The sequence below is a fragment of the Xiphophorus hellerii genome, chromosome 19 (genome assembly GCF_003331165.1).
Source record: "Xiphophorus hellerii strain 12219 chromosome 19, Xiphophorus_hellerii-4.1, whole genome shotgun sequence".
Classification (NCBI taxonomy): Eukaryota; Metazoa; Chordata; class Actinopteri; order Cyprinodontiformes; family Poeciliidae; genus Xiphophorus; species Xiphophorus hellerii.
In genome coordinates this window covers 13,278,125-13,401,735 of record NC_045690.1, presented here as the reverse complement: position 1 = coordinate 13,401,735, position 123,611 = coordinate 13,278,125, and the positions used below count along the sequence as shown (strand labels likewise).

Sequence of the window (123,611 nt, the reverse complement as noted above, 5' to 3'; positions counted from 1 at the left end):
TGCAACGTGATTACAGGGTACAAAGAAATGGGAAGGTGAAAAGCTCCCACTTTCTGTCTGGGGATTGCGATCGCAGTGTTGCACCTTCGGATCAGATGGATGCACACAGTCCATGTTCTCCTAAAAACTGGACGACTGTGGTATAATTGGCTTCACATGTTGTTTTAAGAGACTGGAGGAAGTGTAGCTATGTGCCATCCATTTCTTCTGCAGATATGATGCCTGTTGTCAAACCAAATTGAATCTTTCCTGAAGTCTGACCAAAGAATTTCACACAGGGAAGAGACATGTTGGAAACAGGAACATGGTGTTTCTACAAATGGGCAGTAACAGCAAGGAAAGAGTTAAGTGCTGGCCCTGAAAACAATCAATCAGTTTTTTTCTGTTAAAGGAAGACTTTGCTATCTGAATGGTTTGGGTCCAAACAGAGTGACAGATTTTTACTGAAAAAATAAATAAATAATAATGATTAGGATTAAAATGCTTTGTAAGAAAGCCTTGGTAGAGGTAACAGAACAATTTACAACAATCAAAGCATGTATACACATCAGGCTTTTCATCAAATCCATCCATAGTCCTTGAAATGTTTTATATAAAGCTGGGCAGCATTATGGTTATTTCTCCATACCTGAGTTGTGTGCAACCTGGTTCCAATTCAGATTACAATACGCGTTAGCATTCAAGTATTATAATTGTGGTACGTGTTTCCACTTATTACATTTAATTGCCAAATATGATTAACTACATTAAAAATTTATAAATTTGATAAATAATAAAATAAATTCCTTTGCTGTTTATCAATTTCTTTCCTTCACATTCCGCAGCAGTTTTAGAAATGAAGGAGTCACATTGCAAAATCTCCACTGTTAATTTCTGTGCTAAAAATCCGTAAAGGCAAACAGCAGCCTCAAAATTTTGTTCAACTTTCATCCCAGAAGAATCTTTTATCGCCAGACTTTGTTGAAAGTCTGGTCTGCCTCTCAGGTGTGTTTCGACAAAATGATTAACACCGCCGGTCGGAGTCCTCTAACCTCCAGCTCTGTTACAGCAGAGGATGTGACCTTCAAGCCTGCAGAGGATTAGATGTGAATGAGGCTCTTTGGGCATCCAGAGGGTTTTCTCTTCACACCTGGCTGTCTCCGATGAGATCAAGCTGTTTGGAGAGAGGCTAACACTCCAAGTGATCATCTCAACTCTTTAAAAGTCACAGTTCTGGAGGGGAAAAAGGCAAAGGATCCATGCTAAAAAGTTTTTAGAAGGACTCCTCAGATTTTACGATTCCCCCACATGCCTGGGTAAAGAGTATTTTTAACTTAATGTAGAGCTGCAGGTGTTCATATTCATCAGATATGTTTTCATATTTTTCTTCAGTTTCATAGATGAAGAAACTGCCTTTGACTCATGTAAGGAACACACTAAAGCCCACAGGCTGCCCAGAATGACTAACTCTGCTCTCATGGCTCAATGCTTTACCCTCTGGTCTTCTATCTCTGAGTAAATTATGTACGTTTGTGGGTTTCGCCCTACCTGCTGGAAAGATTAGAATATAAATGTAGCCTATGACATACCAGTGACCTGTTTGTGGCATCTTCTTATCCTAAAACCAGTTTCTGATCAAAAATATTTTCAGGAAAAACACCCCAAAACAAGCTCAACAGAAATGTTAATGACATCTCCCGAAGTTTGCAAACGTAATGAGATGCTCCTGATTTGTTCTTGTCTGAATGAACTAGATGACAGTTTATGCTAAAATGAAGACAAACAACAACATTCAAGGGCTCAATCTGGAGGGAAACTCAGCGGAAAAGTCACAAGCTATGTGAATAATGGATCTCAGACAATTTTCCTCTCATGTTACTCCTCATCATCTTCACCTTGTATTTGAAAAGGAAAGTTTCTGTCTGTCACCATCTGATCTTTAGTAACGTCAGAGAGCAACAAATAAAACCTTTCTGCATCCCAGCCAGTCATTTTGGATTCTACAACCAGTCTGAGTGAAATAGATTATATTTTATTTAAAAGATAAAATAAAAACAGTTTGGTTTTTATTCTTCAATGTGGGTCAATGCAATTGAATTTTCTTGAATATTTTTTTATAATTGTTGCAAAATAGACTCCTATAATCGTTCAAATACTCAACATCTAAATATACAGATTCAATTTTAAAAAACCAACCAAACAGCTCTTATTAAAGTGAAGTGGTTTAAAAACCTAAAAGGTAAACTTCAAAGACTCAAAATGATTGAAAAAAAATAACCAAAGTTCAAAGAGAAAGATTAAAAGACATTCAGAAAGCCTGAAAAAGCAAATGATCAAAACCACTATAACACATCACGAAAAGGCTTGGAAGGAAAACAGAAAGAAATAACATGTTTATCTGGAAACCTTTTAACATTAAGACAAAGGTAAACATGGCTGTGCAAAGGGTTATTATCACTGACTGAAAGGGAAGAGTGTTTGAGCTCCAGGAACGTCACACTGAGCATTAGATGTGAATTAAAGGCTGAAACAACACACACCTTCACTTTAGACCCTATTTACATCAAGTTGTTAAACCGCTTTTACTTTACTTATACAGTCAGGTTAAAAAGTCGACCCAGAGTGCTTCCAAAGGATTATGGAGGGAAAGTAACAGCCATGTTCTGCAGATCAAATCTTTTGATTGATGGATTATCATCTCTAACAAAGGTGCAGCTTTGTTTTATTCTGGAAAATAGGGGTGCATTCCCATCACTCTTTGAAGTGTTATAAGGCTATTTTCAAATATTTAAAACCTGACATTTTAAAGAAAGTAGAAAACACATCAGACACCTTCCAATCTTTGCAGGAGTGTGTTCTAGTTCAGTCTCAGATGCTACAGACATGAGTAGCAGATTAAATTATAAAGTTCATGACAGGACAAATAGAAGACTGAACATAAATTGCATGCTCTCAAGGCTTGAAGGAGAAAGTCTCTTTTTCCTAAAAATAACCTCACATCAGGCTTGTTTTGCAGCATAAGTATTTGGGCATCATACAAACCACTGAGTTGAGCAACAAATCCCCAGGGCACTAAAGGTTTCTCGAGTCAAATGTAATGCCATATGTCCAACAAGGAACAAGGACTGGGTCAGTGGTCCCAAACATAACAGCAAATATACAACAGCACGGAACAAAAGGTAATAAATGTGTCACAGCCATAATTGCATATCCTTGAAATACAATGGTGGAACCTTAAGAGAACTGTGTAGGATTAAAAGAAAGTAAGAAAAAAAGAGGAAAGAAACATGCTCTATGCGATCATCTTTATGGGTTTGATTCAGGCTGTAGACTTAACTGCAGACTCCTTTGATTTCATTATCTCTAACAGGTCATAAGTTTCTTCCAGGTCCCTCCACTTCCTCAGAATGAACACCGAATATTTCTGTAAAGATCTGTACACAACTCCCCACCCTGACCTCACAGCGAATGTGCACACAGTCAGACTTGACCTTAGTTTGCTTCCGAACACAGAGAAGGAGATTTCAAATGACAGGAGTAAAGATTTTTAGTTTGTCCTGCCTGGGTGAGCCCTGCTCTCAGGGTCAGACTCGGTGGCAGCTTTGTTCTTTTGGCATCAGCAGTTTAAACAAGGTCAATCAAAGCTCCTCAGCTTCAACTCAGCAGCTAATCAGCTGCTGCCCACCTCTTTTTAAAGTATATGTGGATTAGAGATGTGGGGAGTCATTTAATGCTTTTTGTTCCTGTCCAGTTTCACATAGCTTTCATCAGACTTCATGCAAAGTTATGCACCCAAAAACGTAACGTATTTTCAAACCCTAAAGCCATTTTTATTTGTTGCAAAAAATTATCATCTACCACCTACAGAAAAGATGTTTATCAGCAACCTAGCAAGTAGCAGTAGACATCAGCTGGAGGGCAAAGTGACCCAGCAACACAACAACACATCTAAGTGTATTTTTGCAGAGCCAAGAGAACAAACTCCCCATACTCCACACTGAGTCAGTGCTAGGTATGAGTTTTATTTTTAAGAAAAGAAGGAACAAGGAGAAGAAAATCAACATCTGCAACATTCTGAAGGCTTTCTAAAGCTTGTGAGACACATTTTCCACTGACATTGTATTGCTTCTTAGCCTTATATTCAAAACCTGGCTGCTAATAATGTTTTTCTTACTCATTTATTTTCTACCAAATCTTCTATATGCTCTTTTGCATTCAGATTGAACAACTTTTTTTTTCCTTCACAGCAATGTGCTGTTGAACCATTTCAAGTAGCCTTTCAGTTATCACCATTAAAGAAGTTAATCACTCAGTGGTAGCAAGGTTAAAACTGACTAGTAAGAAGTTAGAAAGAGATGGCACTTTACTAACTTATTAGAAAAGTTTAATATGCAATCTGTTTGAAAATCTCAGCATTTTACAGTAGCTTTCAAGCTGCAGTAGGTAAATTTACAAAAATAGTTGGGGTTTTCTATATTTGTTATATTTGATGCTACATCATGACAGTATAAGATGAGATAGATAATCCATGAAAAAAAAATCAAGCTCCACTATGTTGTGGTGAACCAGCTGTAGGATAGGAGAGAGAAAGGGGCAGAGTGTGAGCAGTGTGTACACAAGGATAACTGACAGTGCTAAGACCCTCTTCCTGGTTCTGTTTGGTTGTTTTTATTTCGGTGTATTAAATCTGCAGATGGCAGTGGCACAACAGGGAGGAAGCAGGAGGTCTTTTTTTAACAAATTATCTGCCTGTCAAGACATAGTGACAGATTTTAAAAATATGTAAATAAAATTGTATAAAAGTACCCAAGCTTTAATGGAGGAATACAACAACAGGCTTTGTTTCCTTTTAGTAGAAAAGTTGGACTAGCAGTCAGTAAGATTCGGACATAGTTAAATATTTTACAGCACACTTTGCTTTGTGTAAAGCCCTTGACTCCACCCTTAGGCACTAAACCAAAAGCACTTGTTTTTAAGCCTCCTGAAGGATGATAAATCCCTTTTTATGCATCCTCACGTGTCTCCAGCTTTGGACCCTTTGAGGATTCCTAGCAGAGCCTTTCACCAGCTGAGCCTACCAAGATTTTTTTCTTTCAGATTATGAAATATAAGGAGTCTCCTGTCTTTGCATTCTATGCATGTGTTCTGAAAGAAATAAGGTCATTATTCTGGTTTGACATGCATCTCGGGACGTAGAATTTGGATCTAAATTAGATTTTCTGCTATCTAAAACCTCAGTTCTCGTCTCACTTGTACACAGGATCTGTTGTACAAGTAGTTATCCACCCACACACAGAGATCAGGGAGATAAAGATAGACATGGGACATTTTCATGGAGACATTTACAATCTATCAGCTTTAATAAATAATAGAGCTAATCTTAGCAGCCCTAGCAGAAATCTCTCTGGTTGCAGATCCATGAGGCACCCGGGGGGAAGTGTGGCATGCCATTCGTTCACTGAAATGCATAATGAAAAATGTATGAGACATATATGTCCGTGGCAATACTTTACTTGATGGCCTTTGCCTTTTTAAAGAATGAAGAAGAAATGTACCATTTATCCAATCTTCCACCAAATGTTCTGCAGCGCTGGAAACCAGCGGTGTGGAGGCAATAGATTACATTAATTTTCCTCTACATTGAAGCCTTAGGTGCTGCTTAATTGGGGTGCTTATTTTGACAGCATGAGGGATTGCCTCACTGAGCAAAAAGTATCGACAAAACTCGACTTTGTGCAGGAAAGATAACCTGAAGTGGCAAAGTGAGCTAAGTAACCTAAAGATCAGGAGCTGGGCCCAAATAGAGTATCGTTTGGACCCAGACCAACCACGAGATTGTAATAGCATGTTTCTGTTTTACCCAAATATGAATTTAAACTGCCATCGACTTTCCAAACTTTACATTTGTGGTAACAGCCTAATGTGTGGTTTGGACCTTATAACAAACTAAGTGGTAATTTATGAAGGAGACAAATAGCACTGGTCAAAGTCCCAGCAACTTCTACATTGTTAACCCTCATATATATTGAAGGATATATACAGTATGAGTCTGAAGGACTTTCAGACTCTTAGCCATTTAGCTGAACCTGCACATACAAAACACCTGGCAGTTCAGGAAGTCTCAAGGTGAATATCACCATGAAACTTTTGAGGCCACCAACTGTTAAAACAGCTTGGTACAAAACAATCTAATTTGGGTTTGTTTTCTAAAACATCATAGTGGCTCAAAATGGACCAATAGTCAGGGTTGATTTGATCCAGTGTGATTTTACCCAGCATGCTGACTTTGGCTTGCTACCCCCAAAAATAGGTTAAATGGCCTAAGAACAGAGATAGATATCATGTCACGTTGAGTTTGAAGAGAAAAAAGTAGAGCAGTGGACGTTTAATAAGTAGTCAGACTAAGTCCTGTTTCAGCAGATTTTAACTATTTAGCAACTCAAGCCAAACTCAAAATCAAAATCTTTCTGTATATAGCGCTATTAGTGGATATATTCTGGCTAGAATTTCACAAAAGATCCTTTTTAGGTTTGTCAATGTTTTCTTAACTGAAATGTGTCAATATGTAACAGACTTCTGTCATAAGAGCATAATCTTTGCATTGACTTAAAGCAGTGGTCTCAAACTGCATTCCTTTTACTTTTAGATGTGTCCCTTGTCGTACACACTGGATTTAAATGGCAAAACTGCCCTTGAGGACTGGAGTTTGAGACCACTGCAGTTGAGACAAGAAAACGTCTGTGGTTTATTCTTCCAGAAAAATGCTGGCAATTTAATCCATAATGGAATAACTGAATATATGTAGGCTTATTTGAATGAATCATAGACAGGACAAAGTCTATTTTCTCATGCGATTTCCATTTCTTCTTGACAAAAGGTGTTTATCCAACCGTGTGACATGGAGAACAATGATGAGAACCAGATTCAATGTTTCCTCTGGGATATTTTAATGTAGCACAGTGACAGGCTCAGTGTTTTCATTGTCAATCAAAGACCAATGAAGGTTGACTGAGCAATCATTTTGTGTCTGCAAGAAGAGTTCATCTTCTAATTCTATTCTGCAGTTGGATTTTAACCATTGAAGCTCAAAGGCTGTCATTTCATTTTTAGGAAGGTGTCAAATACCACTGATGAAGTGATGATGATATGACACCAGATTTGAGATTTGAAAGTAAAATTGGGAATAATGAAGAAGTTCAAATTTTTATGTGTAGAAAGCTTTAAGCCACGTTTCCTTTTTTTTTTTCATATCACAAATATCCATTACTTTATGATGACCGATCACTTAAAATCTCCAAGTAATATGCTGATGGTTGTGGTTGTAATATGACACAAAGTGGATAAATTTCAAGGGTGTGAATACTTTACCAGGGTAGGGTTTATTTGAGTTCTTTCCTGATTTGTAAAACCAGCGAGTTTAGATCAATCAACACACCGCCTCACGGTTAAACACATAGAATATCAATCTGCACTCCTTCAGATGCCACATGATTTATTAATGCAACAAGCCTCATTATTTAAGAAGCATATTGTGCAACACAATGGAAGCTGAGTCTCTCCAGGTTTGGAATCATAAATCCCCTTCAGGAGCAAAGTCTCAGTTATTCATGTCTAGCTGCAGGGGATGCCTTCAGGGATATGCAAGCAAAAGTAAACAGATTTTTAAGATAAATATAGTGACAAAGACTCTTTTTAATCACTCAGTTCAGATGTTTTCTGAACTGAGTGGAATGACTGATTTTCCATACTCTATCCTTCTGGGTCTTCTATCTTATTTTTTCTATCAGTGGACTGAGAAGTTTGGCTTCCCTGACTCTTCCTGCGGTCTGTCCAACAAACTAAAAGTTTCTCAGATTCTCAATCATCCACATGGTTAAACAGATGTCTTCAGTAAGATTAAATCCACTGGTATGATTTCAGAAATTAATTAAAAGGAGAGCAGATGTTTCATTTCTCAGTATGTAGGCGCTGCATTAATGGCCACAAATGCAGATTCAGCCACTAACATAAAACCTGAAATTAGTGAAAAGGTGAAAATGTTTGTATCGTGACAGTTGTATATTTTAAGCCTTTAAGTGCCTTTCTTGATTTACTTTTTAATAAAAATTAGCGGAAAAAGTGCAATATATTTACACCATTTAGACTTTAATATAATGAAACATGTACAGTACAGACCAAAAGTTTGGACACAACTGTGAGTCCAAACTTTTGGTCTGTACTGTATATTTTAATACAATTTCTCATTTATGAATTTAGTAAAAAGTATTTGCATCATTAATCAATAAAATATTATTTTATCAATATTCAGATAAATATTTAGTCAAAATCAACCGATAAACAGTTCAAGTTAAAGAGTTTTTACATCTTGTAAAAGTATTTAGAGTTTTTACTGTGGATTCTTGTCCCATTTTACCATCTCCTGTCAGTTCTTCCTGTGGTGGTTACTGTTCAGTCCAGATGTCTGGGGTACACAGACCCTTGTTGGTGTTATCTCAGGGAGACCTCAGGTGCTCCTTCCTGCTTCACCCATTTCAGAGTGTAATGATGTGTCAGCTTGTCTCTCTAACACTATGTGTATCTCTTCCAATGTCCTTACCAACGGTTGACTCAGCTCAGGCATGTATGTATGTGCATTGTAGCTGATGCTAAGCTCAAGTGGGTATTAGGACAAAACTGAAAATTGAATTTCCAACTATTTTTATTATTACACTGAATATAATTTTAGAGTTTTGTGTATTTTTTGTTCAGGTTGACTTAAAAAGTGAGCTGTTATTGTGACTGGTAAATTTTTCAAGCTACAGAAGTGTAATTGTTAAGGATGCGCCATTATGAAACTTTGTGCCAATATCTGAGAGAATTTACCAGTATTGCTAAAATTGTTTATTACTCGATTAATAGTCAGACTAATTAATAGATTATTCTATTACTAAAATAATCATTTACAACAGACATAATCTTAATTAGTTTGAACTGTTTTGCAAAAAAGATTGGACGAAGATTTCAGTGTGCAGAAGTGAAAGCCTCAGCAACTGCACTACGTAGTTACCATTGGCCTATTCAAAGTCTGTGGTCGTAGCGTCTGTGTTTGAAAGAGTTCGGCAGGACCTTTAATGTGACATGTAGGACTACAAAAAAAGCAAAGCTTATGGATGAGTTTGGTGATGATCACCTGCCTCTGTTCTGTTTTCCTTTTTTATTTTTAGTTATTTGTTCACAACAACGCTGTAGACATGCGGCGTGTCTGCAAAGAAGTCCCATGCGATTTGTTTTCAAATGGTCTCTATGAAAAGTTGGAAATAAGAATATGCTGGGCTGACTATCTTAGATAGTTCAACGGGTGGACATCAATCGATTCATGATGCAAAGCAAATCTTTATTTGTACAAAGGTACAAATGTAGAGACACAGCAGCCTCGTTGTGTTCCTGTGATGAAACAGACTTTGAAAACAGCTTGTTGTTGACATTCAAACATCTGCCAATCAGTGAGAGAGGAGAAACTGGTAAAAAAAAAATATAGACTCCTGCAGTAAAACTGATGTGTTGTGTCAGATGTGTAGAAATACTTTCATTCTCCTGATCACAGAAATTTCAGTTTCCATGGAAGCAGACCAGACAGCCACACTGACCATGAATAGCATACTCAGTGAGCTGCAGTCGGGTCAGAACCGGCTTCCTGCGTCAACATGTGCAGCAGACATGATGTACTGATGATTCACAGTCAGGTGGAAAAATATCTGTTTGGATAAAATTGGTTTTACAGAAATAATCTTAGAAATTCAAGAGCTTTTTTTAAAATTATTTCTCAGAAGTGAAAACGCAGCGTGGATCTGCGTCATGAAAGAGACGCTTTACAAATCAAAAATTAGTTTTAAAATAACAGAAAGATCATGACTAATTTGAAGACAGATGGCGCAACAAAACAACTCTACTCTTAATAAAAAAAAGAGGGCTTTGATCAATACAGCATTTTAAATTGAGGGCAGAGCTAAAGAGTTGTGCTATGTCGAATGATGTATGTAAGAGTAAAACATATATCTGTATCTTTACAAATGTATTTCATATTCATTCAACATATCCACTTTAAAAAAGATTTTATCAAATTAAGAAAATCTGTTTTCTGTCTGAAACCATGGTGAGTCATGAGCCTCAAGCTGGGTCAGTCAATACAGGAAAATGCATCCTGTTTTAGTGGGAACGCCTCAAAAGGCTATTTATATTTCAGAAATGTTCATTTTAAATGTACTTATCTTTGAAAGGCTCATGAATCTCAGTTGTACTTTTTTAATGCATTTCTTTCATTTTTACAGATTTTCATGCTAGTAAGTATGTTGGCAAATGCCCTTTAAATTAAAAGAGTTTTGTACATTTTATGTGCCATTTAGTCCAACCGTGAAAGTAATAAAATCCAAAGCCAAAATTATAATGACAAGCAGCAGGAAGTGCTGGAAACCGGGGAACTTAAGAACTTAGCACATGGATTACTGATTGAAGACAGGTGCACTGATTGTGGATGAGAGACAGATGTACAGAGCTGGAAGGCATCACAGGAAATAGTTGAGAATATTAGAAGCCTAACAGGAAAATATCAAAAACAGCTACAAATATTTCAAAACTAGACCTTGTCTTCTATTTAATGTGTTTCATTTCCCCCACCTCATCCAGTGTACTCAGGATTGTACAATGTATGTGCCTGAAGTACGAGAACACAAATTATTTCCGGTGTAAATAAACTGATGAGGCAGTTTCCCCCTGATGCACCAGTAAATATCAGCTGGGCATCAGCCGAACATCTGCTGCAGATTTAGTTCTGCAGGACAGACCTCTGAGAAAGCTCGTGAAACCCACAAGGAGCCACTTTAGCTGCTGCCTGGAACTGAATCGAGTCTCCAGCTGTCAGAAGTCGTCATCTTTGACTGCTTAGAGTTTAATCAAACTAAACTTTCCCCCTCAGGAGGCTTCCTGAAGCTTCCCATTATTCACACTTAGACTCGTCAAAGTTTCCATGCCTCTCAGGAGCTTGATGAAAAGCTGTTCATATATCAGCTATATGATTAAAAATAAGATGGATGCATATTTGTTCGCTTTCATTTAGTCTTAAATATATTTACAGACTGCTTTGCAATTTCCAATTTCCATTTTAAAGAGTCTCATTTGAATAAAAAGGAGCAGAAATGCCACATTCAGATGAACCAATCTTCATCAACCTGGATGATCATCAGTTTGCTCATTATGTAAATGATTTCCAGGCATAATAAACTTATTAGGATGTAATATGCATGTTGGATCTGATTATGAAGGCTTGATAATAGTGATGTTTTAGAAAAAAAAAACAGAAATGTGTGCCACATCTACAGGGCGTTGGAGATTGGAACTTTGAAATTTCTCAGATTTTGTGAAAAATTTTATGTGATTGGGTAAGTCAAGGTAGTACACAGCTTTGAGGTAAGATGAAAATTATTCATAGATTATAACTTTTCTGTTTGAAATGAAAATCTAAATCGAGCTCTAAGAGATGTCCAAAACTTGGAATATTGTTTTAAAACTTAACCATTCTTTAAACTTTTTCTACAATCTAATCCCTGACATTTTCTGAATAAATGGTTTCTTTCTTTCATATGCTCATGACAATATCTGAGGTTCGGAGCACAAATCGTTGGAATCCACCATCTAAGTTATTTTAAACTTTTTAAGCATCATTGGAGTTGCATGTTGAATCATAATTTCTTTCTTCAGGGGTTTCTTTCAATTGATGTCAGATGAATTTCTGGCAAGAAGTATTCAAAGTTTACTTCATCTTGATAATCATGTGTACCAGTTTTTAGTTTCCAATAGAAAACAGATATGACATGGGCTAACTTTAAATGAAACATACAGTGAACACTTACTGTCTCAGACTGAGGCTAAGCAACACAGATGGGCTACAGATCAACAGAGTGGACCATCAAGAACAGCACCTGCTGATAAATCACTGTTACAAGGGCTGATTATTATCACATCAAGTTCTGTTAGGAAAAGAAGAAGGTCATCAGTGAGAAGTAATGGACTGAAAACTGGTCCAGAAAGTAATGAGAGACAGCTAACATCAACTCCTGCTGATTCTTTGAGTTTATTTACATCCCTACGGGTTTATTGATCTATTTCAGTCATCAGACTCTAACGGTCCATGTGAGAAAATGAACAAAAGTGCAGGAACATTGCTATCACATTTAATCAGCTCTCACCACATTCAGTCATTATTCGATGTTCATCCATGTCATATCTAATCAGCTGCAGAGGATTCAGATATTACAAAATGTAAAAGGTGCCTGTTTATGATCAGACTGGTTCTGAGAGAAACTCTGAGCTGATGAACCAGGTGTCTGGAAAACGTGTTTCCAGAACACAAAACAGCTGAGATCATCCTGAAGATAAACTCAATGTGACAGTGCGAGGTCTTTGTAATGTGAATGGAGTTTTATCTGATCTCCAACAACCAACACTAAACCACAGATCACGCTTCTCCATTATAACATAAGCTGCCAGGTTCAAATGAGCCGAAAGCTCACCATGACGGTATGATACTCTGCTGCCATCTAGTGTTTGGAGCCGGTCTCATTTTAGTTTCGACAAATAAAGGAAATTTCAGAGTAAGTGGAAAAGTTCAAGAATTTTAATTTGCAATTTATTGCCAACAACACGGACCTAAGATATTAAATATTTCAAATCCATTTAATCTGTCAATATTCCATCTGTACCTGCATTAGACAGAAAATGTTCTGACATTAAGAAAACCAAGCCATTATCTTTCAGATATTGTTCAATTTATCTTGCAAACACGTCTTACAGTCAGTGATGGTTCCTGCATCAATGTCACTCTAGAGTCAAGACAAAGATTTCCATCTGGCCCAAATTCTGACCACAATACATGTTTAGTATTTTTCTAATCGAACTCTTGAAGCTACTGTGTTCTTTCTGTTCAGTAATTAGGAACAAACTTTTCAAGATAGATGTTTACTTAAGTCATATCCACTCTCTTTGTCTGCTGGTGTTTTTTATAGGCTACGCTCTATACATCAAAGCTGCTAATTAATTTAATTTATACTAAATGAAATCATCGTAAGAAATGTCTTCTATGCATAAGATATAACATTCTAAGATGCTCAGCAGTCCCTTAAAAGGCTTCCATTTTGATTTCTAAATCCAACTTTTCTGACTGAGGTCAGTTTAAAAGTCAAGCCCTCAGATTTCTGAGCCACACCTTTGCATTAAGTGCAGAATGCGGATTTTCATTTTGTAGGTGAAAAATTAATGGACAGCCCTGGTAAATAGATGTGATCTTGAAGGCAGCATACATTAATATAAAATCTCTGCTGGACTTTCCTCAAAAAAAACCAACAGCAAAAAAAACATCAAAGATCATTACAAATAACCTGTTTTTTCTGGCATTTTTGCATTTAAGATGACTACATAAGTCATTTCCCGCTGCAACGGGTTCAGCTGTGCTTTGCTTTGTGTTGAATTCAACAGGTGTTGGATCTGAGAGCTTTTTTTAAAAACCAGCTATTGATGTGACGTCTCTGTCCTGATGAAGCTGCAGCTGATAATTAACACAGTCAGTGAAAACAGACTCTTTCTATGGGCTCAGCTTAGTGAACATAATGATTTATCAGTGCAACACTAATGAGTACAGATGCTCATTGTGGTGTCTTTAATTTGCATAAATTATATGCAGTCTACAACACAGAATACAATATTTCTGATTACAAAGTGTTTGAGTCACTGAGGTGTGTATAATGGTGTTTGAGGATGGCTCATTGTTGCACCGTGTTCACTGGCCACATTGATATCTAAAGACATTTCCAGATTTAAAACCCACTTGGCGATTTGACATACACTTTTATCAAAACTCTATGGTCATACAATATAAATCTTGAATTAGACACTAAAGAGCAAACAGTATTCTGGATACAAGCTGCTGAAATGAACAGCACCATTGTAGCAGATAGATCATCAATCTGTAAACTTGCTTGTCACTCACACAGACTGTTAGAACAGTTGCATCACATTCTGCTTAACCATCTGATCTTTAACTCTATGCCTTGCCAGTTTTCAGGCAGTTCAGTCTTGATATCAGATTTGTTTTGTGAGAAGAAATTTAAGTACTCAACTAAATGTAATACTTTAATAATATTAAATATTATTAATATACTCAACTAATATTCAACTAAATGAAAATAACTTTGCTAATGTTCAATATTTGTTTTTGTATTTGAAATACCATAATGTTCATTAAAACAAATCATCTCTCCCTCCTTTGCAGTTTTTTGTTTCTGCCAAGTCATTTTAAAAAGGATTTTATACAATTATATTAAACTAAAGTATAAAAACTTATGGAAATAAAGTAGGCATAAATCCAACTCTGCTTTAATGTTTCCTTTTGTTCCTCTGAAACCTGTTACTGAGAGTTTGTGATGTATAACTGCATAAAACAAAATCTGCCACACAAAATCACACAAAACATGCAGTTTCATCTCAGTAAAAGGAATTGCAGGCTCCTGGCAAGCTTATTAACAAACCTTCTGAAAATAAGCTTTTAGCAAGTATTAAACTTTTAATTAAGCCCACATATATTAAATATGTATGATAAATTTTTATCTTAAACATTATGTTTTTATTAGCTGTAAGCAGAAAATCTAAATTAATTTTTTTTTTAAAAGGCTTAAAAACATCACTGTGTAACTAAACTCTATGAGTTTTGCTTAGTGGTTGAGTTAATGAAACAAATTAAGTGTTCTCAAAGCTATTGGATTACTGCCCCCTGTGGAAAAACTCAAAATGCCCCTCACCATATAGAGAGAGATGCCAAAGCATTTTATTACAAGGAATACATTTCTCTTGATTTAATAAAGACATCTTTTATTTTGCATTTCTGAAAGACAAAAATGAGTAAAATCCTAATTAACAAACTTGCTTTTTTCCTATTGTAAAATAAGAAGTGACTACAGTACTAGTGTGTGCAAAAAGACCAAGTGGGAAGGTAACTTAAGGAGAAAAACATGAAAGGAATGCTGGAACGATAAAAAGAAAAGTCTTTATAGAAGTTGATAACTCACAAAAGAGGGAGTGTTTTGATTTTAAAATTCTCTAGTTCCTCAATTACAGAACAAAACTAGTTTCATAATTGGATTTCAAACATACTTGACCTGCTGGCTCTCAGTAACATCCTGTAGCTATTTGGCAGTAACAATAAAAGCTCCTTGGTTGTGGAACTCTACCAGTATGAATCATCCAGCGACAACTTCTCTTTATTTCACTGGTCCTTTATGCTGAGAACTGGATCCACCAGTCGATTGTGAACATGCATTAAACCTACAGTAAAAAAAACAAAAACACAAATATTAGATGCATAGTTCTGTAGCAGAGATAAAAAAAGAAAATTTTACTGAATCTGGAAACATGGTTGACATGTTTCTTTACAGGATAACTTTACAGAAAAACCGTAAACTTATTGACCAGCACATGCTGTTTAAATCTCATTAAAAATGTATCCACAAAATCTTTCACTTCTGCAATATTGTTAAAATATTAAATATTCTATTCTAGAGTGATATAGAAAAACTACCCCATTTCATTTGTTACATTAAGGCTGGAGTGTTGGAATTATTTGAAATCATAAAACTGAATAATTTAAATCTAAAGCCTTTAGCTAATCTAAAACTGCAAAAACACTTCTGATGAGAATTACAAGGAGAGATCAGATAATCTAATTTTAGCTTCTCTAAACTCAAAATGAAGTCTGGAATGTTTCTTATTGCATACAAAGCTCTCCAAGAACCCAGAAAAAATCCAATATAGAGACATCGTCCACCCCATTTACATAAACAGGATGTGCCAGTACCTTTGAAGTATTTCACAGTTTTGACACGGAGTTCCAGCGTGGCGTCCTCGTCGCACACAAAGATAGTGTGCGGGTGCTGTTGGAAGGCCGACACCGTCCACATGTGGTTCACCCCCTCTTCGATGGCCTTGTACAGAGCGAACGCTTTGTGAGCTCCTGTGATCAGAATCATTACCTGAAGGAGAACAGGAGATTAAAACCCAATGAGGTGGAGGGAGGCCTTCCATGTCTGGGGGGACAGGGTGGGCTGACCTCCTTGGCGTCCATTACGGTTCCCACACCCACTGTCAGAGCCATGGTAGGAACCTTGGAGAGGTCGTTGCCAAAGAAACGAGCGTTCGCCACGATGGTGTCCTTCGCCAGAGTTTTAACTCTGGTCCTGGAAACAAGACTGGAGCCGGGTTCGTTGAAGGCAATGTGGCCATCAGGGCCAATTCCTGTGAGGAGGGGATGAGAGATTCAAGACACCGCATGTTAACATGAAACAATCCCAAGATTGTTTCATGAAAAACTTTCAGGAAATGCAAGAGACTAAGACATATCAAGTCACTAAACATCATCTAAGCACCACTCTTTGGTGTGGACATTGTTACTGAGTGAAAAATCAAAGTCAACCATTTTCAGGTGTTTCAACTATGGCCAGTCAGTTAAATATCCTGGACTTGGAAATCTTGTTGAAATCCCTGCTAAGTATCCAAGTATCTAGATCTTTAAGGTTTATAGAAGAAGACTACTGTTTAGTTGCACTGGCAGCTAATATAATGTTTTAAGAACAGTTTTGAATGTTAACTGAAGTCTTATCAGCTTTGTTTTGAAGCTGAAAAATCTTGTTTTTCAACAACTGCTGTCTTACATAATGTGAGTATTCTCCTATGCTCCTAATTTACCTAACAAGAGACTGTAAAAAATATTTTCATGATCAATTTTATTTTAACTTACAGCTTTTAGTAGAGAAATTGTAATCAGTTAAAATCTGTATCAAAATGAAAATTAGCTGCACAACCATGAATAAAAAATCTTTAATTTTCACCTCCAACAAACAGCTCGATCCCTCCAGCCGCAGCGATCTTCTGTTCATAAGCATTGCACTCAGCCTCTAGGTCCTCTGCATTCCCATCCAGGATGTGAGCGTTGGCCGGATCGATGTCGATGTGCTTAAAGAAGTTGTTCCACATGTAGGAGTGGTAGCTCTCCGGATGAGTACGAGGCAGACCTGCAGGACGAAAACGTTTGTGTCAATAAGAGAAGACGACCAACAGTCTCCAGCTGGTGAACACTCGAGGAATACACGCTTGATTTCTTCCAGGAATTAACTTGTTACGGTCACATAAAAATCTGGCATTTTTGCAAATAAATTTTAGAAATTAACAGGGAGTTAAGAAAATTTTGCAAGCATCAGGTAATTTTGCTTCAAACCGCCTGCATTTTGTTTTTTTCCCCCACTAACTTTTGTGACTGAAATTTGATCTAATCGATTCAGCAGCAGAGACGGCAGAATTCTTGTCTCTGTCAGCAGAGAAACGTCAGCCTGAGGGGAGGTGGAGAAAGAAAAAATCAAAACCCTACAGAAAGGTTTTATTCAGACAACAGATTTAATCCAAGCAACAAAACAGACATGAGGGGGGAAAAAAATGAAAAATCAGAATGGCTGAAATAACTTCAATTTACATTTTTGCCAACCACTTTTTACTAAAAGTTTAATGATATAGATAATACAATTTGTTTAGAAGTTTCCATTCACAAATTGAGACTGAGATTTCTGCCGATTCTTCTCTGCAAAATACCCTCAAAGTAGTAAGGCGGTATGGAAAGAGCCTGAGCAAGGGTGGAACAATGTCTCGCAAATGTATCATTGTTGCAAAATACTAAATATCAATGATGCAAAAAACTTCTTGAACTGCAAAAAAAATTAGATAAGCATATAAGTAGATTTCAGGTGCTCTTTGATATTATTATATGTATTCCTTATTGCTTATTGAAGAAGAAATTGCCTTAAAATGTTCTGGTTCATCTATTAGGAAGCTACAACAAAGTAGTTTATTTTTTTGCTGAAAAAGCAGATCTATCCAGATGCAACATGGTCAGTAAAAACCATGTTATTGAGATACAGTTATAGCATTTCGTGTTTCCTCCCAGAATCCCAATACACCATTCTCTATTTAGATTCTACAGTATTTATGTGTGTCGGAGCTGCCGCCAACATCATCATCATACATCACCTTCCTTTTTTCCCCAAAATCGTGCAGTATTACCGTGAACATCAATTTTCAGGTCATATCCTCTGAGCCCTGATAGTGTCATTCTAACACATAAACATGCTTTAATTTAAACAGTTCTTTTATAGCTCACGCTGTATGTTTAGAGACATTGCTCTGTTGGAACGCAGATCTCCACCCAAGTCCCAAGTGTTTTTGCTTAAACCAATTTTCTTCTAGGACACTGCCTATGTTCCAACTGATGAACAAGCATCCCCACAGCATGATGCTGCCATAGGCATATATCACAAAAGGAGATGGTGTGTTTATGTGCAGTCCATGTTTTCTGGAGAGTTTAGGTTGAATCAAACACGACCATTTCATACAGGTACAGGCTGTGCATTCCGTTATTTTAGTGAACTAGAATAGCCATGTACAGAAAAAACAGCACATTTTCCTGTTCTTCCAGCTGTGCTGGTTGTGTTCCGGCAGGCGCAGTAAATTGCACTCACCTACGTACTCATCCATATTGAAGGTTTTCACATACTTAAAGGAAAGGTCTCCACTTCTGTGGAACTCTATTAACTTCTGGTAACAGCCGTACGGAGTGCTGCCTGAAACAAAGCCAGAATCATGGCGCGTTAGAGCCAGTGAAATCACATATACCGCTACGGAGAGAAATACAGTAAAAGGGAGTCTGTTTACCTGTGGGTAAACCCAAAGTAAAGTATCTGTCTGCAGAAGGTTTGAACTCGACGATCCTGTTTCGGATGTATTTAGCTGCCCACTCACTGGCCAGTTCATAGTCGTCCAGAATCACCAGCCTCATGCTGCTGATAAAAGCCCTCAGTGAACAAAGGGAATACACTTAAATCACAACCATAAACAAGAACTGATATTGGAGCTAACGCTAGTATGTACGGAAACTCCTGCAGTTGTTCAACGTTAACTTATTCTCTGTTGTTAATTATCCCGTCATTATTCTGCAGCTACTAGTTGTTTTCAACACCAGAATAATAAAACAGAGCAGCGTTACCTGCTAAAATCCCGCTGGTTCTAATCAAACTGTACACAGCAGACTGCAGCCTCCTAACTCACATGACCAACAGCGGGTTAAGTGAGTTTAAAGCGGAACCTATGGAAGTCCGCTAGTGTCAAAAATCTAAAGTAAAAAAAAAAAAAAAAAACGCACATTAGAAAAAAAAAAAGAATGAAGTATAGACTTTTACTGTGTTTAAAAAACAAGCTCCACAACATCGCAAGTTTATTTTAAGGTGGATGTGTGAATGTTGGGTTTTTACATCTGGTCAAGGAAAGATTCCAATGCTGCATTTCTGTATGGACTCTATACAAATGTTACCCATTTTTTCTGCTTCTATATGACTACATTGAGGGAGATGGTTGGTTAATAATCTCTTTAAAATTGTCACTGGAAAACAATATATACAAATTTTTTATTACCTGCTTAATCATTTATTGTTCTTCCTTATACGCTGCCAATTGTTTAAGATTAAATGTAAGAATCACTAGTCATTTAATGAAACAGTCAGAATGAATCACATATTTTTCATTTTTAGAAAAAAATCTCAATACGGATTTTTTCATCTTAAAACACTGATTCTTAGTCCAATAACATGACTTTATCTAACTTTTGTAACTTACCTTTAATGCAACAGCTAGTGATCAATATATCTAAATTCCTGAGCACTGTTTATTCAGGCTCAGTTTATCTGACAAAGACCTTAGCTCTCATCCCACAGAGTAAAGATAAAGATGAAATCAACATGAGTCAATTTTAATAAAAAAAACAAAAAAACATTACTTCACTTCTTTACCTGACTTACGCATTTCTCTCACACATAATTTGTATTAAGCAGACATATTAATTGGTCATTCCTCCTATTCTCTCACACAGAAATGTAACTGTATTCAAAATCGAATTGAGATCCGAATATATGGAAGACCAAAATGTTCCAAATGAAACATTATGAAATAAGTATAAACATCAATAAACTGGACTGGTACTGATATTGTTGCTGCTCTCACTTACTGGAGTGTCAACTAATCCTTATATCAAGGACTAGTTGATACTAGTCTACACCAAAACCTCTACTTTGGTGTTGACTACACCAAAGTAGAGTCAAAAACCTTGATGTAAGCTAGCCAAGCTTATATCAACTGGCCATGCTAGTTTATATAAGGTTTTTGACTCTACTTTGGTGTACGAATGCTTTACGCTAGTCATGTGATCAGCCAAAGATGTTCAAAAACTAACTGAACCTGTTCTAAACACCAGCAGGTCTTAAGAGTACTGGATTTTCTTCAGGGTCATCTGAGGTTCCTGAGATTTGTGACAGAAATCTGTAAAACCTTGACAAAAATGATAGACAAACAGCATCATTTAAGGTTAAAATTTAATTCTGTAACACTCCTTATGAGGGAAAATTGACAACAAAATTGTAGCATAATTGACGTGTCAGAGCCATTATTTTAAGTGAAGTTGTAACAGGGACAAGAAACAGAGGTAGAGTGGTAAATAAAACATCTCTGCAGCATTAGACTAAGATGATTATCCCAGGATAAGACGAAGGCTGGATGAGCCACATCTGACATTTAGTCCCTCTTCTTGTAGTCCTCCAGGTGAGAAAGGATCCATCCAGAGGGTCCAAGGACCGTTGCAGACAACACAACCCACGCAATTGATGATTCCTGGACAAAAGACAGAGAGATGGATCGATGAGTCAGCAGATGAGTGCAGAACAATACAATCAAACTGAGCTAACAGGCAGGAGAGCAGATATCACCTCTTGGTCTACAAACAAGTGACTGATAAAAGAGTAAATACAATCCTCAAGCTAAAGGAGCAAAGAAGGGTTTGTCATTTATCTTCAGACAGACACTGAAAAAATCTTTGGAACTATAATTCATCTTATAGATGAAACAGTAAGGAGTGTTTTGAATTGAATTCAGTGCAACTGAGGCAAAAATATATGGCACTGACTTTTCTTAAGCCTGACAATCATGTAGGGATGTTTCCCGGTTTGAACAAAAAGAAAACAAGGAATTAATCTCAGGAAGGAGAATATGTCGTAAAGAAACACAAACCTGAGACAACTGAGATGTGAGGAGTTGACAGAACATAAAAGTAATTTCAGTGGTAGTGATAGAACTGTCTCTCAGCACTGCTTTCAGTCTGCATTTAAATTTAGCAAACACGTAAAGCTATCCAACTTCTATCTTTGAACACTAAACATATGGATAGTTTAGATGCAATAGGTAATTCAGCGTCAAACCCATAGTTGGTGAGGCAAACTATCCTGTTCTGTCATCGAGGCTCTGTTGGATATTTATAGCAAACTGAGCTTTTATTCAATATCACAGCAAATTTCTGAAGATAGAGATTATTTTTTAGCACATCTTGTCCATACCTACTCTGGATAAGGAATTACCTACATGTTGATCTTTCTAGCCAAACTGAAGAAAACTAAATAAATAAAATCCATAAAGTTAACAAATCCAATCCTGAAATAAAGATTAAAACAGGTTAGTTGTTTTTCCTAGTGATTCTATAGTTAGAAAACAGCGCCACCTTGGAGCTGCAAACAAAGCTCTCATCAGAAACCTTTACATGTAAACTTGTTTTATGTTGCTCCTCAGCAGTTGTAATAAATGTTAAACTGCTCTCCCTATTCCAGATCATTTCCCCCGACAGAGCGCTCTGAACAAGTCTCAGAAGTATCTGCACATTGTGTCATACATGTCCTGCTGTTCATACTAAAGATGGAGGGATTTATTTAAAATAAACAAGTTGTTAAAGAGAAACCTGCTAATCAGAGAAGAACAGTAAAATAGTGGTACCTTAATAATAGTAATATGTGTTGGTTCTTTGGTTTTTAATACTTGGATTTCTTCAGGGAGATTACTTGACGTTCAGAACCAGTTAAACATTTTAAACGACTTAAAATGAAGTTATTTTAAAACTGAATCTCATTAAGATTCAGTGTAGTATTAGGTCATTAAACGTAGTCTTGTTTAAACTAGTTGACCTTTAAAGTGACTATATAATTGATTAGAAGAGGCAAAAAAAACTATTCTGAACAGTTTCTTAATCTGATAGGGATCAGATCTCCAAATCCCTTCATGCCAAACTCGGAAAAATAAATCGAAAAAGATTTTTGACTAAACAAGAGTGTGTGAATCCACCATCAGTCACCAAAATCAAGTTGGTTTTTGAAAAAAAATTATAATCTATAGCTAAAGAGAGCACAGACTATGACCTCCAAAAGGACAGTCGTTAGCGGCTAGCAGTTAGCCGTTAGCTCAGACACTCACAACGAAGCCGATTTTCTCTTTTGGCGGTTTGGTGTACAAATTCGCCGTCTGGGAGACAGTGTGTCCCCGCAGGACGGGTGCGACGCGGCTGGCAAAGGTCCTCAAGATCCCCGGCATTTTTTTTATTATTATTGACACGATGTCAAGTATCTTCCGTAACAGAGAGAAGGTGGCGAGTCAATGTGAGGAAATGCTCATTCGGTCTTACCTAATATATTACAAGAAGAGTAATGCTTACGGCGCCACCTGCTGTCTTGGATGACGTCTTGTGTTTTTTCAGGACTGAGCTACCATAAAAAGAGCATCTAAGACAGAACGAGTCACAATTTACTTTTTCAACAATTAAAATAAATATACAATAGAGCAATTATTTTTTATTCACTCCAAAGGCCTCCTTTAGAATTTATGTAAGATTTCAGTACCAGAAAATCAAGTATATCAAGTTTCTCCATTTTAAACAGTCATTCATTGCTTGATGGACCAGTCATGTTGGGAAAGAACCAAAGTGGGATTCATCCCTACCTTTTTGATTAAATAATGTAATTTGGGGAGGGAATTAGTACTTTCTGATTTGTACCGAATAATCTCTAATCAGAAAAAGTAGGTGGTATATTGCTACATTTACTCAATTACATTTACTTGAGTAACTTATTTAGAATATAATAGTATAAAATAAAATTAAATTAAATAATAAATTTTTTGTCTTATGCAAAATGTTTTATGTCTCACATTAACACACCAGCAGTTTATGTTAATGTGAGACTTCTTAAAATGGGTTTTAAAGAATCCATGTCCAGTGCAGGACGATCTACTTCAGATTTAACAGGTCTAATTATTTGAGTTTTTAAATTATTCGTTCAAATGAAATCCAGATTTCTTGAAAACACATCAAGTAGCATTTTCAATGTCCTTTGTAAACTTTAGCGTACGGAAACACTTCCTGTAGTAATTAGATTGTGAATAACAAATGAGAATTGTCTATGATGCTGAAAAGACTGCTTGTGATGTCTAACACCATGTAGCATCCTGGTGGGTGAGCCATATCTCCTAGATCTAAAATGCCTCTTTACCTCATCCAGCATAGGAATTTTTAATCTGCACTCATGTTATGTCTTCTTGGTCATATACATTTGCTTTGTGATGAAAAAACACGTGTGGGATGACAACGCATGTAATCTCTGACTGAGGTATAAGAATGTCAGGTGTTGCAATAGTATCTGTAATGTTTGGGGTGTGACGCAATTAAAATGTTATTTTTTGTTGAAATGTCAGTGTCAGAACCCAGATTTCAGGCCACATGAGCAGTAATCCTTACTTTTGTACAAAATACTGGCTCCCAGCAGAGAACAGAGCTGGAATGTAATAATCCACCGAGAAACAGGCTTTAGTTTCCCAACATCAGCTCTCTGATTCTTTATTCTGTTCAAACAGGATCTCAAGAGTTTTTACTGTTCTGCTCTTTAGATTGTACTATTAGTTCTGGTTTTGATTTTTTTAAAACAAGTCAAAAGATGGGGATGGACTCAGAGGTGAACAGTTCTGGTGATGTTGCACCATACGGAGGAAAAAGTGCTTTCAGCCAAATGGAGCACAACATCGTGGCTGGATATCTGATAACTGCAGGTAGGAAATGGACATCATCTGTAAAATTTCATAGATATAATGCTAGATAAACTGAACAGCTAGCAGAAACAGAGAAAACAATATGTTGTGTGAAGGAATGAGTTTATTCAACAATATGGAAAACGGTCACGTCATTGGAAAAACAAAGAAAAAGTTAAGTTGAATATCTATGGTTTCCACATAACATGAAACTAAAGTTTATTATTCTCCTATGGTCTAAATGTTATATCCATGCCAGATCAATCCTTTGAGAAAAAATTGATTCTCCCCTTTAACAAATTTATGACAAAAATAATTAAACTGATTAAAAATAAGGTTCCTCAAAAAACGACTGGAACATTCTCTTTATACAGTGTAGAATATTATTAAGCTATGTGGAGGAATTTTAGGACTCAAGCCAAGCAGGATAACTGATCTCCAGCCCTTCAGAAAGCTATGGTTCCTACATAGTCACAAAACCTCTGGAAAAGTAGCAAATGTGCTTTTATTAACTCTAGATAGAATGGAGAAAGAAACTGGGGTATGGGAAAACTTTTGAATATTAAGATTTTATTCCTTCAATGTAAGAAGAAAGTTTTAAGAAGAATCTCAAAACAGTAGTGTGATGCTTGCATTTATTTGAATTTCATTTATATTTTTTATCTGTCAATTATCATATCTGAACTTGTTTAGAAAACCACCATTGTCTCGTTACATGATTTAACAAACATACAGATTATAAAGGCCAACTTAAGGAGTATTACTTTGCATTTGAATGTTTGAAACGTTAGACATTATGAAACACAAATCTGAAGGAAGCCTACATGGCCATGCATAAAGAACCATAATTCAATTACAACAGACAAAACCACATTACGAAAGGATCACTTTAGGCAACACTTGTCAAGCTTTGTAATTCGGAGCTCAAAAATGTCACCTAAAAATTCAGTATGCTGAAAACTACCTTCATAGAAAGCTTTTGCCTCCTCCACTCTTAGGTGTCATCAGTTTGGCCAGTAACATCGTAGTTCTGCTGATGTTTGTAAAGTTCAGGGAGCTCCGCACAGCCACTAACTTCATCATCATCAACCTGGCCTTCACTGACATTGGAGTGGCTGGTATTGGTTATCCTATGTCTGCTGCCTCAGATATTCATGGAAGCTGGAAGTTCGGCTACACCGGATGCCAGGTGAGGAAACAAATACAGAAATTCACCCACACATTACACACAGTTTCTTCTACTTTACTTTACTGTAATCTTTTGATGTGGTTTTGATCAAGGGTTTCTCTGGATTTTTGTTGGTTTTTTATTTCAGATTTTTCTTTTGGACAAAAATTATTTTTTTTGTTTTTTTTCTGTCTCGTCATGTAAAATTAGAATGGTTAACTGGGTTTATTCTAAGCTACCAAGACTCTGAACAGTGAGCAGACTGTCACCTCAGCTGGTCAGCTCAGGTCACGTGTTTGGACTTTCTTTCTGCAGATTATGTTTGTTTTTGTGCAGATTTGGTCAAACTTATTTTTTATTCCTTTCAGGAACACACATGCCATAAGATGCAAGCATGCTTTCCCATATGAAGAGCTAAAAACTAGTTTGTGTATATTTTTAGTAAACAAGCTTATGAACTGTTAAGTGATGCTAAACAGATTCAGTAAAAATGTCCTAATAAGTATCAAAGTAGAAAATCCGAGTTTGAACTTTTTATTTTGCTTCTGATTTTAGATATATGCAGCCCTCAACATCTTCTTCGGCATGGCCAGCATCGGCCTACTGACTGTGGTTGCTATTGACCGCTACCTCACCATCTGCAGACCAGACATCAGTACGAGCCCACTTTTTCCTCTCCAACTGTTACTTTTACCTTTAGTTGAGCCATGTAGAAGGAAGAAACTCCCTTTGTCAGCATCCAAACCTAACAAAAAAGATAGTAAGATGTCAAATTATATGATTTGAAGGGCAAAATAAATTTTACTGTTATACAACTAAAACCAATAAAGCCAAGAATGTCCTTACAATTCCATGTTACAGTTAGGGACAGCTTTTACTGTACTGTTTTCTTAGTACTTTAGGCAAAATGTCCATAACAAAGCTTTTGGACATTCTGGTTCCTGTTGAATGTATTTGATGCCATAGAACATGTTAAGTGATGGCAGTGGCAACTCCAACCAGTGTTACTCTGCAGCGTATCTGCAGCCTTGCAAAAGTATTCATATCGATTAAATCTTTTCAAAGTTGTTCTCTCTTTAAAATCAGAGAGATCAACACTAATTTATGTTTTTACATCATGTCAAAAGCCAAACTGGAAGTTGTCGACAGAATTGGCATTGTAGACAAAATCAGTCAAAATAATTAATCAAAACAAAAATCCCACTTTCAAAAAGTTTCAAAATAGAAAGGAACATTTGAAATTAATAAACAATCCAGATTTTATATTCTTCCCTCTCGCTTTTGTTGAAGTTATTTGATTTTGTCTCTAAAGGTCAGAAAATGACTGCTAGGTCTTACAACATCCTTATTCTGGCTGCCTGGCTGAATGCTGTGTTCTGGTCCTCCATGCCTATAGTAGGCTGGGCAAGTTATGCCCCTGACCCCACTGGAGCAACATGCACAATCAACTGGAGACAAAACGATGCGTGAGTTTTCAGAAGTGCATATCTTGTTTTTTGTGTAACATAGTTTTACTTCACTTGCTAGACGTTCTTTATAACACACCTCTACTTTTCCTTCACAGCTCCTTCATCTCCTTCACGATGGCGGTGATTGCAGTAAACTTTGTGGTTCCTCTGTCTGTCATGTTTTACTGCTACTACAATGTGTCTGTCACCGTGAAGAGGTACAAAACAAGTAACTGCCTGGAAAGCATCAACATCGACTGGTCTGACCAGATGGACGTTACCAAGGTAAATCAGCTTTGCTTTTCCTAACAGCCTGTTTTAAATACACAACATGGACACTATTTTGTGTGAATATTGAAGGTGATGAATCACTTGTGAGCAGACATTATTTTAGAATTTCAGACATGTTTCCACAAATGTGTGGTGGTCTTTTTACCTTTCTGTTCAGTTTATCCAAAATCAACTAAAGGAAACTGAAGTTCAGAGTCTGTGCTGCTTTGTTCTTGTCAAATCAGTGAATTTCAAGATGGATTGGGGAGAAGTAAGCCAAAAGAAAGTCAGCTTGTCTGAGTCTGAACTCATAGTTATCAACAAAGAAAAGATGGAAAGTTTTCTGCTGGTAATGAAATAAAGTATCTTGGTATATACTGTATATATATATATATATATATATATATATATATATATATATATATATATATATATATATATATATATATTTTTTTTTTTTTAATGGTAGGATGGAGCAGAATAATGGATTTGTGATTCATCCATATTAGTAGTTTGGTTTTGTTCTGGTGTGTCATGTTGTATAAGAAGCTGGGCAGAAAGATTAAGCTCTAGATTTACTAATTTAGCTACATTCCAGCCCTGTGTAAAAGAGCAAAAGGAAAAGACCCCAGACACAACCAAATAAAATATTCACTGCATAGGCTGAATGGGCTCTCAGAGTCAAGGTGGTTTGGAAAACTGATCTGGATGCCCCTGGCAGACCTAGAACATACTGGAGGGTCAAGTGTCAAGGGGTTCCCAAAGTGGAGGTGTCTGGTAAAACAAATGCCTGTGTTTTGTTGCTGGAACTTTTACCTCTATAAGTAGAAGACTAAATAATAACTAATAAAATGATGCAGACCATCATTTGAGTCACTGTCATAAACTTGTGAACTAAAAAAGCAACTCCTACGAATTTAATTTATGAGGTTTTGAATTCAACAAATTCATTGCAGTTTAGTAACTACAGCAACTAAAAAGGATCCTGACACTCCCTCTTCCTAGCAAACTATGCTACACATAGTTTTTTTTTTATATGTAGCACTTAGACATGTTTTTTTGTGTGAAAAATGTTTATTAAGAGTGATTTTAATCACAATTATTTTCCTATAACAAGTCATAGTATGTTTCAATTGGTAAAAACATGCATTTATTCACATGGAAACCAAATCAGTGTTAAAGTTAAGACTTTTGTTATCTGTGTTCCTGCCTATAGATGTCTATTATAATGATCATCATGTTTCTGGTTGCCTGGTCTCCCTACTCCTTGGTTTGCCTCTGGGCATCATTTGGTGACCCAAAGACCATTCCTGCCCCGATGGCCATTATTGCTCCTCTCTTCGCAAAGTCCTCAACGTTTTACAACCCCTGCATCTATGTTATTGCCAACAAAAAGTGAGTCTTTTCTTGACTGAACAAGATTATATTTGAGGGTGTGTTCTGGCACTGTAAAAGATTTTTTTCCTGCAGGTTCAGGAGAGCCATCACTGGGATGATTCGATGTCAAACAAGGCAAAGGATTACAATCAGTACACAGGTTCCAATGACAATCTCCCAGCAGCCTCTGACCCAGTAATTTAAGGCCTATATACCTAATCTAACTATATAGCTATTTAAATGTACCTACATTAAAACCTTAAAATAAACATTTATGTAATCCATTTAACAGTATTTGACTATTGCAGCTGTTTCTCTTGGTGGATAACCAAATACACTGTATTTGGATACACTGTATTCAAATACACTTTCTATTTTCACTTGTAAAATAGAAATTTTACAAGTGAAATTTCTATGTAAATTTCACTTGTTTTTATTTGCTGTTTTGTCCCATTTAAATCAATTCATAGATTTTATACTCATTTGCAGTGTATATAACTTTGCTTTTCTGTTACATGAGGATTTTTATACATTTTATGTATGGTGACCAGCACAAATAGAATAAAGATAAATGTGGCTCAAGAATCTAAATCTGAAGTGACAACCAAAACCTCCTGTAGATTGGCGCCTTGCATTTGGTCAACAAAAAGTGACAAGATGACTATAGATGACTAAAGTGGGAAGTCATCAATAGAACGCATAGAACAAATCTTCTACCCAAACATTGGTTTAACACTAAGCATGTAGTAAACAACAAAAAATTCCCTGTAGCAAAACTATTAGACATGTTTACAGATTTAATACTTTACTTCACCACTGCATCCAAAAGTTTGGATTTTTATAAAACATGCATGATTAAACATTATTAATGGCAAGGCCCCTTTCACTGACAAGTTATTCTGTTAAGTTGACATTGTGTCAGTCTTTGGTTATGGCAAACCTTTTCATTCCATTTTTTGTCACCAAAATAATCCAACATGGCAACAAGTAAATTAGTCCATGAATTGCAGTTGACTAGTAAAATGGATCATATTCTAATATAAATAATATAATATATAACACCATTAACAGATCTTAAAGAAAAGTAGACAATATGTTATCTTAAGACCTCTGCTGAGAGCAGAACAACAGCTCAGAGGATTGGAGATATTTTTCAGTACGGTCTATAAGTCTGATATGTTTAGCTTGTTTCCATCTTCTCCTTTGGGGGAACATTGTCTGGCCCATAATGTGCCTTCGAGGTGGATGGGACATCAATGTTGGGGTCACCATTGTTGGCTGTGTTTATTTGGTTGCTCTTGCCGAGGCTCTTTATGATGCTCAGGTTGGTGCGAGCCGTTTCCATGAGGCTGTTTTCCAGCAGCCAACCGTCGGATTCAGAGTCAGGGTCTCCCTGCCTCAGCAAGTTTTCTAGGGAGGTTTGGAGGTAACGAACACCCGTCAGCACTGACAGCTAAAACAAAACAGGAATACAATTAGTGACAAAAATGAAATAAAGATAAAGTTTGGATATGGTATGCTTTAATTATTTTTAGAAGACCAAAGGAGAAGCTAAGATTGTCTAAATGTAAAGATTTCTCTAAAACAACTGTGGGTACAGGGAAAGTAAATTTACTCCATGTTGAATTTTTTTTTTTTTTTTTTTTTTTACATTTTGTCACATTACAGTCCCAAAGAGTTTATTTTTTTGTATCTGTATCAATCTGTATCTGTTTTCTACAGGAACAGAGGTAATGAGATTTGTAATCAGGCATTAATTTAAAAAGAGGCAGTTAGAGGCTACAAAAGTCATGAGACTAGGGCATATGGGAACACTTTCAAAGCACATTCAAAAGTGTTCTTGTGACCCTGATATATTTAGGACCCAAATCTATTACTGAGTATAAGTGGCAAATTTTGAAAATTTAAGTTCAGATGCTCTTCATGCAGACTAAATGAGCTAAAGAAATTTTGCAAAGAAGAATGGGCAACATTTCAGTATTTAGATGTGCAGACAAATTCAAAAAGACTTCTATGTTCAGTAATGGCAGCAAAATCTGGTTCTACAAACAACTATGCACTACTTTCATTTGTCTGTTTCATAAAATCCCAATAAAATGCTTAATGTTTGGTTTTGATATGTGACAAGTTCAAGAGGACAGATATATTTTCAAGGTAAAGCAGCTATATAGTGTTTTCTTGCCTCAAAGAGCCAGGTAATGAGGACTGTAAGGCCAATGGACTGCATAATGTGGGTGTAGTACTCCAGCAGTGCCTGTCGGCAGCCTTTCATCCACAAGTTTTGGTCCTCGGTCTGATGCTCATAGTTGAAATGGGCCGAGTTGTTGGTAATCTGCTGCTGGATGCAGGGCCGAGGTGAGTTGATATTGCAGCAGCTGAATGGGACTCCATCCATCAGGTACTTCCCCTCTACATTACTTCTCAGTCGACTTGAGAGCAGGAAAGGGATAAAGTTCAGTTTTTATTGGTCAATTTGGTGCATTTTTCTCTGATTGTTTATGCAGCCAAAAAAAAGCCATGCAAACTAACCTGAACTTGTGTGAACAAAATAGCCTCCTTGTTTAATTATGAATAAACTGTGATTAAGACAGTTGGGGTGCTACAACAGGTCGAAGAGCTCAAACACACATGTTTAATAAACAGCTGGTTTTGGAAAAAGAATAAAACAGGCAGTGAGGATAGAGTATCAATGTAAGAAATAGTCTCAACTTTTGCCTTACTGATCAGATACTATGCCTAAGAGCCAGATTTTTGTCAGGAAACAAACCATGAGCTCTCAATTCTTCCAGAAGAAGGGTTTAAATATTCATCTAGAAAATATTTAGTCTGAATTCATATGTAGTTTAGAGAACACTAGAATTAAATGCAACTGTTAAAAATAAAGTTGTTTCTTCTATCAATCTTCAACTATTGAAAAAAGAATGGTATGGTTCAACTGTAAAATGTCAACATTAATCTGTCATTCATTCTGAAGAACAGCTCTGTATTGCTGTCTTTTTTGTCAAGTTTTTAAAATGTTGCAACGACATACTTTACTTACTCTATGACTTCCTTTTTGGACATGTCCAGGTAACGGTTGCTTATCCACTGAATTTGAAACCAGTCTTTGTAGCCGCTGTTCCCACAGCACTGGAACTGTATCTGCAGTGTGTCCACAGTGTGTTTCAGGAAGCAGCGTCCTGGCATGTCTGTGTCTTTATAGAACCTCATAGCCTGCATCAGGCCCAGGTTCAGAGCCTCCTCCAGCTCCCAGTGCATGCTGTAACACATCAGAGCCCCCACAAGCACGCACAGGGTGAAAAAGAAGGTGCACACAATGTAGGGCAGCATGATCAGCTTCCAGCGCAAGAACTTGGTGGAGTCCACACAGTCATAGCAGATCTTCCCACCCAGGAAATTGATTATACAAGCAATGAGGCCCACAGCTATCAACATGTTGGGAACATACTGGATATCCTTCTCTGCCATCAGCTCTTCACGCTTTTTGAGCTCCACCTTGAGGAAGAGCCCCAGGCTGAACAGGATGACCCCTGTAATCACTGAGATCCAGTTGAGGATCCACAGGATCTGGGCCAATTTATCCCTCCTGGTCTTAGTAAACTTTACCTTTAAAACTGCCATCGTTTGTATATTTTGTAGTTATTCCTTAAAGATGAAGGTGGGATTATTTGTGGGATGTAAGTAGATCTTGGAAAAGGAACAGTTTATCCTCCAGAGGGGGCAGCGGATTGAGGGGAGGGGGTTTGGTTGTAGGTTCTCTGTCGGTCCTTTCATAAGCAGCTTACTCCAGTCGTCGTAATTGATATAGTGTAGACGCTGCATTATGGTCATACTGAAGAAGGCTATAGTATAAAACATATAGATTATCAAATGAGTATACTGTCTCAGAAAGGAAAATAGTGATCAATAAGCAGAATGACAATTGACAAGGTTTTTATAAGCATGGATTATCAACATAACAACCATAACTATGATAAACATAAGACATAAACATAAGATCAGTATCTCTTAATTCTATTAAATGTGTAAAAACAAATCATTCCCATTATGCTTACTTAAATATTATGCAAAAACTCTTATTTAGGAAATATTTTAAAAATATTTAAAAAGATCTACAACTATGCTCACCTTCATGTTCTCTGCTTTTGTCAGTAACACTTGATGTCATCCTCATGTTTGCCTATTTTCTCCATGATGTCCTCATTCTTTGTTGAGGGAGCCGAGTGGTCATACTGACACAGGTATCACAAGGCAGCTACGAGAGCATCTGAATGAGACCGGCAGCCAACACCTGACCCTCCACATAATCTCCTTTTAATCATTAATCGGCCCTGGGCCCCTCTAGGGATTTGCACCCACCTTCTGCCACCTATGCAAATCTGACAGTCTCAGTTCTGTGAAAGTAATAACAAGTAGCGGTTGGGTAAGTATGTAGAATAAAATTCAAGAACCGATTTAACACTTGTCTTTCTGTTTCCAAGACCTACTTTGTGCTAAATAATAAGCATGTTGTATTTACTCATTCCTAATATTCTTATGAAGGTGAAAGGTGTGGTCGAGAGTTTCAGTTAGACATAGTTAAGCGCTAAAGCACTGAATGTTGAATATTTCCAAATTGACACAGTAAAATACACCAAATGTCATCTAAATGTAATTAAATATTTGAATATTTAATTAATTCATATTAATTTAAAGAAATTATATATCAATATACTGTGTCTATGTTGCCCTGTGGCGCACCAGTGACTCGCCATGGTGTACCTCAGCAATCACTTGATGATTGCTGGAGAAAGGCAATCCTTGATAGGCCCTCCACGACTTTACAAGAATAAGCGACGGATGGATGGACAGACGGATGGATAGACAGATCGATCTGCTAACCTGAAGATTTGCCTTCAGAAGTCCTCTACTGAAGTCTTTTGAGACTGTTTAATAGTAAACAGTCTCAAACATGGCAAAGGTACTCTGGTTACACAAAATTAAAATTCCTAGAACTGTATATAATCCTGTACTCACCCCTATGTGATGGATGATAGTGACAGCAGTATTCTGTGGGGATGCATTTCTTCAACTATTAAGAAGTGCCACTAAACTGAATGGACGTTTTTGGATAAAATATGACAATTGTGAAAAAGTCAAAAGAATATCAATGCATTTTTATGGTACTGTGGGTAAGTATTGTTTACATTCTGCTTGTAAATTAATGACATAATCTAGAAGGAAGTTAACAAAGTACTCTGAATGGCTGTGCGACTATTTGGTTCTTTGAGATTTTGAGAAATAGTACACAGAGGCAAACACAAAGTCAAACAGGAATACTTCCTTCCCTTTATAATTATTGGATTCTTCTTTTGCAGTACTCCTGACTACTAGTCCGGAGATGGCACGACTCAGCCAATGAAATGTTAACAGAGAGAGATTAGTGGATTAACATCTACAAAAGTAGCTTGGGTGAAGGAAAACATTGCTGCAGCCACTGCGGTTGTTTGAAAATCCACATGACACAACTTAGAGCACTCACTGCTCTGCTCAGACCCAGGAAATTCCATCAACATTCAGTAGACAAATAACCTCCTCTATTGCTGAGTAAGTACTGAATATATAATATTTTTAGATGTCAGAACAATTCTCACAACCTCCATGCTTTAATCTGCTCTTGAACAAGCCATTGATCTAATTATGTTTAAGATAGTCTAAGAACATTACATGTTATAGGTTTGTAACACCTGAAGGACTTGTGCCTGAATTGTATTATAAATCTCCTTCTACTTTCTCGGTCTTTGAGAATTGTATATGACCATTGTTTAACCTTAAATTTTGTAATAAATACACTTAGATAGTGGTGAAGAGGTGGCAGAACTCTGAAAAATTGTTGTTTTAAACTCCGACAAAATTTACAGGCCTGTATAATAAGGTCACAGATTATTATGGCCATCAAAATGTGTGACCAGTGTCAGTTTGGCTATTTCAGGGTTAATTTTACCTGTAAATCACCATGTGAAATTCCTTATCCTGCTGTAGAACCCAAGATCTGACATTTAAGATCATGTTGGAGGGTCAATGGTCTGAAGCTTTGCGTGCTAACAAAATCAGAACTATCTTTCACTGGCTGAAGAACCTGAATATTAAAGGTACATAAAGAATAGAAGAAACCTCTGATCTCTATATACTTCGTGAAATATTTTATGGTAGAAGGTGTGTTGTTTCATTAAACTTTACAAAGGTGATGCATGTTTGGAGGAACATCTACAAACCTTTGGCTCCTGGCTACAGAGGACATCAGAATTCACAAAAAAGGAATTGTTTACCTTGTGTAAGTATTTTTTATTTGGCAATTTATATGTGATTTTCAATGGTAGATATATTGAAAGACATGGCTTTCAATATATCAAGATACTTATTGACAAATGTGAGACAGTCGTCTGTGTTCTGCTGCCCACTATTTTCTCCCAATCTCTTTCTTTACTGTTAAATAATAAACACTAACCTTAACTAAGGGGAAATAACGCAGACAGTGTTTCAGGTTTTGATGAGTTCTAATGTGCTCTCATGGATAAGTTGATTATTTTGCTTGGCCCAACAGCTTTTGGAAGCTTCACAACTGTTCCATGTTTATAACCCTTTCCAAACAAATTAATGTTGATTGTTTCTCTTATTTGGGCAAGATGTTTTTCTTATTTTGTGGATTGGATAGGTAAAAAAAAAATCTGCTCTCTTCCTCCAAATTAATGAGTTAAAAAGCACTTTAAATTGAATATTTTGTGTTAAACCTATTTTATTTAATTCAAGTGGCACTGCCACTTTATCAAATGTCAGTTCTGAAAAAAAATCCCATAAATCCAAAACATTCATAGTTTCTTTTTTCACCCAATAGGTTTCAGTCGTTGTCAGGGTTTGTGGATGTTCCTGGATCGGAGCTCCTTCGCTGAAGTACACATCTTGCTCCAGAGGCTACAGAACCTGCTCATCTTGGTTCAGTGGTTGAGAAAACAACGAGGTCCGTTCAGCAACAAGACGGATCAGCTTGACATATTCTAATCATTCCAGCACTAATGTAATCTTTTTTGACTAATTTCCAATTAGGTTTGAAGGCTCCATGTATGATCTCCAGGGACACACAGCACTCACCGAATGGCAGACATGCCTGTTGGAACCAAGAGCTCTGCACTCTGAAACAACACATCTGGCTGGGTCAGCTGGTTCAGTGGTGGGGCATTATGGGGCTTCTGCCCAGGTTACCTGGTACTGATGTATTTGTAAATGGATGAATTGACATGATAGAAAGCAATCACATTGCTAAAGACTTTTGTGTTCCCTGTTGTTGCTGTCAGAAGCCCAAGAACTGAAACGTATCTCTCAGATGTGGAAGGAAATGGAACTCAGCCATCAGGAAATGTGTCTTAAAACTGCTGGGTAACACCACTGCTCTTTTCCTGTAGAGATTACAAATATTCTAATTCTACTAATATCCTTAAATTTATCCTTAAATTTTGGTATCCTTTCTTTTTTTTCCCTCTTTGAATTTAGGTGGAATAAGAGAGAGATGGAAAGATGTGGCTTTTTGATCAAGGGCATGGTGATGCAGCTGTCCAAAAGACATGGGTGTATATGGACTTCTGAAGACTGCTCAGATCAATGCTACCCTCCACCTTCTCTTCACTCACTTCTGAAGCTTGTCTTGGTTCCTTGTATTGACAACATGTTGGTCCAGGGTATTGTATCCAGTCAGCAATATGTCTAAGAACTCATTACATGGCATTTAAATGTACATTCCTTTGCAAAACTTTAACATTTTCACATTTTGTCATGCTACAACCTCAAATCTCAAAGCATTTTGATTAGATTAGATTTAATAAACTAGTGGAATCCAATCCTGGAGTTTAGACCTAAAATATTACAGCTTATAGGTCAAGGGTTTGAAATTCCAGTCCTCGGACAGTCATATCTTGGTTTGCAGATGCGCCATTATTTCAAATTTCAGATCAGCATGGCCTTTATGATGCTGTTGGTTCATTGATGTTCCCTAACAAACCTCTAATGACTTCACAGAAACAGCGGGATATGTGGAAAAACAATTAGTTATTATGATGAACTACTTTGTATTGGTCTATCATTTAAAATCAAAATGAAATACATCGAAGTTTGTGGTTGTAGCTTGGCATAATGTTGCAAATAATTAGTGCAGTCACCATGGATTATGGTCCTTAACTCATCCCAGCTATTATACTTCATCCTGGATGTGGCTAACTTCCTACAGTGCAAAGACAACCTTCTGCAGTCTTTTTGCCATGCTTTCACAATCCCTCACAGATTTTCCCATCAAATCAAAGCCTTCTGGATGTTTGATCATGGGCGCACAAAGGTACTCATTCAAGAACAATGAATTTGTTAAAATAGAAACAAATAAAGATGCATTTCTCTTTGTGTTCTATCATTTATATTTAAAAATAACTTGATTTGCTAAATAAAGCCAGATAAACTTTGTTCCTAGGCCTCCATGGAGCTCTTGTTGAGTCCCAAAGCTGCTGTCCCTCAATTCTCCTGGCAACATCGATGCATTATCATCTCTCTGCTGAAAAGCAACCAGCACCACATGGCACTGAAGTATCTCCAGTGGACTAAACCTCTCATAGAAACCATAGAGGATGCAAAACTTTGTGCAGAAGTGTTTCTTCTAAGCAGGTGCTCTCTTAGCTTCTTTACCAACTGAGTAATGTCTTGAATTATTGCTTGGCTGTTTAGTCCTTCTGTTTCTCCACCTACACAGTTGTCTGTCTGATGCTTGGGCTTTGTTGAAAAGAAGCCACACAGAAAATGAGGATATGGTCATGTACTTCCTCCAGGCCTGTAAAGGTGTGAATCTACACGTTGAAGCTGTAAAATACATTTGCCAGGGATGCAATGTGGGTTAATCTACATTAACTCATAAATACTACTTTACTTCACACTGCTAAGGCACACTGCTAAAACAGCTTTTCTAACTCTTGCTCAGGGCAGCAAAGTTGAAGTATGTATCTTGCAGCAGAAGAATAAAGGTAAAAAAGACATTTAAAAATGCATCAGGTGTCGAAAAAAGTGAATTGCATGTAAGTCTTGTTTTCTTCAGATTGTTTTAGTGAAATGATACCCAGCCCACTGTCTGCTACACTGTATCAGAATCAGGCGGAGAGAATGTCTTCAGAGGAACTGGTCAAACTGGTCATGAAGGCTGTGACAGAAGTGAGAAAACCAAATCCCAGCATAAGGTACTGAGGCTTCTAAATTATCGTAAACCACACATCAGTGAGACAGGAGCATGTCAATAACTAATGTAATAATAAACTCGGGGAAGCTAGGAGAAAAAAACAACAAACGGTGACAGAAACAGATGAATCTGACTCCAAAACCAAGAATTATTTGTGATGGGGTTGAGTACTACAACATTAGGTGAGGAAACATTTGCACAAATTCTCTGTTGAAATGAAAAGCAGAGAACTTGGAGACATAAAAGAGAGCACTGCAAATCTAAGAACACAAAACCTCCTTCCAGACATAGTGGTAGTAACATTGTCAAAAGGTTTCAGTGGTGCACTGCATTAAGAGGATGGGATAATGAAAATAATAAAACTCAATTTACTCAATTTAGGCTGCATCTAGTATAACGTCCATGTCCATCATGAGTTTATGTCATTTCTGATCAGCACTAAAGCTTTGTGTTCCTTATTACAGTGAGGTTGTGTGGCCAAAGAAACCAAAGAGAAAATCAAACAGCAGAGAAATATTTCTGTCAGTGCAGGCTATGCGCCGCCTCACTCCAAGCCCATTCTCAATGGAAGCTGTGAAAGAAACTGAACAAACAGCAAATACAGAGGATGACCAAGGGGAACACTATGCTCTCCATTCTGTATGTAGTTTAAGTCCCCATAGTTATTTTTTTTTTTAATGTATATGTATTTTCAAGTGAAACAGTCACAGATCTTTGTGTCTCTGTTACAGAATCAATCTGAAACACCGGATATTCTGACTTCTGAGAATCAAAGGTCTTTGTCTGCTCTTTCTTTCTCCTCTGCCTCATCAGCACCTCTGTTGAAACATCCTCACTTCTTTGACAGCACCATAACTTTGCAGAGGATTTCAGCTTTTCTCACTGATCAGGAGATCCAAACTAAAGAAGATGATGAAGACGATGAGGACAATTTCACCTCAGTGGATGATTCTTTGCCACAATGCTGGGAGCCAAAACTGTCACCAGATGGCGCCACAGAACAACTTTCCCTCTGTGACTTAGATAAAAGTTTAAAGTCCCAAGATAAAGTAACAGCTTATGCTTTGCAAGGTGGAGAAGATGACAGGAAGTACACACCAGGAGAGCAAGTTGCTGATGATTCTCCCAAAATGGCCGCTTCAGGTTCCCACAAAAGGGAAGACCAGTCAGATGGTTTTCTGGTGATATCAGCAGACCAGGTGGGCACAACTCACAAATATGAAACTGCATATGTTCTGTTGTCTGTCTTTTACTGCACATTTTATGATCAGAAAGGGGATGAGCACCACCAGCAAAAGGAAGCTCTGGGATGTGGCATTCAAGACTTCTCCAGTACACCATCAACAACCCTCCAAGGTCCAGTGACTGACCTGAACCAAAGGTTGGTTTCAGAGGACAACACTGGCCCACCAACAATTGGTAAGCAGGACATCTCAGGTTGTAGCTCCGAGCCACCCTACAGCATCATATCCACTTCAACTCTCTTGACTGCTGAGAATTCCTCTGAATTTAAGTGTCTCTGGAAAATAAAGCATTTTTTAGATTGCTATACTTTTTTTCTAACACCAAGTAGTCTGATTGTATTTCCCCTTCGCAAGTTTCATCCACACTGTCAGATGAACTGTTTTTGCCCTATTCTCTTTAATCAACAATTCCAATTGTTTCATAATCCTGGGTGAAAAAAGTATTTCCACCAGAAAGTCTGCACCCATCTGCCTCCACTTTATCATACACAGGTTCTCAAGTAGCCAAAGGGCTCATTCCATCACTGTTCTGTTCTACCAATATATTTCTTCTCAAATTATTTTTTTGTCCAATGAAACCAAAATTGGTTATAATTTATCTGTTTCATGCTTTCAAGATTTAAGGTCTTCTAGCTTGAACACATTTTTAACTGTGAAATCATATATTGCAGGAAAATAAATTACTTTGAGAGAATGCTAATTAGTTCTTTTGAGAGATGACTGAATCACAGAGAAATTGTTGTGCTGCTCAAGGGTTAGAAATACAGGTAGCAGCACCAAAAGGATGGGGACTGGGGAGAGATTGGTTTCCTTAACCTTACTGCGGCAGCCATTCATCCATAAAACACCCCCTATTTCTCCACTGCATTTCTCCCACCCCATATTCTATGCATGTGTGTGTGTGTGTGTGTGTGTGGGGGGGGGGGGTGTAGGTGGGTGTGTGTGTGTGTGTATGGGGGAGTACCTCACAGCTCTGCAGATGCACCTCTTTTGATCACAGCTGGGCTTGTTGTCCCTCACTCATGCACATCTTTATAGCTAAGTCAAAGACATGAGACTGGTTAAAAATGATGAGAATTTTTTTTTTTACCCAATGGTTCATCTTATGTGATGGTTTCTTTTAAAAGAAACTTTTATGCTCACACAATGCTAGCATAAAAGCAATATCTTCAACATTTACCTTTCCCAATTCATAGTTTTCCTTCTACTTGCTCACAGATAACACCACATCTTCCTGTCTACTTGGCCCCTCATTCACCAACAGACTGGCCAACTTCACTGATTTCTCTGCAAAGCAAACAGATGACAAACAGGTACTTTATTTTTTTCAGTTCTTCATATACAGATACGTTGTCATCAACGAAGTGAAACATTATCCGACCTTTAGGGGGCACTATTGCTCTAGTTAGCTACTTGGTGTTGCTGGGATGATCTCATTTTTAGGCCCTTGGGATTTCTCCTCATCACAGCCCAGCAGGTGTCCTCTTTACTCCCCTTCATCCGTTGTTCTTCTGTCCTCCAGCATAAACATCACTGCTTTTAAGATCTCCTCCCACAATGATGTCATTTTTCAAACAGAAGTGCAGGTCACATTGTTGCTTTTGTACATTTGTTAAAAAATAGATGTGTCCTGCCCGGTCTGACTAGATTCATATGGATTTTGTGCTTTTATTTTTACCTAGAGGACTAAAGGACTCACTGGTGGATTAAGATGTGTGGACCTCAATTTTTATGCTGATTGGGTAATGAATTATTAGGGATGTTGTATTATTATGAGACCAGAAGTATGTCCACACAAAGCTGTAGTTCATTAAACTGTATGGTTAATAAAAAATAACTACAGATTATTAACCTAACTGTGGTGCCCTGCAAAATATGTTGAAATTTACATTTTGTCATCTAAGAACTTCAGTATATCTTTTCAGTATTTTGTTTGCAAGTAATGCATAATATTTAAGCTGAAGTAAAACAATACACAGTCTTCAGTTTTTCTGCAAATTAAAATTCTGAAACATGTGGTGAGAATTTATACTTAGCCACCTAACACACACACGCACGCACCCATGCCTACACACGCATGAAAACAGCAGATCAGGCAATCAACCTAAAGATGAAACAGAGCACTGAGAGACAAAATTGAATTGGTAACACTCACAGAACAGCAAACCATCTCTGGAAATACATTTAAAAAGCAATTGGTAAGCATACATTTAAGACAATACAATTAGAAAAATAACGGCTCAAACCCTGTTTTACTGCTTGTAAACTGTGAATCCAGAATGATTCTCTTTGTAACAAGTCTGTTTCTGTCATGCCTTCTTTTAGAAACAGACGTTTAATTTTCTTGACATTTAAAGATGACCAGCTGTGTTAAAGTGTCTAGCCACAGGGAATTTCACATCTTTGTCCCAAATATTACTTTCGTGTTCAGAAATGTCTGACTTTTGTTCAGTTTCACCAATCTCTCCAGAGCCGCACAGGCATTTCTGTGAATAAGCTATATTATATTAATATGGTATTTGCAACTCCTCTGGAGTTCCCACAGGCATCTTGACTGATCCTCTGATTATTTCCTTTTCCAACTGTTAGTATAGATTGACATCTATGTCTTCATAAGCTTGTAGTGCTAATGATGGATTGAACTGACTTAAAAGACATGTTTGAACTTAACTCTGGTTTAACTTCTCCACAATATTGTCCTTAACCTGTCTGCTGGATTCCTTGGGCTTACTAATGTTATCTAACAAACCTCTAAGGCCTAGACAAAACAGCTGTATTTATAGTGAGATTAATGAACATGCAAGTGGACTGCACTGATTAGATGACCTTTATAAACGATTTGTTGCAATGGATTTTATGTAAGCTAATGTGGAAACTAAACTTTCTTTTGGTTTGGAAAACCCAAAAGAAGGATATTTAAATTAGTAAATGTAGAAGTGCAAAATAAAAATTTAAAAATCTGGATTGAAACTGCACTGCTTGCTTAAAGAAACATGCAGCAATGTAGTGCTAGCCACTGCTACAAGTTAAAATATTCAAGGTTTAAGGTGAGATGAATGGTCTCTATTAGGAGCATTTAATCAGTGGTTGGCCCAGTGCATCCTTTCTACTGCGCCCCTCAAGGGGAAAGATTAATGGGTACAGGATATTTCATTAAGCCCTTCACATCACTGCTCAGGATATGAGGCTGTAATTGTGTCTGTTTTTCACTCTTGCTTTGTGTTACAGGCAGAAGGAAAGGAGCTTGCAGGTTGGAAAGGGAAGTCTCCACAACAAAGAGTCATGAGTGGAAGAACACAATCCAGAAAAGGCAAACGAGTGAAGAGAACATGATGAAAATAATGCATGAAAAAAAAGAGTTTTTTGAAGACATGAATCTCGTTTATATATCATGAACTCACACTCTGTAACACTGACCGATCAACTAAACATTGGACATACCAGCAACATGCAGTACATACTTTCTTGAATGTTTCTCGGAGCTATATCTGAAAGTGTCACAAACATTATTATATATATATATATATATATTTTCACCATTGTCTGTTCAATATTAAAATGATACATGCTGTTCCAGATAAAAACACAAATACACCACATTAAAAATCCACTGATGTTATCTTTGGAAGTGATTCCACTCTTTACATTCTTTGCTGGCTTCCCCCATGCATGGAAAAAAATGTGATGTTTGCTTTGCAACCATAGTATCTCATGAAAAATGGATGACCTCCCAATGCTTTCTTCAGCCCATTCCCCTCTATATTTACCCAGAGTCCAGGGAATGCATTTGGGTTAGCATCCCTCCCCTTATCCCTCTCTTGTTCGGGTGAGTGAATAACTTAACACATATTTCAGGTTGACACACTTCTCCTGCGGATCTCCCCTGGGCGCCCAGTTCACAAGCCCACACGTTGTATTATTTAAAAATGGGCTTTGGAATTCTGCTCATGTAATTTCCTCTTCGGGCTTTTTTTAAATTTAAGACTTTGCCCTTGCAGTTGTTGTAGCACTTCTGATACCAGAGGTTGTCCAAGGTCTAATCAGGTAGGACATCAGCTCGACTACATTTAGTTAATTTTGTGTTGATTTAATTAATTTATATTTATTTTTTGTGTCGATTTAATTAATTTTTTAAAAAGGATGAATCCTTCTCTTTCTAAATTAGCGATACTATTACATAATTAAAAAGTCAAAACAGATTTATGCATATTTCCCAGGATTTAGATTTTTTGTTACAAAAATGTCACTATATCAATTTAAGATGATATGAACAATCAATGGGGATTGCGTTCCAGTTGAATGAAATTTAATATTAGTAAATTAATAAGCAGCCTTCCAGGTTAATTGGAGTAAACAGGAAAGACAATCAGAGGTTCAGATGTTGGAATGACTCCTCTAAGGACCGTTCCAGTGGTTGCCCAAAGTCGGTCCTGGAGGGCCGGCATCCTGCATGTTTTAGTTCTCTCGCTGGTGGTAGCAACAACCTTTTCAGCATGTTAATGTTCTTCTTAAGCCTTCCAGTGAGCCATCATTGGACACAGGTGCATCAAAACCAACCATATTTTGTTTTGACTAAATCTAAAGTCCAGAGCATCCATTAAAAGTTACATTTTGGAGGAAAAAAAAGCTTCTGCAGCTGAAAGATGAATTTTGTATGGGGTGTGTACAGTGCATAGCATTGTTGTACATTTTTTGTTTTTATTTATTTTTTTTAATTAAACTGTAAAAGAAAATCTCCATCCCACACTTTTCTGTTATATACTTTTCAGAAGCCTTTAAAATGATATGACAATACCATAAAACTGCCTCAGTTCTTTGGAATCAAATCAACTTTAAAGCCTAAACCTCTCACACACAAACATAACTCAAGCTAATCTGTGAGCTGATAAGATCATGAAAATCAGAGTGCAGAGCTGCAGCAAAATGACAAGGCCTAAATCACACACCAGGGAGATAATGCAAAATACTGCAGTTCGTATGATGGATACAAATAGCTTCCTGTTATCTCTAAAGCACACATATAAATACTTGTCTTTATGTTGTATTGAATATTGCAAGGCAAACTACAAGAATGACAGTAATGGATCCTGGTTTTAAAAGACCCCTGATGATGAAAAAGCTATAGGTTCACATTAATGGCATATTAATTAAAATAACCCTGTATTTGTAAACCCTTTTGTTGCAGAATGTAAAACTTGAATCTTTTGACATTTTGCAACAAAAAGGTTTGCAATTAAAGCTGGTGTTCATAACGTGTCTGCAGACTAGCAGCTGGGATTTTTGCCCACCGGAGGGCGCTGTGAGAAGGCAACGTCCCACCAAGGGGACAGAGACACCTTGCTCAGCTCAGCAGATGGGCTCATTGGAGCATGTCAGATGGCTGCGACAGGCCGCTACCTGCCCTTCCCTTAAGACTGTCACCATGTATAAACAAACCATTACTCTTATTTTTGAGTATGCAGAGCAAAATGTAGTCAAATGTAATCAGTGCAATAAGGATATGTTACATCTCATATTATTAGAATACAATATGACACATATCTCATGTATCACATGAGATATGTTACATCTCATGTAAAAGATCAGTATTTTGAAAAACATGATTTTTTAATTAGAATTTGATATTTTATTATTTTTCTACTTGATAATTGTCTATTTGTATTCATTGTAGTTCAAACATTTTACTGCAGATGATGAAATGTGTTGGTATCCATAATAAAAATGTCAAGGTTTGTTTAAATCAAAATATTGTTTAATGCTAAAATTATCATTAATATATTATTATTATTATCATATTTGGAGTACTTCCTATTGGGCCAGAGGAAGGGCAGCATTCAAGAAAACGTGTTGAAGACAAAAACTGGATACTAAATGATAGAAGGCAAAATAAAGATCTGCACTGAAAAACAGAACTCAACAGGGTCTTTCCAATGAAAAGCTAAAACTACAATCAGAATTGTATCAAATACTTGAAGTTCTTAAAGTACAGAAGATAAAAAAATATAAAGTATGGAGCACCAGATGTGTCCCAAAAAAGTCTAAGAGATCATGATCTCCCCAATTTAGTTCATACTCTGGTGATAAAACTGTTTGTTTGTTATATTTTGCTTACTCTGCTTTATTTCTCTTGCATGAGATATTTATCAAAATGCAATTTGTAACTTCTTTTGGGAGATATGAAAATAAAATACAATTTTATTATTATTATTATTAGTAGTAGTAGTATTAGATACAAGTACATTGTGTTTAACCCAACATAGCCACCGCAAGGAACCGTGCAAATCAGTTTTGGTCAAATCCACTCCAACTGTAGTAGTTGCGCTCTAAAACGTGGCAGCTCTTAAATCCTTCTCAGCAGTTTAAGACCGGAGCAGCAGTGGAGCGGTTCGTCGCATACGGTCTGGATGCAGATGGAGAGCCCTGAAGGCCTCTGCCCACTCATTAATTTGCTGCACAGTTCGTCCTCGGATGCTGCGCCTCCGCTCGTCTCTGCTTCCACTGCGCAGCCGCACTTTCTCCGGCGGGCAGAAGGCAGAGGCGTCAGACGGGAAAATGGCCCTCGACAATCTGATCTTCGCGCAGTGCATCCTCTACTTTCTGGCCTTCGTGTTCGGCTTCATCGCCGTGGTGCCGCTGTCGGAGAACTCGGAGGACTTCGGGGGGAAATGTCTGCTGTTCACCCGTGGAATGTGGCAAAACGAAAACATCACCGTGTCGAAGCAGCGTTTCATCGTGGAGGAGTGGGGACCCGAGTGCTCCTGCAGCTTCATCACTTTTATCGGGATTGCATCCCTCATCCTATCCGCAGTGCAGGCATGGAGGCTGCTGTTCTTTTTGTGCAAAGGACACGACGAGTGAGTGGCAGTTCACATGTTCCCCTTGAGCAGCTACGTAGGAAAAATGATGCAAAGCTTAATGGAAGCATCACTTATATGTTTAACAATTTGCTTAAAAGGCTACATCCAACGCCTATGATGTTGTGTCACAATTTCAAAATGTTTTCCGCATCTATTAAAACGCGCAGTCATCTTACGCTGCAACTGGAAAATTACGCAGTACCTCTTCAGAATTATGAAAAATCCGCCTTAGTCTCTAACGTATACCACAACAATAAACATTTTTTTAAAGTCTGGATTTGTGATAAAGTGCATAATTATCACCAAAATTAAGCCATGTTGAATCATTCTATGACGTCTATTAGGCCTTCCTAGTATAAAGTGTTTATTTCTGCTAACCTTGATGGTTATGGCTTTCACTTCATAAAAAAAACAACTAAAATTCAGTATCTCAGAAAAGCATCATATCATGTAACATCAATTTAAAAAAGTATCTCACACTGAAATTTTATGTTGCAGCCATGTTATGGCCTGGGCCATTATGGATTATACAGCTGTCCATCATGCAGTCATTGACACCCTGCACAAGGAGGATACTAAAAAGGCTGATGTAAAATGGAAAATTTGGAGGAAGGAAAAAGTGTGGTAGATAAGAGTCCACCTACAAAAGAAATAATACAGCCATGAGGGATTTATTAAACAACATCCATTTCAGAATTTTCGAAGACAATTGGATGGCAGCCTCATTTCTGTCAGTCTGCTTTAGAGCAGCTCTTGTTACAAGGTATCTTACCCCCATCAGTGTGTGAATGATGTAAATGACTGTAGTGTTCAACGCTTTGCTGTCGTCAGACTTGATAAAACGCCATACAAATAAAAACTGTTTACCATTTTACCTGTCAATTCAATGGTGTATTTTTTTCCTGTTGTTGGTGCACCTTTTTCTAACATACTTTTTCCTTCCTTTAAACTTTACATTACTAATATGCTTTCATATAACCTTCAGCTTCATTAGCAATTGTCTTTTGTGGCATATTCTCATTGTGTGGGGTGTCAATAACTGTCTTCTGGATAATTGTCCCGTAGAAGTGTTCTTACACAACATTTCTGTATAAAAATCTTTTTTCTGTTGGTCTTATGCAATATTAACATTTTCCAAGAAGGAAAATTATGGGTTTATATTAGCTGTATTATAGCTTCAAGAGCAGCATAGACCGATTTTGTATGTTTCTTCTTTCTCCCAGCAGCTCATTTTTCAATGCCTTCCTCAACCTGATGATAAGCTCCCTGGTGATGTTCACCATCTTCCTATCCAGCACCATTGTCAGCGTGGGTTTCAACCTGTGGTGCGATGCCATCACTGAGAGTGGGACCATGCCTAACAGGTGAAATAGTTGCACACAATAATTGACTTTCAGACAAAAAGCATCATATAGTCCCTTTTAACATCTGGTTAATTTGGTTAGTTGTGAGGAGCTGCAGGACACGGACCTTGAACTTGGCCTGGACAATTCTGCCTTCTATGACCAGTTCGTAATAGCTCAGGTAACGGTTTTTGTTTCCTAGATCAATCTGATATTTCTTGAAGTGCAGTCATAAATGGAGGATGTCCTTGTTTCAGTTTGGCCTTTGGGCTGCCTGGCTGTCCTGGCTTGGGATCACAGTGTTAGCCTTCCTGAAGGTCTACCATAACTACAGACAGGAGGATCTGCTCGACTCCCTGATCCATGAGAAGGAACTGCTGCTCAGCCGCTCTTCACGCTGCGGCTCTGACCTCAAAACTGGCCTGATCTAGAAACTACAAATCTCTCATCTCTGCCCTACAGTGCTCGTCACAAGTTCACATACGCTCGACATCCACATGGATCTCGTTTTAGATATTGATGATGCATTTGAACCGTTTTTTAGGGTGGACTGATGAACAAGCAACTTCACAGAATTTCATGAAGAATTACATCCACAGGTTATCTCTAATCTATTGGTCAAAATGTCAGGTTAGGTTGTAGAGATCTTAAATTCTGGCCTTAATTTTTCACTACTGTTGTGGGAAAAAAAAATTATTTACCAGGCAATTTTAGTTGAAATTCCTAAATTAGGTTTATTTATGTGCTGCACAAAAACAAGAAAAAATGAAGCTCTCAATAAAAGCTCCATCAAACAGTCACCACATATGTTTTTTCTTTTCTTTTTTTTCTCCCAAGGACAAGACAGTGTCCGACTGTCTGTCAGAATTCTTGTTTTAAAATCCAGTGTAGTGAGTTGCTGTAACACCAGTTTAGCATAAAAAACTGTTGAAATGCACAACTAAAAACCCAAATAAATATGAAAGTTGTTGTGAGTTTATGCAAACCTACTTGTGACCAGAACTGTAGGTTCTCATCTGCCATAAGATTCACCAACGTTTGCCTGTGGAGACAATCAAAATGAATTGGCTTCTGCTTTACATTGTCATAGAATCAAATCAAATGGATCATTTTCTTCCTTGGATGAAAGTCATAGTCAGACAAAAATCTGCAGGTTTTAACCATTGCTTATTGAGTACAAACCAAGCCAACTATTTACCTGAAACATATACTTGAGTCTTCTTCAACTCTTAATTTTCTAGCCACTAAGTATTTATGAGTTTGGAGAAATTTGTTTATTTGTAAATCATATTTCTTTGTAAAGATTTTGCATGGTACCCAGTGCATGACAAGCTGAGCAGGTGGTTTTAGATATAAAGAGGTGTAGTTATTGTTTTCTGGTCTTCTCTAGATAAACGTTCTCCTTAGGTAGGCTTTTGTTGTGAAAAGGCACATCTTGGTGAACTGAGGCTCATTTGCATGCTTAAGCAAAGTAGATCAATCTGTGCTTTTGCAGTGTGTTTACACAGCAGCTACCAAGAGTTGTGTATGACAAATTGCATCTCAAAGCATTAATATATTTAGCAGCTAGTCCAAAAAAGCTTTTAGCATCAGTGAGATATAAAAGAAACAAACATATTTTATGATGTGCTGTTTAGTGACTGAGGCTTCTTCTTCTCACTTAATAGGCTACAAAAACAATATATTTTACTGCTGTGACATATGTATGTATAGCTGCATGCATTCCCGTGGCTATTACATCACATCCTATATTGGTCAGGAAGAGCACAAGCAAGCTATCTGATTTTGATAGGCAATGACAGTTTTATTCAAAACAATTGAAATCATAAAACAAAAGGAACTAAGAAAACCCTCCATAAAGGCACTTTTTCCAAAGTGACCATAAATGTTCAGACAATAGTAAAAAGCAGCTAAGTGTGCATATACAGGACGTGAGTTTACTGGGAATCCTTTTATTGCTAATGACAATTTAGTTTGACAGTACGGAGCTGTGGGTGTTATTTTTTTGTTTGTTTTTTGTTTGTTTATTTCTTCTGTGCAGGCGTTGATTTGCCATATTGCTTCAAAATTCAAATGTGAGATCTCCACAATCAAACAGGATCATGATGATTTCCCTGAAACCTGTCATACAGAGAGCGCTGTTCTGTCACTGTCTTATTGCTCATAACAAGAGGTATGTTGGATGTGCATCACTGTACCCTTTGATACCTGTATAATCCATTTGTGTGCAAGTTTGGCTGCTTTTTTGAATTTCTTTGCTACATTCGATAAAGGAACTCATATATAACTCATATCTACAATAAATTCAGTATCTGGTTCTGATATAATTCTGAGTTTGGCCTCAATTGTTTCAGGGTTTTCTTCTCGTCCAAATATAAACAGGAGTTTGGAATCGGAGTTACACCAATATCAGGTGAGAAAATAGAAAACAATAAAAATAAAAGTATATTTTGGGATTTTTGAATTGATACAGACACACAGTAGACAGACATATACTGTAAATACATAACAGGTGAGATTCAAGGGTGAGGGGCATCAGGCAGTATAGAGGGGGAAATTTGTTAAAACTATCATCCTTCATATACAGTGCCTTGCAAAACTATTGACCCTCACCATGACATTTTGCAACTGTATAGCCAGAAACTTTAATGTTTTTTGTTGGGATTTTATGTGACGGACCGACAAAATATAGAGTATTGTGAAAAGGATAGGAAACGATGCATGGTTTCCAATATTCTATACAAGCAGAAGTAAAAAAAACTAAGGGTCAGTTTGCAGATGAGTTTAATTGAGAAGGAACCAGAGGAAGTGAGTACTTGCAAATCTGTGATTGGCTCCTTTTACTCTGGTATTCATAAAGAACGCCAGGAGTATCAGAGAAAAACAAGTTTAGTACAAACAAAGATGTGACATAAATCTGACCTCATCTAGCCCTTATTACTTTGATACCTCTAAATTAAATCAAGTGCAACCAAAGTACCTTACACTCTCTAAGTTTATATCCAAAGGAATGTAGAAATCATTGATTATTCTTGTTCCACTTCACAATCTAGTGTTGCTGTCACTTAAAATCTCAATAAACAGATAAAGCATAACAGAAAAGAGCATGTAAAGGCTTTTTGCAAGGCACTGTAGTTTAAGTATATTCTCTTCGATTAACTAGAATGTGCTACAGATGTTACACCCCGGAAGGAACAGACAGACAAGAAAGAATAAAGTGTTTTCCTTCTCATTTAACCCCGTAGTGTGAGGTGATGTAGCCCTGTGTTCACCTTCTAATGGATCAACACCAAACACCCGATTCTTTGCCCTGCAGACGGACACTTCTGAAACATTTTCCAACAGCTCTACATTCATTAATATGGAATTACAAGGCTAAATACTGATAGTGATAGACCTTATTATTTTGAGCCATATATACACATTCATTTGTTTGGGATATATTAGATACACAAATTGTGTTCTGTAATAAAATAAATATTTGCATTCCTTGGAAACATCCACTCACAGGCAAAAGACTTTTACCTGAACTGAAGGATGAAATCATTGTGGGGATTATGGGAGCATTATAGTTGCAAATGTGCAAAATATTTTCACAACTTACATATGGAGTGGCATATCCAAACTGTAGTGCATACATAGATACATACATACAGAGATGGAAGCTACATGTTTCTGGGATTAAACATATTCCCTTTTCAGTGGGGAAGAGGTGCAGAGTTACCATTGCAGAGCCTTGCAACATGGCTGAGCTGTTTGTAGGCTTTAGGCACCTCCAAATATATAAAAAAAGAAACGCTCCATGTCTCCATCTATGGTCTGCCTCAGTCACTGCATGGTCAGCCATATCCAGCAGCCCCACAGGAGCTGCTTCATGTGAACCAGGTAGACAGCCAAAGCAGCCTCCAGCTCCTCGCATGCTCTCTGTGGCCGCCTGCGGTCGGTGCAGTACATCGCAACGCCGAGGAATGACATGAGTAGGAAGAGGCAGGTGAACAGGGCAAGATGGGGCCGGGCCGGCGTTGTCTCATAGGCTGAAAAATGAGAGCACTTTGTAAGTGTTTTGGCTTGTAAATGACTAGCATTTAAATGAAAGTGTGCAAAAGACTTTCTTTTTGGATCCAAGAAGCACAGAATAGAAAAAAGCTGATTGTCTGCAATCAAAAGGCAAGTAACATCACATTTTAGAGCCATAAACCTATAAATACTAAAAGCATGAAATTTAAATATGTCATAATTAACCTTTCCACTAATTTTCAGAGTGGATAAGTAATTTTAAGAAAGTCTTTTCTAAAAAACAGGACGTGATTAATGGGTTATTGCAGTACACAGACAGTTTTTTTTATGAAAATGGGCTTTCTAAATGTCACTTTTTGGTGACAGAAAAACAGAGTAATGATTGTGAAGATTGCCTACAGATTATATTGATAAGGTAAATGAAAGTACATAAGTGAAGAGGATGTATTTCTCCTCATGCAACAAAAACAATCTTCCCTATGTTTCCTATCTGTTAAGGGAATGAACAACACAAACCCAAGAAGCTGAAACAGATAGCTTAAGCGGGAAATCGACAGCTAGACCACCAAACCAACTGCAGCTGTTGTTTGCAAAAATATTGTTTACTAGGTAAGAAAACACTTTCTTTTACAACAGGCTTTTAGTCTGCGTATTCTCTATCAGTACAAAACATCGGGTGATGTCTGCAGATTGCATTAAATCATGAACTGCCGTCTCCTCCAATATGTTTAGAAAACAACAATTATGAGCTTCAGGTTATAATTTCTCCCAATGCTTGACTCAAAGGTTGAAGTAATTTTTGGGATCCAATCTTCTATGTGTATGATTGATTTTGTATAAATTTAATTTACTGCTTATTTCTGTAAAATTAATTTTCTTCTCTGAATTGAACCGACATCAGTCAGGGTAAGGAACAAAACTGTCATGACCTCTAAATCTGAAAAATGATGTTGCAGGCCCTTTGATTACAAATTAACCATTTTAGTACAATTTGTGATATTTATGTGCCTTCGATTCTTAAAAACAAGAGAATATCAGTGATTAGTGTGACCACGCTGTGCATATCAAGCAAAAGTAGCTTGTAACAAATTATGAAAGGTAAATTTTGTGATGATTTTCTGTAGATATTGACAAAAATATTGCAGTGTTGGTGCTCCCCCATGCAACTCAGTGCTCCTTTTGAATAAACTTACCACCTAAAGGCTCACAGTAAATATCTGTGAAACCAACAGAGAATAGATTTTGAGTCAACAGAAGCCAACTTCAATGATTTACACCAGCTACAAATCAGTTATTGTGGTCTGACAGTCCACTTTCACTCAGGACTTAATGTACTGTCATTTGCATTGCGAGATTTATTTGCTCTTTCATGTTTGGTCGCTTATGCATTCCTACGCTTGAGTGCATTTACTTAATTAAATTCCTGTGAATGTACAGCTGACAGTGACAAACATCAGGGAAAAAACTTTTAAAAGTCACGCAACTGAACTCTGCAAAGGGTTATAAGTTCAGTTTTCTCACCATGTACTGTGGTCTCTGGTTCCCTGAATCGAACCCTGCGCTCGCCCTTCCGTCTGTGGTTGGTTTCTGCGTCTGACCCATAGGGACTTGGCCTCTTTAGAATGGAGGTAGGGACTTTGCCACTGGTTGCCTACATTAAAATTAACTCAACATGAATATTCTGCACAGATAACAGTTCAATGGACAAATAAACGAGAAATAACACGTATTTTGTGAACAAGTCCCCACCCTTACCTTAGGATTTGGCGTGTCTTCCTGTTGGTGGTGGGCGTCTTTTCTGTGACGCACCTCGCAAACTTTCTCACGGTGGGAATGAGGAAGACAGTTGACAGTGTCTCTGAGGGACTCTGCAGCAGCGAAGCGTTTGGACAGCGCCGACACGCACTGGCCCAGAGAATCTAGAGAGAAAACCATGATCACACAGAGCATGAGCAGGGAGCTGATTAATGTTTCTGTCTGAGGTAAAGACGGAGAGAGTGAACCGAAGGTAAATGTGGAACATGCAAATGTGTCCCAACACAGGAGCCAGGATGTTAACCCTTGCATGCTGCTATTGTTCTGCTATTGTTCAGCATTAAAGTGTGAATTTTCCATATTGTGTTCAATTCAATTCAACATTTGGGAAGTGATCAACAAACAATGAAAATGCAACTACAGATAAAGATTGTAAAAGCAGCTTATCTGATTTTCTAAACAATTATTACTCTTTAATAATGTTGTTAAATACCTGAGCAGCAAATTAGTTTTATCTATATTTTTCAACAAAAAACAATGTGCAATGTGTGTTAGAGACTTAATCTCACATTTTTTTACTTTCTAGGATGCAGTGACCATTGCCATCCATTAAAAAACTCCTTATAATGTTTACGGTTGTTTTCTTGCTGGTGTATAATATTTCCTTAGCTGATACTTCATCCACTGATGCAGACTGAAATCTTAACATCTCAGGAGCCCTTATAGTATTTAGGTGCCTCTATCCTGATTGTGAGGCAGCTTTAATGTTTCATTTTTTCCAGTGAATAATAAAAGCTTGTGTTTTCTTTTCAACAGCTCTCACTCCATGCTGAGCCGTTATAACATCGCCTTTAATGGTAACCATGTAGTGTTAGTTAATACATACCATGGGTTGTTTATTGACTGAAAAATGCAAATGATTCAAGAGGTCATGTTACACTGATTAAAAGAACTGAAGTCATTACATCAGAAGGATAGCTTTAAGTTTCGTTGATTTATTTAATTAACTGGCAGATAACAATTCCTTATTGTTTGTGGCACCCAACAGGGGTCAGTGTTGGGCACTAAATTGACTAAATTGTTTGTTTTATAAATCAATGAGAATTTAGCTTATCCAAAGTGAACTAGAGAACGAATTGTACTGATTTGTGGAATTTACTTGGTGTGATGCCTATACTAAAACATATAGACTTCACATTTTTATTTAAATAAAAACAGTAAGTTAAAAAAAACAAAAACACAATTAATCTGACAAAATGCTTTAGGTTAACTTGTGTCTAAGGTCTATTAGGACGAATAAGTCTAAAAATAACAGAGAGAAACTAAGGACAAACTTGCATCAGAAGCCAAAACAAGCAATGATAAATCCTGTAGATGATCTAGAAAGCTTAGCTTGGAATGAGTCTGCATGTTGCTACAGGCACTTTGGCGACATGAGTCTGGTTTCTATTTATGAGTGAAACAAATCTGAATCGATCAAAGAGCCTTGAGGCAGTCTCTACAGTTGGCAATTTTGAACTGCACCACTTTGCAGCAGCTTTACATTCACAGAGCAGTTTAAAATACACAAAGGTGACCAAAGAATACATCATTCTTTTTTTTGTAAATTAAAATGATAATTGAAGTTGTCTTTTATTTTTACAGATAGATAATCAGATGACGGAAACAGCCTGTTTGTTTTAAAAAAAAATTAGTAAAATAGATTATTAAGAAATAAAAGATATTTTAGCTTTTTATCCATTTTGGGCCCATTTATGTAGATTCGTTATAGATTATCCAAATAATACATTGTATTGTGTTTTAAAGGAGTTAACCGTTGTCCAACATTAATATGTGATGGGGATACAAACATGATGAAGTATACAACTTCATGTGCATTTGGAATTTACCGTTTATCAATGGTAATGTTCCAAGGTAAAAACAGCTGCTGACCAAAAACAAAGCTAAAGCGCACCAAGCAGAAAACATGGTGGTGATTGATGTTTTGTTTTTTTTATTATTATTATTTTAATCTCAAGTGCACACGAGTTATGCAACAGAATGATGATTCCACTTATAAAAGGCTTTAGCATGGCCAAGTCAAAGTCTGGACTTAAACAGAATAGAGATACTCTGGTTTGTTTAGACACTCTTCTATGTGGTTGAATTAAAATAACTATGCACAGACAGTGGGGAAAAAAAATCATTGCAAATTAGCAAACACTTAAAAGCAGTTGTTGAAATTAATGGCACAAGTTGGTTTGGACAGCTTTTTCCCCCTTTAACTAATCAAATAATGACCTAAAAACTTAATGCTGTATTAACTTGGGTTATCTTTGGGTTATTTATAAAAGACTAAATACTTTTTGACAACAAGCAGTAACAAAAAAATAGAACAAACATCTATTTATTTCATCTAAATATGTGCTTTCGTCAACACCAGACAACATTTCGGTGAAGCAAGACCTTGTTTATAATCTTCTCTGAGCAATAAAGGATTCTGACAAGCTTTCTGGTATTACATGTATATTGCTGTGTCTCTTTGACGCTGTGCAAAGTACAGCTACCATTTGGCCCCACAGAAAGCTGACTTAGCAGCCTGGGTGATTCTAATGTATTACTCTTTTTACAACACAGCAGTCCTCACAAAAATGCAGAGTTAAGAAGTTGGAAGGAAGAAAAAGAGGGAGGGAGTCTTTGGCTTTGCAAGTTCAAGAGAAGCATACTCACGACGCAACAAATCGTGGCCTCAAACTGTCACAGAGCCATATATCTGCTTGTTGTTCTGCATAAAACCATTTCTGTGTTCAACACAACTGCAAGTGTTTATTAATTTAACATTTTCAGTGGTTGACATTCTCTGCAGAAGCACTTCAGATCAGCTGTGCATTTTCACAGGCAGTGCAGCTGAACGACAGTATGTTAACAGGCGTCTTCCACTAGTTACACACCCATGTTTGATTTACAGCAGCTATTAAGTTGTGTATTTTAAGCATCTCTGTTGTAACATTTCTTTGGAAAGAGACTTGTGTTTACTTTGCTCTTCTGCAAAATTTGAGTGTTTACCTGAATATTCAGTCTTGCCGATCTCAGCATAGACGGTTGCCATGAGCTCCAGGCTTCTGGCTGTTATTGGATGGTCGTTACCAAAGGTCCTCTGATTAATCTTTGTAGCCTAAATCATACAAATAAAGGCATGTTTAATTTTTAAAATGGATGTTGTAGCAAACAAGAAAACAATGTAGACAAGCCAAAACATGTAACATATCCATACTTTTTCACTCCAGTAATTAGACGAGTAGCAGCATTTTGAAAATGGAGAATTGATCTAAATCAACATGCAAAAAGTGCCACTAATACAAGTGAGTGGATATGAAAAGTGAATAACTTTTTTGAGATCTTTGGGAGAGAGGAATGACTCTACCTTAGCTAAAAGTTTCAATTGGAAAAAACCTTCTTTTGCAATGGAGCTAATGAACTTCTCAAATTAAAAATATATATATATCTATTGCTATTCCAAAGTAGCATTCTCACTTGATGTCACTTGATTTAATTTAGAGGTATAAGAATAATTTTAAGAAAGATTTTGTCCAAATAAACAATATTCTTTATATATGCACAGGCAGAAAAAGCAGTAATGAAAATCCCAAACATACCTTACCGCTGTATTCTAGGGCAAGATGTGGTCTAAGAAGAGAAGAGAGAGAATTGCCATTACACAAAAATGCCAATATCTTTTTTCTGTTTGTAATAACAATAATAAGAAAATGTTAAAAAAAAAGTTTTTGCAGAGACACTACCAATAGGAACTTCACCACCAAATCAGTTCTAGTGCTAAACCAGTGCAACCGCTTACTTAGTATCAGTTATTCCTGTTTCCACTGCAGCAAACTCAGGCGTCAATAAACATTGTTAAGCCTGTGTTTAATACTTGATAGATATAATAATTTGTTTTGAGTCTCATTTAAGACAAAAACAGTAAAACCAAAGAGCTTCATTATGAACAACAGGTAGGATCGGTATTAGTTTAACTTGAGTTCACTGCCTCTTATCTTAAACTTGATTATTTTATTATCATCTAACATTGTTTGACCAGATCATTGCGACACATTAAGCTGTGTAAACAGCAGATATATTCCAGTGAATCCACAAATGTTTCAGAGTCACGTTTCTGTTTTGTTTCCCTTCTGTTTAGATGTTGATTTAGTTAACCAGGAGGGAGCAGATATTTAGTAATTAGGAAACATATGACTCTTGAGTTTATAATTTGTCTGATCTGTTTTTAGATTTCTATTTTAAATGCTTCTTTTACATTGGTTATAAATAAAAAGAATCTTTAAGTAATAGAGAGTTGTCTTTGTGCTTCTTTAGAGTGATAAAGATAGAATATTGTTAACTCACTGATGTTTGACCAATAATTAAATGTAACCTACAATGTAAAAGCTGTTATTCACAACTGGCAGGGCACTTGAGTTTCACAGTTTGGATCATAACAGCAGGACATTTGAACATGTGCACGCTGTGAGTGGACAACACAGCTGTAAGCATGCAGGCGCCTCGTTGAGGACGTGGAGACCTTTCATTTCTGCCAGAGCCTTCTATCCTCCAGGGAGAATTATGGAAGGAATGCTGCTTACAGTTTGGTTTACTGTCTCATGCTTCCCTGTCGGTATCCTGTCAAGTGCTAAGCTAAGTGAACGTGATGTGTTTCATTGAAGACCTGCCGGTCGTTCCATGCATAACTGCCCTGAAAAAGTCAACCAAGGGCATTTGTGGCCCTCATAGCCAAGCATGTCCCTGTAGATGTAGAGCAAGCTGTGTTTAGTGTTCAGCTTGTAGGAACCAGATGCCAGGTTCATACAAATTCATCATTTCAAAAATGTCATACTTTTCCTACCGGTCTTCAAATGTTCTGTAAATCTGAGTGCAAAAGCTTTATACTACAAATGTGTAGTGATTATAATATTTTTATTTTGTTTTTATGGTCCAAGAATCATAAAACTACATAACGGTCAAATCTTTCATGATTATGTTTCTGTTTTGCATATTGGCTAATTTAGGTCAGCTCTGCTTTAATAAAATTGTAATTAGTCAAATTAGTTTCTAATGAGCTGATTGATATGAAATTCTCACCAGATGTCAGTAACAACCCAAGCAACACAAGGAAACCAGTGCATATAAATCCATGAATTGGATGCCAAGTAATGACATAAAAATTACATAAAAATAAGTATAGAATAGGCTTACAAAAATAATTAAATACTGAATAAAAGCCTGTTTTTGATAATAATCACCTCAGTATAGCTCCCATTGCTTCGTATGTGTAAATTACTTGAGTTTTTACCTGAATATAAATATGTTCAAATGTTGTGTTCCATACTTAGTTTATCCTCTCCATGAGAAAATCTCTGTTCAAAGACCTCCTTACTCTAAAATATTAGGGATCAGTTACAGATTTCTATTTACAAGGAAGAATTCCTGAGACTTGTATTAGATCTAGTCAGAGCATTGAGGGATCATTTTCATACATGCAGAGGCCAAAGAGAGTTTACATGTTTTTCAAGCTTTCCAGCCTTTTTTGGGGTTACATTTCTAAAGCACAGAGGAGCAGTGTAAGAGGAGAATCAAATTCCTGCGTCCTTATTTAGGTGGAAACCCGAGCCATGACGGAGTATAGCCATGCTCAGTCATTACCATCTCATTTATGTTTAACTACTGTATGCTGCTTGCATTAATTAAACACAGTGACCAGCAGATCACTGTGCAAACATTCCACCCTCTGTTACCCTCCACAGCAATCAGGTTAAATGGCCTTTTCTCAGCAACGACAACAGAGGCAGAGAAAATAAGGTGTATGGTACGGCCTGAACAAAGTACCAATGCGACCGGAGACACCAGATACAGGGAGAGAGAGCAGTGTCTTTTTCCTCGGTATATGCAAAAACGTTCAACTCATTAAAGTAAGAGTTCTCCATAAGTGGAACATATCTTATATAAAAAGCCTAATATATCTATTTGTAATTTCAATTTTTTTAGGAATGATTTCGGCTAATTTCCTAAAATATTAAACTATGAGCATGTGTATTGATATAGATTCTTGAAATATTTTTTTTTTCCTTTGTTGCAAGGCAGTGAATCTTCATTAAAATTCAGTAACCCCCACACAACACACACAGCAAAATCTAATTATTTGTATCTTGAATTTTTAGGGCCTAGTTCTACATCGGTTTTGTGAGGCAAATAAGAAAAGGCAACAGAACCATCCAGCCTCCCATATGATGTTAGCATTATTTAGAAAATAAAAATCTAAGTATCACAATAAAATTATATAGTTTGTGACAGTAAATCCACCCACAATGAGCCTGTTGAGTCGTTAAACCTGCAAAACGTCTTACACCCCATTAACTGCTTTACATTGAGGCCTCAGCAGGACATAGTTTTACCTACTGTTTGCTCATGATGCAGAGCTGAGCCAGCCGTTCGAGGTGTTGCGCTTGAGAGGCCTGTTCTGAAAGCTCCTCTGGGTTTGTCCATCCTGCAGAGCCCAGGGTTGCCTCCTCCTGAGGCCCTGTTACCGAAACACAGGGCATGGAGTAAGTCAGTCAATAATGAGCAATCTCCCCCCTGTGTTTTTCAGTCTTCCCAATCCACACAGAGTGCAAAAGATACATTTCAGCAACCAACTATCAGCCTGTCTGACACTGCTGCAAACTATACGCTTGAAATGTGACGAGGATCCAACTGAGAGCCGGAGACAAGAGAGCAGAGATAAGAACAGGACAGAGCAGATAAGGGCGTCAAACAACACGGTTTCCACGCCCACGATGAGAAGCACACAGTGACGAACCACAAACAGAAGGAAAGCACATTAAGCACACAAAACACATACGCCATCAATAGCACAAGTGAATGAAAACAAATCAGTGGTACAGGCGAAGACTTCCTACTCAATTTGAATCCAAATACAGTGATAAATATGTCAGCAGCCAGAAAGGAAATACACTGAGGTGGATAAGAAAAATGGCTTCTCTGACTGGGAGAAGTCTACCGTCCAACCTGAGTCAGTGCTGATTCAGGTGCTTCGGTTAGCTGAAGTGACACAGTTCCTAATGAAAAAATTTGACCATTTGTCTCCCACTACGCCTGTCCCTGACCTCCTCCACCAATCCCACAAAACACTGGTCTGCTGCTTCAGCAGCAGACGGAGGGGAACAGGCAGCCGTCTGGAGCGGTGAACGAAGCAGGTGATGAATGACTGGCCTAGCTCTGAATGCTTGACACAAGGCACCCCCAAGTTTATCGTAAAAAAAGATAAAGCTGTCAACTTTAAAATATTTAAATGTCTTGTTGACTTTTGAAAATTACATGTAGTATCACACACCTTATTTTAGCAAACTAGTATAAGGACAAAAATGGTTGATGTCATGGTGGATCCTTACACTTTTATACTCACCAAAATACTAACACAAAGTTGACCAGCTTCAGTTTTTTGTGAGGTGTTGAAAATAGTCTTCAGATGAAGAACAAAAGCTGTAGGAAACTAGAAATGAAGCTGTATTTTCTATGGAGGCTGTTATCACAGGCTGAACAGACATTTGTTTTTCGGTTTGTAGTTAGAATCTGGATTTTCCCAGCTCTCAGTCAGAAATTCGAAGAATGTTTTCGAAAGCTGAGACTAGAAGCACACGTTATACTGTACTATGTCTTTTGTTAGCATCTGGTAGCTAATAGCAGTAAGCACTACAATAATTAAGAAATCCAATATGACCAAGTACTATTCAGATGCGAGGTCATTCCCAGATTTAAGCTCCAACTTCCAAAACACAAACAGTGTAAGACATCATAACTAGAACAGGAACCTAAACCTGTTCTGTCTTAACCTTTTAAAGAATGTAATATTAGTAAAAACATTTTAATTGCAGAGTTGTGTAACAGCAACTTCTCTTCCCTGTGACGTTGCCTCTGATATAGATTATGACCAAAAAATGCTTAGTAAGGTTAATATATAGTTACAGGGAATGAATGATTTAACAATAAATCACCCAACATAAATTAAATCTTATGTTATTGATTTTGATAAGATCTTGTATGAAAACTATTTTGTGAAATGTACCTTTAACTTATTTTTATGTAAATGAACGCTCTTAAAAGAAAGAAATCAGAATCAACTAAAATTGATACCGGCATGTCAGAAATCAGCCACATCTGTTACTTGTGGATCCTTACACTTTTATACTCACCAAAATACTAAATTTCTATGATATTGTTATTATTCAGCAAACATTTTAAAGCTACTTTTTTAAAGTGTTGTTTTCTATATATGAACTGCCAAATGTCATACATGTTACTTGGAAATGTAGGTCATTGGAAATTCTTGGAAGCCAGAGCCAAACACCACAAAATCAAAGTCCATTATTGCACAGTGGACTTTGTGTGGACGCAGGCTGTGTGCACTCATTTTCCTAGAAATCTTCCCTAAAAGGTGGAACTTTAAAAAAAAAATACTCACCTGGGCTCCCCTGAAGAGCGGTGAGCTCGATCAATGCCACTTCGTAGAACATCTTTTCAGCCTGGATGAACTGGAGGGCCTTCCCATCTGTTTATATAGGTAAAGGACTGGTCTCAGATGACAACAGGATTAGTCAGTTGTGGGAGTTAAAAACAGCCGTCACGTTTCTTTTTTCCGTCCCGCTGGACAACAGCCATTCAGGCCAAACAGAAGGTGTAGCAATCCAAAGCAGGCTGTTAATCTCATCATGTGGATCTTAAAGTTCAGATTTAGTGTCTGAATCACACATTGTCTTCAAGAGTAAACAAATCTCTTACTGCATTATATCCTTTTTTTGAAGCCAGTTTTAATCTCTTAAGTTTCTAATTTCAGTACAAATTCTTTGTAAAAGATTTCGACAGGAGTTTTTTGTTCCCATAAAAAGACTCTATGAATAACATCCTAAAAATAGCTCACTTTGCAAAAGCATTCAGGGCACTTAGTGTACTTGTCACTGAAAAGAGACACCATTGATGCACGTCAGATTATTATGACGACCAATGGAACAGAGAGTGCTTAAAATAAATCTACCAGTCTCTTTTTAGGTGTCCTACTTAATGTCAGATTTCCCATGAGTAAAAATTACAACCAAAACATCTCAGTTTGTATCAGTTCTGTGACTCCACATCAAAATTACACCAAAACATCAACAAGGTTAAGAATACAAACAATAGATTTTCTCTTCTCCTGGAGAGCAGGAGGGTTGCCGGATTTTGTTACATGCACAATAACCATAAAACTTTACAATCCAAACAAAAAAACGTATCTACAAGCCTATAAATGGACAAAATGGAAGACACGTTGCTGTTCAAAACTATTCACAATCCTTGAACATTTTGCCACATTACTTTGATACCTCTTCTTCAAACCTGTTAACAGCTTTCAGAAATCACCTAATTAGTACAATAATTCAGTCTCAGTATAAATAGGGCCGATTTGTGAAGACCTCAGACGTTCATGAAAGAACAGTATTGTGAAGACCATGTAACTCAGCAGACACCTCAGAGATACTGTTCTGGAGAGGTTCAAGATCGACTTAGGGTTTAAATTTATGCTTGTGGTTCATTGTTGCGACAACCCACAAACTTAAGAAGAGCACATTAAGCAAACAGAACACATATGCTGTCAATACCACAATCAAGTAAAAATGAATCAGAGGTACAAGCAAAGGTTTCCTGCCTAATTAGAATCCAAATACAGTTATAAAGCCGAAATATGGTGAGGTGTGTAAGAAAAACAGTAGCTCTGACCCAGGAGAAGTACTGTTCAACCTGAGCAAGCAGTTGGGCCTTCAGCAGCTATAAGGTGAGCCATCTGTGCAGGAGAATAAAGGGGATGAGGCATTGCCCAAGGTTGGTGCACTTCTTCTGACTGCTATATTTAACTTCCCTGAAGCACAACAATCCATCAACAGGAACCATGCACAATTCTTTCCTGGGAACAGCCTCTGCTCTGAACTGGTAATTGGACACCAATAAAAAAAAAATAAAACAACAGCTTGCATTAACACTAGGAACTTCAAAGACAAATCCGCTCACACGTGCCACGAGACCCAGGTGTAAACTGAAATGACCTCCTGGGGAAACAACTAAACTTTAAACTAAGAAACAATTTTAAAAAATTGTTCTGAACATAAATTATGTAGGTTTAATAACTAAAAGACACTCAACAAATTTGATTGAATTCTAAAAAACAGGAGTAGGTTTATAACTGAGACATAAATCATACCAAACATTGTTTAAACAAAACAAAACAAAATAAACAACCAACAAACAAATCTAAATGAATAGGGCAAAATGCAAACCATGTTGCATCCTGAAGAAAAGAAATTATTTCAAGTTAAAATAAAAATAATTATTATTTGGCAGTTTCATCAACTCAACTTTAGACTGAACTGACTTCAGCAGCTCTGCAAGGTAGAGATATGCTTAACATTCACACTTTGATCAAAATAACAGTTTTTAAACTAAATTTAAACAGGAAATATTGTATACAGTATTATATATTGAGTGTGATTGATTTTGCCATCAAATTTCAAATGTTTTCCAACAAAAGTCGTGACATAAAGAGATTTTTAAATTGGATTTCACTAATACTAAAAATCCTTCCTAAAGAATGATGTAGATTATTTTTATTTTTATCTCTAATACAACACAGTGGCTACAATTTGTGGCCCATTTTTGTGTGCAGATTGGTCTTTCACATCAGCAGGGAATTAGGCTATTTGAATATTTAAATTCTTTTTTTCCCAGGTCATGTATTTATATCCTGCATAGAGAAACATGAGAGAAGAAGCTGGTATTTTTGCTCTCATAAAACATTTGTGTGAAACTATGAAGTTCCCACATCCTAGTTCCTGTTTGGGCAAACTGACCTATAACCTTCTTCCCCAGAATGCAGCTGCAAAAAGAGCACAGCTCTACTACTTCTGCTCATGTGATGCATGTGAAAATTACTACAGTGCCTTCCAAATTATTCACGACAACTGAATGTCTTGCACTTTTCTTCTCAGTACAACCATAAACCTCAAGTAGCGCTTGATTTTGAAGCAGAACGAAAGTCGTACATGGTTTCCAATTTCTTTTAAAGACAACATTCTAAAAAGTGTGACATGCATTTAACCAGCTCCATTTACTCTGAAAATCTTGTGTAGACAGTTGCTTTTTAAAGTGATATAATTTTTTTTTAAAAGAGTCCACGTAGGTAATACAACAGTTCTATAAATACAGCAAAACTAACAGGTTTGTTGGAGAACATTAAAGAACAAACATGACTATAAAGGAGGGATAAAATTGTGAAGTTTAAAGAAGCATTTCAGCCCCGTTCAATCAATCATGTAGGAATAGAAGGAGTGTGCCACATGGTAACTCTAGAGGAGCTGCACAGATCTACATCTCAGGTTGGAATATCAGCACACATCGTTCCCCAAGCTCAAACACAGGTATTTTAGTTCCTAGAATCAACTTTAAATGAGCTTTTGGTTCTTTATTTCAACTTTAAATGAGCTTTTGGTTCTTTATTTCATTATGGTCCTGTTTTCCTGTGTTTGCTCCCAAAACCAAAAAGCTGGAACTGCAGAATCATGTCTTAAAATTCAAGAATTAGCTCAAGTTTTTAATTAGAGTGAATGTTTTGTGTCTGTGTACCATTTTAAATCCAGGTTTTTGATGACTTATTGGTTTTAATCATTTTCATCTTTTATTTGTACATTTCTTTTTAAGCCTTATTTGTTTTAGGAAATATGTTGTATAAATAAAATTGACTTGACAGGTCATTCATTGGTCATTCACAGTTCTAGTTTTCATGACACTGAAAAATGAAAAATGTTTTGATTTTTTTTTAGGAAAGTGATGAACAGTTTCATTTGCACGAGCCATTAATGGGGACCAACGAACTTGTGAAAGACGGTGCGGTCAGATGAGATCAATATCAAACTTTTGGGCAAACATATAAACAGTGGTGCATGGTGGATGGACAGTGGTCAGAGATGAAAAATCCAGAAAAATTCTTAAAGAAAACATTTAAAATCTGCATAAATACTATAGATAAAACTGAAGGTTTACTCTCCAGCACGACAACAACCCTGAACATAAAGCCAGGATATATAATGGAATGGTTTAGATCTAAGCGTATCCATGATTTTTTTTAATCAAAGTTCAGACATAATCCTATTGGAAATCTGTGTCAATATTGAAAAATGTTGTTTAAATGTGCTCTCTATCCAATTGTACAGAGCTTCAGCTATTTTACAAAGATTATGGAAGAAGTTATTGCCACTTTGCATTGGTCTATAACATAAAATCTCAGTAAAATACACGGATGATTCAGGTTGCTACTATAGAATTATTAACACTATATTTAAATTCATTGTAGCTTGGTTTTAACAATTATTATTATTTCAACTGTTATTATTAATACAACAGGACATTCTTATGGCTGTAATGTTACACTAAAAGTAAGAGAGTGTTACTCTACTGTACATGAAACACCCCAATCTGACCTGACAAAACCCATTACTATTAATGAGCTTCTGTAACTCAAAAGATTTAACTCTGTCATGGTGTCCTGAGCAGGCTGGGAGGTTGCAGTACAGTAGCCACTGATAGACTGAAACTCTGCAAATGAACCTGTTTTAGACAGAGATAGGTAAAGCCATGCTGAGGTGGATAACCTGAGCTGGCTAAATTAAGCACAGAAGTATCTCAGTAACAAGGAGACGAGCCGCGAGGGTAATATATCCTGAAACAGAACACCTTTCTATTATCTCAGTGTCCTGTACTGCTGTAGTTTATAGTGGCAGTGAAGTGGAAATCCATGCATGCGCTTCTCGGCGCAAATGCAGGTTAATTAGTGCTCTCCCATTCTGTTGTACTGAGATAAGAGCCCACAAATCCTCTTAAGAGACAAACACACCTTCTGAGTGACACACAAAGCATGTGGCATTCTGGGACAAATGGGTTATTATGAACTTGTCCAAAGACATCCGCTCATCCCATTCTGCTTAAATTACCTTCTATATATGGTCTACATCTTCCATTGTCCTGAAATTTGCTATGCCTGCTGCATGTTTGCCTCACAAAGTAAAAATAGTATTTTAGTTTGCTTTCTGCGACAAGTTTTGATTTAAAAACACATGGCAAGCAAGACAGACTTTTAGGAAGGATACAGTTCTTTTCAGTGATGAACAGTTCAGCAATCTGTGAAGTATAAAAAAACAACCAACAAACATGGTTAGTATTGAATATTCAATTTTCAACAATTTTATGATTTATGCCTTTTGCAGACAACAGAGTTATATTTTGTTGTAAAAAAGGGTTTAAATTAATTATGGTAAATGGTAAATTACCACACGTAACTTACTATTAACTTAAAGTCCAGAAAACCCCAAAGAGCTTCTCACTACATCCTACACTATCCTTGTCCCCACCATTGCCCCAAACAATAAGACAATCTGGTGGTTATATAAATTTACTTCATATAACCACCAGTTTTATGTAACTGCAAAGTAAAACAGTTTTATGTTTTATGTAAAGTAAAACAAAGTTTCTTGTTCTTGGTCATTCTAGTCTAACTCAAAATTCAAACTTTTGAAACATTTTTTTGAATTTTTTCAGGATGTTTTTGATTTTTTTTTTTAATCAAATCTTTTCGGGTAAATATCAATATACACACTGGGAGTTACTTATACATTTTAGCAGATAAAAAATGTTGAAATATTCTGCTACATGAGCGCTACAGCTTACTCAAAGTAATATAGTTTTACCACGTGTTTTTACAGAACTGTAATAGAACTGTGATTCAAATATCCCAACAACAATATTATTTGATCTCATCCTGTGATATGCAGATTCTTCACTGACTGGATTCTTGAAACTGAAGTCGATGGCATAAGTTACTTTTTAATTAATTTGGCAAGTAATAATCTGAATGCACTCATGAATTACTGATATTTAATTCAGAGTAAGTCAGTTGATCCTTGACTTAAAAGATAAGACGAGAAAATGGCTATAGGAAAAGTTATACACCTCATCCTGACACAGCAGAAGACTGTGACTTCCACACCTTTGATTCGAATATACACGCAATACAGGATAGTATTGCATACACTTCCAAAATGTTTAATTTCCTCAGGCTAAGACAATTTAAATTGTGTTTTTCACAACATCCACATAAAGGACAAAGTATTTGAATAATATGCAGTGTATTTATATCAAACTAAGAACAACAAAGCAGGAGATCTTAGTGGGATTTTAAAGATTTGAAATTATGTATGGAAAAACACATAGTTTATGACTTGGAAATATTCAAGTATTGCTTGAAAAAGAGAAAATAAGGACCAGAGAAGACAATAGATATAAGCAAAATAGCGTACACTGTATTTCTGAGAATTTATGCTTAAGTTTCAATAGTGAAAAGAAAAATTGTACAGTATTAATAAAATGTAAATCTATTTCTAAATGCAATAAGAATCAGTATAACAAAATCTAAGCGTGGAGCAGGGATGGCTCAGAAAAATCAAATAAGACCATTTTTGGCAGGTTCGTTTGGAATTATTTTCTATTTAGTAAGATGAATACAGAGGTGGATGCTTCAGACATTTTTGTTCATTTATGTTGATCTTTAGACTCTATTTGTTTTGGTTGTTTTAGTCATCACTATTGGATTATATTATAGTATATATTATATTAATATATTATAGTATAATATAGTAAAATATTCAAGCTTGGAGGTGTGAAATGCAAGGTTAAAGCTAGTGATATTGCTCTCGTCACAGACGAGATGTTGACAGGCAGGTCTGGTCAACATCATGCTGTGTGTTGTAAAGTTCTGGAATGAAGGCAGTGTTTTGACTTTAGGCACATTCCTTTATGCACTACGAGAGGGGAAGAAATTACAGCTTTGCTATTGTAAAACAAACAAACAAACAAAAAATCCCCTGTAAAACACCCTGAAATGTAATCAGCTAAAAGTTGATAAAGTACAAAAACATAATTCTCCTAATGTAAAAAGAAGACTGTCACTGGACACCTGCTATCATTCAGCAGCATTCCGGATGGGATGAAAAGGATCTTCCAGAGTCAGCAAATAAGCACATAACAGCCTGCTCTGTTAAACTCAACATTGGTGCTAAAGATATCAAGGTTAAATATGGCCATTACTGTGGTGCAAGATAACATTATCTATACATAAAGTCATGCAAATGTGTTTGCACAGCTGAGCAAACATATGATCCTGCGTGGAGAAAGCTGTACTTGTATGTGTCCCGCTCCCATCCAGCTCACCTGGTGCAGGCAGTTGGGCAGAGAGGTGAAGCTCTGTACATGGGTCAGTCCCAAAAGACAGCTGAGGAAGCAGTGGAGGGCGGCCTGGTACTCCCCCTGCTGCTGGAGCTGCTGTCCCAGCTCAAACAGGCCCTCCCTCCCTCCGTTCAGCATCCCCAGTCCCAGCCAGAGTCAAAGCTGCCTCCCATCAGAGCTCTCACTGGCCGACGATGAACGTCTTTCACTTCTGCAGCGAAGCACCACAGGTAGAAGAGCACAGCCACAGGGGGGAAATGTTTTTGTTTTTGTTTAAAAAAAAAAAAAAAAAAAAGACTGGTGGCAGACAAACAAACAGGAAAGCTGTTGAAGGAAGCCTGCTGTCTGTGCCGCCCGTGCTCACTAAGTCAAGGACAGGTGGTAAGGAGCAGTGTGAGATAGTGCCGGCGTCTCACACAGAAAAGATCCATTCCCCTCCCTCCTCTCAGGCTGCACCAGGAAAGGAGGACAGAGGAAGTTGGAGAGTATTTGCTGTGTGAGTGGCAGCGCTCTGAGCCAATCTCTGCTCTGATTTGTAGCGGTAGCCCCACCAGTGTGCCGAGTGTTTCTCCAATCCATGAGCAGGGGACAGAAAGATGAACAAAGTGCCTAAGGGAAGTCTTCATTCCTCTGTAACCTTGTCACATGTTGTGAAAGAACAAACTTTTTTTCTTTTCTGGAGTTTTTTTTATGTGGTAGACAAACACAAAGCTGTGCATTCTGGGTTGATGTCATCTCAGAACAGACCAACAGATCCACAAAAAACCGATGAGCACAGAATACAGGTCAGAGAAAAAGCAGCATGGAAATTTAAAGAAGGGTCTAACATCTGAAAAAGGCAATAGTCTGGTACAACCGCAAGCCTACAAGGCCACCAAACTGACAGGCTTTGCTTGGAGATCAATAAGAATAGTTGCAAGAGAAGCTACAGAAAACAGGTGAGCTGAGCAATCCACATAATCAGCTTCATGGAAGAGTAGTAAAAAGAAAGAAAGTCACTAAATGTCTCATTTGCAGTTAGCCACAATACTTAAAGGGGACACATAAAACGTGTCCTCTTCAGATGAGATCACCTTTATCACCTCGACTTAAAATGCAATCTGTCACACAAAACTAATCCATCACCTACATAGTGGTGGCAGCATCATGCTGTGCAAATGCTTTTTTTTTTTTGTATGAATGGGGAAGCTGCTGGGAGTTGACATGAAGGAGGAAATAAATACAGGACAATCCAGAAGGAAAATCTGTTAGGGCTGCAGAAGACCTGAAACTAGGGCAAAGATTTATCTATTAGCAAAAATAACCAATTAAAACAATAATCCAAAACACACAGCCAGAGATATAAGGGAATGGCATCAATCAGAACATATTTATTAGAATGACTCAGTTAAAGCCCAGATATCAGAGTAATTGAGACGATTTTCATTCCTTAACCAATCCACACAGCATGAGAAGGGTGGAGGAAAGTACTGATTTAAAAAAAATGAAAAAATTAATTGTTTTAATTTATTTTCACCATCACACACTACTTTGTGGTAAATTATCATCTAGAGTTCAAGTAAAAATATGGAGATATGTGAAAGTATATGTGATAAAATCTATAGGGGTATTAGCGAGATACAGGATCTAAGTAAGCTTTGCAAAAAGCTCAAACTGCTCCATCCTCCCACAAAGCGTCTGCTCTGTGCATTTGAAATCTCACTGCCTTTTCAATAATTTATAAACGGGAGTGGAATAAGGATTTGAATGCATGCAAGTATGTACACCATCATTTTCAACATAAGATTAAAGCAGCAGCTGCAAACATGGGGTAATTAAACAGTCTCTTTTCTGCATGTGTGCAAGAAAATAAACTCAGGTCAAACAACAAAAGCAAATATTTATTCAAGAGGCTTGCCTCCTCGGGATGTTTGCTAACTGTCTTTTATGGTTATCAGCATTGTTGTGGGTCCATTATGTATTCAGAAAACAGCAGAACAGAAAACAGAGGAAGTTTGGAGAGGAAATTAAATTATTACACCTGGTCTGCTAAGTAATCCAGATTTTCATGAATGGGTCTTAACTGTGAGAGCAACCTTTCCTGCTCCATTCAGAAACAAGCTACTTATTTTGGAAGCTATAAACGAGGTAACACAAAGCAAATGAGAAGAGTCTGTCTCCATTAGTGTCCAATACACAGAAAGAGCGAAAAAAAGATGATGGTAGATGGGAGGTTACAGGGCATTAGATCTGAACTTTAGGGTCAAGCACAGTGATTTGTGAACAGTCTTTATTTTGGAGGAACAGCACCAGCAGAGGAAATTGATTATGCTGATGCAGGCCAGCTCATTCCCCCCAGACAGTTTATTGTACTCACTTTACTGTCCGCTCAATGCAGTTGAGTCAGAATGCAGCGAGAGGGAAAATAAACCTTTCAATGTAATGCAGTTGGAAGCTCTCTGAAGGACTCTCAGCGCTCAACTCTAATGGTGAAAATGATTGCAGACAAGTCGAGCTTAAAGGACCGGGGCCCTTGGAGGATCATTTTAGCAGAAGTTGGAATATATGGAGGAAGTTCACTAATAACATCTCAATTAGGAGATCAAAAAAACTAAGAAGCCTACCAGATGTCACCAGAGGCGTGTGAATGTAAGTTTCTTTTCATTATTTTATCTTGATTAAATAATACTTTCCAACAAAACAGCAAAACAAATACATTAACTGATCACAATGTGTTTTTCTTTGGGTGACAAATTAAATGAGTTTCTACAAAATTCTACAAAAAAGTCTGGCGCAGAGCTTTATTTTTACAGAGCTCCATGCTCTGTAAAAAGCAATTTGCTTACATCTTGTTTCAAACTAACTTTACGTCCTTGTGCAGGGAATCTTTCTGACAATGATACTGACTGATGCTCACTGTTCTGCGGATCAAGAAGGGAAACCTACCTGTAATTGGAATATTGATCGCCTGTCCTGTGGAGTTGCTGGAAAAATGCATCAGAATAATCAGTAAACATATCACACATTCACATGGAGGAGCCAATACATCAGACTAATGTAAATGAATAAGGAGCAGAGTCAGTGAGAGAATGCAGAGGAGAGAAAGTGTGTCATTCACACCCGGTTATTGCCGAGCTGTAAATTTTATTATATTAAATCACTGTTGACGTGTTGTGTAAAATCCATTTACTGTGGTGTACCTATCAAGTTGCTGTAAATATAACAATACATTCTTGGCATGATGATAAATATTAGAATTTTATTATGAGGTATCAACTCTAAGACTCTGATGTGTTTACATGTTTGTGCCTTACCTAGTTACAAGGCTAAATTTTATATCTCATGAAACATTTGTTAGAACACATTTCCCAGCAGGTTTTGTAGAGAAACATTTGCTCTTCTGTGCAGTCGTCCTATGACACTGCGCATGGCCCTACATCAGCATATACTATTTATATTTACTGCACTGTGCAGATATACGGCCACTCTGTGCAATATTTCTACAGCCGAGAGGTCTCTGATCGGTACGCTTTATTCTGTGTGAGTGACAGCAGCTGAATTCCAAATGTCATCACAATAGGAAAAATCACTGATTTTTCTTTTTGTCATAAATCTTCCTGGAGGACCTACAGGTAAGAAAGTTCACAAAATGCAATGTCAGATATTGCTTTAAACTACATAGTTATTTTATGAATACTCTCCCGGTTTTGATGCCGTTTTTTTTCTTTTTTTTAAGTTGCAATCTCTTCCTTGAACAGCAGCAACCCTCTAAGATTCAAGCTCTGGTGGTTTAATAGGCTTGGTCTTGGCACCCCTCCCAGCTACTGAGAGCAAGTTTACAGCCTCCATGTAATCAGCAGTAAATGCTGCTGCCATCTGTCTCTTTTCATTCAATTATCTGACCCACTGACTTTTACTGACAAATGCTGTCCAGGTAAACACAGAACTGCAAAGCCCTCAGCCAAAATTTTGACACCCCTATAAGTCTTCTGAATCCCCAGGTTCTCTTGATGGTCCAGTCAAATTTCAGCATCTTTTATCTATGAGCAGCACATTCAAAGACCTTAGAATATATTCTTTTATTCTCACCACTGTTAAAGAAGAGACATAAAGAGTCCAAAAGAGGCTGAATCATAACACATCAGAGCTTTATGGAAATGTCCACATATATGGATTTATGAGGATTCATCTCAGTCATTCGGAGTTAAAATCAATGTGTTAAAAAATGTTACTTAAACGGAAAGCTTCACACACCAGTCTTGTGCAGCTCGGTATCTTTTGCTCTACTCTTGCACCCCCTAGTGGCTGATTGGAGGATGTTAACAAAAAGGGTTTGACCAAAGCTTTGTTTTCACTGTAGTGCCAAAACCACTTTAAACTTTTCCTCATTCCTGATGTTGCAGCCACTGTCTTCGACCGAGATTTTACGGGAAATATTTCCCGTAAAATCTGTGAAGATAAATGTGAAATAATGAAAATGCTGCACGGTTTTCAAGTTTTGTTTTTTTTTTCAAAACCAGAAATCTGAACTAACCTCCCCAAGTCTGTACTTTCAAGAACCACCTTTTGCTGCAGTCACTGATCCAATTCTTCTAGGATATGTATATCCTTGGTAAGGAGAGTGAATGCAAATAAAGACAAAGTATTGCACTTTATCTGGCAAAACTCCTGAAAACCATGTATTGTTTTCCTTCAGTTCACAGTTCCACACAACTTTGTGTTGGTCTCACACACAGTCCTAATAAAATATTGAAGTTTGTGTTCGTAACATGTCAGAGTTAGGTAATAATAACAATAACTTGAAAAAACATTGGATTCCCAAACTAAGCTGATTAATAGTTAAAGGCTATTCCAGTTCACTTCATCTATGATTTATGTTTAAATGTCATAACTGCATAGTTGTATAACTGCATTATATACAAATAGCTTGAAGATATGTATTATTTTTAACAAGCAAGAAGTTTTTCCAAAACAGCTAACTGAATATTAAATAGTGTTGGAGGTTCAAGCTCACATTTTAGAGCTCACTCTTTTTTTCAATTTAGAGAGTTCAGAGCCATCTGTTAGCAGAAAATAATGTGAAGGTTTGTTGTCTCTTTGTGGGAGATAAATTGACAGAAAACAGCGGTGTCGGAAAACAGATTTTTTTCCCCCCTCTCACTTCATTAATTTGACCAATCTAACATTAAATCGGATGCGACTGCTGGCTGAGATTGTCTAACTCCTACTTCTTCTATTTGATGAAACTTTCAAAGTTATGTATTACATGTAAACAGTTTTCAGCATTACTGCTCTTTAAGCCATGATGTCAGAGCATGAGACAGGAGTGCTAACAGTGATGCAGCTTACTCATCCTAAGATACAATGAGTCAGACAGAATATCTGTCCCTCCTCACACACATCTTGGTTTTAAAGCACATTCATTTAGGCTGAGAGGTCGAGCTGCTTACAGCATCATGAACAGTAGGAGTTTGATTTTTTCGTTCGATACAACTCTGAACATATTCAGAGTCATGCTGAGCTCCCTGTTTCTCATTTGGAGGACACAAAGTGAAAATCAGCACACATGAGGTTACCATGCCAACTAGCATCAGCCCATTCAAGGGGTTTTCTAGTTGTTCAACAGGCCACTGAACTAATACCTGAGTGAAATTCAAAATAGACAAGAGAAAAAGAACAAAGAAAGGGAAACCTGCAGTCTTGATGGCCAGTTTTGTTGTTAGTCTATTATTGGGGGCAATTGTTCATACTGTTGCCTCAAAACGAGGTATTTGTATGTTCCACTGTATATGTGTGTGCTGACAACATTCAAAATCATATGTTAGGCCGATTAGCTGCTCTCAAGCACATGAAGGAGATTTTGTGAGCAAAGTGATGATCTGACAATCTGTTCAGGGTTTCCTCCACCTGAACACTGATGATGAGAACCAGTTTTACCCCTTTGAGTCCTTCACGGCAGCTCCAAGACCTCAGATGTTTCTTATGCAAATTACTGAAAGGACAGAATAGTAAAAACTTAGCTTAGAAGTAAAGACTTTCTGTGAGGTGAAATAACTCTTAATAAACTGTGACTTCATGTTTCCCTTTTTTGGATCTCAGAAAAATAATGTAACTTGAAATTATGCATGGATCAGTGTGGCCTTTCAAAATATAACCAACAGAAAAAAAATATCCTTGCAACTTTGAAAAGACAGGCTGTCAAAGACACAGGGTGGATCTCTGTTGCAGCTACTAATCAATGTAACATTTTATTTTTGTAAAATGTTTATTTTATTAAACTTTAGAAAAACAATGTGTGAACATCTGCTAAATTGTGTTTGTATTATTTATATTTGTATTATGTATATTTGTGTCACTTTGTTGTAAAATAGCCTAAGCATTTAGTTAATATGAAATAGTAAATGTGCCTGCAGTCAGCTGTTTAATAAAACAGAGCTTGTTTAAATTAGTTTACCTAATTGTGAAATATGTGGAAAAAACAGCTGACTTATTCAAACCCTCATAAGATTTCCATAAGCATCAAATTACAAGGAATAACAGTTTGGTATAAAAGACACATTTATTCAGATTTTAATTAGTTTCTTTTGTTTTATATCACATGTATATGCTGATTTATCTCTCCTCCTGTTTTATCTTCTGTGTTTTTACATCTTATAATTTGCAAAACACTTAGGTAAACGGCAAACAAAATTTCACATTGGCACTTGAACATAAAAAAAAAAAATTCTTGACATAATCCCAGGATGTTTTTATCATTTTGTGTCAGTAGCTGAATTCCTAAAACTCAATATTTTTACAAGTTTCTGTAGCTGGAAAAACAAGTTTGAAATTACCTTGCAACTTTCAGAACAATTACACTCAAATTGTATTTTTATTAAGTCATAAAATATTTTACTCCACAGGAGTTACATTAAACAAAGATGTGTGCATTTGGTTCTGCTCAGCAGCATAGCATAAAGAAATCAAGCACCAACATGACAACTACTTAGTTTATCTCTCTGTTCCTGTTTGAGGAATTTTAGCTTGTGTTCAGGCTCATTACGCTTTGGTAGACTTCTTATATGTCAGCTCTTTATAGCATCAGGTATGTACAAGTGGATGAGAGAGGAAGGCACAGTTTTGTGCAAATTACTTCAGATGATTTCTATATCTGTGCAGGCTTTGGTAAGCAGTAGAAAATCATATTGGCACTTCAGTGTCTGTTGCTGCTTCTAAGGGGTCTTTGTAGTGAGAGGAGCGTTTTAATTTGTCGCCCTAGCAACTCTATTAGCAGTTCTCTGGGAAGCTATCATCCCTTTATGATATCTTAAAAAAAAACTACAACATAATTTAGCCTCTGATGGATATAGTTCAACTCAGTTTATCTGCCCCAGCCAAGTTTCATTTACTGTTCATGGTTTGCTTGGAGTTGAATTTTTCATTTAAAGTGTGGTGTTGTCTAATTTAAATTTGATTTGTCATTGTAACCATCAACTGCAAAACGTAACTGTTAAATTCCAAGTCAATATTATAATATATGAAAACAGCAAACAGAACCACTTCCTGCTAGTATGTTGCATCTACAAACATCAATATGAAAAACATCAATTTAATGAGATCAAACTTCTGTTGCAATAAAAGATGCAAGTCGCTTGGATTCAAACATCTACAGGCCTAAATCTTTGCTCATTCTTCTTTGCAAAATAACCAAAGTGAATAGAAAACATCCACAAATATCAATTTAAGTTTTGACACAGACTCACAATTGTATTTAGGTCTTTGTACTTTAAATAGGCCATTCCATTTTAGGTTTGGCTGTATGTTTAAGGTTATTGTCCTGTTGGAGGTGAACCTCCATGCTTGTCTCAAATCTTTTAGAATCCTTAGTTTTCCTTCTAGGATTTACTTACATGTAGAAAGAAAACACTAAATTTTGTGTTTGTAATGTGACAAAATGTGGAATTGTTGAAGGGAAACATACAACTTCGCAACACACTGTAAAGGGATATCTGGATATCCATAATGTGTCAAAAGAAATATACAAATGAGAGATTTGTAGAGATGAAATGCTTTTGAATTTCAATTTGTTGCACTAAATGATTATCCGATGTCTTCTATTCTAAGAAAAACGCACAAACATCTAATGGGTTTGAAGGTGTACCTGTGGTTAACTAAAAGGTTAAGTCGTCTCACGTTGACTGACCCGCTGATTTGATCATGACTCTTTCTTGATTCCACAGCCTCAGGAGAACTTACGGTCAGCGTCACGGTCATTCAACCACTGATCTGGGCTCCACAGACACACAGCTCACGATTACTCAATGTGTTTAGATTACTCCCATGATCAGCAGGGAGTGACCACACACTAAAAATGTTTACGACTTTAATCGTACCCCAAGAGGAGCTTTTCTCAAATGCTTTTTTATTGTGGTTCGTTCAAAATTGAAAAAAAAAGGGGAGCATTAAAATTTAATTGGTTGGAAAATTTGGTCGTTTTGTTTTTTGTGGCATGGCAGTTTGCTGCTAATGCACTCAATTCTGGGTATTTCTAGTCGTTTTACATGCGAGTGGTTTAGAGAGAGTCAAGGAAATTGGCTCATCACTCAATAAGAGCTGTGAGACCTCTGTTGATGACATTTCCATTAACAACAGGATATAATATGTTTATAGATCCCTGCTTTCTGGACCTTTTAATTTCTCCCTTTGCAACACAGTTTCTAATATAGGCATGGGGGTGTGGATGGTGGACTTTATGGATTAGCTACACAGGGAATCTATAGGCAGTAAATTGTGCTGACAATGCATATTAAAGTGACTGATATGGAAAACTGCATCTCATATTGACTTACAGAACAAAAAACTACTTTAACTATTATTAAATAAATAAATTATAATTTTAAAAAGAAACTCAATTTTAGAGCTTTAAATAAATTTACAAATGAAAATATTTTCAAATAATCAAATAAACTGTGCATCATATAAATGGATTTTCTGAATTTATGAAGAAACAGGAAAGTAACTGTTGCAGCAGGACTTCCTGTTCAGTGTTGTTTTCAAGCAGGCATTGCGATGTCCATAAATTATGTGCATCTGATTTAACCTTTGTTGACCAAGTCTACTTATAGAATGTATTTTAGTTGCAAGACATTGACAAATAAACGCTTTTCTATGGTACAAAATTTGTAAATGTTTCATGACCTCTCTGTCTTATTGTTCTGAAGTCAGGATTGAGTGTAAACTTGGTGTCTTGGGAGCAGACAAACAAACGACAGCTTTGTTCATTGACACGACACGACTTAAAGCAACTGCACTGACTTACATAAATGATTTAATATAAGAAGAAAATGTCCCTGAAATACAGATGTGGACAAATTTGTTGGTAAACATGTGTAAAAGGTTTCGTGTTGCAGTTGCTTAATCAAACATTGAACATTTTTGAAATATCCAATGTTTAATTTGTGTATATTTTTTCTGAAAAGTAATCTATGAATTCCTGTTTCCCTAGGATACAAATTTTACATGGTAAAGGGGTTCGTTTTCATCAGACTGGATGAGCATGGTGGCAAAAATATCTTTAAAGTTAACTGTTAGAGACAGGGTGGCATCAAACTGTGACATCTGGGGGTCCCAAGTTTCCATAACAACCATTAGGGAGCATCTACTTGCCAACTGGTTGTTTGGGAGTGATGCCAAAAAAACTATTGTTCTTTCCTACCATCACAAACAACAACACGTGGAGTTTGCTAAGCACTACTGGGACTTGGAAACCATGTGCAAGTAAAATCAGAATTATATTGACCTTTACATTTTAAAATCTTGGTATTATCTTTCAGGACTCTAAATTATCAAGCACCTGTTAATATCTTTGACCTGAAACAGCGATAGAGCTGTACTAGATCATAAAGTATTAGAAGGTGTTACTGATCTGCCAAAGCATCTTAAAGCTGCAGAAGGTAACTTTTAAAAAATGTTTTATTTGCATATTTCTTAAAATTGTCACTATATCCTGGCAATGTAACATGAGATAAGGAACCTGTGGGAAAAAAAAAAATAAAAATAAAAAAAATCAACCTCATCTACCTCTTCCCAGGAGTCCTATTGAGACCTGTAGAAATTTTAAACTAAAAGACAGATTTTTCTTAAATGTTCAGTGCAGTAAGGCTTTTAACACATCTTTACCTAGGGTGCAAGTAACTATGGTCAACACTCGGTGTTGTGTTTATGTTTTGAAAGGTAAAAACATGTTCAGTATATGGAGTGTAATAATTGCACATTTTTAAAGTAAAAAACATTTTACAAAACATTTATTCTCAACTCTCTCTGATTTGTTACTACTTCAAAAGAAAAACGAAAAGGTTGTACATCTGAGCAAGCTTCCGCAGTGATGATTACACAATAATAATTGCTGTTGTCACCGCCAGCCAAGAACTGCTGCTCCATAAACTGTTTATTTACGAAGTCATCAACCTGCGGACAATTTCATCATGGGAAATAAACTATCAGGGTCACGTCCTTCACTCGTGAAATATGCTGTCTTGTCTGTGAGGTGGCACGTTAATAAAACATCCTGGCAGAGGGGCATAAAACTCAAGTATTAGGTGTACACGCGTGCACAAAAACGCTCTAACAAGGTTTTAGACCAGATTTGGCTCCAGATAAACCAACAAAATGAGAAACTTATTGTGACATTGCAGTTCACCTAATTAATAGAATCCAACAGGGGATTGTGGCTCTGACACAATTTAGATTTTCATTTGTTTGATGTGAAATTGGAACTCTCAAAGGACACATTCTGTACACAAAGAGCTCTGATTTGCTGTAAGATCTGAAGGAGCAACGATTAATATTAGAGTCTAGTATGAAAAAGACAAATCTTGCTTTTTAAATTGAATAAAAACTAAATAAAGCAAACATTTTATTGTGACAAAGGATAGATTTAATTTATAAAGCACCAGAATTATATAAATAGCTTTTTTTTAATTTTTTTACCCTGCACTAACTTCTTACTGTGTAAAATCTTTGGATGCATGAATAAGTAAATAAATTAAAACACAATTACAGCATAATTGTTTTTTGGTGAAATAAATCAAGATCTTTATTCACAAGAGTAAGGCAGCAATAATTGGTATGCTGATTTATGGCACGTCTTCTCGTTTTTGCTGATAATTGAGATGAATCTAAGCCGTGCTCCCCGTCGAACAGCACGCAAACCTTTGTAAAAATGGGGTTTTAACTGTTTTCATCTGGCAGTGACGCCAGTAAAGCATGTCCGCTGAGGATGTCATGTGTGGGGTCGGCAGCTCTCATGGGAAATCTAGGAGTTTGTTTGGCAGGAAACAGGAGGCGTAAACAAATGGAAGGCAGTGCAGGATTTACAGCTTCCTGATGCATACATCTCTGAGGTGGGACAATCCCACCTGCTCAGCCATGGCTCATTCTGACAGGCACCTGAGAGCATGCTGAGCCTGTAAGTATTGAGATGGACTACTGCTCTTTTGTTATACAATACACACGCAAAATGTACTAAAACTGGAGAAACACCATAGAAACGGTAAACTGTTTGGTGGAAAAACGTCTGGTGGCTTGGAGATCACTTTTAGGGGCTTATTTTTGACTTGCTATAAATGTGAAATACACACCCATAGCTGCCCTATAGCTAATTTATATTTTATAACTCTGCTGAGGATAAAAGGTAACCTAATATGAATGTGTAAAACTGATTCTTATTCTGGTCTCACTAGACACAAGCTTTTAAAAATTTCTCATTTTGTCACATTACAACTACAAACCTCAATTTACAAATGATCACAAAGCAGTGAACAAATGTAAAGACAAAGATTTTTTGAAACATAAATCGGTAAACTATAAAGTGTGACTACATCAAGCTCCTCTGCCTTCTTCCAGTGTTCCCAGTGCTAACTAGAAACAGCCAATCAGAGCCAGGAGGAGAGTCTTACCTCTGTCAATCATGCCCATGTGGTCTCTGATCACCTGTCCTCCCTCTACAACGCTACAGCTTCTTCCCATCAGCAGAGCCTGCCGTGAACACTACAGCTAGTTGGCATTAGCATTTTTCCTTAGTATTTTTCCTGTAACAGTGTAACATTTAGCATCACGTTCACAAGGTTGACTGACAGTGCTACAACGCTACTTCTGGCGGTGCATTTCTTCAGGTGGCAATACCAACACAGGGAGAGAAAAAAAATCCTATATCCAAGTCAAAGTCCAGATCTAAATCCTAAGAGCTGATGTTCACAGATGCTCTTTATCTAGTCTGAAAGAACTTTAGTTCCAAAATAAATCCAAGTTTTTTTTCAATTGACAGTTATTTGGTACTTTCTTAAGAAATCTCAGTAAAAACACATGGAAGTTAATATGAATACTTTTACAAGACACTTTATCTCATGAGTTGCTTAAGGACACCTACTGTAGAGTGAAGCTGCAGATGTGAAAAGAGAGGTCAGGTTCTATCTCAGATGGATACAATTGGCTTTTATTTTTGCAGCCCACATTTTATATGAAACATTGTTTCATATACAGACCAAAAGTTTGGACACACAGATGTGTCCAAACTTTTGGTCTGTACTGTATATATATATATATATATATATATATATATATATATATATATATATATTTTTTTTTTTTTTAAATTTTACTTAGCCTTTAAATCCTACAGCCCAGCGCTGACAATTTCACACAAAAAGAAAAACATAAACCAGTTAAGCATAATACATAATATGCATAAGGACTGTGTATTACATTAGTATGCTACTACTGATGTGCACATATTTTTGTTTTACTGCACGCCCCCTTGACAATAAAGATGGGTAATTGTATTAGATATAAAATAGTAAGGCTGTTTTTAACTGTGATCTAATAAAAACTAAAATTCATCAAATGCTTGACAGTCTCCCCTCCAGGAGAAGTGCACCGGGCATACTGTAAAAAAAAATCCATGGTAATTATCTCGCAATATTGGTTTTATTACAGGAGGATGTATTCCAGCCACATGCTGATTTTGTTATCTTTTCACCAGTTCACCTTTCATTGAACAGACTGAACCACCTGAACACCAATCAAGACTTTCTCTACATCATACACACAAAAAACAGACAACAATGTGGAAAAGTTTCAAGTTGCCACGGTAGCTAATTATTGTGGGTATGAACATAGCAATTATTGAGTTAGCGTAATAGTCAGTGGATAACAGTGGATGATTGGAACCATAGTAAAAACATATTTTCATAATTGAGAAACTCATCTACATTTATTCCAATGGTCTGGCAGCTGACGCTGCTAAAGTCACATATGTCCACAAAGTGGTATGGACTCTGTTATGTTGGTTCCATTGTTTTAGGCCACTTTTTCCCTTGAAGCCAAAAGTCTTATTGTCCCATTACCCAGATCAAAAAGTGCTTCAGACAAAGACTCTATTTTGGGGTATAGCTCAGGAGGAATCTGTCCACTTGACTTATTTACTTTTCACAAAGCTCATCCGCTTTACATGTGTAGAAGATCTTTAGGGGAAAGTAACCACAATACATTTTTAAATGTGCGAGGAAAGAAAATTTATTTTGTTTATAAAAATTGACAGTGCCTTACAAACATCTTAGAGAGGTTTGGCACCAAATACGTAGGAACCATATGTTGTTTCCTAAAGCCACACATTAATTTTTCCAGTAATTTACTGTTCATAATCCTATGTATGTAATTTCTTGATTTCCTACCTACACCTTTTAGTATTTCAAAAGCACATCTCTGAAATGCTCTCACTTACTAAATTGCCAGCTTTAACTGACATCCAGTAACGTCATTTTTAAATTGAATCTTAAGGGACCGGAAAGGGTTAACCCTGCAGGGCATATGAAGTGCAGCGCGGCTAAAAGCAGTCTGGCAGTGCAGTTCAGTGGGGCATTAGGCCTGTCATAATTGCATCCACTGTCTCAGGTCAGAAAAGGCCAGCAAATATTGCACCAAATGTGTATCACTGATGAAACCATGTGGAGTGAGAGGAGCCCATTACTGCAAGTCTCAGACAAGAGTGAAAAATGAAATGGCTTTTCAAAAAACTGGGCTGGTGTAACATTTCAGCAGCATAGTGGTGGAGTAACTGTGTCAGGGGGAGAGTGGAGGGGAGTCGGAGGGGAAGTGGGCAGCTCAACAGGCTCAGCGAAGATGGAATGATATGAGAGCAAGGTGTAATTTCCTGGGAGTCCCCCCAGAGAATCCCAGCTTCTGGTTGGGAATTGTCACAAATTGCAGATGCACTGCACAGACACACCCACACAAAGAAACGGATATCTGGAGTTATCCCTCTTCCTCTTGTTATTTTCTTTTATCATGGGCAGTAACTAGTTTCAACAGAAGCTACAGCTGCTGGTGAGGAGGAATAGGGCTAATAAAACAAATTGAGTTGCAAATAAGTTACCTGGTGAGTTCAGTAAGTCATTCTCCTTCAGGCTTCAGAGGGAAAAAAACCTATAAGTAGGAAAAAAACACAAGAGGGAGAAAAAAAACAGCAGTATACCTGCTGTGTTACATGCAATGCTGCACCTGCCACACCTATTGGGTTAATTGGATTTGGTGACATTCAGGGAACATGCTGCTGAATCTGATCGACTTCATTACACAGGCGTTTTAAAATTTCCATATGATTTTCCAGGCCTGAAGAGGGCAGGCTAGTTCTTTTTCCTTTTTAATGTGTGGAAATAGTCACTGGTTCCTATTTTTATGTCTATAAAACAAACCTCAGAGACCTGCTAATTTCCTTTGCTTATTGTGTTAGAAAAATCACAATTTATCATAATTTATGTAGAACAGATTTAAGAACATAGCTCTACAGCAAAGTGTGTATCAACACTGCATTCAAATGTAAGAGGCTTGGCAAACACACTCCCATCACATCCATTAGTTCCACCAATGTAACAATGACAATAGCATGATAACTGCCCGGCAGGCAACAGCAATCAGGCGAAATAGAAGAGTTTTTCTCTGTCATGTGAGCTATAAAAGGCATCTATCCACAGAAGTGAATGTGGGTGTCTGCAGGGGTGTGTGTGTGTGTGTGTGTGTGGGTGTGGGTGTGCTCAGACAGAAGACAACATGACTGGAGAGCAGAGAAAATGTTTGGCCTTTATCTTTATGATTCTGTGGTGCCGGTGCTTTTACCACCGCAGCACTTCCCTTCAGTCACATCCTATTTTGTTTTCTGTTTGTGATTGTTAACACCAACAAATACACAAATGGCTTTTTTGTTAATAAAATTTATAAACCTAATTTATAGCACAGGTTGTAAATTACCCCAGTATTCTAGGCTATAGTGGCCCCTTTGACAGAGCAAGGAAAAGAATAAAAAACATTTTTCTTAATAAATACACTTCTAATGGAGCTGATGCTGTGAAATTCACAGCAGATGTCAGTAGCATCCAAGGCAATCCACATATTTTTAAAAAATCACAATAAAGAAATGTGGAAAATTTGGAAATAATTTTAAAATCCTTGCAGTGTTCAATGATGTTTTTAAGTGATTATTCCACACAAGCTGTCTTCAAATTTGAAAGGTTCTGGGGATTTCTTCATTTCTTCTATTGTCAGCTCTTTTCATAGATTTTTAAATTTGATCCAAGCTGATTGGGCCATTCTAGCAACTTTTATTTTCTTTGTCTGAAACTAGAGCTTTTCCATTTAAGATTTTCTTGCTGAAAAATCTGGTTTAATTTCTTCTTCATAAATGTATCAAGTATTTCTCAGTTAAATTCTCAATTTATCCTACTTATATATATATATATATATATATATATATATATATATATGCCAGTGCTGAACAATGTCTGGAGCAATGCTCTTTCTCCAATTTTAAATCCTTCTGAAGCGTCATTAGTGATCCTTGGTTCTTGGACTGTGCTTCTGGTAATTCTTTTTCTTTCTGTGTCAGAAATATTGTTACAAGTGTTTGGTTGTTGTTGGTATTTTGTTAAAGTTATATTACTTCCTCTTCTGCATTTTGGTACCCACAGCATTTAAAAGGATGAAAATATGTCTATTTCACTGACACATTTCCTGTATATCGATGCATTTTTAAGCATACTTTCTTCATCTGCTCAATGGTTGTTTGATGTGTCCGAATTTAATTATGGATATTTTTTTCTTTGTGTTAGTGGATAACTCCTATTGTTAACATCTGCTTTGGTCAACAGCTTCATTAAAAATGTATTTAGCAAGAAAAATAGTGTGAGGTTTAATATTTGATTCTTCCATCTGATGCTTACAAACAGCAGGGTTTTCAAAGACAAAACTGATGTAATAAGGCAACTGAACATTTATGGACACTCTGAAAAATCTCATTAACAGCTTGCTGAAAACAGCAAAAGCATAGAAAAAAAGAATTGTCTGTTGAATTGAAGGAGACAAGCTTTTTAAATTACAAAATGATATTTTCATAGAAAAAATAACTTATTAAGGGGAAATGTAATGCAATTTCTGCTGCTGCTATAATAAGATGGGAATAAACTGGTCTTCCTCAGCATCACATTTACATGTTGTGGAATCTATTAGTGTGGGATAGCTGAATATTATTACTCTGTGGTCACCAGCGCCATCTCTCTTACTGTAATAGTCCATAAAATTCTCAAGTAATCATCTCCTTTTAGTCTTGTAATGTCGCAGTGTCTTTGATAAACAATGGTACGACTCAGGCGAGATGATGTGTCCTGGGATTTGGCAGCAAGTTTGCCCAGTCTCAACAAACTAATGGAACAGGATGCTCCTTCGTTCCCCCTTTTATGGTGGAAATGAAAATGAGTCAGGGTGAAAAGATAAAAGCTCGACAAGCATTGCAGTCAATCCTTCAGTTTAACAGCCAGAGGATTCACTGCTAGACAAATGTGAGCCGGCTGATGGGATGAGGGGGTTTGCATGTTATTATAGAACAGAGAGAGAAAATAAAATAAAACAAAGGAATCATGTAAGTGCTGAGAGAGCAAGTACTTTGAACGCTGCAGAAAGCTCATCTTCAGACCTTCGCAGAGTTAACTGGATACAACACCCTGACTTGCTGATGTCTGTTTCCAGTCTCTTTGGGGGGGATTATTGTATAATTCGCTGTAGCTCCATGAGAGTGTGTCTGCTGGGCAGTGATGCAGTGACTTTTAATCAGTAAGTGATTCAGGGACAACATCAGGGTTTCACAACAAACGTGTTGTCCTCTCATGGGCTGCTGACCTAATTGCAAGAGTAAGCAATAACTGAACTAATCCATGAATGTAACACCAACACTTCCCCCCAATAGTAAACCTTCAAAGACAAGCAAAGCTTTCCACATTTGGCTCTTACAGTCACAGATCTAAAATGGACTTGTCCTTTAATGAGATCACTAGCCATACTACAAACCCTTAAAGCATGGAAGTGCAATAGGGAGAGACCTTTGAGGAAGCCTGACTTGCTCTCCCAAAATTCCTGCCATCATTTGTAAGTCCATCATGTTCCATTTTAGACATAGATTTAAAGCTCAAAAGGACAAAACAGAGTACAGTAATTTAGTCGTCCTGTTTGGTGAAATCAACGCTTGGCCAGTTAGCATAGTGGTTAAATGTCCTGTGTCAAAAGACTCCATTCATACAAAGAAAAAATGTCAGGAGAAAAATGACTTGTCTCACCAGATGTCTAGTTCTTTATTTTAACGGTTTGAATGAAATGCTAAAATGCCTCAGAAGAAAACCATTTGTACAATGTCACATAGAGAAACAGGCAGCAGACACATAGCGTAATTTGTCTTTTTCATTTCTTCATGAACAGCATGTGTCTCATCACATTTGCTCACCTCTATTTGCTCAGGAGGACATGGATTGGAGAACAGCTATGCAGTGTAAACCAGCGTGTGAGTGTTTTCCTTCCCTGAGAGACCGCAGATGACAATTAAAAGAAAAAACATGTTGCCTGATATTGGCCTACCTCTGAATAAAGACACGCCTTGAACAACGAGTCAGGCTGTTTTGTTGTAAACATAAGGGATGCACGATGTATTAAGATATCAGCCGGTTGGGGTTGGATATGTAGTATTTGTTTGTGACAGTGATGCAGTACAGAATTACGGGGTTACTGAAGCAGAAAAGCAACGTCAACAATATGGTAATTTTTTCACTGTGTCCAAAGGTTAGGAAAGTATAACATATTGGTAAATTTAGGACAAAACAGCATTTATACATTAATAATGCTTATTAATATCTGCCCAAATTTTCATAGCGGTGCATCTATACACCATGTTCCAAATTATTATGCAAGTAATATTTTCTCAGATTTTCTTAAATGGCCAATGCAAATGATGGTCAGTATAATTTTCAAGTCATGAACTATTACATTATAAATCAAATTTTACTGAACAAAGTTCCCCATGAGAACAGCATTTTTTTCAAAAATAAACTCAAAATGCACTGTTCCAAATGATTATGCACAACACATTTTCTAAACATTTTATGGATTATAAAGAACTGCAAACGGTCATTCTTTGAATGTGCAGCATTAAGTGGTCACATGTACTAAAATCAAAAGCTATTTCAATCAAAAACATCTGAACGACCGAGTTACCTGTACATGTTAACATGGGACCCCTTCTTTGATATCACCTGCATAATTCTTGTATCCATTGAACTTGTGAGTTTGTGGAGTTTCTGCTTGAATTTCTTTGCAGGATGTCAGAATACCTTCCCAGAGATGCTGTTCTGATTTGAACTGCATTCCACCCTCAGATCTTCTGCTTGAGGAAACTCCAAAGGTTCTCAATAGGGTTGAGGGTAGAGGAAGATGGTGACCACACCATGAGTTTCTCCCCTTTTATGCCCATAGCAGCCAATGACACAGCAGTATTCCTTGCAGCATGAGATGGTGCATTGTCATGCATGAAGATAATTTTGCTATGGAAGGTCCAGCTCTTCTTTTTGAACCATGAAAGAAAGTGATCAGTCAGAAAGTCCATATACTTTGCTGAGGTCATTTTCACACCTTCAGGGACTCTGAAGGGGCCGACCAATGATTCTCACCCCATGATTTTGGCCCAAAAAATGACTCCACCACCTCCTTGCTGACGTCACAGCCCTACATGGGTTGTGGTGGCCATCCACCACCAATCCACTACTGCGTCCATCTGGACCATCCAGGGTTGTACAGCTGTCATCAGTGAACAAGTCTGTTTGAAAATTAATCTTCATTTACGACTGGGCCCACTGCGACCTTTTCTGCTTGTGGGCACTGGTTAGCGGTGGCCGAATAATAGGTTCATGCACCGCAAGCCTCTGAAGGATCCTCCACCTTGAGGTTCCAGAGGCACCAGCAGCTTCAAATAACTGTTTGCTGCTTTGTAAGGGCATTTTAGCATCTGCTCTCTTAATCCAATGAATTTGTCTAACAGAAACCTTCCTCATTATGCCTTCATCTGTACAAACCCATCTTTGTTCTGAATCAGCCACAAATCTGTTCACAGTACAATGATAACGCTTCAGTTTTCGTTAAATATCTAATGTTTTCATACCTTGTCATACGGCACTACACTATCTGATGATTTTAGTCAGCAGAAAAATCCTTTCTCTTTCCCATAATGTTTGAAACCTGTAGCCTACTTAATAATGTGGAACACCCTTCTTAAGTAGATTTCCTTTAATTGAGCTCACCAGATCAACCCAGCTCTCTGAAATTAATTATAGTGATTCAAAGAGCCCTGACACACAATACCATCCATAAATTTATTAGCACAACAAAAAATTTAATCTTTATGACACTTAAATCCAATTTGCATAATAATTTGGAACATGATGTAGTAATAATCATGAAAAATTATACTGTCACTCCAATGGCACCTTATTACAGTATATTTAAATTTCTTATTGTCGTCTTTATATATTTTTTGATACTCCTATAATTAATAGTTACCGATGCAACAAAAATTAGCCAAAAATGTACCTATTAGTAGATTTTTTTCATAAAGCATATTTGAAATATTCGAAAGGAAATGCAGCTTGAGAACTTCCAGGTGATTCCGTCAAGATTAGAGATAAGGAAGACCAGATATGATTGTTATATTTATTATGATGTGACCGTGGTCCCTAATCTGCACAAATGCCAGAGGTCCATTGTTCAGACATTAACATTAACTACATAGAAATGTACAAATGTATTTATTTCTATGTTGTGCTTTCAAACACTGAAATAACTTTGTAACAAATACCAGATGTAGCACTGTGCCACTGATTTAATGAGATTCTAAATTATCAAAACTGCTAATAAATAGCTTTTGCATGCAGTTTTAACTTTATTGTATGTCATACCCATATCAGAATTTAACGTAGGCTTGCTCTGAGAACATCTACTTTCCACTGGAAACTCAGAAAATATTGAGTAAATTTAGCAGTGAGAAAGTATTTGTTGTTTATAGGCAGAGATCGCAGAGCATTCCAAACTCCATGTTAACCCGAAAAGATACACAAAACAGAAAATACCGTAATGTACCTAGATAATCAAATATGACTGATTATACCTGATAGCACAAGATTAGTTAACAAGATTTTATTTACGAGACCAAAAGAAAAGCTTTTTAGAGCTCTATTTTTAATATGTCAATCTGGATTCAACCAGGGGAGTGTTAAAAAAGGCCAATTTTCTGTATTAGTCTATAGATTTGTTTGAATTTAGTGCCCCTTAAAGCATTTTACCAAGTACTTAATAGTCCACCTTTTTGCTTAGATGTAGTAACCCATATGTTGCACAGCAATTGCATAAAAATTATGCAATAAATTCTGTGATTGCTGCTCGGCGTGGTGAAGAATCTGGCAGTTTTTGCATTTGTATCCTATTGTCTTTCAGAATTATAAGGACTGTAAAGGCATTAATTGATTTAGCTGATCTTGCAGCTCAAGTATTTAAACTGACAGCTAATGACTTTAGAGAGATTCATAGTTCATAGATCTTATCTGACTTGCATAAGGCAGTTTAAAGCAAATAATTCCATAACCTGGAAAAGTAGCTGAAAAAGAGTTTTTATAACTTGGCTTTATTAACTACAGTATATAATTTAAAGGTGGTTGGAAATTATCATTCAAGAGTTGGAATTGTAGTGGACACCATATGTCCCAAAAGCCTCCTTTCAGATTCCATACCTGGTATGAATGTCTAAAACATCTCTCTCTGCTTTGCTCTGGGGGTGAATTGGCCGCTGCCAGAATGCACAGGGTCCGCCAGTGAGTCTTGTTCTGTAGACAGAAAGGGAATATGATGGGTGAAAACTAGAGGGGCTTCTGTCCCCCACAGAGTCTCAAAAGAGGGAATGTATTGGCAGCGGAAAGCTGCAGACCCCCTCAGATAATTAAATGTAAGGTATAAATCAGTGTGTAAGCGGTAATCACACAAGCTCCTGCCAACAAAACACAATGATCATAAATCCAGAGGAAAACAAAGCGTCCACAGGAACAAAGCCACTTCAATCCCCATTGAATTGGGCTGGATATGCATTTTACTGACACTGCAAAGTCCCTTTGTTGAGGGAAAAACTACATGTTTAACAGCTAGGATGAGGCTTCATATTCAAAATCATTTTAGTAGATAAAGAAGCTTCTAACGTTGCAGTATGGTTGACTTTAAAGAAGGCCCTTTTAAATAGACAATGTTACTATGACTGTATATTTTAAAATACTAGAAATATTCATAATCCAACTGATCTCTCTGTTTAATCAAAATCAAATATAGCACACATTTTGCTTGGCTGGAGTCACGCAAGTTCCATAGGAAATGAAAGGTGAGGCTTTTAAATGAACAGGAGAGTTCTTTTGAATTGAATAATGAATCATTTTTATCAACATGAACACATATAAAATCTCACTGTTTACAATTAAGATTTTGTAAAGAAAAATATCACATCTGGTTTAGCATCGGTTGCTCATGGGACCGGTGATATCTGCATGGATAAAGAGCTTCTCTACAGTCTTTGGCTTTGAGATGCTTCTAGAGGTGGAGGGCAGTCCTCTGGTCAGTGACTTTGCTTTACCCAAAGTAAGCTGATTTTCAAAAAGTAAACAACTTAACATAGACCATGGTGAAGTACAAGGCATTTTTCAGTAAATGCAGTCTATTGCAGCGATCAATTCTTGTTTGTTGCATCAGACCTTTTTGTCCAAAAGGTTTGGACAAAAACCTTTTGAGAGTTCAGTCATATCGTTCAGCAACCTACGCTTGCACACAGAAAACATGAAGCACAAATGATAGACCAGTGTGAGTTAAGACACGATCTTGTCTAAAGAAAGACTTCAGTTTGTCTAAATGATAAAACTCAGGTGATGGGCTGAAATGGGCTAAAGAGCAAACCCTTTGAAGATGAAAGTTGAAAGTCCAAGGGTTGGTTCAGGAGACATTTTTCATCAAGACTTTTCTCTTCAAATGTCACATGCAATCTTTGTCTTTAACCTACATCGACAATATTTATTTCATAGGAAGAAAAAGAAAAGGAAGAGAATACCTTTTACCACTTTGACATTTTGACAGGAACAAGTAATAGCTGAAACATGACATTTGTGTTTGGGAAGCAAAAAGCATACCACTCGCTGTATTGATTTGTCGAAAAATGTGAATGCTGTGAGACATGAAAAGAAGTTATTGATCCTTGCTGAAATCATGCTGATTAAAGTCTGAGTAGAGAGCGAGGCTGATAATAGCTCTGCCAACAAATGCATCCTGATATGGTCAGGATGAGGTAGAACTATATGGGTCCAACTGCTGGTTTATTTTAATATGCTTGAAAACCATTCTCTTTTTCTTGACGAAAATGAAAATCCCTTTGTTTACAAGTTCCTTAATTCTGGCTTTGCTGTTGGGAAAAAGAATGATGGAGAGGGACGTCCATTGTCGAGATCAAAGCCACTCATGTGTTGAGCCGTCAACTTTAAAATATTGTGCCCGAGGACATTTGCAGGGTTGTTTAAATAAATAACTACAAACACGTGCAATGAATTTAACATGAAAGCTTGAAACCTGATGAAATTCACTGGCAAAGATCAGTGTTAAGAGTTGAAAAAGCAGGAAACATTAACAAGCAGGTGTTAGCATTTAAAATATCTTCTTGTTTAGCTGTTTTTCCTTTTAGGACATACACAACTAATTGGATCCATTAGTTCAAACATCACATAATCTGACCTGAAGCGTTAAACAAAGCTATTATTAAAAAGCTAAATGGAGAAAAATACATTAAAATCCTTGCATTGTGGTCTGCCAGGCAAGAAAGCAAAGATGGATTAAAGGATGTCTGAGCTTTCAGAATAAACATGTGGTGTTTTTATCCTTTTGCTAATCTGCAGGGATCAAAGCTTGTTACTGAGATTATTGCTAATCAGCACAAAAGGAACTAGTGGATCCAGAAGACAATGATATTACCCTGTGGTGTGTATTCAAGCCCCTGAGTGATCAATAAGGTTGTAAGCGTGCATTTAAATCACAGTGCCCTCTGCTCCTGGGTAAACATCCATGTGAATGGGGAGAGACAGCTTAGTGTTTTTCCAGTCAAGCCCACAATTTTAAACAATAATGACTTTTTAATGTGGACCTGTGATTACATTGTCACTGTGAAATACGGGTCTTCTTGACTGCATTGGAAATGAGGGCCTAAATGTGAAATACAACGTCAGCATAGATTACAGCGGCGCACCAGGTGAGGCAATCTTCATAAATTCAAATCTAATCTTAACAGTAGAGTGAGTGCAGAAGGAGTTATCAGAGTGGAGGAGGAGACAGGCCCACTTGGAGGCTAGTTAGTTAGGTAAGAACAACGAAAACAAAAGATGAAAATTAGGGGAAAAAAATCAACTCTCAGCTTTTATTACAACTTGAATTATTCATTAGGGCTGTAATAGCATTTTGTGTTACAAGATCTCACAGTTTTGTCAAAGTGAAGTCTGAAGAAACACTTTCCGGGTGCTTTCAACATTACATCTTGTCTGGTGAAGAAAGAGTATTGTGATCCCTGGAATGTGTGTGTTTTACAGTTTAAGCTCAGTGAACATGGCCTGATTGTAAACTCAGTTAAATGCCAGTTCAGTTTGCCTGCAGATTAGTTACTGGGACACAGAGTGTTGCCTCAAGGGGTGGTTAAAAGCATTAGAAAATAGCATTGCTTTAAGCTACAGTTTCAAAATTGCAATTTTCTCTTATGCTATTTAAGTGGTTTCCTTTACATGTAACTCTTGAAGAATTGCATGGATGCATCACTGATCCTGCTCTATTTATTGTTGCACACCTTTAGCCACAAGCAGGTCAGCTGCCTGAAAGGAGGCTCCAGAATGTTTCCTTATGTCACAAGAAAGAGACATTTAGAAATATTTTGTGTTGCCAAAAATATATAACGAGCACTTAAAAAGTGATTGAAATTAATATTATCAGTGTTTTCATTCAAGCTGCACTATTCATTCTGTAAACATGAATGAAGAAAAAAAAAAAAAGAAATCCTGAACTGCATGTGAAGTCAACATTAGTAAAGACATTTCAGGATAGCCTGAATGAAGCTTGTCCAGTGCAGAATCACGACCTGCTACTAGTAACCTTGTAGAATTACCTGTTATTACTCTTTCCGAGACATGCATCAGTCATATGTCTTTCCCCGGTTGAGCAGGGACACAGAGACGTCAGTGAGGTGACAAATCACTGAGATGTGTTGTGGTGCTAAGCTGGGCATCCGTCAGCACCTTGTCAGGAGCTGCTGCCCTGCATTATCCATTCGCTGCCTGCAACCACAAGTGATCACAGTTTGATGGCTCAAACCATGCTCCTTGTAGGACATTTCTTATTCAAGTCACAATGCTGTCATTGACGTTTTAGAGCCTGCGGGGCACATGCGCTGATAATAGCTCACTTCCCATTAGCAGCCAGCATTCAGACATCCTGACAGAAGTCTTGCATTATGACAACAGCGTCAATATCTCACTAAAGCGAGCTCTGGTAGTACTTTGGGTTTAAACACTTTTATTAGTTTAGGCTGTCACCTCCAGCACCATTAATTCACAACACTTACCTTCACATTTAGGCCAGAGAGGAACAGTGTACAGCCTCAGAAATTTGCCTTGGGGGTTTGCTCATATTTGTAACACATACCTGATGAAAAAGGGTTTGCCTCTATAATGTCTGCTACAACTGTAGATACTCAAATATGATTCCAAAAAATAAATAGTGGCTTGCTGTTTTTGCACATTTATGATGCCAGATAAGGCCACTTTATTGTCAACTATAATTGTCATTGCAGCATACATTTAAAGTGTTTGGCAGCCTCACTGATTTTGCCAGTTCACTCGTTACAGTTTTTGATTTTTTCTTAAAGTATTTTTTTATTTAGAATTTTCAAGCTGTTCAGAGTTTGTTCAGAATGCTTGTCGTTTAATAAATGTGCTAAGATGTTAACCAGTTAAATACACCAACCAGCTAAATGTTTATCAATTCACCATTAATGGTTAGGAACCTTTTAGCAGGTGGTCAAGATGATTACATACATAGTTTTGCAAAACTTCAATAAATAAAAAGCCTCCCTTTTGTAGATGCAGAGACCAAAATTCAGCATACGTACAACCTTCTGCTCTTTTGTAGTTTCATGTACCTGCCTTAATATTACTGTCTTTGACAATCAAGCAGAAAATTAGTTTTTCAAAAAGTGCAATCACTAAATAGAGAATCCTTATAAAATGGGGATACCAAAACCTATACATCTTGACAAGAGGTGAGAACTGCAATACATAAGATGTAACTTATAAAAGCTCTCACAGTCTCTGCTTTGGCGTTTTTTAATCCTCCTCGATCTAAGATTGTTATATCCTTAGTAAACAGTCACAACACTTATCTGTTCAACTGTTACAACTGCAAACCAAACCAAGAATCAATCAAGGCAAGATGGCAAGCAGATGGAGGCAAAAGTAGATTTTTACTTAATACAATGTTGCACAAATATGTCACCTAATCTTAACATGACAGATATCAGCATAAATAATTCTAAATACATGCAATCTTTAAATGTACCATTCTCTTAACTATCTCTTCATACAAGTGGTTGTGCCTAAAAAAGCAAGTAACAAGTCTGTGCATAATTTTCCTTTCACTATGTATATCTCACTTATATACAAAATATTTGATTATGTAAATCACTTCCTTTACAAATGTATCATGCATTACCTTGTGCTAGCCAGCAAGTCAACAACTGGTCTCTGAAACACATGGACACTGGATTCATGTGTAGTTGAGGCCATGGGTGGTGGTTTAGAGGGTACTACAAGGGCAGAGCACAAAGAATATATATTTTTCTTTCATTACTAAGAAACCTTTTGTTTCATAAAGGTGTGTATTTTGAAATTTTCACACCTCATGACAATGACAGAGTAAAAGGTCAAAGTCACTCAGTGTGCAACGGAGGTGATGGAGGAATTAGTAACCTGCTGAAAATCTACAGGAAGCAGCTTTCATGGCTCAGCGCTTGTTCTCCCCAAGCAAATACATTTTGATTTCATCGTTACCCTACAAGTTGGCACAGAAATCATTGAGTTAAACGGGGGGGAAAGTACAAAACAGAACATTATTGTCTGCAAGTGTTTGTGTCAGACATAGGAAGATAATGGAAGAAATATTAAAGTATTTAGGGATTGGTTGAATCTTAGGTTTTCACACATCTGTGACAGGAAATTGCCGTTAGTGGTCCCCCTGTACATGTTAAAGCATATTTGATGAAAGCATTTTGAGAATAGAGAATTGGAAATAAAGAGCAGCTGAGTGAAAATGCATTTTGTGCGATTCCCTCACGTCATTGGATGCATTTATCGTTCTTGTGCATGATTCTCAGATGCCTCATATACTCTGCTAAAGGGTTTCTCTCATTAAAAAACAGTGTGATATCTCCAATTTCTAATTAAATAGGACATTATCTCAAAGACGAGCTGGGACGGAAAGCGACCCTAAAACGAGTTATGAAAAAGACGAGTTCCTCATTGTCTAATCATGCTTTTGCTGATCTCAATGGTGTCTAAGCACTCAGCTGATACTTGGAAATCAACTGGGGTTATTACGGAGCTTATCTATCCAGGAAAATGGTTTTGTTTTTCAAAATTTGTTGGTAATTTGAGAAATACTTCTTTGCAGAAGTTAAAACCCATCTGGTTTGCAGGACTAGATGAAAACTGAATATGGATTGAATGTATCTCTGTCTTTGTTGCCATTTTTTTTCGTTTCCTAATTTAAGACATAACTTCTGAAATATTTCATATGTACCATATACTATTTGTGGTGTAATGTATGAACTTAGTATGTTGCATTCAGTGATCAACTGATTACCTTCTCAGTTTTTAACTGGTCAGTCACTGATCTTAGACTGTTTTCCGTATGTATGTATAATTCAATGCAGGCAAAAATAAATGTGAACCATAGCAACCCACCGTTAGCAATGATTTATTTCTTGAAGAAACAATCCAAACCTGGCTATTCCAAAACACTTCTCCTTTAGCTTATCTGTCACTATTGTGCATGTGCTTGCCATTGTACACTTTGATGTTGCCGTCAGTTTTCAGCAAAGTATACTGAGGTACTGCTCTTCTCCTGACAACTAGGGTGGCTCAGTGGCCTAAATACTCTTTCAAACTCTTAAGAGTGTTGCTGTCAGTTCATATGAAATGCATGCTCCATGATGGGAACTTCCTGTGTGTCAGTAACCACGAACATGAGTCCCGAGGTGAAGGATTTAATTAGCTGAAATGCCGTTTTTGTCAGACCAAAGCTGCATTGAGGCACAGAGGTACAACCATGCGATGTTCATGTTTATCTGTATACATGTGAGTGCGTGCAGCTTGAAAACAGCAGTACATCATGCCTAGAAATTAAGTGTATTTCCTGCATGCAAGAAAAATATATATAGTACAAGATGCCATAAAGAAGTAGCTCTTGTGTGGTTTAGTAGTGTGAAGGAGACCAGTGTAACCTCCAGTGTCATTAAACTGCCTCATCTAGCATGCATCAGTGATTTAATGCTCTATAAAAAGCATAACTACCCTAAAAAGACACCTCTCCTGCCACAGTGCCAGAGGGCCACCAAGGCGTCTCCTGGCCAACCCGCCTTTCTCGGAAATATGACAAGGACACAAGCCCAATGACTTCCTCCAACATCAGGTCTGCCTGGAACTGATAAAGGTACATAATTACACAGTCTCATTTATCTCTGAGAGTCAATCCCATCTCTACCTGCTGATGGCGGGAACTTTCATGCACCAAACCTGGGCTCAATTTCAGATAACATTGTTTCCGGCCTTTCAGCCAACACTTTCCTTACTCTGGATCGCAATGAGATTTAAAGTCATTTTCTAAATGATGAAGAGGTCTGCTATTGTCAGTCTGGCTACGGTCCAGAGGGATGATCAGAAAACCTCAGGAAAGCAATCACCTCTCTCTCTACTACCGCTGAAGGTTGGCTTCGTTACTGGTGTAAAATTAACTGTTATTGATGTACGGTGTTAAGATTGTATGCATACATTCATTCTTAACGCAAATGCAGAACGTGGAAGTAGGCAACAATAAGATTTTATCTTAAGGTTAATAAAACCCAATTAAAAACATTAGCAAATGCACAGCTTTATTTTCTTGATTTTTCTGTAAATGTCAAATTTTCTTTTACATATAAAAAAAGAGTTTTCTCATTGAGAAAAAATGTAAAGAGTAGTAGATACAGCAATGTTGTAAATTATTTATTAAAACAAAACCCATAGTTTTTTAGAATATTGGTGGCTGTTCATGATTCCCTCTCATTTATTCTTAGTTTCTGGTTTTTAGTTGGCCACCTCAAAAGGTATAAAACATTTTCCTGAGGCTTTGCAAAAAAGGTTGGGGTCTTTTTGGTCATTGCACCTATATAGATAAAATTTTGCTCTGCCTCTTGAAAAGTAGAGAAAGTTGATATACGCTTGCTCCTTTAGTCAATTGAGGAGAATAATTTTCCTGATTAGCTGTACCCCCTACAGCAGGGCTACGGAAGACTGTTGATAATAATTTGTGTGGTAGTGCCAAGATTATTTACAATGTGCATATTAAGGTGTATTTGGAATAAACTTATACAATGGGCAGTTATAAGCATTTTTAGAGGAGATCTCAAATATAAGGTAACCTGTTGTCCCTAACCCTGCAAATACTAGGGGGTCAACTGCATAACAAACTCTTGTCATCATGCATTGATAATATACACTATCATGAAAGATGGATTAGCAAAAGCGAATTTTGCTAATTTTTCCACCAATGCTGTATTTCCAACATTTTACTGCACCATCTCCCTGCTTCTCTTTCCTTATACATATTTGTTTTCCTGCAGCCATTACACAAAGGCAAAGATAAGACCTTGAGGGAAACAGAAAAAGTAGACAAAAAATTGATGTTTGATTGCTCCCTGCTACAAGGATCTTTCAGTTTGCTGATACGTTTTATTTGTCATTAAACTGAAAAAAAGGTCTGCCATTCAGTTATCTGTTTGCTGTGTCCTGCTTAACAAGAGCGATAAGTGTTGCTCGTTTATTTTTTAGTTTTCACAAAATGGCCATCTGTTTCACAAGAAACATTTCCAAACAGAAAATTTGTTGTCTTATAAATGAGGGAGATCAGTAAGAGTCCCCTTTGAGGTAACTGATCAGCAGCGCACACCGATGATAACTAAACACCCCACTCCTGAAGTTTCCCAGAATTACAGAGGTTGTGTTTTATGAGAGCAAAACTTTGACGTTTTCACACTGTGGAAGTCTGAATGGATTCAATGGCAATAACTGACACACAACATGTTCTAAAGGTAGTAATGCCAAGTATTCACAATTCCATATCACATGGAAAGGCTGAATGAGAAGCAATCATCAGCCAAGATTGAATTATTGATAAAGCCTAAATTGGTATTGACTGAGTCCATGTCCAGATGGAAATGAGCCTAAAAGCCCTAAAAACCTTTATGGGGAATGACAACCACACTAAATGTAATGCCACAAGTCTTTTGCAGAGATTCAATTATTAAAGCTTTTTTTGTCTTTGAATAAATGCTACTTTACAATTATTTAAAGAAATTATAGAAAGAAACTAAATATATGACGAAGTTGCTTTCTACAGGAAATGTTACAAATGTATATGAACATACAGTTCAAACAGCTAACACAACCAAAAATGCAAGCGGTTATCCTACATATCAGTTGAACAGTTGAACCTGTTTCAACTGAACCTAAAACATGTAGGAAGAGAATTCAGTCACTTTTTACAAGCAATATTTACCAAGTATCAGACTCATAAAGCTACTGCATAAGTTCATAGACCTTTCAAATGTCTGTTACTCTCCTAACAGAAACTCAAATGTTGCTTCTAGTCAAGCAAAGGCTTTGAAATCTCTTCGCTTTTTCAGACATACAGTATATGTTATTGTAAGAACATATATAGATATAACTGTTGTTTGAATTATAGATTATGTGTCAAGTCATTTTTAATGATCAAATCCTGACAAAACTCCTGATGGCAGTTATACATTATGCTGCCTGTGATTATGTCAATCGCATGCCCAGTATGAGTGTGGAAATGTGCATTGTGATCACGGGGGTAAAAAAATACCTCGGATAGCTAGTAATATTTGAGAAGAAAAAAAGTGTCGCTTTCGGGAGCTCTGTGATTTCCAGAGTGGTGCCGTAATAGGGTGCCAGCTTTGCAATAAGTCCAGTGAAATTCTTTCTGGGAAGGATGACACCTCAGCCACCAAGAAGCAGTAGGTCACAGAGAATGCCAGAGAAGAGTCAATAGATGCTGAGGCACATAGGACACAGAGGTCACCAACTTTCTGCAGAATCAGCAGAATCAGACATTTAAACCTCAGATGGCCTTCAAATTAGCTCCAAAACAGTACAAAGAAAGCTGTACGAAATGGGATTTATAGACTGAGCACCTAATTCAATGCATAATGTTGGATGCCGTGGTGTTAAGCATGCTCCCAGCAGACACTAGAAGCTTGGAGACTTGTCCTCTGGAGTGATGAATGACACTTTTCCGTTTTGAAATTTACTAGAGTCTTGGTTTGGCAGCCGCCAGATGAAAAGCACTTTCCTGACAGCATTCTGTCAAGTGCAAAGTTTAGTGCAGAGAGGATTTTAGTGCAATGCCCATTTTCAGGAGTTGGGCTCCATCTCTTAGTTCCAGTGAAATTAACCCATAATGCTTCAGCAAACCAAGTCATTTTGGACAATTTCATGCTACTCGCTCTGTGGGAACTGTTCGGAGGTGGTCCCTTCCTGTTCCAACATAAATGTGAACCAGTGCATAAAGCAAGGTCCATAAATACATGAATGAGCAAGTTTGGGAAGAGCTGACTGAACCATGCAGGCTCTCAGATTTGGAGTTTAAATTATTTTGAATAAACAATATTGGAATCACTGTGCAAATTTAATTAGATGTGATTTGAAAAAAGACAAATGCATGCAGAGAACAGATTAAGTCTAGAGTACATTTGGTGCTGGGTTTTGGTCACTTAGTAGAATTCAGACTCTCTGCATATGCCGTCATTTTATACCATAAATCATGCACAAAATCATGCATGACTCTGTTGTTTCATAGAAGAAACAACAGCACTGGACTTTGCAAGAAAGTAAGGATGTTGGCAAGGATTTAAATAAAACAGAATATTTACTGTGGACATAGTAAATATTCTATAATAACATTCAAAACATATAATCTCTTTTAGGGAAAACATAAATCTGTGAAAACCAAATAATTGAATGTAAACACATCGCAAATAGATGAATACATTATAATATGTTATAAATACATATAAAGTCAGGTATACCCACAAACATGTATTTAATGAATTTTAGAGTAGCTGGTGGTTTACATACAGCAGACACATTAAACTCAACATCTCCTCCGAACATCTTAGTTTAAAGATGTAGATCATGTCTCCGTAAAGATATTTTCAGAAGATTACAGACAGTGAGACTCTACATTACTCCAAGAGGATTTGGAAGAGAAAAGCGACCAATTCTCAGGTCTATCTTCACATCTCACATCATTTTCTCAGCCACTGCAGTAATGGGTGTTGTTACAGTAGGTCATGGAAGAATCAGATTGGACTGACGGGGTGAGAGCTTGCTGTGTACGTGAAATGAAACGCAGGGCCTTTGATAGATTAGGTGGGAGACGAAGTAGACTGCTACACTTATGTCTGAGACAGTCAGGTGTGAAATTAAACTGGAAACAGACACAGACGAGGATTGTTCAATGCAAAATGAGTCGGCACCTGCGTGTGCAAATGACAAAAATATTTAAATACTGTGAATTTAAACGGCAACACATTCCACTCCAGACTTCTTCTGTAAACACTGCAATTCAGTTGTGTTTTATTAACAGGGTCTCACTCTGTAAATATATAATGTTTGCTCCACAGCACCAAGCATTGTACTTTGGCAATAACGGTAAAAAAAAATGCAAAAAGGCTACAACGTTAAAACAGCAACAGTTGACATTAAACATGTTTAGTGTTCCACTCATTCTTTTTTGTCAAAGAAATGAAATAAATGAAAGTAACCTTTTATTGAATCATATGCAAGTGCAGATGAACAACTCACCATCTTTATACTTGCCTTTTTAAATTGTAATTTCAAAATTTCTCAATTACCACCAAAGACAGCTGCAATGGTATTTGTGCAATAGTTTGAAAAACAGTGGCCTAGAGTATTATGAAGGAGTCTTAATGTAAACCCCCAGCCCACCAAACATTATTCTAAAGGTTATTTTTTTGCTTTACCACTCATGATTGTTCAGGTGTTGCTGTTAGGAAATTATCATAGTGAGCTGGATGAGCTGCAAACATCAGGTTGAGACAATAAAAAAATGCTTTATTAGGTTGAGGCAGGCATGGCTGAGTTTTGCAATATCTTAATGTGTTTGCTGCCCAAATCACCATAAAACATTGCTATCTTTTATTTCTGAGCCATGACTGGTTCTCTCATGCACTGTGAATGGAAAAGGAGTAAGGTTATAAGCCATTTCATGTTCGACATGAAATCAGATGAACCTTTTTTGTTTTTACATCTGCAAGACTTGCTAAAATTATATATGCCTATAGAAAAACAGACAAAACTCTGATAATGACAATGGCATGGGATTTTAGGCTTCTAGTAGGCAAATTCACAATGTTTTTTCAGGAACAAACTGGAACCCTATTGTTGCAGGCCATGGCTGTACCGAGTTTGAATCAAACACGATGAAACATTCAGCTTTTGTGCTCATCAACTGTGAAGCAAACTACCTGAATGCAATCAGTTGTTTTAAGATTAGGAACTTTATGTATGTACCACTATGTATTGTATTTTTTGCATGTTTAAATTTTGTTTTGACATTATTTTTAAGAAATGTTTATATGTCTAAGAAAGCATGTTGAATTGTCCTCTATATGAAATGTGCTATATAAATAAACTTGCCTTGCCTTAAAGAGTCTTGGGGTTTGTTCCCAGGAGATAGTGATGTGGCTTGAAGAGAAATGATTTTACAATAAAAGGTCCACATTTCAGAATAGTACTTCTGTTTCTTTTGCATCGTTCTATTAATGGAAACACAAAGTAATACAATGTGCATTAACAAAAAAATATATATATTTAATTCAATGGAAGGCTTTCCTTCAAATAAAACAAAAAGTACAGAAAGCATGTGCTATGTACCAATCAATCAAATCAAATTCCTGCTCTTGGAATTGAGATGAAAAAGGTGTTTGGATTTATGTACATATAATTACTGGTAGCTCAGCCAAACAGAGTGATAAATAGTTAAATTATAGAAAAGAAAATCTATTTGATTTAAAACTAAATGTGAGCAAATATACAAGTCAGTTCTCCTTCCAATTAAAATCCATACAGCATGCTTCCATGCACCAGGTGTGTGTGTTTGTTCGCTGGGATGTACTGTATGTCTTCAGGGACAAAAATGCAGAGTGTGCTGAATTATTGAGCTGAATTTTCACGGACTGAAGGTCAGTGAGTGAGGGGGGAAACAGGGCCTGATAAAAAATTGATGTCTTCATATTGTCTGCTGAGCCAAGTATCTTAATGCTAAAAATTGCAGAGATTATTATTTCTAAAGTCAACACTATCCAATTTCTCTCTTATTGAAGAGTAAAAACTAAATATGTTGAATCAAAGAAAAAAATGGACATTGTGACAATGGGCAGTTTCTGAAGATAACACTGATATTAGCCACTTAAAATATATGATTAAGTAATAATTATGATTATATTCCCCATCCATTACATCATCATTATTCATCTTTAAAGGAGCCACTGAGATTTATGTGCCTCCTGTTCAGTGAAACTTTACTCCACTAAGGTTTCTCCAGCAGAAGAAATCTATTGCAGACTAATTGGATTATCAGTGGAGTATTACAAAATGATCTTCCAGCTTCGCCTGTAGTCCTCTTAATGAGCTCCATCCTCATAAACTCAGTGCTGGCCTTCTCTTATGGCCTAATTGATATTTCATTAGTACCTTTCTATTTATGATTTTAATGGCTTGTTCCATCACAGTAACAGGCGGGGCTGCTAAAGGGGCCTGTCCAGGGTTTTTTGTTGAATATATTGTCAGCTTCATTGTGGTTAAGTTGTAATGCAATAAAAAAAATCTAGATTTATGTTTTTACCCTTTAGAAACATGGTTTGCAAGAGCAAGGAGTCATTAAGCAGACATCAATGTTGATGTGCTTTAAGAACACATGCAGACTTTAGGTGCTATGCTAGCTCACAAGCAGAATGCAATATCTATAATCTACTCTTTGTAAATAGCGTTGATGCTCTGTAAAAATGTGACAAAAGTGAATTATGCTTTATGTCAGAAGTACAAATACATTACATAGAAGCAGAGACTTCAACGGTGTATTTATATTTATAGAGAAATCAAGGTGCTTACTTTAAAAGAGAGATTCACAGAGATAATTTCAAGGTGTAGTCATAGACAGGAGAGTGTTTGGTTTGGGACTGGGGCCTCATTTGCAATAATACAGAGACTGCTCTGATCTGTTGTGGTATCTTTAGGAGTGAAGACAGACCTGAGCCAAACAACTAATCTCTACATCAGTGGTCTCACACTCCTGTCTTCAGTCTCCTGAAACCTTTAGATGTCTCTCTGCTTCAGCTCAACTGGCTTCAATATTAGTTCATTAGCAAAACTCTGCCGAGCTTGACTGCATGCTATTGAGGCAGTTTCACCATTCAAGTGTGTAGGACATGGGACACATCTAAAAGTTGCAGGACTCTGACCCTCAAGGAATGCAGTTTGAGACCACTGTTACAGATTAAATTGATCTGTCGACATTCACAACCCTCAGCTATTGTCTTAACCAAAAGAACAAGATTCCAGCCTAATCCACTGTGACTTTGTAAGTGAGCCCCTCTTCTGCTACAAAAGGCACCAAATGAGATGGCTAAGGAATCTGACAAAGGATGAATCATAAGCACTTCCCATTTGGAGGACTGAAAGGCATATCTAATTGAAACGAGTCCATAGGGCAAACTCAGAACCTGCTGGAGGGACTATACATCCTTTCTAACCTGGGAGTATTTCAGGATCCCCCAAAATGAGTTAAAAAGTGTCATTGAGGAAGGGGATGTCTGTTTCTATCTTGATCTGAGGTCCCATCTCTGATAAGTGGAGTGCAATGGATAGGTAGATGAAGATAAGACTGTGTGCATTATGTCCTAATAATAAAATAGAAAGTGGTCGAGACTCAAAAGCAGAAGGCAAAACTAATTGGAAACAGGAATGCAGTTTGTTAAAGCTAAAAAGGCAACATAAAACATACCATAGAACAGAAAATGGAAATAGAGAATATATCTACAAAACTCAAAATCAAAAAGTTAATAGGCCAACAAAATATGTAAAACAGTATAAATAATACAGCCAAGAGAATTCAACTCGAACCAAACACTTTCTACCTGTTCCACTTCTAACACTGTCTCTTTGCAGCTTGATTAGTGATCATGTTGGACGTAGTTGATGGTTTAGATGAGAGTTAGTCTACAATCAAGGTGCAGTGTTTCAATTGCACTGGGTTACAGGAATATTTTCTTCTATCTCATATTGCACTTCTTGAAAAATCTGTGGATGGCACAGCAATTGGTTTAAATTGCTCCTTGGACAACAGCATTGAACACAACGCCTACGGGCAGGTAGATATTTTATGCAACAGATTTCATTAGGTAAGACAAAACCATGCTGAAACTCTAAGTTGCTGTGACCTATTCTGTACATATTTGTTTTAGGACCTTGATGCACCTCACACAGCCAGCAATGTGGAGATGCAATCCATCACAGAGTAACAAGCTCCATACTGAAGAAGGCTCATTACAAGCAGGGGCCACTCGTCTAATGACTTGTGCGAAAGCAAATCCTTGTTTTGTTTGAGGAAACGGGACCTGTGAATGCGGCGACTTTTACAGGGAGTGTCCACAGTCGCATTACAGTGGGGAGAGGAAAGCTTTGCACAGTGGCTTTGCTCTGATCAAAGGAAAAGGGCTTTGATAAATGCTGTTCATTAGGCACACCCGAGTGGGTTGAAGGAATAGGACTCAGACATCAAGGGAGGGAAACAAAGGAAGACCAGAAGACAAAGAAGGGAGGAAGAGAGAGAATATAAGAAGTGGCACTGACTGCTAACTTCAGTAAAATTATGCAACAATATGGAAACAATATTCACATTCAAAATGTATTTTTGTCAAACGTGTGCTTTCAATTTCCAAAAGCGGCCACCGGGTGGAGACAACTGTCTTGTCAGTACAAAGCACCTCTTGCTGTGTGCCTCATTGGCAGTCCACACATCACTCTGACCTGTAGCGTTTTCAGTATTAATCTAAAATAAATGGGGTAGTGTGTCAGTGGGAGAAATAATGTGTTAATGTGTGGAAATGAATAATGGGAAGCCATTTAAAAAAAAAAAAAAGCACACACACTGCCACTGTGTGGGTAGAACCCACTGCCCTACAAGTGTACCTGACTGATTGTTTTATGGATGGAAGGTGACACACACAAAATGGAGGATGACAGATGAAGTCATCCTCCACTCATTAATATCAACAACTGGGTGATGAGCTTAAACTCAACCTTCTCTGTCTGGGCTGAAGTTAAGCTGCGCCCGAGGTGCTCATGTACAACATCATTACAGTACAGGAAATTTAAGCTGCTATGCTTTAATGTGCTTCACAGGTTGATTTTCTTTTACTGTCAGATGGGAAAAAAATGCCAAATGGCAATCTGTTTCTTAGGCTTACAGAAAAACAAACTGATTTGATATACTGTCTTTGTACCTTTACGTGGGACAACATAGGGAAACCCGACTGTCAAACAAAGTCTTCCCAGATGCCATAAATTCAATTCTGCAGATATGAATACTATTTTCAAATCCAATTCCTAGAAATTAAATGAACCGACAGCCAGTTGGAGGAATCTCGGATTGAGACCCTTATTTGAAAATACTGTTTGCAAACAGAAGCCTTCTTCATATATTCAATTCAGTTCCAAAGCAATTCAATTTCACATTATTTCACTAGGAAAAATCACTGAGCATCCATACTGCTTCCCACGAGGCCTTTGGGGATTCAGTGTATATGAAAAACAACATAAGACAAAGCAAAATCCATACAAAGGAAAATATTAGTACTCATTACATCAGGCAACATTGTTTATCTCAATAAAAAAAAGTGTGCAAATAATTTGAAATGTCAGCATTTCAGTTGATTTTTTATGCATGTATTCCAGAAGTTGGTTGGAATTGCTTTTGTTAGATGAACAATGGCTTCAAAAAATGCTGCTACGATGAGTTAATTCTGCTGGCATGCTGCTTTGCACTTTATAGGTGTTTAAATAAGGTTGTTTGGCACACAACTGTCACAGCTGTTACCTTCAGTTTCTGCAAAGCCAAATCTTAAAACATGCTGTGTTCCTTTAGAGCTTCTCTGTTCACAGAGGCCAACACCAAAATTGGAACTTTGATAAAAATCAAAGATAATTTAAATATATAACAGATCATTAGTCCGTAACATTTTTGCATCAGTGTGGAATACTTCTTATAATCTATCTCTGCCTTTGTTGCTTCAGTCTGTAGGCTTATTAAACAAACAAAATATGCAATTAGATTCCTAGACTTCATAAAAGTTGCATTGTGATGTGATAATGAGGATTTAGTTGATGATGCAAGAGAACCGCAAGAGTGGAACTAGAGCAAAAGGAAGAGACAGATACCAAGAAGTCGGGCGCTGCAGAGTAAAACCATTGGAGCAAAGCTGGAAATTTATCTTGTATTATAGTGCCTTGGAAACATTTTTTTTTTTTTTACATTTTGTTTTAATCTACTTAAAATGTTTGTTTATTTACAAAGATATTACAGGATAGACTAACAGAAATTACTGCATAGCTGTTTACAAATGGAAATTTGAAAAATGTGGAGTGTATCCAACCCCCCCAAGTGAGAACCTTACAGAACTCCCTCTCTGCTGAGATTAGAGCTGTCGGTGAAGCTCTGCACCCGTCTCAAGTTTTCTGCTCTCCAACAGTTTTTCCACTAGGATTGTCCTGCATTCAGCTCCATCTGTTCCCATCAACTCTAATCAGTTACCTAGTGTCAGTTGGACAATTCAATATTTATGACTCTCACACCAGAGTATTTTTCTTGAGAGTGCTACGCATCAGTGTGACCTCCTCTGAAACCAGTCCAGACTAACTCCAGCAGGGTCCGGGGCTTTTCTTATAAAACCTTAACCCCACAATCAAATGAACCAACAATTACTCATGAATTTTACTTAATAAAAAAACTCTGACAACACAATTAATATGAAGTTTCTGCTTCCATTTTCAAGCTCCTGTTTTCAAATAAAACTATTTACAATCAAAATTGTTGACAGAGGAATACTCCGCTTCTGTAATAAGTAATGCAGACCACACAGAGCTACACGTCTGTTCGGTTAAACGTAAATGTGAGTAAAATGTATATGAGCATCTCTAATGCTACGTTCACACTGCAGCCTGAAGTGACCCAAATTAGATTTGTTTTGCATTTATATTTGTTCATGAGTCTGAACAACACCGATCGGATTTTTACAAATCCAATCCAGGCCACTTGGATATGTTGTCCTAGATGAAATATGCAGCTGATCTTTTCATGCGACTTATGTCTGTACGGCATACAACTTGTATGTCACTCCTCTGCATCCTGATACGCAGAAGCGAGAATAAAAACAAGAATCAAGGCAGACGATAATGCAGATTAAGTTGTTAATGTGCTGGACAACAACTTCAAAATGGCAAGATATGCTCCTCCATTATCATCCATGTTTACTCCTGTCAACACTGAGCATGTTCGCTACGTGTGGCATTACTGCTTCCTCCACTGCGCATGCGGGACACTTTTAGGTTGTTTGCCATTCACACAAAAGATCACATACTAGTTGCATGTATTTGGAAATGTGAACTGTGCAAAACCCATCGGATTTCACAAAAAAATTGGAATTGAGCATCAAGGCCTGCAGGGTACAGACTACAAACAGAGAGAGGTGAGTGTGTAGGGAAATCTAGCTTTCATAAAGATCGGGACATGTAATTTAATTTATGTGTGCGGGGGTGTGTAGGGGTGTGTGTTTTACTATCAGGGGAAGGGTTGGGGCTGCACCATCACAATACAACAAAAACAGTGATTAGCGAGATGTAAAAATTTTGGGATATTTCACAATTTTTATGCTATTTCAAACTTCACTACAACTTTATTCCCAACATGTCCATGTTCCTTGGTCTTTATGAGACTGTAATCTTCTCTGATAACCACACCACTACTTCTAAAAAGTGACTTCTGAAGGGAGTTGGGTGAGTGTAATGGATTTTTTAGGCATATCAGAGTAGAAGGGTGAGTACAAAAGCATACTATGCATGTTGCACATTTTTATTTGTAAAAACAAACAGTGTGTGATTTTATATCACTTTATATCATTTCACACTCTTTTGTGTTGTTTTTTCACATGAAACAGGAATACATTTAGACAAAATGTGAAAACTTTTAAGGGGTATGAATATTTTTGCAAAGCAACAAATGAGGCTTTGTATTCTTTGAACATAGAAAGAAAAGAGATCAAATCTGATTTAATTTGCTGAATATTCGAGAGGCAGATGTTCATTCTCTCAGAATTATTAGATTTTAAGTTGCCCCACAAAATCCTTTATATTTGGCTTTAAACATGGATACTTCCAAGGAGGCTTAGAACCCTCCTGGACCAATAACTCTGCTCCTCCTCATTATTTTTTACACACACAATTAATAGATTGTCTTTTTTTCCCCTCCATCTTCTTGAAAGGGCATATCATGAGTAATAAAGTCCAGATCAAAATGGTTCTGAAATCCGCTGAAGTGGTTTAAAGGATGAAGGAGCATGAAGAGTGTGGGTCATAAACTGCAGAGAACTACATTTAGATCTAAGATTAAGACAGCAGCGGGGGCTGAAAAATGAATACATGAAAGAAGAAAGACAGGAAAGCGCTCCAACTATTTAACCACACGATTAACGATTTCTAGCAAGTCCTCTGTGATGTTTGACAGTTGACCCATATTCAAAATCTCTGTCCTTGACCCACTTTGCTCTCTCATTATTTCCTGGTCACAGAGTTACACACACATGACTTTTCACCTTCAGATCTGTACCTATATCCTGAATAATTGAACATCAAATCTCAAATCATTTGAAACATTCATGCTTTTCGTGATACAATTAATGTTTGTCATACACATTCAGCATGTGAGGCAGGTAGCATTGTCACTTTTACCTTAAGGTTTATGTTCAGGCAGAATGATGAGCAACGATTTTTACTGACATAATTTCTTTTCCCATTTTATCTGAAGTAGAGAGCGGCAGTCAGCAGTTCACTTAACAGGAGCATCAACATTTCGTCAAATGCACCAACTGAACGCAAAATGTGATGGAATGATCAATATCCATTTCATCTCAGACAGCACAAAGAAAGTGGTGGAACGTGCTCAGCTTTCTCTAATAAACTGACAACCATAGATAATGTATAAGCCTGTCACTGTGCAGGTTTAAAGACTCAATATAGTTCCTTTATAAATAGTACCTTTTAAAATGATGAAAAATATACACACAGGCTTCAAAAATATGCTTAGATTTGAGCAAACAAGCTTCACAGTTGAGGCCACCACTTGGATAGCCTCAGTGAAGAATGAGTTATGTTGTAATGCTTTCAGCAATGTTCTAAGCATGTACACAAAGAAAAATCCATGCTGTTCTCTTATAGAGCATGGATTCAATATGAACCCATTCTATAATGTGTGTTTGGCAAAATACCTTTACTTTAAATGCTATGACCAAGAACGAAACGAAGATTAACAGAAATATAATAACACCTCAAACTTTTTATATTTTTGTCACATTACAACCACAAGCTTCACTGAATGTTTCTGCAGAAAACAAAGTAAGACAATTCTGAGATGGATGCAGAATAATAAATTGACTGAATTTACATAGAGCCTTTCTGACCACACAGCTCCTCACTCTAGATCCACATTCACTGAATTGCACCCATTAATGTGCAGAGTTAAGTCCCTTTTCCAGGGGCATATCAACATGTGGCAGGAAGAAGCTTGAATCAAAGCCACAACCTTCAGATTTCAAGACAACTGCTACACCCACTGAGCCACAGTCGCCCAAATAGTTTTCAAAACATCTAACAAACATCTGACGCAGTTCTTTTAGTTCCCACTTCTAAACAGTTCCTGCTGTTCCAGATGCGATCAGTCCTGGAAGAAAACTTGCTGAAGGTTGCAAAAGACTTGGGGTGGAGTTTCACCTTTACCCTGAATCATTGACAACCCAAACATTGAACTGAATGAAGGTAGAGTCAGTGACTTATTTGACCTTATCAAACCTACTAATGACCATGATGGCCTTATTAATATGATTGTTCAGACTACAACTTTTAGCTCTGATACATCCTACCCAAGTTCAGAAGTTAAGAAGCGATTTGGATGAAATGTGATATGTCCAACCTGGGTGATATTTTGACATTTTGGTTCTGAACATCTAATTCAGTTTGCATTAGACAGGTAGCAAGAACAAATAGATACCAGAGTTTTCCAATTTGAATCACCTCACAATAACTATGTCTTCACCGCATCAGACAATCCAAGTTCCATACTGGTCACTATAATTTCAACCAACATTTCAAGCATCCACAAATAACTTTATTCAGGGAACAACACTATAAAGACAAGATCCCTGCATCAGGATTGTAAATCCCAGAGATGTGACATCTCATTAAGAGGGTTTCTTGAAAGATGAAGACTCAAGTGTGAGAGACAGTAAACAGGATCTGATCTATGCCATCTGATACAGATCATCAGATACTGAATTTCAGCTCGATAGCTAAATCTCTATTGTATATTTCAAAGCTGAGCTGCCAGTATTGTGTCTGCACTCATTCATTGGAGCGTAATCCCATATTGAGGAGTAATCCACAGGCTGAGCAGTCAAAGACAGCGCGCCCTCTTTACTCAGTCAAGCCTAACGGAGGTAGCTGAGGAGACTTTAAAGCCCTCCCTGCCATGCCTGAAGGGTCAGTGTGAGGTGAAAATGAACTGTAGTCTTTATGTACTCTAAAAAGATGATAACATTTGCACACGTAAAACAATTTGCTAGATTTCAGAGGGGTTTCAGTAGGATGAGCTGTGAATTTTGAATGGTTAGCATTTGTTGTAAATGCTTCACAGTTTTGTGCTCAGCATAAAAACTGTGAGGCCACACTGCACGAATGGTTGTGCAGTGCATCCAAACACACACACGCTTCTTTCAATGCATGCAGAGGAATGATTGACTTGTGCTGCATGAATCATTCATAATTCTGTCAAGGTGAAAGAAATTGGATCCTGTTGGGAGAAATTCCCCACATCAGCGCTCTCCTGTAATTCTTGCAGGGCTTGGGACAAGGAAAGCTAAACTGCAGTGGGAAACATTACCTTCGAAAGGTACATTGCTAGCCCTGACAGAGCTATTAGCACAGGGAGAGAGCCCAATGATACGATGTCCCCCAGGGAGCAGGTGAGAAGACAGGCGGCAATGATGACAGTCACCACCACTCCCCATCTATCTGCCCCTCTTCTCAGCTGAGCTAGTGAAGGTAAAACACTAATCACACTATGCAAAAATTGAAACAATCACATGTTTTTTAACTGATCCATGCTGAGGTAAAGTACCTTACAAATGTATTCATACCTCTGTGAAATTTCTCACACTGTCACATTACAATCATAACTTGTAATATAAACAAGTTTTAGATATTATGCTATAGACCGACAGGAAGTAGCACAGAAGTACTAAGTGAAAGGGAAACGTTATATGGTTTTCAAATTGTTTAGCAAAAATCAGCATTGCCTGTGTTAAAACGTGTTTCTGTTAAGAGTGGTGAAAACGCAAGTACTAGAAGGTTGTCAAGAAAGATTAATTCCAGTATCTTAATCCTATAAAATATGAACACTTTTGCAAAATACTTTTACATAGCAAATGCAAGTGAGTGAACAGTAAAGCCTGAATCTTAAATAGCACATTTTGCATTAAATATACATGATGTGGTTCCTTCCTTGTTTTTAGGCAGAACTTTTCGTTTTGCACCAGAGAACAAACAATTTACCAAGTTCTGTTTTGACTAGCTAATCTCAGAAAAATCACATAAAACAAATGCTGAAAACAAATGGCAAGCCAATAGCAAAAAAAAAAAAAAAAAACCTAATTAATTTTTACAAACTGTCAACAAGAAACGAGCTGCGTCACTTTGCTCATCCTTTGCCCCTGAAGTCATCTTGACTCACCTGGCAGCGACTGGCACATGTGCTTCGTGCCCTGTCTGCCTTATCGCTATTACCCAGACACCAACCGTAACAAACAACCTGTAATCCCCTTAGAGCTGTAAAAAACACTGGCTCCACAGACCCGTGGCACCATTAACAGAGTGAAACAAGAACTCTCACACAGCTGAATGCTTCACTTACTTCACTTGTGAACCACTTATCTTTTTTAATTTGTTTATTTTTTTACTCATTTTTTCATCTAGTGGGATCTAGATCAACATATGAATCTGTGCACTTTGCACAATATTTTCACTTAAATCGCTGTGACATCAGGCATAATGACAAATTTCTCATAAGCAGTTTGTTTTAAACTTGGAGTGAATTTCGTGCTTTGAAACAGCATCTCTGCATAGCACCTTCAAATACTTTTGGGGTGGTGCCTCAGACACAAAACGCAAGCAACAGCATTTGTTCTTGGGGGCATGAGTGTTCGAATAACGACCTTGAGCTTCTCCCACATGTCACCAGCTTGGCACAGGCTTTGATTAGGAGTAATTAATGCTCCCACATCTGGTGGGAACTCCCCTAGCCCTTCCTAAATTTGTCTCCAGGTTTTCTTTCATGGTTTCTGTGCGCCTCATGTCTAAATTTCTCTGCTACAATCCAAAATCATTACAGAACCTTTACTGCATGTGTTTTGATTCTGAATTTTAAAGATATTTTTCATACCTTCTGAGGATCCTGAGTCAGATTTCAGTCAGCTATGTGGATCTGAGAAAGTTTTATTGTCACCTTACTGGATCCCGAGCTTTTGATCTGCTTTCCATGGTGAGTTGTGCTGCTTCCCCCGTTCAGAAGATGAAACGCCTGTTTTCTGGCAACCTGAGCAAAGCAATTTCCCTGGCAGTGATCCTTAACCGCTCTGGCCTCTCCAAGGAGTTGCACATCACTTGTTCGGAGAAAGAAAGGAGGCTGATGGAAATAACAGTTGGCCACAGAATGTTTGCCTCCACTTAACAGCTGACATGAAGTGTGTCAAACACTGGATGTAAAATGTGCAGCACAGCTTACATCTTTTTTTCTTAAATGTAAGAAAATTTACATGCGATGGCCTTCTTCTGTTCTTCTGGGTTGTATAATTAGCAGCAGATGTAAACATCATAAAATACTGAGATTGTAATGTGATGGCTAAAAAACTGCCTTTTTTATTTTTACACTTTTTGTTTAAAGACAGATCTATCCGTGGTGATAATATCTGTATCATCTAGATCATTTTTTTAAGAGTAAAGAGATGCAAACATAAATCAGAACCAAAATATATAGTAATAAATGTCATATGCATTAAATGTAAGCATTTTTTTCAAGAGTTATTTCCATAATTTAATACACTATCTGACTACAAGGAAATTTAAATTGTTTTTTCCGTTTGTTTATTTGTTTACAAAATAGCAATATATACATTAAATTGTGGCACAAATTAGTTTAATGTGGCAAAACCCCCATATGGGAGATCCATGTTAAAGCTGTCCTTCAAAAACACCTAGGCAACAAAATAGCTTCAAAAGTATTAATCAGTGTAAACAAACTTTAAAATTGCAGGTAGTTCAGTCACAATGTATAAATAAAACACAGACAAAATAATAATAATAATAAAAAATGGACAAAGAGTCATTCTGAATGAAGGATCTAACAACTATTCTTGCAGAAATACAAGTCCATTTTCAGTGCTTCAGCAAAACACAATAATTTTTAATGATGTATTTGGTAATCATATTCTAACATTGAAAGTTTAAAATCAGGCAAAAAGAAAAATGTCCCTGCTTCACCTACAAACAGACCTGCATTTTTAATTTAGGGTTCAGTTGGACGGCATTTTTGAGGAGGGCAATACTGACCTCTAAAAGTATGCTATTTTGGCCGTTATTTCAAAGCTGTGTTAATGGAACGTGTCTGTCAACATTTCCTCTTCCCAACACACACAGATTAATTTGAAGTCGGAGGAGTGGTTTCAGGACAATACAGTCGGGTCAGGTTACCCGAGGTAAACCACACATGATGATCGAGTGTTTTGTTCCCAAACAATGAGCGACTCAGCTGTCAACACCAGTCCATTGACCACTGTCCACACAGGGATACACCCTCTCCTTGGCCCCATCAGTGGCTTGTGTTTGGCTCAGTAGAGCAGCTGACTCCCAGAGACAGGACCATGTTCAGCCATTATCACTCCCAGCATGGGATCACAGGCAGGCTGGCTTTTGGAAGGAACTTGATGCGTGTTGATCTGTTAAAAGCATCGACTTTTTTTCCCTCTCAGAGGTGGATTATTTTTCTGATAATCCTTACAGATAGTGCCACAAAAATGAAAGCTAAACTACACAGGGTGTGTCTAATATTTTCAAATTAGAACCTTGAGAGTGTGTGGGTTCAGTAGTGTGGAGTTAATTATACACACAAAGTATTAGAAAAAGTACAAATGTAAGGAAGGCTGCATCTATGAATTCAGTCTAGTCTGGGTTTGACAATTTCTATAAATCTGCAGATTGATTCTGGGGGATGTGAGCAGATAAATATTCAGGAGAGATGCACACAGGTAAAAGGTTGTCAATACATGACCGCATGAATAAACATCGTCTCCTGTCCCACTGCAATTACAGCCTTTAAGCAAGTAGTTGAAGTAATTGATGTCCCAAAATGCACTCAAAGCCATTGAACCAAACTGCAAATTGGGTTTTCACCTACATGATAAGCAAAGATGGCTCGACCACTGGGCATATTCCCCGTCCTTCCACTAATGGTCTGTTCTGTTTGGGCTCTCATTTATGATGGTTGCCCACATGTGTGTGTGTGTGTGTGTGTGTGCAGTAACATTTATGCAAGCAGCAGGCATGCAGTCAAGTTTAAATGTGCGGTAAAGTTTATGTTTCTGTGGTATATTACTGGGAAAAAATTGGGGAAGTTTTAACCATATTTTTAGAGTACTATTAACATAAAATTAGATACAGTAATGCCAAATGTTATTGTATATTTCATGTTTTTTTTTGTTTTTTAATTTTTTTTCCTGGGATTAATACCATTAGAAGTACCTTTTTTAAAAGATTTTTGATGAAAACTTTACAAAATTATTCAGCCTCCTCTTATTAATCAGTGTCAGAGCCCTTATTTGCAATCACAGCAATCAATATCTTTGCTAACAAGGTTTTTGCATGTCTCCGATGGGATTTTGAACATCCCATCAACAATCAAGTTCTCTGAGGTTAGAAGACTTCCTCACCATCAGTCTGGAGGTCCCTCAAATATGTAATACAGGCTGTATATGCAGCTTGAGACGCTGAAATAACTGGGTGCAATTTTATTGCTGGCTTCCCAACCCTGTATCAAAGCTTTCTTGGACAAATAGACTGAAATCTACACTCCCTATAATCTACCAGTTAGTGGTTTGTATAAGAGCTTGTAAAAGTGCTTTAAGACAGAAAAGCATCACAAATAAAGTCCAAAGGGGAAAAGCTTGCTCGGAGTAAGCCATCAAACTGCCAAAGGGTTTCCCAAGTAATTATTTATAGAGCTTGGAGAGGTAAAGAATCATTTTAGTTATTCAAAAATCTATTTTTATTTGCTCCTTGCAGCGTTTTTGGGATAAATTTCACCAAGCTCTAGAAGAAGGAAATCCTTGTTGGCTCTGGGTGTTGAACACTTGTACAGCAGACTCAGCATGTGGGTGGCTTGCGGCCCTCAGATGCTCTGTGGGCTATAAAGAAGGCTGCTGAGGCTGATAAGACTCAAATCTGTTGAGTCCCCTGGAGCCAGCGCTGCCCCTCTACAAGCTTGACCTACAGTCAAAACAAAGAAGTCTGTCGCTTGCCCAAAAGTGTTTAGCACAGCATTTCTGAAATTCATTGAAAACTCTGACAATAAATCACAGCCATCAACCCCTTTGGATTGATTATATTTAATGAAATGAGTTAGTTCAGAAGAGACGGGGATATTTGCTGTAGCAACAGCATTAATGTTTCAGAGAGAGAGGAGGTGACAATTCAATTTAGAAATCCAGTCTTTTCTCTATCACAGAATGAGAGCTAATACATCAATAGCACTGTGAATAATTAGAGGTTCTAGGCTATCTTTGGGAGGATCAAGACATTAGCAGCCGGAGGCACAGGAAATGAGCTGAGTCAAAACCATTTATATTGTTCAAACAAATTGAAGGTGAAAGCATTCATCCACACTGTGGCTCTGCATTGTTCTGAAATTCACAGTCAAATGAACATGGTCCAGCATTCCCATTCAGAGTATTACAGAATTACTGGGATTTCACTTCATATTAAATTAGAATAAGTAAACCGGGGAAATTTAAAACCAATCAAGCCTGTTGAATTATGCAGTAAGGTGTGCTCTGTGCTGGATATTAGAAGCCATTCTAAATGGGATAAAGAAACTCATAAAATGGAGAAAAAAGTCAAATCGGAGTCATCTGTGGTAAACTGAAAGGGACAGTTCAGGATTCCTTAAAGTACAGCTTTGCACAAAATTACGTAAACAGCTAATATCTCCCTCAAAGTGGAAAACTCTCTTGGGTTCTTTATTTAAATCCACATTAGTTGGTCCCAGAGGCTGAGAACAAAACGTACTACTATCTCAAAACAAAGTGTCACAAAAAACAAAAATGCCACAATGGTTTAGGCAAATGGTTTAGATTATTTATAAAATCTTTAAAACAGTTATCACATTGGCAGTAGGCAGTTATTTACAAAGAAGTCAGAATGAAAAGTAGAGGTTGGACCTGAGGCATCAGCAAAGACCGTGTGAAAGAAACTGACAACTAAGGCTTGTTTGCTGAAAGTAAAAGAACTATAAAAAGAAATAAGATAGCAATAATTGAAGCCATAATACTTTGCTTTTTAGAAAACTTTTATCAGACACTGTAACCACAATTTGTTCAACTGTTCTGTCCTCAAATTAAATGTTGCATCCTAAATAACAAACATTAAGGATTCCAATCATTAACAGTTTCTTGATGTATAAATCAAATTCTGTTATCCATTTCGTTCCAGAACATGGCATAAATTGTTGTGGAGTATCTTAAACTATATAAATCTGTGTAGAAACTCTCATCTTGGTCATTTTAGTTTCAAATGTTCTCTGAAAGTCAGCTTTCGGCATTTAGATAATTAATATATGAAAAGAATATTTAGGCTAGACTTGTTCTGAATGACAGGTTTAAGGGGAAAATTGTTAACATTTACAAACAAATGTTTTTGTTAGGTGACAAAAGAATCTCAAGGTAGAGCGAAAAGAAATTATGTGTCAGAATAAATGTTGCTGCCAATCGTGGACTCATCTCTATGCTCAATAATCAGCAAGGGTGACCATTCACTGTAATGTACTTTAAGAACATGTTAAGATGTATGCTTTGTTCAATAAAAAAGTCTACAAGAAAATAATAAAAGAAAAGACAGATAAAATAAAATTTTATGTAACTATCTCAGAGTGAAGTAGTTTTAAAAGACACAACATGTTAGTGTTGAAAGTGGAGAAAATATCAATATACTGTTTCAACAATAAGATATTAACTGCTTGTACCCTGCAAACAAAACCTATCTTCAAAAATCCTGCAATGTACGGGACATTGCAGGATTTTTGAAGATAGGTTTTGCTGAAGTTAGGGAACCAGTGTGCATCCTTAATGTTCTTACCTCTATCTTGTAAAATTGCTAAAAAGACAAATATTTTATTCATAGGGACCTAGTTGTCTTCCATTTACACTTCTGTCAGTCTGCCCAGGTCAGCTGTGGTTTCCTACTATCTGCATGGGAATGTGTGTGTGAATGGGCGAATGACTGAAGGGAGTGTATGAAGTGTTCAATTTAGTCTTCTGAACTAGACAGAGCACAATACAAGTATAGGTCATTTGCCATTTTTACGAGATTCACTAAAAATGGTTTTATCTTATTTTCTAACACTGTTAGGTGAAACCAAGTTAAAGACCCACATGAGAACAGTTTCACAGTTTCACCTAATCTGTCAGAGCGATGACAACTTAGCGAGAGAAAAATGAGGTACATAAATGCAGCAAGTCAAAACGCCATCATGCACACACACAAAGCTGAAGTGTAGATCATCCCACCAAGGAAGATTTCTCCCCTTGAGATTCCTTTCCCAATTCCCAGATGCCACCCTGCTGGCTAAATACTGATTGAAGATTATTTAATCATCTCTATGAGAATGTCTCTGCATATCTTTGACTAGAAAGGACTAAAATAAAATTCTAGTCAGGGACACTAATTATGGAAATCCTGTGAAGGAATATTGAACTAATCACTTGTCATTTAAATTTTCAAAAGAAATTACAAGCTAAAACGGCTTGATTCAACTAGAAGAGAACACACTAACCATCATGTGAAAAAGTATGTACATTTTACCAAACTGATGAGTATTTCATGAGATAAAAGAGGAAATAAACATGTAAGCTTTCCCAAAAATACAAATCCCCATCACAACATTGTTAAAGGGGGTTGACACAATGAATCAGACAAAAATCCAGAAAGAAAACCAGAGACTAATGGGTTGTTTTGTTTAGACAGGAAACAGTCATTTCTTGTTTCCAAATCAGAAAATTGAATCGAAGACGCCCTAAAATCAGAATCCAATAAACGAAGCACATCATTTATACACTGAGGGAGTAAAGTCTTGATGAATTAGGAAGTTCATCATGTCAAGAAGTATTTTTTTGCTCTCTAGACAGTGCTTTTCACTTGGATTATTAGGGTATATGTGGCAATTACATAAAAGACACCCTTTAAAAAATATTCAAGGGTTAGAAAGTACATGAAAAATATCTTGGATTTGCATTGGAGTCTGCTTTCCCTGCTTTTTTGTATTTTAGATAATGTAAAGTTGATTTTCTTACTATTTTGCTGTATACTTTTTCATATATATTTGAAAAAGTAGTTTTTAGCCAGATAATTTTACAACATTGCGACATTGCATTGTCTATAATGACAAGTGAGCAATAAAGAAAATCAATGAAGAACCTTTCAAGATCTCCAGTCTCACCTCAAAGGCAACATTTTAGAAGAGCCATGAAAAAGCAGAACAAGATTCACTTTCTGTTTTCTTCACCGCAAGTCTGTGGTCATAAATAGCAAGTCAGTCCTCAGTGAGCCACCTGGGGAGTTAATATTGAGTTGTCTCTGGCGAATGTGCTCCATCTCTAAACCCAATCAATGTTTAATATTTGTGGCGGCTCAGGTGAGAAGAGGTGATGGGGGTCCACATGGATGGACAGAAAAAAAAACACACACAGGCTATCACAACAAAGTTACTTAAACACACATACACCTACTGTAGGACAATCATTTACACCTGCTTCCAACCATCCACCATGAAGCAATGAAAGTCACACTCTAAAGGGAGAGAAAAGTAATAGGATTGCTCAATTAGGTGCCAAATGGCTTTCTGGGGGCCACTATTTCATCTCCACTGCCACTGCTAGCAAAGTGAAAAGAGAAGCATGGGCTTCTGAAAGTGAGTGCAGACATAAGCTGCATATTGGAGACTCTTTATGGCCTTTATGGCTCAGATTTCATACTTTGTGCTGCGCTGAAGCTCTCAAGGCCTATCGTTAACATCACCTGGATTACATGCACATTTATGATGCCTTGAATCAACCAAAGCACTCACTGAAGGTATAAAAGTAAGATTATATATTCATGCATGGCTGCACAATATGGCTTTATTTGTGTTAATGGAGGAAAAACAAGGGGAGCACTTATGGGAGGTGATTTAAAGAAAGCAACATCCAAACCAAGGACATGTGTTACTTTATGATTTTGCATTAATTCATTTGCTTCCTTTAAAGAATAATACCCACTAGAAGCTAACACAGACACTTAGTCCAGAGATTTGACCTTCCTTTTTGTAATTACCATTACTAAGACTAAATTATTAGCTTTAGGAGCTAATCAACAATGATTTAAGGGTGATTGCTGGTTCAGGTGAGTGTGCTTTTTTTCTTCAAGATGAAATTATTCAGCATTATGCCACACAGTTCAAAATCATCCAAATGCATCTATACACATGCAATGAAGATAACAGTTTGGAGCTGCATTTCCATTAACCATCGGATAAAGGGTCAAATTTCTACAAATGATTCAGGCTTATAGAACAGAAAGCAACAGTTTGTTGTTTTTAGGACAAACATGTCAGGCTTAGTGAAGAATAGAACTAAAACCAGACACTGAAATGATCTGCCTACTTAACCCTCGTAAATTTCTACAAATAAAATGCATTTCACATCGTCAGCATAAGGTACAAAGGTGAAAGCAGTGAATTTTTTCATCCACATTTTTGTTACCTCAGCAACCAGAGATAAATAACATGCAGAGCATGTTTTTCCAGTGAATCTCTCAGCTTGAATTCTGTGACTCCAGGGTTTGGCATATAGGGATTTTCATCCAGCCAGTGTTTTATTTACCAAATTACTAATTCAGCACCGGCTTGTTATCCGGCCCCTCTATGTGGCCGGCTCCTCCTGGGAGGCACTGCTCTAATTGTGTTCGGCAGATCTGTGGTGTAGAATTGCTGAAATCCCTGACTCGGGCAAAATGAGAATATCAATAAAAACAGACCCTGGATGATCTTTGCTTGTGGCAAAACTGCACTGCACTGGATGCTGAGGTTTGTAATTACATTCCCCTGAATAATTGAAATGGCTGTCCTCGGGCTGTAAGTTCATCTAACTGAATGTTCAATATTGCAACATTTTATATATCACATATTTCACATTCTGTCTGTCTGGCAGTTCGTACTGGGGACATCTCAAATGTCATACCTGCAAGAGTGAAGCCCTTAAGAAACAAACAGATGACAATGCCAACCTGGTCAAATATTGATTCTTTTCGACCCAAAGACCTCTGTAGTGTTGGCCACCAGGCCACAGGTTGGACTGTCTGATGCTGAAAATTCAGTGGTGATCTGTGAGGTTGTAGTAGGTATCTGTGGAAGGAGGAGGTGGTTTGGTCACTCCGCACTCATAAATTGCTTAAGGGCTTTATAGGAATGCAGCAGCACAGGAGGTCATGTCAGTTCATGATCACCAAGCTCTCTGTTCCTCTTGATGTCTGCTCCCTCTGCAAAGATTTATCTTCATGCGTAAATGTATATGTCACCATGCTTTTCCAATCCAGCAGAGCACGAAGGCACAGCAGTGTTTAAATCATTAGCTTACACACAAAGTGAAGAAATTACTCACAGGAGTAGGTTTTGCCCACAAACACAGCAAAATCTTCACTGTTCTAAGAACTGGTTGCTAAATAAGAGCATCTGCAAAGTAATAAAACTGTTTAATCTTTTTGACTTATTTACCTAACAGGGATTTGCTGGTCTTCACTGAATTGGGCCTTTTTTTGTTGCAGTGTTTAAATATACAAGTCAATATTGCGTTGGTATTAGTGCCTTAATGAGTTTCTTGCTATGCATAGCTGTCTTTTCTTTTCCTTTAAGCAGACATTACAATGAATTATAAAAGTATTCATACTCTTTGGACAGATACTGGCAGATTTTTCTGTGGAACGTAAATCCAAATTATTCACAAAAATCCACTCATTTCTGAATATTTTGTAGAGCATATTTAAAATATTTTTAAAAACATGCAGCTTGGGAAGTAGATATACCTTGGCACAATGCAACTATTGACTGGTGATTGCAAAACAGCAGCATTTATTTTCCTTGGAACTGATTGCAACATCCACCAAAGAGTGGAGATCGGTAAGACTGTAGACATTACCTTCTGCTGTAGTGCTGATACATTTTTAACAGTATAATAATGCATTTTAGAGAATTTAGTCTATGCCACACATTAAATAATTTATTTTCTATACATTATACAGTAACTGTAGCCTTTTTATTGCATGTATAAACCCTAAAAAATCTCTCAAAAATAAGATATTTCAATCCACACACTGCAGACGTGTTATTACCCACAGAAATGTCTCCTTCCAGCGCCCTTCTTTGCCTGTTCATTCTAAACCAATTATGGTGACTGTATGAAGTGCTAATCTCCAAACCATATTATACAGAATAATGCTCTAATTCAATTGAAAGAAACAGTTCAGAGAAGACCTGAAGCTCACTTAATGACCTGACCGATGATTTAGAGTCTGAATGTGATTCTAAGCCAAAGATTTAATCGCACTCAGCAATTCTAAGAGAACATCCATTCTGCATGCAGACTGAATATGTGACCTTGGTTAATATGCTAGCTTCCTCACACATGAGGCCTTTCTTTTCAATAACCTGAGGGATTGATTCCGTTCTGTGACCCAGAGTTCAAAGGAAGGGATGATTGCTGTTTTAAATATGTCTCATTATGTTCATAGCAAGGTAATGTTCTCCTACCACCATAACTCTTCCTTTGCCTTCAAAGTGATTCATTGTTTTGAGAGTCCATCAGTCTTTAAGCTAAGGAGAAGTGAATATCGTCTTTCTACATGGCTCTGACCATCTGGTGTGGCAAAAATAACAACTGACTGGTCGTAAGTTTATTTTAAGTAAAGTTAACATATAATGAAATGACAAAAAATGCCTGATATAACTGAATAATAATCTTACTGCTTCATACAGCATTAACACAAAAATTAAAAAAATAGATGATCTCATTTATTTTAGCATATCTGCTAACGTAATGTAACATTGAATTTATTGCCATTATTAATTAACTTTGCAATGTTGATATATTGTTAATAAACAAATATATTTTGTATTAGTTTACAAAGTAAACATTTTGCAGAATATACCTTTTACCATATTACTGTTCACAGAGGAGCACTATACTAACTGAGGATGTGGTCTGCTGACATGCTGCATATATCTTTCCATCCACAGTTTTCATCCACAGTTTTCAAACACTCATACCTTAATGAGAGTGCTGACAGCTCTTTAGTTCCAAATATTACCAAATTTTTCTTGTAAATATGGGACAAATGCAGCAGGATTCTTTTTGAAAGTTTGACAGCAGTGTGCAAAAACAGCTGGGGGAGAGGAAAGTCATCCTTTTACTATAATATATAGCAAAAAAATCCTTTCTACCATCTCCTTAAAATTATTTTAATATGTTGAGACCACCTGCAATAAGCTTGGAAGTGTTTCTGGGAAGAGGGATGTTTTTACTTCTCCACTGGAGCCATTACCTCCTATCTAACTGGAAGGATGGACGGATAGATGGATATTATCTGCTGATTTTGGCTACATTCCCACAGCAGGTCTTGATGCTCAATTCCAATTTTTAATAAAATCTGTTTTTGTTTTTTTTTCTGTTGTCGTTCATACTACTAATTGAATCCGACTGCAATGAAACTTCCATGTGAGCGGTTTGCATCCCCAAGGTGACCTGCTTGCACAGAAAAACGTTAATGTCACGCAGTATCAGAAGTATGGACTTCTGTAAACTTTTTTGAATATTATCTACAGTTGTTTTTGCTGTCTGCAAAGCAAATTATCCATTGGAGACAATAAAGTTTATTTAATCTGATCTGAACAGTTTATGGATTAATTAACAGGGTTTTTTTCAGTATTGACACAAGACAATACTGCCTTCTTTTGTGTAACAATATGAAGGAAGTTGATAAAAACAAAAAGCACAACCAATTGACTACAGCTTCTGTAGAGAAGTGAGTCTGGACGTGTAGTCAGAGACAGAAGTGGTTGTATTGGGATGAGATGCATTTCAGTGACAGAATTCTTTCATAATTTCATAGTCTTA

The 123,611-nt window shown here is 37.1% G+C and overlaps 7 protein-coding genes across 13 annotated transcripts; 3 read left to right on the top strand and 4 right to left on the bottom strand.

The window, feature by feature from the left end:
* Positions 1-14,808: 14,808 nt before the first annotated feature.
* On the bottom strand, positions 14,809-19,216 carry LOC116709328 (glucosamine-6-phosphate isomerase 2). 3 transcript variants are annotated; one of them, XM_032547788.1, is made up of 7 exons: positions 19,088-19,216; positions 18,757-18,896; positions 18,564-18,665; positions 16,887-17,069; positions 16,109-16,293; positions 15,857-16,031; positions 14,809-15,327 (listed from the first exon to the last, which is right to left on the bottom strand). In XM_032547788.1, exons 2-7 carry the CDS (start codon positions 18,878-18,880, stop codon positions 15,269-15,271), a joined length of 828 nt encoding a protein of 275 aa, XP_032403679.1. In that variant the 5' UTR covers positions 18,881-18,896; positions 19,088-19,216; the 3' UTR covers positions 14,809-15,268. The 3 variants fall into 3 exon arrangements, with proteins under 3 accessions (XP_032403679.1, XP_032403680.1, XP_032403681.1); XM_032547789.1 differs by having other exon boundaries at positions 18,757-18,881; XM_032547790.1 differs by having other exon boundaries at positions 18,757-18,884; positions 19,088-19,200.
* A 1,231-nt stretch (positions 19,217-20,447) lies between these two features.
* cox8a (cytochrome c oxidase subunit 8A) lies at positions 20,448-22,603 on the bottom strand. Its single transcript, XM_032547791.1, has 2 exons — positions 22,384-22,603; positions 20,448-20,760 (listed from the first exon to the last, which is right to left on the bottom strand). Exons 1-2 carry the CDS (start codon positions 22,498-22,500, stop codon positions 20,665-20,667), a joined length of 213 nt encoding a protein of 70 aa, XP_032403682.1. The 5' UTR covers positions 22,501-22,603; the 3' UTR covers positions 20,448-20,664.
* A 472-nt stretch (positions 22,604-23,075) lies between these two features.
* rrh (retinal pigment epithelium-derived rhodopsin homolog) lies at positions 23,076-28,542 on the top strand. The gene is made up of 7 exons (XM_032546451.1): positions 23,076-24,006; positions 24,984-25,174; positions 25,709-25,808; positions 26,466-26,619; positions 26,718-26,886; positions 28,088-28,266; positions 28,342-28,542. The coding sequence occupies exons 1-7, from the start codon at positions 23,895-23,897 to the stop codon at positions 28,445-28,447; spliced, it is 1,011 nt and encodes a 336-aa protein (XP_032402342.1). The 5' UTR covers positions 23,076-23,894; the 3' UTR covers positions 28,448-28,542.
* Positions 28,543-28,644: 102 nt separating this feature from the next.
* On the bottom strand, positions 28,645-32,877 carry LOC116708576 (photoreceptor outer segment membrane glycoprotein 2-like). Its single transcript, XM_032546452.1, has 4 exons — positions 32,377-32,877; positions 31,289-32,090; positions 30,431-30,677; positions 28,645-29,701 (listed from the first exon to the last, which is right to left on the bottom strand). Exons 2-4 carry the CDS (start codon positions 31,867-31,869, stop codon positions 29,429-29,431), a joined length of 1,101 nt encoding a protein of 366 aa, XP_032402343.1. The 5' UTR covers positions 31,870-32,090; positions 32,377-32,877; the 3' UTR covers positions 28,645-29,428.
* A 2,128-nt stretch (positions 32,878-35,005) lies between these two features.
* Positions 35,006-43,402, top strand: LOC116708629 (uncharacterized). Of its 3 annotated transcripts, XR_004336725.1 has the most exons (8): positions 35,006-35,245; positions 35,332-35,661; positions 35,776-36,610; positions 36,740-37,493; positions 37,957-38,691; positions 38,764-38,911; positions 39,955-40,049; positions 41,965-43,402. XR_004336725.1 is itself a non-coding variant. In XM_032546559.1 (7 exons), exons 4-7 carry the CDS (start codon positions 38,170-38,172, stop codon positions 42,067-42,069), a joined length of 870 nt encoding a protein of 289 aa, XP_032402450.1. In that variant the 5' UTR covers positions 35,006-35,661; positions 35,776-36,610; positions 36,740-37,493; positions 37,957-38,169; the 3' UTR covers positions 42,070-43,402. The 3 variants fall into 3 exon arrangements, 2 of the variants coding, with proteins under 2 accessions (XP_032402450.1, XP_032402451.1); XM_032546559.1 differs by having other exon boundaries at positions 35,006-35,661; XM_032546560.1 differs by lacking the exons at positions 35,006-35,245; positions 35,332-35,661; positions 35,776-36,610; positions 36,740-37,493 and having other exon boundaries at positions 37,522-38,691.
* Positions 43,403-45,169: 1,767 nt separating this feature from the next.
* On the top strand, positions 45,170-47,736 carry tmem179ab (transmembrane protein 179a, genome duplicate B). Of its 2 annotated transcripts, none has more exons than XM_032547127.1 (4): positions 45,170-45,590; positions 46,820-46,957; positions 47,039-47,117; positions 47,194-47,736. In XM_032547127.1, exons 1-4 carry the CDS (start codon positions 45,205-45,207, stop codon positions 47,365-47,367), a joined length of 777 nt encoding a protein of 258 aa, XP_032403018.1. In that variant the 5' UTR covers positions 45,170-45,204; the 3' UTR covers positions 47,368-47,736. The 2 variants fall into 2 exon arrangements, with proteins under 2 accessions (XP_032403018.1, XP_032403017.1); XM_032547126.1 differs by having other exon boundaries at positions 45,171-45,590; positions 46,817-46,957.
* Positions 47,737-48,716: 980 nt separating this feature from the next.
* On the bottom strand, positions 48,717-68,472 carry c19h14orf180 (chromosome 19 C14orf180 homolog). Of its 2 annotated transcripts, XM_032547124.1 has the most exons (10): positions 68,018-68,472; positions 65,902-65,932; positions 61,197-61,283; positions 59,135-59,255; positions 56,344-56,374; positions 55,754-55,862; positions 52,709-52,872; positions 52,475-52,604; positions 52,147-52,170; positions 48,717-50,970 (listed from the first exon to the last, which is right to left on the bottom strand). In XM_032547124.1, exons 1-10 carry the CDS (start codon positions 68,168-68,170, stop codon positions 50,765-50,767), a joined length of 1,056 nt encoding a protein of 351 aa, XP_032403015.1. In that variant the 5' UTR covers positions 68,171-68,472; the 3' UTR covers positions 48,717-50,764. The 2 variants fall into 2 exon arrangements, with proteins under 2 accessions (XP_032403015.1, XP_032403016.1); XM_032547125.1 differs by lacking the exon at positions 52,147-52,170 and having other exon boundaries at positions 68,018-68,468.
* Positions 68,473-123,611: the final 55,139 nt, after the last annotated feature.

Excerpts from the sequence above, each read along its gene's own strand:
- rrh (XM_032546451.1), top strand. The coding sequence starts at position 23,895 with ATGGGGATGGACTCAGAGGTGAACAGTTCTGGTGATGTTGCACCATAC. Across the intron at positions 25,175-25,708 it reads TCGGCTACACCGGATGCCAG|ATATATGCAGCCCTCAACAT; the intron begins GTGAGGAAACAA and ends TTCTGATTTTAG. Across the intron at positions 25,809-26,465 it reads CATCTGCAGACCAGACATCA|GTCAGAAAATGACTGCTAGG; the intron begins GTACGAGCCCAC and ends TTGTCTCTAAAG.
- LOC116708576 (XM_032546452.1), bottom strand. The coding sequence starts at position 31,869 with ATGGCAGTTTTAAAGGTAAAGTTTACTAAGACCAGGAGGGATAAATTG. Across the intron at positions 30,678-31,288 it reads TCCAAAAAGGAAGTCATAGA|TCGACTGAGAAGTAATGTAG; the intron begins GTAAGTAAAGTA and ends CCTGCTCTCAAG. Across the intron at positions 29,702-30,430 it reads TCATTACCTGGCTCTTTGAG|CTGTCAGTGCTGACGGGTGT; the intron begins GCAAGAAAACAC and ends GTTTTGTTTTAG.
- LOC116709328 (XM_032547788.1), bottom strand. The coding sequence starts at position 18,880 with ATGAGGCTGGTGATTCTGGACGACTATGAACTGGCCAGTGAGTGGGCA. Across the intron at positions 16,294-16,886 it reads GATCGAGCTGTTTGTTGGAG|GAATTGGCCCTGATGGCCAC; the intron begins GTGAAAATTAAA and ends CCCTCCTCACAG. Across the intron at positions 15,328-15,856 it reads AACTGTGAAATACTTCAAAG|GTTTAATGCATGTTCACAAT; the intron begins GTACTGGCACAT and ends TTTTTACTGTAG.
- tmem179ab (XM_032547126.1), top strand. The coding sequence starts at position 45,205 with ATGCTGCGCCTCCGCTCGTCTCTGCTTCCACTGCGCAGCCGCACTTTC. Across the intron at positions 46,958-47,038 it reads AGTGGGACCATGCCTAACAG|TTGTGAGGAGCTGCAGGACA; the intron begins GTGAAATAGTTG and ends TAATTTGGTTAG. Across the intron at positions 47,118-47,193 it reads ACCAGTTCGTAATAGCTCAG|TTTGGCCTTTGGGCTGCCTG; the intron begins GTAACGGTTTTT and ends TCCTTGTTTCAG.
- LOC116708629 (XM_032546559.1), top strand. The coding sequence starts at position 38,170 with ATGTATATGTATTTTCAAGTGAAACAGTCACAGATCTTTGTGTCTCTG. Across the intron at positions 38,912-39,954 it reads CACTGGCCCACCAACAATTG|ATAACACCACATCTTCCTGT; the intron begins GTAAGCAGGACA and ends ACTTGCTCACAG. Across the intron at positions 40,050-41,964 it reads AGCAAACAGATGACAAACAG|GCAGAAGGAAAGGAGCTTGC; the intron begins GTACTTTATTTT and ends TTTGTGTTACAG.
- cox8a (XM_032547791.1), bottom strand. The coding sequence starts at position 22,500 with ATGCCGGGGATCTTGAGGACCTTTGCCAGCCGCGTCGCACCCGTCCTG. Across the intron at positions 20,761-22,383 it reads AAGAGAAAATCGGCTTCGTT|GAATCATCAATTGCGTGGGT; the intron begins GTGAGTGTCTGA and ends TCTTTTGTCCAG.
- c19h14orf180 (XM_032547124.1), bottom strand. The coding sequence starts at position 68,170 with ATGCTGAACGGAGGGAGGGAGGGCCTGTTTGAGCTGGGACAGCAGCTC. Across the intron at positions 52,873-55,753 it reads CGGCAAGACTGAATATTCAG|ATTCTCTGGGCCAGTGCGTG; the intron begins GTAAACACTCAA and ends TTTTCTCTCTAG. Across the intron at positions 50,971-52,146 it reads TTACTGTGAGCCTTTAGGTG|CCTATGAGACAACGCCGGCC; the intron begins GTAAGTTTATTC and ends CTCATTTTTCAG.